This window comes from Dipodomys spectabilis, unplaced genomic scaffold (genome assembly GCF_019054845.1).
Source record: "Dipodomys spectabilis isolate Male_0828 unplaced genomic scaffold, ASM1905484v1 ptg000264l, whole genome shotgun sequence".
Taxonomy (NCBI): Eukaryota; Metazoa; Chordata; class Mammalia; order Rodentia; family Heteromyidae; genus Dipodomys; species Dipodomys spectabilis.
In genome coordinates, this window is record NW_024870941.1 from 9,372,545 (window position 1) to 9,516,723 (window position 144,179).

Genomic DNA, 144,179 nt, shown 5'->3' on the forward strand with positions numbered 1-144,179 from the left:
AGGCCACAGGCAGAGCCACTAGAAGGAGTCACTGCCTTGTGCCACCTCTCACCCTGCCTTGCCACAGCAATTGCCCTCCCCTCCTCCCCCAGCTGCTGCAGCTCCCCCTTCCCCTGGCACCCAGGCCCTCTTTAGCTTATCACCTGCTCAGGGCCGGCATCATAGGCCATCAGATACTCACACCACCACTCCTGACTGCGGCAGGACCCAGCTCCAAACACCCTCACAGGCTCACTGACACCAGCTACACCCAACCCTCAACCTGGACTCACAACCTCAAAGGGTGGCCTGGACCTGCCAAATCCTCCACCATCAACACTTCACTTCCCAGAAGCAGTTAGTCCCATCATACCTGCTGACCTCTCCACGAGGCCAGGCTCATCCACAGCTGGATGTCCAGGCACAGACTCGGTGACAGAACAGCTGTCCAGAGGTCAGCTCCACAGGTAAGAGTCCACTCTGCAGCCCTACCTTTGCAAGGGCAGGGCCAGCCCATCCACGAGCTCCCACATGGAGTCAGGAACACGGGTCCCGCAGGGAGTCTGGGCCTGGCTCGGCAGAGTCCCCTGGGAGACAGTGCTGTATCCCCCCCCATCACATGACACAACAATGTCCTCACAAATGTAATCCTCTTCCTCCTCCCCACACCACCACAGGGCACTAGTCCCCAAGCTTGCTGGAAGCTCCACTGAGGGCTGATCTGAGATCGGATCCCTGCCTGAGCTGAGTGGTCCTGCTTCTGAGGACAGGCCGAATGCCACTTCAAGGACATGGGCCGCCTAGCAGATCCCAAGCTGGCCTGCCTGGCCATCCCCTTCCTGCGGCCAAGCTGAGTGCATCAGTCCCGGTACCAGAGGGCCCCGGGGCCGCGGCTAGGCAGACCAGCTCTGCTTGTGGAAGGGGAGCACCCTTGCACAATTCGCATTCTGCTTACCACACCTTCCAAAGTGCTTATTAGAAATTAATATTTAATTCTCTTCTGTGGGTTTAGCTTAATTATTCAATTTATTATTGCAATTACTGAGAGGCACCCAGAAGCAAAATTGCTTGCTTTGAACAGGAAGGGAGTCAAAGAAGGGGGAGTCTTGCCAAGTGCATCCCAATTTTCAGAACACTCATTTTGCAGCCTTTACTCCAGGGGGTTCCTCCTTGTGTCCCTCTGAAGTCTCTCTTGCTACAGTTTTTTAAAATCCTTTTATCTGTCAGTATAGGCTGTACTTTGAGCACCTCCCTCTTGGGTGAGGGATCCTGGGGTGGGACCAGGATCCCCCCATCTGCTAAGGGGAAAAGGACCCTGAAGGTAAGATACCATCTCTTCCTTCTTATCATTCTAGAACACTGAGGAGAAGCAGAGGAAAACGGGAGAAGGGAAGAAGAGAGAAGGAAGAAGAAGGTAGAGAGAGAAGAGAGGGAGAAAGGGGCAGGGCCTCTGACCTGGCCTGCTGCCCTAGCGCCCTTCTGACCTGGACCTGAGGAGAGACAACCTTGCAGAGCCCAGTACTGGAGCCCATGGAACCCAGTGACCTATCCAGATTGTCCAGCCAGCCAGGAGGGCAGGACTCAGGCCCAGGTCACCAATAACCGCACAGATGCTGAGCCTGGTCCTGGGCATCCTTGGGAGCTGACGCTGGGGAGCTGTGCCTGGCTAAGTCCCAGGGCTCCTCCCCTCAGTCACTCCTCTGCCTATCTCCTGAGGGAAGACCAAAATTCCTTGGGCAGGGTGGGGTGGGAAGGGGCAGAACTGGATGGCTGGGTGCTGCCCCTGCCCTTCCTCCAGGCCGTAGATAGGTGGAATCAGCCTGGCCTCTCCACCCCTCTGAGCTCTGACTGGGCATTGCCCTTTGGTGGGATCACATGATCGCTGGGGGGTGGTGGGAGATCAAATATTGGAGGGAAGCCAGGTGCCTGTGGCTACTCAAGAGGTTGAGATCTGAGGCTCGTGGTTCAAAGCCAGCCTGAGCAGGAAAATCCCTGAGACTCTGATCTCCAATAAACCACCAGAAAACTGGAAGTGGTGCTGTGGCTCAAGTGGTAGAGTACTCGCCTTGAGCTGAAGAGATCAGGGACAGCGCCCAGGCCCAGAGTTCAAGCCCTGCGACCAATATACTTATGAAGAGTCCAGGAGCTCCTACCCCGCCCAGAGATTTTGGCAAACCATGAGGCCAGGGACATAGGACAAACTCTGGGAGACTGACCTCGGCAGCACCAGGGGCCTGCTCCTGGAGCCGGCATGGCTCTGGAGAGTCCTGGCGGCTCAGCTGGGAGCTAGTGAAGGCCCTGTCTAGGCTGAGGCAAACACACTATGTGGCAGCTGTAGGCACCATGGCTCCCAGAGCCTCACCTGACCTGGATATGCAGTGTCTCTGAGTCTCCAGGGCACAGCAAAGGGTGTGACCTGGTGGGTCAGCCCAGCCTTGCCGCTCTGCCTTCTCAGCCTGCCGCAGGCCCCTGGCCTGGACTCACTGTGGCTCGTACTGGGGTCCTGTTCACCCTTCAACCATGCTGATCTTACTAAGAGACCTTAGCTGGCTGCTGCTCCAGCGGACTCCATAGATTCAGTGCCAGCATCCTGGCTGGGACTGCAGCACACGTCCCTCCACCGGTGTTACGCGCACAGTCGTGGCCCCCTTGCCAGCCTCTGCAGCTCTAGGCTTTCATTTTCCCCACCTTTTCCTGGTGGAGATCATCTGGCCATTCAGGTCATGGCAGGTGCTCGGGAGTCTACTTGCTGCAAACACCCCTCCACAGCGTCCCCAGGAAGCTCCCACCTCTCCTACCTGCTGAGAGAAACGAGGTGTAAAATGGGACCCCTTCTGGGAAACAGGGAGCAATCAAGGCATGGCCAGCAGGCTGGAGGCCACGTGGTGAATGAGGGGGGGAAAGGGCCTTCTTTCCACAGAGCAAGAAGCAGTCAGCTTGTAGCCCCTAGCTGCGCCCCATCCCACTCCGTGCTGCCCCCAGGCTCCTGACCATTCCTAACAGGTATCCAGACACAGGGGACCTGGGCCTGGCACTGCCTTCCTGGGCCTAGTGAGCAGTGAGACAGCCCTCAAAGGAGCACTTAGAAGGCATCCAGTCTTCCACAGACACTGCACTGTGCAGCTGCCTCCTCCTGCCCCACAGGGTGAACGGAGGTCCCATTCGGACTACAGACCCAGGCTCTGGACAAGGGGAAATGGGCAGGATGGGACCTCCTAACTTCAGGCATCACACACAGGTACACAAGCGTGTGTGGCACATACATGCACGTGCGTGCGTGTGTGCGTGCACACACACACACACACACACATACCACAGGTAACAACCAAGCACTAGGAGATGAAGCTACAATTCTCAGGCTTCCCAAATGGAAATCAATGGCTTTGGGATCGATATTTCTTGGCTCTCAGAAAACATTAAAAACATGATTTGCTATGCACCTCAATTTAGCCCCTTACTTTTTTCTTTTTTTCTGTGCTCATGAAAAATTGTCCATTGATTGTTGCCCGGATACTGTAATTTTCTGTTTATTATGGCCCAGCCCTGTGACTCCCGCAGGGAGCCAGGGGCCCATGGATAGGAAACGCGTTTCCCTCTCTCCCTCCTTCCCTCACCACACCTACACCAACCTGTGCTGCCGGCCAGGGCTGGCCTGGGGCCAGCCTGGACCATTCTCCACTACAGGGCTTCAATCCCACAAGGTCTCAGGACTGAAAACAGTAGCTACATAGGTCGTGAGGTACGGGGCTGAAATCTTGGGAGCCCGGAGCTAGGGGGATTCCAGGAGCCACAGCCACACTGCAGTTTGCAGCCCATCCAGGGGCAGGCCAGTGCAGACACAACGTCTCATCCTGGGGCTGCGCCTCGCGGCTCCTCTCCACCATGATCCACAGGGCCTCCTTGTGGGATCCAAGGACAGTCTGTCCCTCCCTGTCCTCGGCGTCTGTCCCCCCATCCCCTGAGGGTGCCCCCAGGAACAGGCATGCAAGAACCCCAACGACAACAGAAGGGACTCAAGTAAAGCAGATCATGTGTCCCTACACAGGACAGGGAGGGAGAGGACGCCCAGCTCCCTCCAAACCGACAGCCGCCCCACCAGCCCGACCCCTGCACAGCCTCCTCTCCCTCCCAGTCACAACTCGCCATCCACTTCAAGGGAAGAGGCGGCGCCTGGTGACACGGGGGCCCAGGGGCGCCAGATGCCTGAGCTGGGACAGATGGCAGAGGCAGAGGCGAGCCTTTGATGAGGGCTCTGCAGCCACCGCCGTGGGGGGAGCTGAGTGTGTGCTGGGGCTCTGAGCTCCTGCACGCACCCCCCCAGCTCACCTCAACCCCAGCGGCAGGAGAATCAAAGCCACCAGTGACAGACGGGCGAGGAGATGCACCCCGCCCCAGCACCTGCCTCCTGGAGCCCCCCGAGCTGACACACAGCCTCAACTGACAGGGATGACCTTCACAACTCCACGCTGGCCACGTCCATGACCTTCTGAGCAGGCTTGTGGAGGCCGGGCATTCCTGTGAAATACCACCATGCCGCCTGCCTGGGTAAGAGAGCGCCTGCCCAGTGTGGGGGCATTTGTGGTCCCAGATTGGTTTTAAGGATGGAGGGAGCAAGGAACCTAGCAGAAGCTACTGGATGATGGATGGGCAGAGGGGGCCTGGGAACAGCCGGCACTCAGAGGGGCCAGGAGGCCCAGCGTAAGCCCCCACCCCTGCCTCCACCCTGCTGAGGAAGATACCTCATCTGCCTCGCCCACCGCACACCCTGGAGACCCGTCTGGTGGACACCCCTCTGCCCAGCCCCAAAGGTGGGGAGGAGGACGTGCTGTGGGAGGTGGCAGAGCACTGACCTGAGAGACTCGGCGTCCTCAAAAATTCATATGTGGGGGTCACACCCCCACCTCAAAGCGCAGCAATCCAGTTGAGATCCCGGGGTGCCTCTGATCCCGTGTGACGAGGAGGGGCATCCACAAACCAGAGGCCTCAGGAAGAGCCCACCTGCCGCCACGCTCACCTCAGACTTCCGCCTCCAGAGCCAATAACCCCATGTGGTCTGGGCATCTCTGGGCTGCTTGTTACAGCAGCAGAGCACAGACCTGACTCCTACACGTGGCCTTGTCTGTCTCCATGGCAACCTGGAGAAGGGGTGGAGCCACTAGGCATCCCGGGGCTCTGACACAGCTGACTGGAAAGCCAAGTCACAGCCACTGGCTGCAGGGAAGAGGTGGGCACTGTGGTGGAAGCAGGGCCCAGAGGTGCCAGGACTGGAGGCAGAGGCAGAGGCGGGCTGTCTGCGTGGTGATGGTGCCCAGCTATGTGCTCTACCCAAGAGCCTTGCTGCCCCGCTGCCAACAGAGGCCCCACTCTGCTCCCCGGTGTCAGGCCCAGGAGAGAGCGGGCCCCAAAGGCGGAGTGCTGGGGATGCTGGTCAGTGGCCAGGGAGGGGCTCCACACTGCCTCCAGGACCAGGCAGAGAGCAGACAAGACCTCCACAGGGCACAGGGCCACGCTCCACAGGCTGTGCTGAGACACAGCAGCCGGGGCCTTCCACAGACATGCAAACCCTGGGGCTCAGAACACAGGCTGGCCCAGCTGGGCAGCCCAGCCTGGCCTCAGGGAGGGCATGGCAGGGGGCTCCTGCTCCCTAAGGGTGGGCATAGGGTGGAGAGGCTGGTGTAGCACAGGTCACCAGGGTCTCTCCGAAGAGCTCAGATGAGTCAAACCCAGAAGCCCGTGTTCTTCAAGAGGGGCAGAAGGAATGGGGCATCTGGAGTCACTCCGGAGAGCTGGAGGAGCCTAGTGGGGACATGGGGGCAGACTAGAGCAAGGGGTACCAAGAGCAGCCTCAGCCCTCAGCCCACCTCCTGCCAGACTCTGGGGTGAGTCTGTGATTAATTACTCCTAAATGACAGGGGGAGGGTCAGTGGGTGCTGACAGCTGGGAGCCAATTAGCCTCAATTATGTTCCTGATTAGGGCCAATTTGAGTCAGATGTGGGGTCAGGGGTACAGTACAGCCACGATTTAATTAATTCACTGGCTGGCAGTCTGAGACCGGCACATGATACCGGCCTGGCTCCACTCACCTGGCTCTGCTCTAGGGAACTCCTGCTCACTCTGCAAAACCTCCTGGGGCCCTACCTTCAGAAGCCTGGTGTGCGTTAGGGGTGCCTGTGTCCCCAGCAGGAACCTCCCTGCATGGAACTTTCCCCCCAGCTCACTTCCTTTCCGAGCAAGACTGTGGATATTGAAGATGAGCTTTGGACACCCCTGTTGTCCTCAGAGACAAAGGAACCAGTGACCCTGGCCTCGGGGTCTGTATTGGGGTCTACACGGCTCTTTCAGGGATAGGACGGGAAGGATGGGCCTGAGGCCGCGGCCGGGGACCACCTCACACAGGTGATACCTGCGCCTGGTGACACCGCAGCTATAAGGGTAGGTGCCACTGCACAGGGTGGAGCCAGGGACCTCTCACTGTTAATGCCTGCACCCCTGCCTTCCCGCGGGTGCTCAGAGCTGGGTCTGACAGCTACGGGCCCAGACAGCAAGGGGCAGTTTCATCCCGAGGACAGAAGACAGACACCCACACAGAGGCCTAGGAAGCAAGTGAGGTCAGGAGGTCAGCACAGCACAGCCCCCAGAAGCCTGTGTTTGGACAGTGGGTATGGGGAGCGTGGTGGAGCCAAAGCCTCACCAGCCTACAGGGAAGCGAGCTGAACCCATGGCCTTGGGTCCCGGCCTCCCGGATTCAGGGTTGGCTGGCCCCAGGGCAGCCTCTGTCCTGCCCCCGTCCTCCTGTCCCCTCCTCCCTCTCACCCCATTCCTCAGGAACCACTTTCTGTACAGATGGATCCAGATGAAGAATTATTCAAAGTGGGAGCCATTTGGAGAGATGGGTGTGGAACAGTTGCGGTTCGCACAGTCACGTCAGAAATGCCACATTCCTGACTGACCGTGTGTGGTGTGGTCACCTCCATGGGCATGTTGCGGGCAGCGTGGGCCTCAGATCAGAAGCCTGGCCAGCGGGCCTGTTCTGCCTTGACGGTCCCCTGAGAGGGAAAGTCCCTCGACCCTCCAGCAATCCCCGTGGGGCCTCCCTGCAGGGAGGGCAAGGGTCCAGGCAGCCTGAGCTCTGCCCTCCTCTGAGAACGGCAATAATGATTGGCCCTCACAGGAGGACCGTGTCCAAGGAGGAAGAGAATGATGGCCAGCCCAAGCAGAGGGGAAAACGGTGGGTTCCGAGTGACACGGAGAGAGCGCTGGCCGGCCATGCAGGGCAGAAAGGTCCTCAGCCGGCCCTCCTCCTCCTTACCCAGCCACATTGCTGCGGACCACCTCCCTCACAGGCCTGACCTGCCAGGTCTTTGCACATGCTGTCCAACCTCTCCTAGGCCCCTCGCTCACCCAAAGTCCTACCTGGGGGCCAGATTCCCCTGTTTGCTGCCCTCTACCTGAGGCCCGTGTCCTGGACGTGTCCTAGACCTCACAGGCTGGACTCCGCCACCCTCTCACCACCAAGAAGAGGGTGAGGACCCAGGGTGCAGTGTAAAGCATGAAGAATTTGGCCCAGAATGAATTAGTTATGCTTAATCCACACAGACAAATCTCCTGTCACTGTTTAAGTAAGGGCTGGACACAGCGGTGAAGACCTGTAATCCTGTTAACTCAGGAGGCACAAGTGTGAGGATCACACTGAGGCCCATCCTGGCCTCATCTGAAAGACAAACTAAAAAAGCAAAGGGACTGAGGGATGGCTCACATGGTAGAGCACCGGCTTAGCAAGCAAGAAGCCCTGAGTTCCATCACAAGTACTGCAAATAGATAAACACGAGGAGGGGTGCGGCTGAGCGCGCTGCCTGCCCAGGCCCTGGGTGCAGGGAAGCACGGAACCTCACTCTGAAAACAGATCCCGCACACCTGAGCGTGTGTAACTCATTCACTATCACTAGCGGAGTCCCTGGCGTTGGAAGTCAGAAGGTGCAGACTTTCTTCTGTTTCATTTTTGAAGATAAACGTCCATAATGAAGATAAACGTCCAAACAGGAAAGTCCTAAAAGAGGTGTCTGCTGCTTCTGCCAGCCACAAGACCACAGAGGACGGGCAGACAGGCCAGCTGGGGGGGGGGGGGGGAGCTGGGAGCGATGCAGGAGCAGAGGAGGAACACAGCATACCCAGGCCATGGATGGGACAGGAGCCCAGGTTACCTGCTGGCTCAGCCCAAGGTCCCAATGCCCCTCTGGTTCTCCCTGGATGGCCTCTGAGTACCAGATGCTTCAGGACTGGTGGGCACAAGAAATCCCTCCCAAACGCCACCCTCCCCAGGTCCACACCTGAAGACCTGAGCTGATGCTCCTTTCTGTCTGGACTTCTTCATGCTGGAATGCAAGAGAAGCTGGAGAGAGGGAAGGAAGGGAGGGAGGGAAGGAGAAGGAGGGAGGGAGAGAAGGAGGGAAAGTAGGGGAGGAGGGAAGGAAGGGAGGGAAGGAAGGGAGGGGAGGAGGGAAGGAGGGAGGGAGGGAGGAGAGAGGAGGAGGGAAGGAAGGGAGGAGAGGAGGGAGGGAGGGAGGAGAGAGGAGGAGGGAAGGAAGGGAAGGAAGGGAGGGGAGGAGGGAAGGAGGATAAAGGAAGAGCAAGGAGGAGAAAGGGGGAGTGGGAAGAATGGAAGGGTGAAGAAGGGAAAGAGGGAGAGGAGAGGGAGGAAAGGAAGAGAGGAAAAAAAGGGAGGACTCCTCCAAAGACACCAGGCTCCTGAACCTCGGCCTTGCCTTACGCCCCCAGGCCATAGCTCCTCCCCACACTGCTGGACAAGGCTAGCCCTAACCCCTCCCTCGTTAGCTACTGCTTGATGAGGAGGAAGGAGGCCTCCGGGGACCACAGGGATGGCACCTTGTCCTGTGGTGGCTTCATGCTGTTAATAGCATGGATGACAGCCCTGTCATCAGCCCACCCACTCCCAAAGTGCCCAGACCCTGGCATGGAGGGAAGTGGGGAGGCCCCCAGACCCTGGCATGGGGGAAAGTGGGGAGGCCCCCAGACCCTGGCATGGAGGGAAGTGGGGAGGCCCCCCAGACCCTGGCATGGGGGGAGGCTGGGAGGCCCCCAGACCCTGGCATGGGGGGAAGTGGGGAGACCTCCAGACCCTGGCATGGGGGGAGGCTGGGAGGCCCCCAGACCCTGGTATGGGGGAGGCTGGGAGGCCCCCAGACTCTGGCATGGGGAGGCTGGGAGGCCCCCAGACCCTGGCATGGGGAGGCTGGGAGGCCCCCAGACCCTGGCATGGGGGGAGGCTGGGAGGCCCCCAGACCCTGGCATGGAGGGAAGTGGGGAGGCCCCCAGACCCTGGCATGGAGGGAAGTGGGGAGGCCCCAGACCCTGGCATGGGGGGAAGTGGGGAGGCCCCCAGACCCTGGCATGGGGAGGCTGGGAGGCCCCCAGACCCTGGCATGGAGGGAAGTGGGGAGGCCCCCAGACCCTGGTATGGGGAGAAGTGGGGAGACCTCCAGACCCTGGCATGGGGGGAAGTGGGGAGACCTCCAGACCCTGGCATGGGGGAGGCTGGGAGGCCCCCAGACCCTGGCATGAAGGGAGGCAGGGTGGCCCTCCAGCAGCTCCTCCCTCCCAGAGTGTGCACTGAAGGAGGCCTCCATGCAAGACAGCAGATTCTGTGTCTGACGTGGAGAAGGGTTGGGTGGGCTGTGGCAGGTAGCTGCTGGCTGGCTCCCTTCCCTGCTGCTCTGTGACCGGTCACTAGGGTGCAGCTACCTCTCCCTCCCCAGGAGACTTGTGAGCCTTAGTTTCCAATGTGCCCCTTTATGCATTAGCACTGGCACCGGAACTCAGGCTCTATGACCCCTCCCCACCAGCTGCTGGAGCATGCCCAGTCTAGACCTGGCTTACTGAGACACGTCGTTCCCAGGACTCCCAGTATCTCCCTCGCCTCTCTCCTCGTGGCCTCCTTTCTGCCCCATTAACTGTACTGTGATCAGAAGCTGGGGACACCAAGGGGACGTACCCCTGCCACTGCCCACAGCCAGCAGAGTCCTGCACAGCTGGGAGACACCGTCAGAAACAGATGCTGAGACAGAGGCAGAGGCTGGTGCACACAGCAGGCCTGCGTCCTGCTCATCAGCACACAGCGGGCACACGGCAGGCACACAGCCAACACCTGCCAGTGGCTTCCGGAACCACAGCCCCAGTGGCAGTGCTGCTTTCCCCTGGCCAGGGCTGCCTCCCGACCTCCCTGACCCCCACCTGTGCACCTGCTGCGTATGCCAGCACCCACCCCCGGCCTGCACACTCCTACTTGCCCCCCTCTGCACCCCTGTGCACCACGGCAGAGGGTCAGGACCAGCCCTTGCAGAAGCCCACAAGGAGGACAGAACTGGCCTGTCCCTGGCTTACCTGGGGCAGGAGGGGGGGGCGGGAAGAAAGGTGTGCAGATATAAATGCAGGGGAGAAGGGTGCCCCACTAAGGGACTGGCTGGGGTAAAGGCCTGAGGCCCTCGGGGGCTCAAGAGAAGGGAGCCATTGGCACAGCCAGAGCACTGGGTTCAAGAGCTCACTGATCTGCTGCTGCCTGGCTCAGCTGCCCAGCCCATGCTGCCTTCCTTCAGCTGCCCAGAGCAGCTAGGCACCACGTCTGTCCTGTCCATCCCAGATAAACAGCCTGCAAGCCAGCTCTGATGTTATGACAGGACTCTGCACACTTCCCGCAAGCCAGCTCTGATGTTCTGACGGGACTCTGCACACTTCCCGCAAGCCAGCTCTGATGTTCTGACGGAACTCTGCACACCACAAATGTGGGAATACACATTCCTTGAAGCACAGAAAGTTCTAGGTCATTAAGGAAGTCCTAACATGTCTCAAAGAGCCAATATCATGTCAAAGAAAGTCTCAACACAAGGCAACTATTAGATTTTTTAACTATAAACTAGAAATGCAGCTAGAAATTTCATCATCACATCTTAATCAGTAATACATCAAAGAAAAAATCATAATTTATATAAAATTTTGACCTTTAGCAATAATGACAATGATTGTGTACCAAAAGCTTGAAGGATGCAATAAAGATAGGGTTTGAAGGGTATTTGTAGATTCTGATTGCTTACAGAGAGGCTGAAAAGTTCACGGGCTAAACATCAACTTGAGAAATTAGAGGGGAAAAACTACAAAATAAACCTAAAGAAAGACAGAGGGAAGAGACAGAGAGTAGACATCAAGCTGGGCACAGTGGCTCGTGTCTGTAATCCCAACTACACAGGAGGTGAAGATTGGGAGAAACTTGGTTCTAGGTTTTTGAGGCCGGATCTCAACTAAAAGCTGGGCAGGGTGAGACATTGCCACCCCAGCTACACCGGCATCATAAAAGAGGATCATAGTCCAGGTCAGCCTGGGAAAAAAGCAAAACCCTGTCTCAACAAAATAACCAGAATAAAAAGAGGCAGTAGAGTACCGTCCTAGTAATCACAGAGCTCTGAGTTCAAACTTCAGTGGAGAAAAAAGTAGCTGGGTGCCAGTGACTCACACCTGTGATCCTAGCTACTCAGGAAGCTGAGATCTAAAGATGGAGCCTCAAAGCCAGCCCAGGCAGGAAAGTCCGTGAGACTCTTATCTCCAATAACCACCAGAAAACTAGAAGTGGTGCTGTAGCTCAAGTGGTAGAGCGCTCACCTTGAGCTGAAAAGCTGAGGGACAGCTCCCAGGCCCCAAGGTCAAGCCCCAGGACCAACAAAGAAAAAGTAGAAGCCAACAACAATAACAACAAAATGCAGCATGAAATGGAGCCACGCCAAACATTAGTTTCCTAGAAAGACTAATGAAAAAGACAATCTGATCCAGGAAAAAAATTACAAATAAATAGCGTTAGGGAAGGAGAAGGCACAGAACACCAGCAGATACTGCATGGACCACAAGAGCCACTGTGCTGGAAACCCAGACAAAACGCGTAAATTCCTAGAAAAATATAATTTACTAAAACTGTCTCAAGAAGAAAAATAATTAGAATGTCTTCTACTTGTCATAATAGTAGATTATATAAAACATAATAGAGGGGGGAAAAAGAATCTTCAAAAAATTGCGGAGGTAGAAATCCTTCCAAATGTATATTACATGCCAGCATTTCCCAAAGTCAGACTACGATAATAAAAGAAGAGACAATTACAGGCCAGTATCCCTGATGAAAAACACAGATGCAAGACTCCTCAATAAAACATTAGCAAATCAGTATCAACAGCACGTCAAAAGGATGGATCATTCACCATGATCAAATGGGAATCAGCCCTGGCTGTAGAAGTGATTTAACGTAAGCAAGTCAACAGACTTGGCACGCACATTGGCAGAATGAAGGACAAAAGCATACCAAGAAGAACAGCACAGAAAAGGCACTTGGCAAAATTCAATGTCCTGTATGATTAAAAAATAAAAACTCTTTAACAGATTAGTTCTATCAGGATTGTGCCTCCGCGTAATTAAGGCCGGCAGAACAGCTACCACTCTCTACAGCAGACAATCAAAGGCTTTTTCTGTAGGAGCAGAAATAAGACAAGGAAACCCATTTCCCCTCTTCTATTCAATGTAGATCCGAAGTCCCAGACAAAGTAACTAGGCAAGATAATGGAATAGAAGATATCCACGTGGGGCAGGTAAACATGAGACTGTCTAAGCTCACAGACCCATCTACCACAACACTGTTACAATTAATACCTTAGTGAAGTTACAGGGTACAAAAGCAATAGACAGAAATCAGTAGCATTTGCTGACACTAACAATTAGCTATTAAAGAAAAGTTAGAAAAATAATTCAATTTGCAAGAACATTGAAAATTAAAATAAGGGATTTCAGAATAAGTTTAACTAAAGGTATAAAATATCTGTATGCTGAAAACTATAAAAACAATCATGAATGAAATTAAAGAAGATTAAATAAGTGGAAAGATATCCTATGTTCATGAATTAGAATAAATACTATAAAATGCCCATACTACCCAAAGCAGTATACGTATTTAACATCATCCCTACTAAAACACCAATTTTTACAGAAACACTATTTTTTAATAAAAACACTATTTTTCAGAAATAGAAAAGGTAATTAATCCTAAAGTTCCCATGGAACCATAAAAGATAAAGCAATCTTGATCAAAAAGACCAAAAGCTGGCTCACTTTTCCTGACTTCAGCAAAGCTATTGTAATCAGAACAGCATGGCCTAACATCATGAAGTAAACATATAGGACGAGGAAAGAGAGCAGAGCTCAGAAACAAAGCCCCACATCTACAGCAGACGGGGCTTTGACAAGGTTGCCAAGATTTCCTCTTCCATGCATGGGAAAGCTGGACGTCCGTGTGCAGAACAGTGAAACCATACCCTAGCTCTCACCTTTCAGACATCAACTCAAAGTGAGCACAGGATCTAATTTATGAAGCTATTAGAAGGAAACAGAAAGGGACGACCAATGGGATTCTCTCAAATACGAAGCTGCAGCACAGTAATCTGCCAGAAGACAATCTGCTAACCATCCATCAGTGGAAGACTGGCATAAAGAATTCACAAAGACTCAGAAGAAAACAAGGAACTTGATTTTAAAATGGGCCAAGGATCTCAATAGACATAAATTCTCATCAGAAGTTATACAAAAGATGGGCACTGGTGGCTTACACATGTAATCCTACATACTCAGGAGGCTGAGATCTGAGGATTGTGGTTCAAGGCCAGCCCAGGCGGGAAAGTTCAGGAGACTTTTATCTCCAATTCACTAGCAAAAAGCCAGAAGTGAGGCTATGGCTCAAGCTAGTCTTGAGTGACAAAGCTGAGGGATAGCACCCAGGTCCTGAGTTCAATCCCTAGTGTACAAATGATAAAAAAAATATCATCAGCCATATTGCCCATGTAATTGTAACCCCTCTGTACAGCATTTTCACAATAAAAAAAATATCAGCCAAACAAGGCTGGAGGCGTAGCTCAGACACCTTTCCTAGCATACATGAAGCCCTGGACTCCATCCCAGAGCTAGGGGAAAAAAAACAACAATGCGTATCAAACCCAAAATGAGATACTATCTCACATCAGTTAGAATGGCTATTATGAAAGGGACAAAAAAATTGCTAGCAAGGATTTGGGGAAGAGGAACTCTTCTACTCTGTTAGTGAGAATGTAAATTAGTACAGCCATTATGCAAAACAGCATAGATGTTTCCATAAAAATCTTGAGATAGAACTACCATATGACCAGAAATCCTACTAAAGGAGATGGAGATCGCTATATTGGGGAGACATCTGAATCCATGTTCACTAAAGCACAACTCACCATACCCACGAAATGGAATCAGTGGGCGCACCCTTGATGGGAGAGTGTGGGAAGAAACTGCGGTACAGCCACACCACAGAGTACTATCCAGTCCAGAGGAAGGACATTCCAGCACTGCTGCACGCACAAGCAAGGAGAGAACAGTATGTGCACAGAAAAACCTCGCTGCGTGATCTGGCGCATGCAGTACCCAGCCCCAGCAGAGCAGGGACTGTGGCTGCCAGGAGCTGCAGGAAGGGAGGAAGATGGTGGTGGAAGGTGTGACTTTGAGTTGGACAGGAGAAAATCCTGAGGATGTGCTGAACCCCAAGGGGATGGTATGTTCCTTTAACTATTCCACAATCTATCTGCCAAGCATTGCATTGTATAGGAAAAATGAATTCAATAGGCCCCGGCCAAATAACAAGTAAATATTAAGGGTTGGTTGTGGTGACGCCTGCCTGTATCCTCAGCTGAAAAGAATGATTTGTAGCCAGCCTGGGCAAAAAATTCTGGCCCCAGGCTAAAATGCAAGACTCTATCCAAAAAATAACTACAGTAAAAAGGGCTGGAGGTGTGGCTCAAGTGGTAGAGCACCTGCCTCAGAAGCATGAGACCCTGAGTTCAAACTCCATAAATAATTTTAAAAGGGAGAGAAAAGGTGAATGTTTTGTGAGACATCTGTTACTTTGCTACCACAATCAGATAAGATCCACAAGAACAGGGAAGCATAGATAATCCACAGGCCAGCGGCCCAGAGGTTGAGTTCAAACTACGTCTGCTTGCAAAGGTGTACTGTTACAGTAGCTACCAGCTCTGGCCAAGAATTCACCTGGGAAGTACAAAGATGGTTTAGTGTCAGAAAGGGAATCAGCGCGAGCATTGACTGCAAGCTCAGGCTACTGCAGAGCTGCCCTAGGAGGAACCGCTGGCCCCTGCAGTCAGTTATCCCGGGAGGCCTGGCCCCAGTTCTCCCGCTGGCCTCCTGTCTGTGACGGAGCCTCTTGTCACACCTACATCCTTGATATGACACTATGCACCACCAGGCTTGGACTTTCAGCCTCCAAAACTGAACTAACTATGCCTCTTTTTCCTTCTAAAGTTACCCAGCTTCAGTCATTTTGTTTGTGTAGTAAAAGTAGACAAATACCAAATGCATCCAGGATTTTCTTTAAATCTCTTATAAAATGCCTAACAAAGTGATAAGGATGATGGTCAATAAACCTAAAACACTCACTGTCCCTAGGAGGAATCCCTCCACAACAACAAGCTAAACAAGGACAGAAGCTATTGTCCCTTCCCAGACACAGCTTGGCCCCATGCCCGCACAGCAGGGGGCAGGGAAAGCATCAGAACAGGAATGGAGACACAGCTTCTGTAGGGGGTAATGTGGGATTATCTTCAAAGGAACCACAAAAGGCTTCTTGGGCAAATTATTAAAAATAATGAGAAATTAACATGTGAATGACTATATACTCAATTGGCAAAATCATGCACATTTCTATGCAATTAGAAAATGTGATTTTTATCCAGATGCATGCCTTAAGTCTCAACTACTTGGGAAGTAGAGACAGTGGATTGGGAATTCAAACCCAAGCAGGCAAAGTTACCAAGACCTTATCTCAAAAACAAAACACAAGACAGTGTAGTGGCTCAGTTCTGTCATCCCTGCTCCTTGGGAGGCTGGGATCAGGAGGATTCCAGGTTGAAACCAACCCAAGGAAAAAGCTTGTTAGACCCTCATCTGAACAGGAAAAGTTGGGTGTGGTGGTTGGGTGGGTATATGTCTATCATCTCAGTTATGGCAGGAAGCATAAATAGGAGGATCATGGTTCAGGAAAAGGCACTGGCAAAAACTAAGGCCTTATTTAAAATATAACCAGAGCAAAGAAGGCTAGGGGTATGGCTCATGGGTAGAATGTCTTTCTAACAAGCTCCAAGCCCTGCAATCATGCCCAATACCACAGAAAGAAAGGTAAGCATGGAAATATAGTTGTTTACACAGAGAGAGAGAAGACTCAGGGTCAGTTCAAGGCTGGATGGGTTTCAGTGCAGTACCTCATTGGGTAGGTTACTGGGGCTTCACAGGCTGAAAGACTCACCCAAGAGCAAAGGACCGAGTGCCCAAGGCCTCCTGCAGTGGGAGGGGCAGCAGATGGACAGAGTCCACCCTCCATCCACCCTCCAGGTCCACTCAACTGTGCAAAGGGGCAGGTAGGGGAGGCCCCGCACAGGACGGCACCTGAGCTGAGGGAGAGATGTCCATGGCGGAACCTTTACTCTGCAGAAGGAAACAACGGCTTTTCAGACTCTCAGTGTGCCGAGCTTGCAAGTGAGACACAAAACACACCACGTCCCAAGGTGAAGGACAGGAAGGCTCAGTCCCCAGGCTGTGGTCCCAACTTCCCGAGGGCTGGATCCATATCAGGGCACACCCACACACATGTTTAGAATCTCCTCAGCCATTATGGTGGAAAAAACAAACAACATGATTTTAAAGATGGGCAAAAGGCATGAACAGACTTATCAAGCAAAGGAAACACAAATATAAACATATGAAAAATTCCAGCCCCGTTAGTAATCAGGAAAATGCAAATTAGGACCACAATTAGATACTATTTTACACCCAGCAGATTGGCAAAAATTAAGGCGTCTGACAATATGGAATACTGGAGAGACAGCAAGCAGATCAAAGTGAGCTTTACAAACTGCCAAGAGACAGCAATAAACCACGGCCACCGTGGGAAACCTTCAGTCTCTTCTGACCAAGCCCAGAACCCACACACCTGAGACCCATGTCAGTGCACAAGGTAGCTTTTGAGGTGCCTTGGGCCCCACTCCCTTCCAGACGCCAGAGAGGGGATCTTGGCTATGATGTTATTATCACTCAACCCCAGGAACACCGCACGTCCAAATTAAGATACATTCACGCGACGCAATTTTATGCCTCAGTGAAGATATGAAGCATAGCTATGCAGAAGCACATGGCTGAGTCTCAGAAACAAAGCTGGATTTTAAAAAGCAAGTCTCAGAAAAATGCAAATATTATGGCATGATTTTTATGAGCTTAAAAATAAGCAGACCTAAACAATATATTGTTTAGCAGTAAACACATTTCACCAGCACTGTCTGTATGAAATAATACAAAACTACTTTAAAAGACATAAAGGCAAGGGTATAATGGGCACTAAATGTAGGGACAAGGTCAGGAGAAGACGGGTGGGCGGGGCCGGCTGTGAGCAGCTGGTGGTGGCAGTCAGGACCTGGTTTATAGATGAGCCATAAGACATCCCTGCTGCTGTTCTATCATGAATATGGGCTCCTGCAGCCTTGTGAAAACACCAAATAACGTCTACAAAAAGATCAGGAGATGTCAGTGCAGAGCGCTGCTGGGGTTTTAGATGACCTTCACACTGTGAAAGCAGCCATCAGCATCTGTGCTTCCCTGAGGTTCTATGGTGGAATCCCCGATTCCAGTTACTCAATGTAGTACTGGACACACGGACATACACGCACACACACATGCACACATGCACTCACACACACACACATGCATGCACACATGCACTCACACACATGCACACATGCACGCACGCACATATCCCCACACAATGCACATGCTCACATACACACATGCACGTGCATACACACACATACACACAATACCCACAGACACATGTGTACATACTCAGATACACATGTGCATACACACATGCACACACAAGTACATACCCACATCTGCACACACACACACACACACACACACACACACACACACACACTGCTGATGTCCCAACAGAGCCCCGTGCACTCTTGGCTCCCAGCACCTCTGGTCCCAGAGGCAGCAGGGCTGGGTCCTTGCACATGAATGACAGGCGAGGCCCCTCGGCCACATCACGAGGTCCCACGTCTTGGGCAGGGCCACAGACGATTCCAGCTGCTGTGTCTCCCTGCTCCTGTCCACGGAGCTGGGGCCAGCCTTCACACCTCCGCTGCCCACTGCCTGGCCCGTTCTGGGCACAGTCCTGGCTTCCTCAGTCATTCACACATCCAGGGGAGGAATGCAGCCGGCTTGGTCAGAAGGCTGGCGGGCGGGTGGGCAAAATCCTGGCTCTGGCACACCTGAGTGTCACTGTGGGACGCCCCGCAGCCTCAGTGAGCCCGGGACTCTGGCCTTTCCGTGGAGGCAGGATGCACCAGGCCCACTGAGATCTGGGAAGTGTGGGTGGTGAATGCAGACCGCAGGGCAGCCATTCAAGCAGACTGGCCAGGCCAGAGTGGCCAGCACACACCTCTTTCTGAGCCTTTCCACCAACTGTGCTGTCACCTGCTCAGGTCCCTGACCCCAGGAAGGGGAGGAGGGAGAGGCAGGCTTCTTTGCCCGCTTGTCTTTGTCCATGTGTTGGGTCCAGTGACCAGATCTCATCTCCTACCTGTGTCACCTTCCTTCTGGATAATTCCAGGTCCAAGGTCAGCAAAGCTCTGACAGGGGCGTGGTTCCTCCAGTCCAAGGTTGCAGCCCCCAAGGAGGAAGCCAGGTGGGCCAGTCCAGTTTGAGGGGCTTCCTCCTAGGACGGAAGGTAATTAGCCAGAAGCAGAGCACAGCCACGCAGTACTTCCCAGGCTCCCGTGTTCTCTTTCTCTCCTAAAGACTGCTCTCTCTGCCCCTCTCCCTCCACCAGCACCCCTGCTGATTTCTGCCTGTTGCCCAAGCTGGAAACCCAGATTCATGAAGTCCTAGTTGCCATCTGTGGCCCGCTGCTGTGAGTGCCGTTCTCCATCACAGCCGGTCTCACGGCCCCAGCTACAAGACTCGAAGGGGACAGTGTCTCTGAGCAGGCGTGAGACCTGAGTGAGACAAACTGAGTCCTGCTCACAGCCACCCACAAACTGAGTCCTGCTCACACCTCCACGTCCTGAGTCCTGCTCACACCTCCACGTCCTGAGTCCTGCTCACACCTCCACGTCCTGAGTCCTGCTCACACCTCCACATCCTGAGTCCTGCTCACACCCACCCACATACTGAGTCCTGCTCACACCTCCACGTCCTGAGTCCTGCTTACACCCACCCACATATTGAGTCCTGCTCACACCTCCACGTCCTGAGTCCTGCTCACACCCTTCATGTCCTGAGTCCTGCTCACGCCCCTCCACGTCCTGAGTCCTGCTCACACCTCCACGTCCTGAGTCCTGCTCACGCCCCTCCACGTCCTGAGTCCTGCTCACACTTCCACGTCCTGAGTCCTGCTCACACCCTCCACATCCTAAGTCCTGCTCACGCCCACCCATGTCCTGAGTCCTTCTCACACCTCCATGTCCTGAGTCCTGCTCACACCCACCCACATACTGAGTCCTGCTCACACCTCCACATCCTGAGTCTTGCTCACACCTCCACATCCTGAGTCCTGCTCACACCCTCCACGTCCTGAGTCCTACTCACAGCCACCCACGTCCTGAGTCCTGCTCACACCGTCCATGTCCTGAGTCCTTCTCACACCTCCATGTCCTGAGTCCTGCTCACACCCTCTACGTCCTGAGTCCTGCTCATGCCCCTCCACGTCCTGAGTCCTGCTCACACCTCCACATCCTGAGTCCTGCTCACACCTCCACGTCCTGAGTCCTGCTCCCACCCCTCCACATCCTGAGTCCTACTCACACCTCCACGTCCTGAGTCCTGCTCACACCCACCCACATACTGAGTCCTGCTCACACCTCCACATCCTGAGTCCTGCTCACACCTTCACATCCTGAGTCCTGCTCACACCTCCACGTCCCGAGTCCTGCTCCCACCCCTCCACATCCTGAGTCCTACTCACACCTCCAAGTCCTGAGTCCTGCTCACACCTCCACGTCCTGAGTCCTGCTCACACCCACCCACATACTGAGTCCTGCTCACACCTCCACATCCTGAGTCCTGCTCACACCTCCACATCCTGAGTCCTGCTCACACCTCCACGTCCCGAGTCCTGCTCACACCTCCACATCCTGAGTCCTGCTCACACCCTCCACGTCCTGAGTCCTGCTCACACTTCCACGTCCCGAGTCCTGCTCACACCCTCCACGTCCTGAGTCCTGCTCACACTTCCACGTCCCGAGTCCTGCTCACGCCCCTCCACGTCCTGAGTCCTGCTCACACCTCCACGTCCTGAGTCCTGCTCACACCTCCATGTCCTGAGTCCTACTCACACCTCCACGTCCTGAGTCCTGCTCACACCTCCACGTCCTGAGTCCTGCTCACACCTCCATGTCCTGAGTCCTACTCACACCTCCACGTCCTGAATCCTGCTCACACCTCCATGTCCTGAGTCCTACTCACACCCTCTACGTCCTGAGTCCTGCTCATGCCCCTCCACATCCTGAGTCCTGCTCCCACCTCCACGTCCTGAGTCCTGCTCACACCCCTCCATGCCCTGAGTCCTGTTCACACCCCTCCACGTCCTGAGTCCTGCTCACACCTCCACGTCCTGAGTCCTGCTCACGCCTCCACGTCCTGAGTCCTGCTCACACCCCTCCATGTCCTGAGTCCTGTTCACACACCTCCACGTCCTGAGTCCTGCTCATATCTCCACGTCCTGAGTCCTGTTCACACACCTCCACGTCCTGAGTCCTGTTCACACCTCCACATCCTGAGTCCTGCTCACACCCCTCCACGTCCTGAGTCCTGCTCACGCCCACCCACATCCTGAGTCCTGCTCACACCCATCCACATCCTGAGTCTTGCTCATAACCCCAACCCACCCCCACACGGTGGTCCTGAGGTTTCTATGGGGTGTGGCACTCACCTGTCCACCACAAAGCAGTGACCCAGAGCCCCTGCACCGTGCAGCATGCCTGCCTGGCCTGGCACTCCACCCAGAGATGGCCGTCTGCTCCTCAGTGGGAGCTGGCACAGTGTTCTCCTCTCCCTGCGAGCACACCTCTGGGGGGAGACCTTGTTTGATGTCTGGGCAGATCTTTTGGTTTAGTTCCGTTGTTTCCCCTTTCTCCTGTCAAGTGGTACGCGCACACACAGTGTCACCTTCCAAGCAGGCCTGGAGTAACAGCACTGCCTCCATAGCTGGGAGGAGGTGGTGGGGCTTGTTCCGGCTGTGCCAATGTCTGGTTGTGTGACCAGACCAAGTTCCTGCGTCTCTGCCCCTCTTCTCTGCACCTACAGAGCACAGACACTGCCCAGCCTGAGGCTTGTGGCAGGAACAGAGACGGGGAGGGGGGGGGGTTGGGCACGCTGGTCACCTGACACGCACCTGCAGGTTCCATCCCCGCTCCCAAACTCAGTCCCAAGACGCCTTCCAGACACAAGGAAGGAGAGCTCCGAGGTGGTCCACACATCACTCAGTCATCACACAGCAAGAAAGGAAGAGCTGCCTCGCACCAGGCCAGTCCCTCCTGAGGCAGCACCAGACACCACCGGGTGCCCTGCTCCCTGCTGTCAGCTCCGCTCTCCTCTGACCATTCCCTGTCTGGCTCCCTTGTGCCTTAGACAGGTCTCCTAGCCACCAGCCACTTGGTCTCTTATTTGTACAGGAGTACCTTGCTTCTTGCCTACCTTCCTCCCAGGGCAGTGAGAGGTCAGGTGAGTGCTGGTGTGGACACAACCCTTCTCCCCCAGGTCCTGCCCCCAGAGGACGCAGCCCAGCCTGCTCCTGCCCCGGGGGCAGTCTGCCACTCACCAGGTGCATCCCAACCCAGCGCGGGCACTCAGGGAGGCACTTGGCGGGAACTGGGTGCTGTTTTGAGTGGAGAGGGCCGGAGGGCAGTCCCACGCCCACCCCAGCAAAGGAGTGCGAACTCCCTTCCCGGGGCACAGGACAGCACGGTGACGGGAACAGCAGTGGTGACCGCAGCCACCCCCGCAGCCGGGCACCAGGACCCGCACACAGGCACCTACACTCATCCTCTGCACAGGGCAGCCGGCCTGGGCCTGCTGAGGGGTGCTGGAGCCGCATTTCACCCAACCGCCAGCCTTGAGGCCACTGCGGCATCGCGGTGACTGCCCTGGGTGCTCCAGTGCCAGTGGCCCCCAGAACCCCCGCCCCTGCCTTGCTAGGCAGCAGCGCCCCCAGGCCTCTCCCGAGGGCCAGCAAGTGTCTACACACCCTCAGGTTTTAGAGCAGGGCCGGGGTCCACACCTGCTGCTGGCTGCGCACCACTTCAGAGCACAGGGCAGTAGGTGAGGGAAGGGTGGGGAGACTCAGGCTGCCCCTCTCCAGCTGCTCACCCCCCACCTTCTGACCCACCCAGACCCCCAAGAGCAGAGTTCAGGGCATGGGCGGGTGGGGGAATGCCACGCCTTTCTCTGAAGACAGAAATCCATTCCGCACACTCGTCCCTGGCCTTTCCTTTAGTGCTTATGAGACTCTGGGCTTCCCTCTCACCTCTGCTCTTGGCAGAAAGCACGAGAGCTGTGGGCTTCTGGGCTGGACCTGCAGGCCGAGGTCTGGCGGTGCGCTAAGGCTTTCTAATGAGACTGATCCATATCTGTTTTCAGCAGGCCAGGCTTTGCTCTGGAGCCAAAGTAGGCTGCATCTTCCAGGCACCGCAGGAGGCTGGCTTCCCCAGTGTCCTGCTGGGCTGGGCTTTCTGGAGGGGCAGCCCTCCCTCACCCTACCCTCCCACTGCCCCCATGTGCAGCCCAGATTAGCTGGCCTGTCCATCTTCCTGTCCACCCACGCCTACCTGGCAGTCTCCACACACCAAAGCACTTCCGGCATCTGCCCGCAGCCCCGGCCCTTTCACCCCCACTGTGCCCAGCAGGCTAGGGGAAGGCGCTCATTGGACATCTTGTTTCATCTCTGGATGTCCACCCCCAAGCTGCCCCTTCTCCCGCTTCTCCTCCTCACACCAGCCTTTAGACACGTGCTCTTTTCTCTCTTCCAACTTCCTGATTGTAAGAAGCAAGGTCTACAAGGGAAGGAAACACGGCCGCCAGTGAGACCTGGATGCAAATTCTGGCCTTGCCGCTTGTCAGCTGCACCAGGGGGCAAGTCTCAGCCTCTCTGGAGGACAGTGCTACACCAGTCACTGCACAGAGCAGGTGGGGAGGAGACACTGGGAGCAGAGGCTCCCTCCCCTCTCCCAGACCCCCAGCCCACCTCGCTCACTCCTGCTCCTGGTACTGAAGCCCGGTGCTCCATGCCCTCCAGTAACTCCCCTGCCCCCAGCCAGGCTCTGAGAAGGCTGAGGGCCCTCTGTAAGATTCAGGATAGAGACAGGACTGTGCCCACCTCAGTGGGTTTAAGGGCAGTTGGGGAACACAGACCCAAAATAGAACAGGGAAGGTCCTAGGGACTACGCTGAAACTTCATCCTCACTTAGGAACCTGCGAGTGAGATGTGAACGCCTGGAGGACAGGTGTAGTTTATTCTCCCCATGACTCATGCAGTGCTTGGTATGGAGGACTCTGCCTCATGTTAACCATCACAGTCACCACCACCACCACCACCACCACACCATCATACCACCATCGTAATCATCATTAACAGCACCATCATCACTATCACCACCACCACCACCTTCATTATAGTAACCACCACCAACACAGCTATTACCACAACACCCACCACCTCCACCATGGCCACTGCAACCCTCACTTCACTGGCAACAAGTCCGCTCAGCACTGGCACTGGCAGAAGCTGGTGCTCGGTGCTTCCTGCATTACACTTAGCAGCAGAGGGCAGAGGAGAGGGAGGAGGGTGCAGGGATGTGCTTGGAGTCTCTCACAACTGCCCCTGCAGAGATGGGACAGGACCCAGTTCTGCAGGCCAAGGTCACTGCTAAGCACACAGCGGCAGGATTTCTGAACACAGGGTCATTCCCAGGCTGGGGGACAAGATGCTGTGGCTGCCTGGGTGGTCCTCTCGGTTGCTCTCGCCACAGGTACTGGAGGGAAAGTGGGCTCATTTGCATGCAATTTGCATACAGCTGCTGAAAAAACGAGCCCAATTCCCCACCACTTCAAAACTGCATTGTGTCTGCCTTGAAAGGGACCTGCCCACGCACCCGCTCCCCCAGGCGCCCTCACCCAGACGCCCTACGGGGGAAGGGGTGTCCTCACATCACCGCTCTGCAGAGGCAGGCTGCCCGTGGCTCAATCCCCTCTCCAGGGATGACTTCGGGCAGGAGCTGCAGTCATGGTGGGAGGAGCCCCAGGGTAGCCCGCCCTGCCCCCACAGCCTGACACCGAGGCTGCCTCCCCTCTTCCAGTGTGAGCACCGCCTAGAGTTTTCTCCCCAACTCCAGGTCAACATCCTCTCCAGGATCCTTGAGTCCCTGCCATCTGCCTGTCTGTTGGGCAGCCCCCTATCTATCACGTGTGGGCTGGGAGGGACCTAAGGCTGGCTCCCCAGCATGAGAACTTCTGGGATCCCCCAGAAGACGTGGATATGAAAGGAGCATCTTGGGGGCACGCCGCCCCTCCTCTACCCACCACATCCACCCAACTCTTCTGGTCACTCACCTATCGCCTGCAACCGAGCTAACTCCTGGAGAAGCCTCAGATGCACCACCCATCTCAGCACCCACAGGGGCCCACGCAGTGCATGCACAAGCACAGGCGCATGCACGCAGGCACACGGATGCCCACAGGGGCACACGTGTGGCCGTGGGCCCAGTGCACACCCACACCTGCCCCTGGGAAGGTGGGACATGCTGACTGCATCCGGAGAGATTCCTCCGCTCTGACCAGGCTTCTCTTGGGGACCCACCCTCACTGGCTGCCCGCCCCTCTGAGGGAGGGTGGCCCTCAGCTCTGGGGACACAATGCAATCCTACCATCTCCTGTGGTCAGCCCCTGCTTCTCCTCCCCCAGGGGCCTCCAGACTGATTTGGGCCCCGTTGATTTATCCACCATCCTCCATGGCTGACAGCACTGGCCTGTATGGAAGCTTCTAGCAGGCCTCTGTATGGAAGCTTCTAGCAAGCCTCCGGTGACTCTGCCCCAATACCTGAGCAGGACATCAAGGCTAGTTCCTTCCTCAGTCTAGCCACCAGTGCCCAAGGGCCACCATTTGCAGCTGGCACAGAGGAAGAACCAGGAGGGATCAACAGCCCCAAGGGAAGGACTTACATCTGAGCATCTCTTTCAAGGTCAAGGCAAGCAGCAGACTTCTACTATCAGGGCAAGGGCCTGAACCTGTTCCTCCCCCAGGCCTCAGGCCCAGATACCTGCAAAAGTTCCCAGTTTTCTGTCACTTGTCTCTGAGACTCCAGAGCCCACCCAGCTCGGGGCCGGAAGAGCATAGCAGCATGCCAATCATTCCACACAGCTCCAGGCTTGGTGACCCAGCCCTGAGACAGCTCCACCCCAGCCCCAGGAGCAACCACACCACCAGCACCACCCAGAACCCATGTACCAAGGCCACACACCGCAGGCCAAGGACAGTTGGGGTGAGGTGGCCAGGACAGCTCCGGTGTGGGCCTTGTCACACACACCAAGGGAAGTAGGGCCGAGGCTGCACTCTCTTCTTCCTGTGCTCCAGTGGGAGCCTGGTATTTATTAAACACTGGCTGATTGATTTCAGTCTTTGCCTGGGGTTATTTTTCTGCTCAGCATTCTCCCAGAGGAGGGCCTGTCAGGTGGGCACCACCGGGGCCTCTGCAGAGCAGAAAGCACAGTTCTGGGGCCCCAGCAGAGAGGGCTGAGTGCAGACAGGGCCACCTCCCTGTCCCCACAGTGCTTGGAACCACCATTTACATTTCTCTGCAGCAGTCTGGGGAGAGAATCTACAACACTCTGATCACCAGAATGAGACTCACCTGGGGGCACTGCACACAGCTCAGGCCTCAGCAAAGCCAGCTGCTGTTTATTTCACCTGCTTCTTGGCCTCCAAATGAAAAGGCAGAGCCATCCCCCCATCCTTCCCCCACCCCCTGCACATTCCCAGCTCTCCCTCCCCCACACCCAAGCAGGATCCCCTGGGCTCCCAGTGTCTGGCCCCCACCATCCACCAAGGGCAGAAACAGTGTCTGTCCTCCCTGAGAGGGGCACCTGTCCCCTTCGGTCTCAGGGTTAAAATCTGGAGCCATGAACAAGGCTGGGTCCCACACCTTCCCTGAGGGGGCTGGGGAGTGTCAGGGGAGGAGACCCACTCCTCAGGACCAGGAGTTCAAGGCCCTACATACCTTCCCAACCAGCCGGCCCGGTGCCCGTCCTGCAGCAGCCCACACCTCCCACCACCTCCACTTCAGACCTGGCTTCTGTGCACAGGCTCCTTCTTCGCCCCCTATCTCTGTTCCCTGAGCGCTGTTCACAGCCCTCTCTTCCCCCAGGAAGCCTTCTTGGTTCCACAGAGCCAATGAAGAGCTCCCTCCTCAGGCCTCCGCAGCCCTGAACTCAGGGCCTAGCACCTGTCCAGTATCCAACAAAAGTAGGTGCCATTTCGATGTCATCCAAGCCTCTGATTTTTACAGAGAAAAAAAGGTGGACCAAGTCTCTAGCTTAGTCTAGAGACAGTGGAGGAAGGGAGCAAGGGAGAGGGAAGGAAGGTTTACTACTGGGAAGCGCACGCAGAGGTCGGGCAGTGCTGTCCATAGTCGGGCAAAGATAACTGCAGCACCCATCACACAGGCACCAGTAAGGAACCTGGGATGCAACACGGTGTGTAGGCCCCAGCCACCGTCACCAGCGCGCCATCCCACCAACCTGCTCAGGACTGCAGGGGTTCTCCAGTCTCTGCCCACTTGCTGGTGTTCATCAGGCTCAGGTTATCCTGAGTGTTTATCGAGAGCACTTCTCGGGGCTGGGAAGGTGGCTCAGTGGCAGAGCACTTGCCTTGCATGCCTGAGGCCCTGGGTTCGATTCCTCAGCACCACATAAGCAAAAAGAAAAAAGCCGGAAGTGGCGCTATGGCTCAAGTGGTAGAGCACTAGCCTTGAGCTGAAGAGCTGAGGACAGCGCCCAGGCCCAGAGTTCAGGCCCCACGACCGGACCCCCCCCCCAAAAAAAGAGCACTTCTCCACCATAATCTTCTGTTCTAGAGTATTCTACTGCTTTTAGGCCTCTCTTTCTCATTCATGAAATTTATAATCAGCCAACTCCTACAAAACGCCATTTGGAATTGTGTTGAGCCTATCAATGGATCCGGGAAGCTGTGAGACAGCTTTCTGATATCGCGTCCAGTCTATGAGCATGGTCCGCACACATCCACGCTCAAAAATGGGTTTTACTAAAGTCATAAATTTCTCCATAAGGATTTTTCTCCTATTATATCAGTATGTATTGTATTTTGTTGATATTGTAAATGGAAGATTTTTTAATGAAATGTATTTATTGATTAGATACAGAAATACATTTGATTCTCACATTTTTAAGAACAAGTCACCTTACCAAACTTGTTTATGAATTTCACTAATTTACCCAGGTATTTTTCTACAAGTAAAGACATTTCTGTCTTTTCCTTTCCAGTTCTCGTGGTTTTATTCCTTACTGACTTAACTAGGAACCTCAATTTGTTCCTTGTGTGTGCGTGCTGGTCCAGGGTTTGAACAGGGCCTTGGCACTATCCTTGTGCTTTGTTTTCCTCAAGGCTGGCACTCTAACACTTGAGCCACAGCTCTACATCTGTCTTTTTTGTAGTTCAACTTTCCCACCAGGCTGGCTTCAAACTGCAATCTCAGATCTCAACTTCTGAGTGGCTAGGATTACAAGTATAAGACAATAGGATGCCTTACCTTTGTAAACACTGTTGGACTCCACACAATGCTGTATTCAGGTGACTACACTTTTGTTCATGAATAGATGGGCTGTGCTTTCTTCTCTCATGTCCATCTGATTTTGACCTCCTATCAGATAGAGTAATATTCTCTTTTGCTGTTTCCTAGGCCAAGCTGCATGAGAGGAGATCTCTTCTGTGAAGGCTCCGTAACTTAAAAAATATCTAGATTCATTGGTTTCACCATGGGGCAAAATGTTTCAACTGGCTGAATTCCTCCCTAGGTATAGAATATTCAGGCTATCTACTGTCTTGAATCAATGTTGGATTTTTTTTTTAGGAATCTGTCCATTTTTCTGCCGTTTCCCAACTTGTAGCCTAAGATTATTCATAGAATTTGCTTATTATGTGAGGATTTCTACTCCCCTTCCCCTGTGGATCAATATTACCAGTTTATTTCCTTCTTTCTTCTCTTTTCTTATTTTTTCTGGTGCTGGTCCTGGGTCCTGGAGCTTGAACTTGGGAGCCTGGGTGCTCTACCACTTGAGCCACAGTTCTACTTCTGATTTTTTCTGAGTAGTTTATTGGAGATAGAAGCCTCATAGACATTTCTGTCCTGACTGGCTTTTAATCTCAATCCTCAGATCTCAGCCTCCTGAGTAGCTAGGATTACAGGTGTGAGCCACCAGCATCTGGCTATTGGTTTTCTTTTCAATGGCCTTTGCCAAGGACAAGAATTTGGCTAGACACTAGCCCAAGACAGCTTGTATGAACAGAGCACCGGCCTCTGCTCTTTTCTAAAAAACCTCCCAATTTCTTCCGTCTTATACTGTGGTTCTTTTACTTTAAAAATAAAGATCTGAGTTGGGTGCTGGCAGCTCACACCCATAACAGCAGCTACTTGGAAGGCTGAGATTCCTGAGACTGTGGTTTGAGGCCATCCCAGCAGAAAACTGTCCACCAGACCTCTTCTCAACAAAGACCTGGACATGGTGGCAAGTCCATTAGCCTAGCTGCTGACTAACACAAGTGGGTTGTGTTACTGGGACAGGAAACAAAACCCTATCTCAAAACAGACAACAAAAATTGGGGCTGGAGGCATGACTCAGCAGTAAGAACACCAACATTAGTATAAGGGCATGATTTCAGAGCCCAGTACTGTTCCTCCCCTCCAATTTCTTCTTAATATATTCTCAACTTTGTGATATTAGCATCTGAAACCCTTAATTTCCTTTGAAGTATTCATAAATTAGGCTGGACATTCCTAACTCAAAAATCTGAAATATAAAATGCTCTAAAACCTATTAACCTGCAGAGTGTGCTCAGCCAGTACAGCCCTAGGTCCAGTCGTCTGAAGTTAACTCGATACCAGGCTCTCCCTTGCCGTATGTCTGTTACTTACTCTGCCTTACTCCCAGCTTGTCCTGGTGCTTGTGTCTCAGTGTATCTTTTGTAAAACTGCGGAGATGCTTTTCCCCTCTGATCAGACAATCCCTAACTGCATGTATTTTGTTTGCTACACAGGTCCAAAAGTTTGTCTACTAGAAAACTTGTTTTACATTTATCCTTTATTTTTCTTCTATACCAGTTCCCCACACACACATTTTTTAAAATGAGGATTTTTATTTGCACTCTGATTCCACTTGTGTATGTGTGGGTGTTGGTCCTGGGGTTTGAACTCAGGGCTTGGGTGCTACCTCTGAGCTATTTCGTCCAAGGCTAGTACTCTGCCACTTGAGCCACAACTCCATTTCCAGATTTTTGGTGGTTAACTGGAGTAAGAATATCACTGATTTTTCCTGCCTGAATTGGCTTTGAACCTTGCTCCTCAGAACTCAGCCTCCTGAGTAGCTAGAATTATAGGCATAAGCCACTGGCAGCTGGTTTTGGTTCCATTTGTACTGGTTTGGATGTTATAAGTTCTAGCACTACTCTCTGAGAGAGTACCTTTACCTTGCTTTAGTGTTTCCTTTATCTCTGTGTGAGTCTATGAAATTTTATCACATGTACATTTTTGCAGCCACCCAAATCAAAATACAGATCTGTTCCATCACCACAAAGGAAAAGCTCATGCAGCCCCTGTACGACCCCAGCCCACCCCTGCCTAACGCCCAGCAAGCAGCTCTTTATCTCCTCTCCAGATCTGCAATCTCAGCACGTCTTACGAATCCATGTTACAGGCACAATATTGTATAGAATGTGTGTACCAGCACTGAGGCTTGAACGCAAGGCATGAGTGCTATCCTTTAGCTTTATTCACTCAATGTTAGAAGTAAGCTACAACTCTACTTTGAAATTTGCTGGTTAATTGGAGATAAGAGTCTTACCAACTTTACTGGCCAGGCTGGCTTCAAATAACAATCCTCAGATCTTAGCTTTCCGAGTAGCCAGGATTATAGGCATGAGCCAGCCACTGGTGTCTGACTGTAATGTCCTGTGAGACTAGTCTTTTCGTTGAGTGCATGCCTTGAAGAGCCATCCGAGTTGTATTTCTCAGTCAGCTTCTTTTTATTCCTGAGTAGATGTCCAGTGTGTGGAGTTTGCTCATTCTCTGCAGGGCATGTGGCTGTTTCTGATCTGGATTATTACCATTGTTGAACACTGGTGTACAAGTCTGCATGAATGTGAGTTTTTGGTCCTCCAAGATAAGTGCACAGGAGTACAACTGTTGGTTTATATCATGTTGTCTTTTTTGTAAATCACTTTAACAAACTGTCTCAGAACACCTGTAACACAATGTCCCCTGCTAGGAGCAAACAGGCTCCACTCCCTTCTCTACAGGCCTTTCATTGGGCATGGATGCTTTGTATGGCATTAACTTCCATCTCCTATTGGCTTTTATTTTTATTTTTTGGTCAGTCATGGGGCTTGAACTCTGGGCCTGGGCGCTGTCCCACAGCTCTTCATCTCTAAGGCTAGCACTCTACCACTTGAGCCACCGCAGCAGTTCTGCTTTTTCTGCTTATGTGGTGCTGAGGAATCAAAACCAGGGCCTTATGCATGCAAGGCAAACACTCTACCACTGACCCACCTTCTCAGCCCTCCTACTGCCTCTTGATGGACATCTTTCCATGTGCTGATGTGCTAGTTAAGTCTCTGATCAAATCTTTGCTCACTTTCTAACTGATTTTTTTATTTCCTAACTGTTGAATGTTCTGGATGTAATTCTTTTGTCAGATATGGATTTCCAAGTGTTTTGTTCTAATCAGTGGTTTCTCTTTTCTTCTTGTTAACAGGCTCTCTTGCAGAAGAGAAGTTTTTGATTTTGAAGGAACCCTTGAGTTTTGTCTTTTTTCACTTTTTGTGCTGGTACTTGGGCCTTAAGCTCTTGCTTGACTCGCTCTCACTCAAAGCTGGCACTCTGCCGCTTGAGCTATACATCCACTTCTGGCTTTTTGTTGGTTAACTGGAGGCTAATGAGCTTCATGGATGTATTTTATATACATTCCTATTATTAATGTATGTTATAGTATTATACTGTATATACTAATTATATACAGTAACATTAATAGACTAAACTCAGTATTTAATTTCTCTGAAAATACAAGATCAGAGCACTTCAACAATTCTTCCTAATTAATAATCCATCACCATCCAGTTGCTCTGTCCTTTCAAGAAGTTTAATCCTACAAATTAGACGTTCTAGCCATTACAGATGTTCTGCAAGTTTAATGGTTCACTGTTCCCACACCACAGCTCTTCATTCTGCAGCTTAGCATTGAAGGTCCTCATTTTCCTCTTATGGAAGGTCTACATTTGTCTTTTTTCTTGAAGACAGTTTTGTTGGGTGCAGAATGAAGTGATCCAAACTTTCTGCCGGTGCTTTCTGTAGGATTTCTGCTTCCTGTTTTGCACTGCTGCTGGTGGGAAGGGAGCCATCATGGACACTAACCCCCACCCTTCACCCTGTTCCCTTACCGTGGCATCTCAGCAGAAGCAAGGGTCCTAACTTTCTCCCCTCTAATTCTCTCATTTCTTCTCTGTTCCTGCAGATGTCTCTTAGACATCTTCCCACTGGCCGTCTCTCACTTCATCATAGCCGGTGATGTTTAATCATCTAGTAAGGATCGAATATGGATTCGTGGCCCCCAGAGGCCCAGGTGTCAAAGACTTGGTCCCCAGGGTGAGGCTCCTGGTGGGAATGAGGTAGGAGGTGGGGATGAGTGGAGTTCCTCATCCCGTTGCTTTCTGGCTAGTGAAATGAGAGGCTCAACCTCATTGGGCCACTGGAATCTCCAGAGCCAAAAAAACTTTCTCTATAAGTTGCTTTAGATATTTCATATTTCTTCACTACAGTGCCAGAAATCTAACATATTCATTTCTAAAAAATTCCGCATTTCCTCAGCTATACCTAGTTATAGAAATAATATTAATATTTATTAATATCACTTTTGTGATTTCATCCTTTTATTTTAAAAAACAGTTCCAGTGGGGGGAATCCATGGCTACTTTTGCTACTGCTGCTTTCCCCTCAGTGTTGGGCCAGTCACGTCGATGACTTTGGTGGGGCTCACACAGGGCCCACTGCAGTGACCTGCAGCCCCCGCACTCCCTCTCAGGCATTAGCCTCTCCTCTGCTTCCCAGTGAGGAGGGGCTAGGGGCCAGGCCTTGGCACCTGCTGACTCCCTGTGGCTAACAAAGCACTTGAAAGCATGTTTCCCTCATGTCAAACTGTCTGATAGGGCATATTTGCCCAATCTCCTTTCTGTGCACCCCGGAGGGCGGAGGCCCTGGTCTGGCTCATCTGGACAAGGGCCATCAAAAACACCTCCCCTCACCCAGCAGGGCAATGTGATGTGAGGGACTTGGAAAGCCGGATGTCACCCATCCCCCTAGTACCCTCACCGCTCTGCCTTCACTTTGTCAAATGGGACGCAAGGTGAGGGGTGGAGTGAACCACCACAGAAGGCCCCATGGTCTGAGTATCTCACCCTACCCCACGGGTGGCCTTTCTCCCTGCTCCCCGTGGGAGGGCCCAGGCCCTGCCCCTGCCCTCTGCCCTCCTCAGGACACAGCCTCTGGGGAGTCCTGTCAAACCAGGGCTCTAGGCAGCCCCTTGCTGGGCAGGCCTTCTTACCTACGGACAGTTACTCCAGGATGCCAGTCCATAGTGACCTTGCCACCCTCTTAGAACTTCATTTCCCCGCATCCTCCACTCAGATGATGAGGATGGGGGCTCCCTGGGGACAGAGGGCACAGAGCACAGCTGTGAGGTGGGCGGTGTCATCTCTCAGCCAGCTGCAATGACACTGGTTCACCAAGGACACCCCTTCACAAGCTCCAATTCCAGGACTGCCTAGCCCAGGCACATGCTCCTTCCTTGGTCCAGCCTCCCCACTCCCACCAGCCCCAGGTCTTAGGGCAGCCCTTGTACTCCTTGGTCTCATTCCCCACCAACACACACACACACACACACACACACACACACACACACACACACACACACACACACACACACACACACACACACACACACACACACACACACACACACACACACACACACACACACACACACACACACACACACACACACACACACCTGCGCACCCTCCACACTGCCCACTGCTGTCCAGCCATGCCCTTGTACTCCCTGGTCTCATTCCCCACCAACACACACACACACACACACACACACATTCCCCACCAACACACGCACCCTCCACACTGCCCACTGCTGTCCAGCCATGCTCTTGCCTGGTCATTCCCCACCAACACACACACACACACACCCTGCGCACCCTCCACACTGCTGTCCAGCCATGCTCCACACACACACACACACACACACACACACACACACACACCCTGCGCACCCTCCACACACACACACACACACACGCACCCTCCATACTGCTGTCCAGCCATGCTCCACACACACACACACACACACACACACACACACACACCCTGCGCACCCTCCATACACACACACACACATGCACCCTCCACACTGCTGTCCAGCCATGCTCCACACACACACACACACACACACACACCCTGCGCACCCTCCACACACACACACGCACCCTCCACACTGCTGTCCAGCCATGCTCCACACACACATACACACACACACACACACACACACGCACCCTCCACACTGCTGTCCAGCCATGCTCCACACACACACACACACACACACACACACACACGCACCCTCCACACTGCTGTCCAGCCATGCTCCACACACACACACACACTGCGCACCCTCCACACACACACACACACACACACGCACCCTCCACACTGCTGTCCAGCCATGCTACACACACACACACACACACGCCCTGCGCACCCTCCACACTGCCCACTGCAGCTGCAGGAACTGGCATGCTACCCACTCAGGCCAGTACTTCAGACCCAGGGCTAGCCAAGGCCTCCAGCAGCCAGGCCTGGGCTCCCAAAGGAGGCACTCTTGTGTGGCTCCAGACTGTGCTGCCCAACAGGGGCAGGAGATGCGAGGGGCAGCCAGACCTGGCAGAGTCAAAGCAGGCGGCAGAAGGAAGAATCTGAAGCCAGGGAAGCCGATGACTCCCTGCTGGAGGTGAAGGCAGAGGCGGCCCACCGGAACAGGGAACATCCAGCTCATTTACTGTCATCGTCCTGAGCAGCACGGCTGCTTTCCTGTCACTTTGTACTCATGTAAGAAAATGTCATTTGCAAGAAAAATCAATAGGTACAAAACAACATCCCACCCCCATACAGTGCTGAGTAATATATATACATAAATATATATGCATCTATTTACAACAGATATGAAATAGGAAAGAGATGGCTCCAGGCCCATAGACAGTTCCTTTGGGTCATAGTGAAGCATGTAGCCCAGGTCCTCTGGGTCTGTACACCCACACAGAGGACAGGGCTTTCAAGATAGCTATTCCATACTCTTCTTGGCAGCTGGCCAAGCGGTCGCTTCCAGGATCCAAGCCAGGGGGGCCCCAGTGTCTCCCCCTCCCCCAGCCAGCCTGCCTGTAGGGCGCTGGCCCCAGCGCCCAGCGGGCTGTGGCAGCTGCAGTGGGCTCCCTGTGACTGCCCCTCAGCCCCTTCATGTCCCTGGGTAAGCCAGGGCCCCACGGGCTGGTGCTCCAAGGCACCCACCCGCAGGGTGCCATAGCCACACACAGGCCAGAGAGGGAGGAGCTCCCCACCACTAGGGGTGCCATCCTCTCAGCCTCCCGGCTCCTGGAGGCCCAGACTCCCCTTTTCTCCCCCAAGAGGGGTTGGAGCTCCTATTGCCATCCTCCGCTCCACCCCGTCAGTGCTCCAAGGTCAGCCTACACCTCTTCTTCTACCTTCAGGATCATTCCTGAGAAGACTTCCAGGCCTGGGGGAGATGCCACAGAGCCTCTGGTGGGTCTGCGGGCCACACAGACAGCAGAGGTGCTGTCTGGGGCTGAGCATGAAGCTTCCTGAGCTGAGACCCCTGTCACCACCCGCCCCAGGGTTTGGTTGAGAGCCTCGAGGCCACCGGCCAGCCTCCGGCTCTGCCCAGCCAGCTGCTCGGCAGCTGGCTCTGTTGGGCCATCAGCGTGCTCTGCTGTGACCAGGAAGCCAACAGGGTACCCCACTGCCCATGCACGTCCAGCAGCCATTGCTCGAAAGCCGATGCCTCCGGTGGTGTCACAGGGGTCCTCCCAGAGTGCGAGGGCCCGAAGGTCCCCAAGAGCGTGGCCACAGGGGCTGCCGTGGCTGGAGAGGAGGCAGGCGGGGAGGGTGAGGAGGCAGGCACATGGGTGACTCCGTGGAAGTCCAGGCTATCAGGTTCGGGTGGGCGGGGCCCATCCAGGGTTCACAGAGGCAGGTGGGGGCCTCATCCTCCTGGTCAGCTGGCAGGAAGACAGGAAGCTGTCAGACTGAGCAGGCCAGGGACAGGGACTGGGGGGTCTCAGCACTGAAGCTGGTCAGGGCACGGTCTGCAGTGAGTGTGTGCGCACCTGGCAGGTGAGGCAGCTACATTCCATAATGCAAAGCGGTGCTCTCCAGCAATGCCAGAACAGCACAGCACAGCCTCACCTACCCATCTTCTAGGGGCCTGTGCGGCCCTCCTCTTGTCCACTCATCTTCCTGTGTCCACCCATCCACTTCTGTGTTCCCCCTCTTTGTGTCTGCCTTCTCCCCACCTGTTCACCAATGGTCCAGATCACTTTGATGTACCCATCTTCCTTCTGTCCAGCCATCTACCCACTGTCCATTTATTTAGCGGCAGGTGAAACGGGAGAGACTGGCATACCCAGCAGACCTCCAGAGACACAGGAGAGTCCCAGGGGTATCCTGGGTGGCACAGCCAGTGAGGCCCACATGCTCAAGTCTCAGGAAGCACAGCCATGCAGGGAGACCGATCCCCAGACTCTGCTAGTCCACCTCCACTGTGCAACTGCTTCACGGGCCCAGAAGTTAGGAACCAAAGGGAGGGGACAGGCAAGTACAGACAGAGAGTACCTGGCACCAGCCACATGGGCACCCCAGATCATGTTGCAGGCCCCTCTCCAACCACCTGCAGGGCCTGAGGGACAAAGGGACATGCGGTAGCTGGCGAGCATGCACATACTATCTTGCTTGGTGCTGGCAGTCCATTCAGGGAGCAGCCTTGGTGCTGTCGAAGATCCTAGCCCACAGAAGATGGCCACATAGTAGACCAGCTATTCTGGCCCTAATGATATCACCAAAGTTGGTCCCAATGCATCTGGTGGGTTTTGTATTTATATCAATGGGGTCCCTGAAGACTCTCCTAAGCCTCAGCCCAGGGTCCACACAGCGGTCTCCTGGGACTCTAATACTTCCGGAGTCCCACTTGGGGAGCAGGCACTGGCAGTGCCAGCACAGTCCGGCTAGGGATGGGCTGGGGGGGGGAGCCCACTTACTTTGCAGGGTTTCTATAGCCTGGCCCTTGCCTTGGGGTGCTGGTGCTGAAAAGGTCTCGGCCACTGTGTGTGAGGACGAGGCCAGGGGCTGGGCTCTCGACAGCTTCCTGCACACAGCCCCTCGCAGGTCTGGCACTTGTGCTTGAGGTCACTCAGGTCCCGGTGACAGTAGCCCAGCGGTTCACGGCCTGTGGGATCCTGTTCCACACGCGGTGCTTCCGCACTGGCATGTCCCGCAGCGCCCCACACAGCAGTGGACAGTGACGGGCCACTCTCTGCACCAGCACCTCTGTCTCCTTGCGCGTCTTGGTGCGGGAGTGGGAACCTGGCAGCAGGTCTGCCTCAGCCATCGCAGAGCTGGAGCTTGGCCTGCTTGGGGCCTTCTTGCTGTTGGACCCTGGAAAGGCACCAGAAGCAGAGCAGTGGGCAAAGCTGTGGGAACACGCCAAGACCCTCACAACAGCCCGTGCTGCCTGGAGCCACACCATTCTCCAAGCTCTGCCTGCCTGGTCTCCAGCGGCTTGCCTGAGTATCCCTGTGGCAGGTCAGCCCTAATCAGTCCCTCTTCCCACTGGGAGGCAGTCCGTCACGGGGACATCTGGGGTGGACAAGCCATTGTGCATGCTGCACATTCCATTTGCCAGCCAGTCTCAAGTAGCAAAGGCATCAGCCGCTACCTTGAGAATCAACAGCAAGTGAGGGACAGGATGAGGACGAGGTGAGTTTTAGGGAGGGAGGGCTGTCACATGGAACAGGCCTTGGTGGAAGCCTGTTTCTGGAGGGGAAGTGGGGACGGGCTAGCCTTGGGCTATTTGGAAGCACCCCCTCAGGAGCCTGGCTCAAGCCCCACCACCCAGGGGAGCAGCGAAATGGGGGAGAATGCTCAGGATACTCAGCTCCCAGCTAGAGGCAGAGGCTGGTCCCACACATAGGCACAGATAAGGCACAGGTATGGGTGGGCAGCTGAGACCAGGATCCCAGTCGGAAAGTGGCAGGGTCTTCCTGCTGGCCAGCTCAGGCTTGTACCCTGGGCAATGGCAGCAAGGAACAAGCCAGGATGAGTGAGGCTGGCACCTTTGGGACAAGGGGATGTGCCTGTGCGCCTAGGCTCCTCCAAGGCCCACTGCCACAGGAGGGGGGCAGAGGCACGGCAGGAGAGAGGACACCACTAGTATCATTGCAGTGCCTGGCTAAGTAAGAAGATACGATACGTGATGTCCAAGCCAGGCTTGCCCTCAAAGGAAATAGTCAGAGCGTTCGGAGACCCTCACTTTGTTGGCCCAGTACCCTACACCTAACTTGCTAGGTGGGTTATCAAGACTGGGTTAAAACCATCCTATCTCCTCACTGTACCAATACAGGTGGTCAGCTCCTGGGCAACCCTTCGTGGTGAAGTAGGGGAGGTCGCAGGAGATACACAGAGAGGTAGAGACAGGCAGGATCCACCTCTTCTCCCCAAAGCCAGCCGTGGGTACCAAGGTAAGCCAAGCAGGCTGGCCAAGGAAGGGGCAGGTCTGAGCAGTGACACCTGGTTGCTCTGGCCTATGTTCCCTCTTCCAGGAAAGGCCTGTCTCTGCAGTGAGCGAGGATGGTGTCACTTGGCCCTTCAGTCTCTCCTGCTTCCTACTATCCCAGGCAAGGCAACCCAGCGCCCTAGCGGAACAAAGTAGGTTTCCTTGAGCTACAAACCTGCGGTCCCTGTTCTACTCACACCAGGGCCACAAGGGCTTTTCATGTCACAGGACCCACCCTGGGGAAGGGACTGATCCTGCCTCCCAGGTCCCCAGGACTTTCAAGGCTGTTCAGGGAGGGGAAGGAGTGTTCAGGACACCCTTCCCTGGACAGGCTTCCCATCCCCACCTACCTGCCTACATGGGCACACGCATTCCCTAGGGCCAGAGAGACCCAGAACCACCATGACAGCACCAGACTCCCAGGGGCCCAGGCTCTATCAGCTTACATCCCCAGGGCGATAGCTGCAGTCACGCCCCTTCCATAACTAGGGCAGCAGGCCCTCACTGTGGGGTGGGGTCTCTGGGCATAACAAGGCCCAGAGTGGACCATGTGGTGACTGTGCAGGACGGGAAGGTGGAGAGTGGGCACTAGGCCCCACCCTGCCCATGTCCAGGTGGCTCCACCAGGCACCTCCCGAAGGCCGGTGGCCAGAGTCAAGCAGGTACTCACCAATGGAATCTCCTTGCTCTGGCACCATGGAGCCAAGTCCCCAATGACTTGGTTCACGTCCAGAAAGCCACTCTGCAGAAACAGGACAAGCCATGTTAGGAGCAGGGGCATGTGCAAAGGGAAGCCCAGAGCCTGACATCCCTTAAGAGTCTACCTGGTCTGCCCCTTCCTGTCATAGGAGCAAGCTGGGCCCAGAACAGGAAGGCAGGCAAGGAAGAAGATCTCATCAAAGGCAGAGCAAGATCTTAGTGCTCAGCACCTCCCCCAGGCCAAGCCCAAGACACTCAGCATGCAGGGACCACATGCCCTTCCATGAGTGCAGGGGCGGCGGGAAGGGCAGCCTCATCTAGGACACAACGTCCTCGACACTGGTGGGCTCAGCAGGGAAGCCAGAGCTCATCCAGAGAGGAACAGTCTGCCCGCACCATCTGCATGCTGCCACGATGGCACGTCCTGCTGCTCTCTCACCTCTTCCAACCCCACCTGTCCAACTTTATTCTAACTCCTTTTTCCAGCAAAGTGGCCAAGATGGTCGTGAAAACCATGTGCTAGGGCTGTGCCAAGGGCCAGGCTCATACTGTCACCTTCACACCTGAGGAGAGGTTGAGGCACCCATGGGACAGAAGAGGACAAAGGAGGGATCAGGCCTTAGAGGTCCTGTGACCTCCCTGGCCTCTGGACACCTGGATTCTCCTGAGCACCACCGGCAGAGGTGCGCTCCTCTTCCTGCCTGCCATGAGATGCTGGGTGAGGCGGTGTCCTGAAGCCAGGTCTGCTCACTTACCATCCACAGGCACCAACCCTGCCAAGTCTCACATGGCGCCTGGTACATTACTGAGTTCAAGCCCAGGCTGGGGTAGCTCTTCATGTCTGCTGAGTCGGGCCTCTGCCCCGGCATGCCCGCCCTCTTGGAGCTCATCATGGAGCTGAGATTGATTTCCGCAAGGGTCATTTCACCCCACTGCAAAATATTACAGGGAAATTCATTTTCTTTTTAGGAGTGTTCTGGGAAATGAAGCAATTAGCATGATCTTAAACCGACATGTTCTATCAATTGCAATTCAATTACTGGGCTTAAATATGGTGAGTCGTGATGGCTCAGGGAGTAGCTGTGGCCAGGAAGGAGGTGTGTGGGGCTGGGGGCCTTAGCTCAGCTCCAGAGAGAACGACTGGCACCAGCCTGGGCAGTTTCTAGGCTCCTGTTCCCTCCACCTGTGCTAAGAGTGAGGTCCCTGGCTCATGATCCACCCAAAGATGGACATATCAAGGTCACAAGCCAAAAGCTTCTGGCTCAATTCAGTCTCAGACCCATTGGCCCCAACTCCACAGACTTCCAGGTTACTGATCCAAACCTATCAGAGGAGATATTTCTATCCTCTGGCTTTTTTTTTTCTTCTGGTATTGGGGTTTGAACTCAGAGCCTTTTGGGCAGGCACTCAACCACTTGAACCATTCTAGCAGCCCTGTTTTCTTCATTATTTCTCAGTCTGGTACATTCTTATCAAGGACAGCTTTGGACCCTGACCTTCCTACCTCTGCCTCCTGAGTACAGGCTAATAGAAGCATGCCATCACATCCAGCTTCTGGCTGAGATGTATCTCACTAAACTTTTTTTCTTGGCTGGCCTCTAACTGATCCTATCTCCACCTCTCAGGATGATTCTTGGAACTTAACTGCAGCTTTGGTGTGGAGACTTCCCTCCTTCTCGTTGGGATGCCATTCTCATACCACTGACTGTAGCACTGCTCAGGTGAGCCAGCTGTGGTTACTAGCGCAACTCCAGCCTCTGACCTTCAGCTCTCTGTGTGGGCTTCCCCCACACAGACCCAGGATCCCCTGGCAAGATCATGGATCGATGCACATAAGCCATCTTGGACAAAGGGGAGTCGCAGTTGGAAAGAAAGAACACCCTGACCTTTTTAGGGGAGTGGAGAGGGGAAGCGGCCTTACTGCAGAGAACTTCCCTCCCACAGACCCTGAGCAGGGTCAGTCTGGCCCCTCTCCTAGCTCATTGGGGAAGTGGGCAGGGTATGGACAGCCTGAGCTGTAGATGTCTCACGTCCAACTGACGCCCTTGCCTCTCCTATGGTTGTGCGGCCTCCAAGAGAGCTCCCAGCACTGCTGAACCCCAGGCACCCCAGCCATACCAGCCATGTCTCAGGAGTGTCACTGATGGGAGATCAGAGAGAGCTCCTCCTGGGCTCCCATGACCTTGGGCGGCATGGGACAGGCTGGCCCTACCAACCACCCGGATGCATTCTACTGGAGCCAAGAATGGACCCTTTTTTCACCATCACTCATGCTCCAGGGTTTCCTAGGGTTGTCCCATTCACCCTGGCCCCTAGAGCAGAGGGAGGATGAGGAGTGGCATGGGACCCTAAGTAGCATCAGCAGAACATCTGGGCAGGTGCCACAGGCCTGGGTCCTGGCCCTGGGCCTGTCACTGACAGTGGGAGGCAGACCCTGCCACAGCGTGGGGATGTGGGGCTGGTCCACATAGTCACTGGGCACCTGGGTAGACCTCAGTTGCTGGTGGGTGCTAAGTCCCAGATACACCAGATCCCATCTGGAGCCAGGGTGTCAGGTAGAGCAAGGCCAGCTTGCAGGCCCCAGGGCTCCCCTGTCTCGGTCCTGAGCTTCCCTGGAGGAGCCCTCTGGACCAAGCACCCTGGCCACCACCCTTGAGGCACAGGTGCTGCAGCTATGTGCCCTGGCGTGGGCAGAGAGGGAGCGAGGGAGACAGAAACATCTGAACTTAGTAAATGTTTAAATCATGCAATTATTTTCTGATTGCTTCTAAAACTAGAACTCATTAAATGCTCTCACAGAATCTTCTTTCCATAGAACTTTCTCCTATAAGACACAATAAAAGCTCAGTGTGAGTGTGTGAGTGTGTGTGTGTGTGTGTGTGTGTGTGTGTGTGTGCATGCATGTGGTATTCCCTCTTCACTTTAAGGAGGAAGAGAAAATATCACCACTACATTTTTCTCTATCACACAATCTCTTCTTATAATTAAGCTCTTGGCAACCATTACCTACAAAGGAACTGTTCCAGTTAGTGAACAGCTGACTTGTATATTCATTCATTCATTTGTTTGATTCTCCCTTTACCTGTGGTTAGCATGGGCCACACCAACCTCACCCTGAGTGGGGCTGGACACACCCACTGCCAAGTGGTTAGCGCAGCAGGGCCTCCAGCCAAGACCTTCCCAGACTTCCCCTTCGGAGAATCTCTACATCCAGTCCTGGGCCTGCCATGTAGCCATGGCGACAGAACAGCTAGTGTGCAGAAAGCCTGCACCTGGGTCAGGTGATAGACCTGCTGGGGAGCTCCCACAGGTAAGATAGGCTTGGCATGGGAGCCAGGTGCACACAACAGGCTGGCAGAGCAGCAACACAGTTCCAGCTCAGATAGCTGGATGGTACCCTGTGGGCCTGCCACACACAATGGCTGGGGCCCAGGGCCACGCCGACCTCCTCCACTGCCCAGGGGCAGGTGAGGGCTCCACCCACCACCAGAGTGCTGTACCTCTGTCAAGGCTACGTGGCTGGATGCCTAGGCTGAGCTGTTTGTGCTCTGGGTCTAGGGTAACCTTGGCTACATAAGCCTCACCTGACGTAGGGGTTGACTGAGAAGCAGCTGTGAGCATATCACTGTTGGGGCAGCCCAATTCTAACCTCAGGCTGCCTGTGCTCCTCCCCACCCGGCACACATGTGCTGTGTGACATGGCTCTCGTCGCATCTTTGATAAAACCAGAACACGGGAGCACGCACTGGGCATGCCTCCACAAGGGGCTGGGAAAATGCGTATGAATAGCAGCAGCAGAGCCATTATTAAAATGGCCACTCCATGAGCCCACCTCTCCCTCCGCCCCCTACCCACCTTGTTGCTCACCCACTCAACAGATACCCACAGCTAGAAGAGACACATCACTACCTCCACAGGCTTCCATTCTAGGGGAGGGAGACGGATGGTTACCGAGCTGTGGGCGTGTAATAAGCCTCCAGTGGAGGAGGATCAAGGCTCCAGGTGAAGGGACAACTGCAGAAGGAGTTGTCATGGCCTCATGAGGAGGCCAGCAGCAGTAGAGGAAGGAGCACAGCCGGCTGCATCTCCCAGAGAGCCATCCCAGTCCACCACATGCTCTTCCTGCAGAGCTATGGGACACACCTGGGACACACCTCCCTGCGCAGAGCCACGGACCCTCTCCTGGGCGTAGCCTGGCTTTGCCTCTGAGTAGACTGCAGTCTCCTCAGATACCTGAGCAGCAATCTAAGAAGTCTGAGCATATACAGCAGCCATGCTGTGGGGAAGCCCATGCTACAGGACGTGAACCGGTGGAGACAATCCAATAGACAGACCCTACTGGGTTCTTGTAGACCAGGCATCAGATGCAGAATAAGTAAGTGTCAGGGAGCTTCCAACCTCTAGTTGTCCAAGTCACCCTCAACTCAAGTCTTCCCACCTCAGGCCCCAGAAACTACAAAGTAGACACAAGCCAGCCCATGGAGTTGCCTTACAACTCCTAATCAGCACTCCTGACAAATGGCCCACCCAAGCATAAAGTGTTCAGGTCAGAGCAGGAGAGGGCTCCAAGGGATACACCTGCACTCAAGTTAGAAAAAGACCCATCGGAGCCAACAATGTCAAGACCAAGCCCATCATGGAGGCTGGCCTGAGGGTCCTCAGGCTGAGTACAATCGTGACAGATCAGCTTGGAGCCCCAACCTACAGCTTCTCACTCAGCACTTAATTGGACCTGATCCCGGCAAGCCAAGATCTACCCCACTGTTCCTGGACCACTGACCCCCTACAAGCCAAGATGCCCTCCAAGAGCCTTTTCTTTTTTTTGTCAGTCATGGGGCCTGAACTCTGGGCCTGGGCGCTGTCCCTCAGCTCTTCAGCTCAAGGTGAGTGCTCTACCACTTGAGCCATAGCGCCTCTTCTGGCTTTTTCTGCTTATGTGGTGCTGAGGAATTGAACCCAGGGCCTCATGCATGCAAGGCAGACACTCTACCACTGAGCAACCTTCCCGGCCCCCCCCCTCCAATAGCCTTTTTTTTGGGAGGGGGTCCGGTTGTGGGCCTGAACTCTGGGCCTGGGCACTGTCCCTCAGCTCTTCAGCTCAAGGCTAGCACTCTACCACTTGAGCCACAGTGCCACTTCCAGCTTTTTTCTTTTTGCTTATGTGGTGCTGAGGAATTGAACCCAGGGCCTCATGAATGCAAGGCAAGTGCTCTACCACTGAGCCACTTCCCAGCCCCCCTCCAATAGCCTTTTGAGGATCCATTACATTGGCTGACTGACACATGAGCTGTCTAGGCTGGTAGGCCTTGAAGAAAGCATCATAGATCAGCCTGCTTCACAGATGGAATGACTGAGGCAAGAAGCAATTTTTAGGCAGCCTGCTACTTTACACAGAACTAGTATCTAAAGCCAGTCACTGCATCTCAAGCCTAGCCATTTGTCCCACAAAGATTCTGGGGAGGTGGAGACATTTGACTCACTGAGTGACCACCCACTCTAAACCCTCCCACATCTACTGAGAGCTTTGGAATTTACATTCAGGAGCCACCAAGATTAGATCACTTTGTGGTCTGCCTCCAGGAGATACTCAGCTTACAGAAAGGAAAAATGGCTGAGAGCCATGGGGCACACTTGGTCTGTGTCAGTTACAACCCATCGGGGGCCCCTTTCCCTATCTGTCCACCCCACATCCCACATGTCCATCGATGCGTCCTCTCTGTTCTGGCAGGAAATATGAGCAATCTGGACCAACAAGGAACCAGCCACATGGACACTCGCGGTCACTTCCACTCTCATGGCTGGGCTTGCTGGGCCCTCCCTCCATCTTCCATCTCCAGAGCTGCTGTCACCAAGACCTGCTGCACACTGGGGGAGGGACCTGAAAGGCTAATAACAATTTGTGCCCTGTTTTTCCCATTTTCAAAGACCAAAGGGAGTGAATGATACAGGGAGAGGAGCATTCGTGGCAAATGCCTTCGCAGGCTCCCACTCCATTGCTTCTTCCAGAGCTGGCAGCACACTGGCATGAGGGAGGATCCCTGTCTTCTGCACAGCCCCCACAGCGGAGGAGGAAGCCAAGGCTGTAAAGGCAGGACTGCTCATGTCTACCCAAGGTCCCAGCCAAGCCCAGTACAGATGGGCTAAGAGAGAACTGTGTTGAGACAAGCCCAGGCCTGGATTGAGGATCCTGTGGGCTGTACACAGGCTGAGACTCTCAAGTGAATTCGGTATGGCCCTGCATTGGCCTCAGGCTGGTTCCATCCTGCACTGGACAACTGTAACAGCCTTTGCCTGGGCCCCCTTAGCCCTGGGAAAGCCATTGGCTCTGTTCACATTCACCATGCAGAACCAGAGAGCACTGCCCAGGGCCCCAGGCTGCCATGGAGGAATCCTACTGAAGAAAGGGGTAGCAGTGGAGACCACCTAGGCCTCTGCTCTGTGGAACTTCATCCTGGGACCACTGCAGTCACCTCATGTGCACACAAGGTATCTGCCTGACACTATCCATCCTGAGTATTTCAGGAGACTGCAAGTGACCCCGGGTGGTCCATTCCATCCTGGGAACACTCACAGGCTTAGGATGAGGGACTCCCTTCCCCAAAGCACAGCAGGGAACCCTATGACCACCCTACCCTCCCTGCTGAGCCATCGTGAGTCCAGAGGTGAACAGTCACAGTGCTGGATTCACCCTGGCCTGCATGCTGCCTCCCCCGGCCACTGGCTCCCCATAATCAAGTGTCACAAGAGCGGTCTCTGTGGCAGCACATGCTCCTATTCCCATTGCCTTCCTGCAGCCCTGCTGTGAGCCTCTCCCAGCCTCCAGGGACAGGTCAAGCCTGTGCTCCCCAGGACTGTCCTTGTAGGCTGGATTTGAGAGCTCCAGGGGGGTAGACTTGTGGCCTCTCCTGGGTCTCCCAGGGTCCTAGCCACACACTTGCTCCCCTGGGGAGACCCTACTGTGCCAACAGAGGACCTAACACCTGTGTGTGCTGAGCTGTTCTCTGAAACAACCAGCCAGCCAGACACAGCTTCCAGCAGTCTCCCACCAGGATGCTGGGACCCACGTGGCATCCCTTTCAGCAGCTTGAGGACAGGACAGCTCCTGGAGGCAGGCAGTACTGGGAAGCAGTCCTGAGAAATAAGCACCCCTCCACCAGACAGAGGTGGGAAGACAGCAGTCAGGCTGGGGTGAGGGATAGGGGCTTGACTTCAGTGCTCAGTGGTACGCACCTCCTTCCAGGACTGCTGGCTGACCATTTGGGAAGTATGGGATGTCTTCGCTTTCTGTAAGAGTCCACGCTAAGGGCCATTTGCACTAGAAGCCCAGCTTCTGGGTGACTGAGGGCAGGCAGGCCCAGAGGGAAGGAAAGGCACACCCTTGGTCATATACACTCAGGTCCTACAGCCAGCAGCGCCATGTCCTGCCAACAAACTGTGTTCTGCGCACTGCACGGCAAGGCACTCACTCTCATATGTGCACCCCTCACCCACATTCTGTAGCTGCACAGCTCTCAGCTAGCAGTATGACAGACCTGCGAGTCTTGAGAAGCCACAAGCAAGGTACGTGCAGTCCCCACACCCACGACTGCCTCCAACAGCTCATTCCGACACCTGCTGTCAACAGTACTGAATTGCAGGTTCAGCCATGTGCAGTTTGCTCAACGACCAGAAAACCATTCGCTGGCTCCAAGACTCCAGGCTCTCCCCAAAGACACCTGACAGCCAGACAGGGCAGTTCAGTCAGCCCAGGCCAGGGCTGAATGCACTACAGCAGGCTGACTCTCTGGGTCCCACAGTCCCCAGCCAGCACCCCCCACACACTGCGTCCAACCACACAGCCTCATCTCCACCTGAAGGATGGCTTCCAGGTTCTCCTCTGTGATGTCCGTAGGCGGCTCTTACTCCTGGCCCTGCCACCTGCTATGACCTCCACTGGAGGTCTTCTCATTGTTGGCCAGCTCCACAAAAGGAGCCTGGAAGCTCTGCTGAGGATGCAAACAGGACATTACTACCCACATCCTTGGATCATCCTGGACCCCAGGCCTGGTCTGTCTTCTTCCCTAGCCCCAGCAGGCCACCTCTGCCCACAGCTCAGGGTGAGCAGGTGAGGCTTGGGGCACACCTGACCTGGGCACCAGGTGGTAATGCCTGGGAGCTAGTGTGCCCAAGCTCTCATCCACAGTGCTGCAGGGAAGAGACTGAATCACAGGGCTGCTATTTGCACTGATAGAGATGTGGATGCTGGATCCCTGCCCTAAGGCCCATATCTCCATCCCAGGCCTGGCTAAAGGAAGAACCCAGCAGGCTTCAATGGTCATGCCCTCAAGCCAGGACTGCCATGTCCTGGGCTAACTTGGAGCCCAGGGACACAGCCCCAAGCTCAGGTACACACATCCCACATTCCCAGCCTCTGAGGAGGCACAGCTTTTGTGAGCCCTCAGGAACATGTCAGAGGCACAGAAGTCCACCTTCATATTTGGAGGCTGTGGACCCACCACAGGCCCGGATAAGGAGCTGGGCACAGACCCAGCTGCAGCTACTGACAAAGGCTCAGAAGTCTGGAATCATGTAGCAGGGAAGGTACCACTGGGGAGGGGCTTCAGGGAGTTTTCAACTTGCTTTTATTCTTTCCCTGAGTTCTTAAACTCACATTTTTTAATTCAATAAAAGTGTGCACTTTCTCTCCCCTGAACCCCATTTGCTCTCTAGTGGGACAACCTGGCATAGTTTTGTAACTCTTCAAGGCAGTAAGCAGGAAGAACAGCTAGACATCAATCTGGTCCTGTGCACTGGACAAACGTGTAAGGATTCTCTGCCAGCCTCCTAAGTTCATCCCAAGTGTAGAGGCCATGTCTGGGTCTCTGACCTTCCCTTCACTTGGACCCCAACAACCCTAGCTAGGAATTAGCCCTGCCCTGCCAAAGACAGCTCCCTGACATGGGTGCTGGACAGTCAGAGGGGTATAGCTACTAGCCAGCTCATGCACCCCAGGCCCTCAGCTATTACTGGCCCCCAATGTAGGTGGCTGGAAATGGAAGCTGAAAGACAAAACTAGAATTCCACCCAGAACTGGCCTCTGACACACCCCCTCTCCTTTTCCCTCCCCCTCCCCCAGCCTGCTGATGGCTGGGACCTATCCCAGACACCTGCAAGGGGACTGGAGAAACTGTAGCCTGATTGTATTCTGCCTTTTCCTCATTACAGGAGGATTCTGTGTATGCCTAAACAAAGGCCACCTTGCACCCCAGGGCAGCTCATGTTGGCTGTGTGCAAAGTGCTGGCCAATCCTACGCCAGAGGAAGTGTCTACAGGCAACCATGTCTTTTGTGCTGCAATCAAGTCCCACCTGGCCTTCCCATGCCCCTGCACCGAGAACGGTGCATTAACAGTCAGGGCCAAGGAGGCACAGTTAGGAAGACAAAGTCCGCTTCAGCACTCATAGGAGGCCCTTCTGTCAGCAGAGCAGTGAAGGGCAAGACTCTGGAATGCAAGTGGAAAGACGGAGCTTTAGCGGCCTGCCTCCCTCGCCCTCCTTTCTGGCACACTTAGGGGGAACTCAGGGTGCTCTGTGGCTGCAGTGGGAGGCTAGGTGGGAACCCAAGTGCTCCTGGACCCAAGCTGGACCCTGCTTCTCCTGTCCTGGGGAGAAACCACATCAAGGGGCACATGGGGCTATGCAGCTGCAGCCTCCCGCGAATGAGTCCCCACGGCCTGCCTGAGGATCTGATGATGGAATCGCAGAAAGACTGTCACATCAGCCACTCCACACATTCCCCAGGACCCACAGGTGAGGTGGCCACTCTCACCTAGACAGGAACGGTGGAGCTGCCCTCACCACTTCCTTTCCCACGCACCCAGTGAACATGGGGAAGTCACAGAGGCCTTCGCATAAATAAATACGTGGATAGATGAATATAAAAGATCTAAGAAATCTGTTGACAAGCTCTTCTTGTCCAAGTCAGTAATTATCGCCTCCATTCCCTTTCCTGTGGGTGGAGGAAGTGTGCAGGGCCCTGCAGGTGGGGGAGGAGGGCGCTGGCCCTGGGCCAGGCCCCACTCCACAGTGCCTCCTGCATTGCACTCTTCCTGAGCTTTCTGGGCACCTAGAAAGACCTGCCCAGCTGGGGAGGTCAGGGGGAGGCGGGGGCGGGGGGGAAAGTGGGGGAAGGAGGGCAGTGGCATGAGAGGGAGGGTGGCACGGGAAGGGAAGGTCCTGCCTCAGCACAGGCTCCTGTTCTGACCTTGATGACATGTGACCTCTTCCTTCACATGGGAAGAGGTTCTCTCTGACACTCGAGTTCTGTGACTGGCAATCACCACACGCACCATGCTGCCTGACCTTTCTTGTCTGCCAAGCTCCACAGGAACCTGATCTTACACGTACCAGCCTCTCATCTAAGATGTGACCTCCTAGCCATGCGATCAAGCTGAGCCACTTCGGCCACACTGAACTGCCACCATCATGTAAGAGAGACACCGCAATGAGAGGCTGAGATACAGTAGAGAAGGGGGGAGCCCAGTGAGGACAGGAGACCCTGACTGCCAGCCCAGCACTGGCGGTGCTCCGCCCTCTGCAGCAGGCCTACCACAGTCCAACTGAAGCCTGCCAACCTCTCAGTCCTGGCCTGGGACACACCTGGGCCAGCTTCTGAAACAGTCCAGGTGAATGCAATCAGACCACCTGGAAGCCTCTTCTCTACTGTTAGGAGGTCAGGAGAGCTGGAAGAATGGGGGTGCATTCCTACCACCACTATGCTAGGTGAAGATGGGTTACAGGATGCCCTGTGTGACGTCACCATGAGCTAAGCAGAAGGTGCTGGCCACTCATGCTCATTACAAGGGACCAGAGCCATCAGCACCACTGATGAGAAGCTGGGAGGAGAGGACGGAGAGGCTACAAGTGGATGAAGCCAGTCTTCAGGGCAAGGAAACATGAGCTGGGGTCAGCCTCATTTCCACAGCCCCTCCCTCCCTGCAGCACTCAACGACAGAAAGTTTCACAGTGGAGGATCTCCCAGCCCTCTTGTGAGGCTGACAAAGCCCTCCTTTATTCTGCCCACAAAGGCCCAGTTTGGGTCTTGAGCTCTGAAGCCTGGATTGAGGATTTGCTGGCCAGGTGCTGGGGCAGAGCTTGGGCCTGTGATGGCTTTCCAGCAAGAGCCCGACAAAGGCGGCTTTCTCCTCCAGGGCAGAGCCTGGGTCCTGTGTAGTAGGAAGCAGTGTGTCCTACAGTGTGACCACTGGGAAGGAGCTGCACACGTCTGGTTTCCCGTGAGAAGACACAAGGCTGGGGTGGGCATTTGTTTGCATGTAGGGATGATGCTCACCCTCTGCCCAGGGGAAGCAAGGAGACACACAGCTAGGGAGCATCTAGGGCTCTGGGAAATGGGGCACTTTCTCATGCACTCTGATCCCGGAGGAGAGAGTAAAGCCAAGGTGCCAGCCACTCCCTTGCTTGGGAACATCAGTTGGCCATCAATTCCTCCAAGTGACACCCGACTGTTTATTAGTGACGGAAGTTTCTGTCAAAGCTGTTGCAATCCTTCCCCAAGAACCACAGTAAGTAAGAGGGAACAGGAGGCCCAGGAACAAGGCACAACTCTTTTCTGTCTCCCAGACATGAAGCCATGACAAGGGGCTTCCAGCCAGCCTGTGGTGATGAGCACATGTAACCGCCATGGCCTGGGGATAATGAAGCTCTGGCAGGAATCAGTGCCAAGTTAACCAACAGTGGCACAAAACCAGACCATGACCGGCTGCTGTGCTTTGTTCCCAACCCAGCCACTGCTCTGCCTGAGACAGTGAGCAGCATCGGCTGCTGCTCACTAGCTAAGGTGGCCAGGGTTTGAGGCTGACCTCATAGGCAGTGCCTCACCATGGCCAAGTTTTCCAACTCTACCCAGCCTGTGCCGCTCACACCCACTCCCAACTCTCAGCTCGGGGAGAGCAGGGGTTGACAGATGCCCTTCCCTCTATTCTACTGCAAGACTAATCTGGTAGCAAGCCTTTTGCTGAGCAAGTCCAAGTATCAATCACAGCTTCTGAAATTCCTGGAAATAAACTAACCTTTCATAATTTCAGGGGCACCTCTGATGGTCTCCTTCCTGTGACAATACCCCACACCTATGGGTCAGCAAGTAGCTGCTGAGTGTCAGCCTGTGCTGTGCAATAGACATTTCTAGTATATCACCTTAACAATAAAAGTATGTACATATATGTGGGGTTTATATATTAATGCATTACAATGTATCTTGTAAATGTAAGCAATTCCTATTTGTCAACTGAAAGTGAAAACTTTTTTTTTAAGATTAAAAACAAAACAAGAAGGTACTTCCAGACCAGCCATAGCAAGCCATACAGAGGTCTTCCTCAGCCCTGGTCCTGACCCAGTCCCTGGCTTCCAAGGCTCCCCACCTGGCCTGACCTTGACCTCTACAGAATGGAATCTCAGGTGTAGTCAGATTGGTTCCTCCTTTCTTGACTCAGGCACGCTACCCTGGCAGACCCCAACAGCCACAGTTCATTTTTTGGTGGCTGCCATCTCTTGCAGTATCAATTCAGCATGAGGTTTTTCTCCACTCTGTGATAGGCTGGCTGTGTACCCAGGTTTGGGTACCACATGTGCTATGAGTACTCTCACATGTGACCTATGGTGGACACACACATGCTTTTCTTTGGGTAGAAATGCAAGAGCAAAGTAAGAAAATGCTAGGCCTGGGCCTCTTGCATTCCAAATCAGGGGTACCTGTGTACACACTGACCAGCAGTGCCTGAGAACCTGGACATCTTCAGACACTTCTAGTCAGGCTCATGTAGTTAATTTTGGGTATGAGACTGTGTGGTGATGTCTCATCATGGGCACACTTTCCCTTTTTCTAACAGCTAGGGTGATTGAGAACAAGTTCACATACTCAATAGTCACTTGGGAATCCTTTTGGGGAATAGAAATCTTTATGTGTTGTAGATCTAAGTCTTTTTCAGATACATGTTGCCTAGCCATTCTCTCGCTCTGTGGGTTGCCTTTTTGCTCTTAAACTTATGCTGCCCATCTATCTTACTCTCTGAAGTCGGTACTTCCTTGTCTGTGCAAGAAAAGCAGATGCCCAGGTCCTTCCTTTGGTGGGCTCCCGGAGAACCTTCCACATGAGGGCTGTGATCCTCAGGAAATGGTTCTGTGCACAGGTGGGTTCCATTTCATTAAGGATCTCTTTCTTCAGTTCAACTATGCAAGTGGCCTAACATCAAGGCCTGGATAAAGTAAGTGGTCTCCACTGCATCCAGACTCCATACCACACCCTGTGACCCCTCCACACCAATTTCACACCTTGCAGTGTCTGAAGATATGATGTCTCCACTTCTGGTCTTCAGAATCACCGCTGCTATTCTGGGTCTTCTGTATTTCCACACACATGTTAACATTAGCTAGGCATGCAGTGACACCGCAAAGCCTCCACCCTGCCCGACAGGATCTGTGCACCAGCAGTTGAGAACTGAGCACTCTTTAAACTTGGTGTCCCCTCCATTCTTTAGTTCTTCCCTGTTTCTCAGAAAGGATTTGTCATTCTCCATGCAGAGGCCTTAAGCAGCCACTCACCAAGTTCTTACTTATGATGCTACTAAAATAGTGTCACTTTAAGAAAATGGAAAACAAACAGTCTCTGGTTGTGTTGCCCAGGACAGTCTCAACTTCTGAGCTCAAGTGATCACCTCTGTCTGCTTCCCAAGTAGCTAGGACTGCACACACGTCACCACACCTGGCTAGAATGGCAGTACTTCCAAGCAGACACTGTCTTCCTTCCTGTGGGCACCTAGAAGTTCTAACATCCTCACAGACCCACTCGGTGCTAGGGCACAGCTGCCCTGTCCAACACCCATTGCTCCCTGTTGGGTCTTTGCCCTGGGTCTCTTCCCACCTACTGCATTACAAAACCCTGCATAATGGTAATGGAGGAGACAGAACTCCACTTCCACGTTGTCTTTGATCTCAGAAGACTTGCTTTTTCCTCAGCACATGTGCTGTCTGCTGCAGGCTTCTGAAGTCACCTCTGATCAGGTCGGAGCATCCTGTGGAGTTCCACTTTGCTGGATGAGCTATCCTGAGTGGTACTAAATTTTACCATGCTTGTCTCTGAATCTGCTGGGATGACCTGATAGGCTGTTTACTCATTCTGTTAATGACTGGATCATACCAGCCTTGCATTCCTGCAGCAAACCCACTTTGCAACAATGTTATCTTCAGGCATTACTAGCTTTAATTGGTTGGACCTTTGCTCATCTTCATTAAAACTTACATGGGGCTTTGCTGCTTGTCACATTCTCATTAGAAGCTGAAATTCCTGCAATGGGCAAGGAGCTTGGGGGCTACCAGTTCTCCTATCCATTCCAGTATTGTTTCTGTGAGTTATTTACTCCTTCGATATTTGGAGGAATTCACTCAAAGTTATCTAGGCCTGACAGTTACATTACAGCCATACTTTCTTTAGGAACTGTTGAACATTCCAGATTCTCTGCATATCCTGGACAGTTAGTTTCTGTGCACAGGTGGGTTATAAATATAAAAATATAAGTATGTACACAAAAGCAAATTTATGTTACATATTTTTTGTTTATAAATATAAAGGCTAAACTGTCAAGTGTGTGGGCATAAAGCTGTTTGTAATACTTTTACAGAACTTGTTTTGAACTTGTACGATATCCCCTGTAAGGACCCACTTTCTTTCCGGATGCCAGGGGCTGGGGTGTTCTGCTCTGGACTCATCCTGTGACAGTGCAGAATTTCATTAATCCTCTACAGAACCAGGTCTTCTGACTTTGCTCTGTCTGTCCACTGTGGGTGCCATCTCCTCTGCTGGTTTTTCTTCTAGTAGCAAGCCCATGTCTGCACATATGGAAAGGGCCCTTACTACCACCCCCAGCGCTGTCTTCCAAGGTGGTTCTTTCACTTGTGAAATCTTTCTGTTTCTCAAAATCTGTTTTCTTCATTTTACCTTCTGGGAGGGAAGGACAGGCATGGGGCCTCCTCCTATAGGCCTGAGAGGTCACCTTTTGTTTCCAGATTCACAGAGCCCCTCAGTTTCCATGTAAAATTCTTATAAATGAGCTGGCTTTGTTTTCCAGCTGGTGAGATGCATGCTACAGAGTGGACACCCTTTGAGGGAGCTGCCTGGCTCTGGCTACCTGGAGAGCCCAGAGTTCTCACACTCTTCTTCCCAGCCAAGAAGGACACAGCACTGTGCTATAAAAGAACGTGCCTGACCTCCAAATCACTCTCTAGCATTCTCTCATCTTACAAGTACTCTGCTACCACCAGAGGCAAATAGATGGGACTGTGTGACCTTGAACTTTCAGCCTCTGAAACAACGAGCTCAGTAAACATTTTTCTTTATAAAGACTCAAGACTCTAGCATTTTGTTATAGCTACCGAATGCAGACTAAGATTGCCTGGATATCAATGAGTCCTTCTCAGCACCCAAAACTCTCAGGGTCATTATTTTGGACCTTTACCCATATTAAGCACTGGGCCAAATCCTAAAGGGCTAACACCAGTTTTTAAAGTTGTTCCTCACCCTTAGACCCCTGCCTGCACCATTCCTGCTCTTCCTCACAGCATAGATGGCAGTAGACTCCACTGTTCTAACACCTTGACCACATTCGGCACCCACCTGCTGGCTGCCCCTCCGAGCCATGGGAAGCAGAGCTCTGGACTTTTCTGCAATTTTATGTTGGGAAAATAAGAACAAAAATGGTGGGGAAGAGAAAAGAGGTGGTCAGAAAAACAGCAGGCCCCAGTGACCCAGCACATACTGCTGCCCATTCCCTGAGATAGCAGGCTGTCCTGGGCCTGAGAAAACTCACCCTAAGCCAGCCTCTGCAGGAACTTCATGGACACATGTGTGCTTGCTGGGCCTCAGTTTCCCCAGCTGTCAAAATGGGGTGAGACTTGTTCTTCCTCTCAAGAGGTAAAACCCTACAACACTCACTCATCATCCTGAGGACATGCTACCAGATACTGGCCATCTAAGCAATGTCTCCAAGGAGGGCCTTTTACCTACTCTGGGAATGGCTAGACCAGGACAACACAGGGTGAGGTAGCAAGAGTGGATGCTGAGGGATCAAGTCCCTCCCTCAGAGGCTACCCAGGTACCTCACTTTTGTACCATTCCATAGTGCTGGATGGCTTCTAAGAACTGAGTTTTCAGTCAGTCCAGCTTCAGGTGCTCCTGCTACAAAGAGAGGGCAGCTTACAGGGACTGGGCCTGGTCTCCTAAAGTTCCTTATACTGTAGGGACCTGCCCTGAGCCTTGTCTCCTAGAGCTCCTTGTCCTGTAGGGACTAGCCCTTGGTCTCAACTCTCAGAACTCCATGTCCTATAGGGACCAGCTCTGGGCCTCATCTCTCACAACTTCTTGTCCTGTAAGGACCAGCCCTGGGGCCTCACCTCTTAGAGTCTGCAACCTCTAAGGACCACCTTGTGAATTCCATGCCCAGAGCTCATCATATCCCTCCACACCAGAAGAGCCACACCCCTATCTTCTCCAGGCATTTTCATGCTCTCCATCCTGAGCACTGGGCTCACTGCCATCCATGGCCTCCCACCATTCCTAGAGACAGGCTCTCTGTCATGTGCTACTGTCCTTGTGCCTATTGGCTACCTCCTTTACAGTGGTCCTGAGGAGCTGCTTCAGCACTGGCCATTGGTCCATGCATGAGCCCAGGACAGAGTGAGGACCCCAGCCCATCACACTGTGTGCAAGGGTGGAGACCTGAATGGCTGTTGAACCGTGGAAGCTGGGCCACTGGGCCATTGCCTCACCACCACCTGTATTGATGACCAACTCAGACCAGGCTCACTAGGGAAGAGAAAGGGGTCTGACCATGGTGCCTGGGTTCAGCCTCCAGAGTGCCGAGGAGAGGGAGCTCTACACTGGCCACGTGATGAAGTGGTGAGTACTGAGCAGAAGCTCAGCCAGGGAAGACTGCACAGTATACTGCATATACCATGCCATTCACATAGGGACATATAAAATCTGAGGATTTCAGTATCCAGACATAGTTCCCTGTGGACACTAAGGGACAACTGTTGAGTGTCCCCCTGCTCTGGGGCTCAGGCTCCACGCTATGGTCCTGACAGCAAACATCGAGACAAGGGATGATGCAGAAAGACCAGAGCTCACATCCAGCCATCTTAGCTGCACACTGGGATAGGACCGTCTTCCCTGCAGAGGGAGGGAGAAGCCAGTCTGTACCGTCAGTGAGGAGGACAGTGGCAGCCTCAGCATGGGACTTCCCGGGACCTGGAGTGTGAGAGCATCACAGCATTGGCCTGTTGCTTATCTGACCACAAATGTGGGATGCCCCATGAACCTGAGGATTCAGTAGGTGCTGGTTAAGTGTGGACTCAGGCCAAATGTCCTTGGCCTCACCAGGAAGCAGTTGGCTCAGACTCACAATGTAGTGCCTTTTGGGACCTAGCACATACATTACGTAAGAGGCACCCAGGTAGGATTTTTACAAAGGAATAGATGAACCAGCAGAGGAAGGCATTCAAAGGCACAGGATACAGAACAGTGCTACACTGGAAAGGCCAGGCATGGAAGGCAACGTGACAAGCCACAGGAAATGTTGGTCGTCACACTTCTGGTTTCCCCTCTGAGGATGATGTCCTGCCAGACTCAGAACCAGAGGAGCACTGGTCTCTCCTGGGAAGATTGTGGGTTTGACTGTAAGATCACACACAGAACGAAGGCTATATGCTCTGACTCTGTTCATCCTATCATTGGGTAACAGGCCACTGCCAGTTGTCTTTTTTTTTGTCGATTGTGGGGCTTGAACTCTGGGCCCAGGCACTGTCCCTCAGCTCTTCAGCTCAAGGCTAGTGCTCTACCACTTGAGCCACAACGCCATTTCTGGGTTTCTGGCGGCTAATTGGAGATAAGAGTTTCATGGACTTTCCTGCCCAGACTGGCTTTGAACCTCAGATTGCAGCCTCCTGAGTAACTAGGATTACAGGTGTGAGCCACTGGCACCCGGCATTGTCTTTTTAGTATAACAAAACTTTGGGGACTAAGCTATTTGTTTTTAGGAAAAGCTTTACAAAGGTTTAATTCAGACACCACAAAATGTACCCATTTTATGTGTCAGTTCAGTACTGTGTAGCTGCACAATCATCCCCAGAGCCCAGTCACCCCAAGACCCACCAGTCCACATCTGTCTGCACAGAGCTGTACACCTCCCTAATGCTGCATACCTCCCTAATGCAGCACATCTCCATAACGCTGTACACCTAACAGTGCACACCTCCCTAACACTACACACCTCCTTAACGCTGCACAGCTAATGCTGTGCACCTCCCTAACACTGCACACATAATGCTATACACCTCCCTAACACTGAACACATAATGCTATACACCTCCCTAATACTGTGCACCTCCCTAACGCTGCACACCTAATGCTGTGCACCTCCCTAATACTGCGCATGTAATGCTGTATACCTTCCTAACGCTGTGCACCTCCCTAACACTGCACACCTCCTTAATGCTGTACACTGTGTGCAGCACACCTGGCTTCTTCCGTTTGCCTGCCATGTGAGCCATACCCACTCTGGCTCCAGAGCCCCTCCCTTTCACTGCGCCAATGGAGTCTCCTGGCAGAGATGAGAACCACACATGGCTCTGACACCACAGGGTAGCAGACTCTGCTGTCAAAGGCCAGCTGTGTGCTATCTTAGGCTCTGCAGGCAGTCTGCCACAACAACCAAGTCCACTGTGGCAGGAAAGCAGCCATGGACAGAGCACAGGATTAGTGAGGCTGGGCTTCTGCTCTACAGTGTAGGGCTAGTAGCAGTGCTTCCTTTGTGATGAGCTCCCTGCAATCTCCAGGGCATGAATAACAACGAGTGTGCTGGCCCAGTGTGGGGGGTACAGCTGGGCAGCATGGCTGGGATAGTGATATGGGAGTGCACATGGATGGCAAGAAGCAGGACAATGACATGCAACATGGAAGGTGCACCTGACAGTAAACCAAGAATATGGGAAAAAGTAGATGGGCAGAGGCAGGAGGAAGGGCAGAAGGGGAACACATGGGTAGCAGAGGGCCAAGAGCAGTGCAGCTGATGTTAAGTCATCATCTTCATTCAGAGGACCAGAGCACCCTTATCTCCATTATAAGGTAGTCTCCAGAAGAGCTGCCCAAGCACTGGGGTCCTGGAAATGTAGCCACATCTGCACAAATTCATCTCCCACACCCCACCCTGCCACAGGTCCCCAAGGAAACATACCGGGCTAGGGACCTGTAGGAGCTCCGATAGCTGCTTCTTGGCACTGGCACTGGCCATAATGGTTTTGTTAGTCTTCTGCTGCACTGAGTGCCTGGTCAAAAAAAGAGTCAAAGACAGAGAAAGGACAGGTAGAGAGTAAGGTAAGGGGACAGAAAAGTAGGAACAAGCAGAACCAGGCTAGAATAGACTCGGGCAGACAGCATGCAGAAACATGAAGATGAAGGAAGCAGGAGAGTTGAGAAGGAGTCATACACGCAGGAGCACAGGGAAGTGAAGAGCAATACAGGGAGGTGAGGTTAGCAAAGACCCCAACCAAAAAAGTCAGGGGAGGTGAGAAGGAAAGGAGGGAGGCCAGGACAGGGGCAAGGAGGGAGAGACAAAGGAAACAAGAGTAGAATGGGGCAGAAAGGCAGAGCGGGCACAGGGCAAGAAGACAGGGAGAGAAATGACAAGATGAGCTATAAGTGTTGGGAGAAGGCTAATGGCAGGACCAGCCCCGGAGAGCTACCAATCCACTGCCAGGATAACCCCTGCCTCCCCACAGATGTACACAGCTTAGCTCCCCTGGCCACACTGGGGCAGGACCTGCATTGCTAAGGGACCCAACCATAAACCCACCTTGTAGAGGCCCTCAAGGCTGAGCAGAGTGGGGGGCCTCTGCTGGTCATCAGGTCAGCCCATTCCCACTCCAACCCTGCAATGCAAGCAATGGGCCAGGTCCCTCCAATGCCACACACAGCTGCAATTCAAAGACAGCTCCCAAAGATGACTGAAAAGACCAGCCATTTGCTACTTGGGGCAGATGCCCTTAGCCCACTCTGCAGGATGATAACTGGGGCAACCCTTCCTTCAGCCCAGTTCACAGCACACATAACCCAAGGGAAGGAAGGGCACTGGCCTGAAAGCAAGGAGCCCTCCTGACTGAAACGTGACTCAAATGCCTTCCTCGCGCAGGGAGTCAGCACTCTAGTCCCCACAGGTCTCTACAGCAACCGCCAAGGTGAGCACCATACACAGGCTATAAACAAGTATGCAAAACACAGCAGACTCCTGAACTGTAGCAACAACTGAGGAAGGAAATTTAAACACTTATGCCCTTTGCAAAGTATAAAATCCAGAAAATCACTAAGACAAATTGGACAGAATGAGTAAAAATGTAACCAGATGTGTACACTGAACACTATCAGGCTGAAAGAAATAAAAAACAAAAGGTAGGATGACTGTATTTATGGGTCAGACATTCATTATTAAGATGTCTTGCTTTGAGAGTATTGTTCTTTGGGCTTGGGTTTGTTTATTGTGGTACAGGAAATACTCAGAACCTCCCATGAGCCATGCCCCCACCCTTTCACTTTGAATCTATTCTTCAGATTAAGTCTTTGCACTCAGAAGAAGCCTCAGAACCATTTTTCTTCCATTCTGCCCAAGTGCAGAATCCACGAGGATGCACCACCACATGCGGCCTACAAGATATCAATTTTTTTTTGCCAATCCTGTGCCTTGAACTTTGGGCCTGGGGACTGTCCCTAGGCATCTCTTGCTCCTACAACTTGGGCTATTTAGTACCACTTCCAGCTTTTTCTGTGATTAATTGGAGGTAAGAGTCTCACAGACTTTCCCAGCTGGGTAAGCTTCTAATTGTGATCTCAGATCTCAGCCTCTTAATTAGGTAGGATTACAGGCCACCCACACCCAACTGAGATGTGGATTCTTAAAACAGTCTATAGATTCCACACCACTGTAGTCAGAATTCTAACAGGTTTTTTAAAATTAGAAATCATCAAGCTGATTCTTGAGACTTATATTGAAACACAAAGGGTCTGGTATCCAAAATAATTTTTAAAAGAACAGGCTGAATGAATGCTCCCACTCCCAGCTTCAAGATACACAGCAAGGCCTCAGCAAGGGACAGCTCAGCACAGACCCATGGAGACCAGCAGGATGGGATAAGCCAGCCTGCAACATAGCAGTGCTTGAGTAACTTCTCAAAAACCTACCAATATCCTCAACAAAGGCTGCTGGAACATCTGGATACACAGGTTTTATAAAGAGGGGGGAGGGGAGGTAGGGAAGGGAGAGAGAGATGTACCTCAACCCTTTCCTCGTAGCATGTTCAAGAAATAAATCCCAAGTGTAATAGTCCTCAATATGAGGGCTAAAACAAAGAAAAGTAAAAGTACAACAAGCATGTTCGTGTATACCACCATGAAGTCCCCGGGGTGGGCTACCTTACAAGGAAAGGGACTTAGCTAGCTCATGACATGGGCAGCAAGCACAGTCTTCCTGGCACAGGATCTCATGGCAGGAATACAAATGTATCTTGGTCTATGTGCTCTATCTCTTCACAATTCTAATCTAAGCACCTCCCAAAGGCCTCCTAAGCACCACCTAATCTTAATCCCATTAATGTGAGACTGAGGGGGGATATATTAAATTCCCCCATGAGTTCCCGGGAGAGTAATAAATAAAAATGAATAAAAACAAACAACTAATATTAAAAACTTCAGCTCTTTAAAAGTTGTCAGAAATGAAACAGCAGCCACCACACAAGAGAAATGCTCTCCCTCAGGTATGTCATAGAGAAAGGACTTGCCTGAAAACATAGAAAGACTTTATAATACCATATTCCAACAAATAGGAGGTATGGATCTGATCAGCCTTGACAAAGGAAGAGACCTACATGGCCAGTGTGCACATCGAAGATGCCTGCAGCATTAATCATTACAGCAACGTGCACTGAAAGTAAGATCCCAGGGCACTCACTGCTCACCTGCCAAGATAGCACACATAGGTGACAACGTCCAGTACTGAAAAGGACCACAAGCTAGCAACACAGTCCCATCCTTGGCAGGAATGTAAATGGCACAGTCACTTTGCAAAGCCAATTGGCAGCTTCACCTGGAGTTAAGCTCACATTCATTATTCAACTCCATAATTCTACATCCAGAGATTTACCAGGGAAGGGAAACACACCTAGTTTTCCCCACAGCTCCCACCAACCCTCTGTCTTTTGAGAGGTACTGGGTGGACAGAATGCCATATGCATACAATAGAGTACTACTCACTAATACAATGGAATAACTCACATCACTCATCAATATGGATGAATTCACAAATATACCAAATAGAAAACAAGATCATACCTAAGAGGCTTTGTCCTCTGTTAATGTATTCGTATGACATTGAGAACAGCCCCTACGTAGTGGATGAGGGGGTCTTGGTGTGGGAAGGGGCCCAGAGCTAGCTTCTGAAGCAAGGGGAAGGTATACACTGTGTGCTTGCTGGGTGTGGCTACAGGGTACACACAGGTGTCAAACTTACTGAAGGTGTACATACCTCAGCACTCATAGGTCTGCTTTGGTGAGGCTGATTAAAAACTGTACACACACACACACACACCCGCATAGGGAAAATCAAGCCTGTAGAGCCCCACTGCCACTATCCTGAGACGGGTCAAGACAGGCAGGGCCCATAACACACACATGCACACACACGCACGCACGTACGCACACACACACACAGCATAGGGAAGACCAAGCCTGCAGAGCCCCACTGCCACTATCCTGAGACGGGTCAAGACAGGCAGGGCCCATAACACACACACGCACACGCACACACGCACACACACACACACACACAGCATAGGGAAGACCAAGCCTGCAGAGTCCCACTGCCACTATCCTCAGACGGGTCAAGACAGGCAGGGCCCATATCCTGAGGAAGGGGCGACACAAGCCCTTGAAGAACTTTGCCTGGGTCACAGCCCTACATGGGGAGATCTGAACTAGTGGCTTACAGACACCTTCCTCAAAGCCAAGGCTATCTGGTCCTGGAGCTAGAGCCACAGCCAGAGCCCCTGCTGCCACCTCTCAGCTCATACTGTACTCTGAATACTACAAACTGCTGAGATAGTCTTTTCAGATGGAGAAACTGAGCACTAGAGAGGGAGGAGCTGCCCACTAGAGGCAACAAGGCCACCAGCACTGGTGCCCAAAGCGCACACGTGCAGCAGCTACTGTGCCTCCATTATGGAAGGGAGCAGCTGGGCTTGACCAACCTGCCCAGGAGTCTGCTGGTCAGTGGAGAAAGCTGTGACCAAGAGGCCAACATATAATTTTCCTACCTGAGGGGCATGACCATGAAGCAAGCAAACAGCAGATGACCAGAGGATCCTACAGTCCCTGCCATGGCCAACCTTGAACTCATCTCTATGAGGCGATGACAACATGGCTAGGAGAATTTGGGCAAGCACCTACTTGCCCAACATCCCCAGGGCCCAGTAGAAAACCTCATACCAGAGGTATGGGCACCAAGGCTGGGCACCTTGGAGGAAAAACATGATGCAAGATTCTCCTGGTTTCACAAGCAGCTGGGCAGAATGACAGGACCCAGGTTTCCTCTCTGGTCACAAACAGCTAATCCTAGACACAATCAGAGGTGATGGAGTCGTGGCAAGCAGAGGCACTACACTGGGAGTTCCACAGCAGCCCCAGACTATAGGTTGGGGAGCATTTGGATTGTGGGACGAGAAGCTATGGGGACTGGACTCTGTCCCCTCCTCCATACCCACTCTCTCAAGCTAAATTCATAACCTAATGTGGTGGATTTGGAGCTGGGCCTTTGGCAGGTGACTAGGCTGGGTGACCATGAGATCGGGTAGCCTCAGGTCAGCTTGACATCCTTACAAGACACATAGAGAGCCACTTACCTGGACTACCCCAGCTTCTGTTCTCACACACACACTCGCCCTCTCAGATGAAGAAAGAGGGAGAAGGCACCGTCCACAGCTAGGAAGCAGCCTTCAGCAGACCAGGACTCCAACCTCTAGACCTGTGTGGCAAACCCATTGTTTAAGACCTAGTGTGGTGTGGGGATGATCTTTAATGGCAGCTTGAGCCCACCAAGAAGGAGCAAAGCATGGTGGCCTTGCTGAGTGGAGGAGGCAGAGGCCAGAGCTCAAAGGCCGGAGTTACCACGACCTGACAGGCAGAGGCCCAGAGAAGTAAAGAGATGAACCTCAAACCTGCACAGGTGCTGAGGCCTGCAGAGCATGCAGCTGTGTGCACATGTGCAATGAAGCTGCATGGGGCCAATGAAGGCCAAAAGGTCATACAACTGACCAACAGCTGTGGCCACAGAGAAGGGAGAGGTATGTGAACATCTTCCAGCCAGAGATCAGCTGTGCTCAAAAACCAGCGTGTGATGTGGAGACCCAGAGGGATTAAGCCATAGCCACAGGCCATGCTGGCAGTTAAGCTGGCAAAGAGCCTGCCCTCAGAAGCTGAAAGAACCGGGCTGACCCACAGACACCTCCGGAACAAAACCTAGACACAACTCCTTGAAGGAAGACAGCCAAACCCAGTCAATCAACACTATTCCACAATGTCCATCAGCCAAAGTTAATAGTGTAGTCAATAAGATGAAAACTGGTCAACAGAGACTGGTCCATAACTGACCATAAAGATGATGGATTTGCAAAGATTTCACAATAACTATCCTAAATACAGCTAATATGCTTAAGTATTAATGTGAGCCATGAAAAATGGATGAGGTATAAAACAACCAAATGTAACTTAGAGAGATGAAAAATAAAACAAATTTATATAACTTTCCCTGGAGTGAAAGAGGGTGTGAGGTTGATTGGAATACATTATAGACATGTCCAGTGGATAAAAATGTAAAAATGTCACAATTAACACTCCCACTTGTACAACAAATATATGCTAATAAAAATAATAACTTTCCCTACAAGGGCTTATCAGGAGACTAGACAATGCAAGAGAAAAGATCAGTGAACCTGAAAATATGACAAAAAGTACTCCAACAGACAGAGAGAAGAGGAGAGGAAATGATATCCAGCTAATTGCAGTGTAATTAGCAAAGGGGAAAGTGTATATTTGAAGTAATAATAGCCAAAGTTTCCCCAAATTTGGCACAAAGTATAAACTCATAGGACCAAGAGATTCGGCAAAAAACAAAGTAGGATAAACACAAAGGAAATCATATGAGTACATTAAAACTGCTGAAAATCAGTGACTAAAGAGAAACTAAATCAGGGGCTGGGAAGGTGGCTCAGTGGTAGAGCGCTTGCCTTGCATGCCTGAGGCCCTGGGTTCGATTCCTCAGCACCACATAAGCAAAAAGAAAAAAGCCGGAAGTGGTGCTGTGGCTCAAGTGGTAGAGTGCTAGCCTTGAGCTAAAGAGCTGAGGGACAGCGCCCAGGCCCAGAGTTCAGGCCCCACGACTGGACCCAAAAAATAAAAATTAAAAAAAAAAAGAGAAACTAAATCAATCAAGTTAGAAAATGGGAAACAAAAAGTGATGCCCCAACACTATAGGACAGTAGCAAATGGTCTAGGATATTCCCAGCCCCGGCAGGGAGAGAGGAAAGAGAAGAGAGCAAAGAAAGAGAAGGAAGAAAGAGGAAGGAAATCTGAGGAGAAACGAATGGCTTCGAACCACAAGCTCACAAATCTCAAAGAGATCTCAAGAATTTCCCACAAATAAAGAGCATACATATACTACGTATACCATGTTAAAATGGTTCAAAATCAAAGATTTTAAAAAATGTTGATAACAAGGGAAGATGATCCAGACTAGTCACAGCTAATATCCCTAGCTTTCTCTGATCAGAGATTTGGATCCTAGCACACACTTACCTCAACAGAATGACAACAAGGAAAATATAAACAGATAGAGAATCACAAGAATGATGAAGCATTTATACTCATGCACACAAGGACAGAAAACTGCAAAGTGCTCTCCCCCCACCCACAGCATGGTTAAGCTGCGACCTTGGTCATACTGTGATTCTGACCAGCACAGACAGCAACACACCTGAAGGTCCAGAGTTACAGAAGAGGAGCAGGAGACCACCACATCCAGATGCTGAAAACTTTCACTACAATGCTGCTGATCTGCTCAGAACCAACTCCAGGAACCATGAGTACCCTGTCAGGGACCCCTCCCAAAAGACCAGCCCTGGTGGTAACCCAGAGTGCTTGGCCAGGACCCCCTAACCCTCACCTGAGAAGGGGCGCCATACTGGAAGAGGGTAAAGAAGCTGGAGCCCTTTCTCCCACCCCTTCTGCAACTACCCGCAAAAGATCACCAGGACACAACCCCGTTCCTGAGCCAGAGAACCACAAGGTCTAGCAGACACTAGGCCCAAATCTGGGTCCAGATACTAGAACACTAACTGATCAAAAGTAAGATGGGAGATCCTCCCAACACCACACTGTAGGAACCAGCACTGCCCTCATCCCAAACCAGATCTGGACACTTAGAATGCTGCTTCCCACCTGGTCAGAACACCGGTCAAGATGATCTCCCCACTCCAACCTGTGGGAACAGGTCTCCACGAGGTCTAAACTCTCAGGGTCTGGACCATAGAACACTGCACCCCACCCTGTGGAAGCAACAGACTGGCCAGAACTCAGGCCAAGGGGCCTTCTCAAGGAATCCACCTTCTCCAGGATGGATTTGGGCTAGGACTCCTAGACCATCATGCCCTATATTGTGGGAACCTGCCACCAGACCTAAACCCAGGCAGGCGGGATGCCAGACCACCCTGCCTCACCATGTGGAAACACATCTCTAACATCTGACCAGGACCTAACTGTTCGCGCCACCCTGGGCAGAAAGCTGCTAAACATAGTCTGACAGAGATCCATCCAGTAAACTATGCCCCATCAACATTGAAGTTAATACATAATCTGAACAAGCCCTACAGTCCCTAAACCCAAAGGCATAAATCATACTGAAAGATCACAAAATCATGAGCAATCAAGATAACATGCCAATATCAAAAGCCAACAACAATCCAAGGAAGGACTAGCGAGAATGAAGAAGAGATGGAGAGCAAAAGAACTATTAAAGCCATTGGCTGATGAAATGAAGGGCAGATCCAAAAACAAATAGAAGAATATAACAAGGAAATGACTAAGAATATACAGGAAGTCCAAGAAGGCATGGAGAGGAACATAGAAACACTACACACATCATTAAAAGATAAAATTAACACCCTGAGAACTGACATCAACAAACAGCTTGGAACCATGAAAGGCTCTATCTCCCTATTGCAAAGCATAGTTGAAAGCATAGGCACTAGAATAAATGAAGTAGAAAATAGGGTATCAGAAATTGAGGATAAAAACAGAGGAACTAGAACAGAAAGTCAAAGGCATAGAGAAAGCACTCAGAACATACCAAATGCAAGCTCAAGAACTAGCAGATTCATGGCTGGGAAGGTGGCTCAGTGGTAGAGTGCTTGCCTTGCATGCATGAGGCCCTGGGTTCGGTTCCTCAGCACCACATAAGCAAAAAGCTGAAAGTGGTGCTGTGGCTCAAGTGGTAGAGTGCTAGCCTTGAGTAGAAGAGCTGAGGGACAGCGCCCAGGCCCAGAGTTCAGGCCCTACGATTGGATCAAGAAAAAAAAAAAATGGCAGATTCAGCCAAAAGATCAAATCTATACATAGTCAGGATAGACTAGGGAGAATTCAAAACCAAAGGCATTAAAAACCTATTTAACAATGGTTAGTATTTACGCATCAAACAATGATATTTGGTTGATCTGTCCCTAGCTAAGAATGGAGTGTTAAAGACTCACACTATTATTGTATTGAGGTCTATCATGTTCTGTAAGTCCAAGAGTACTTATTGGCAGGCATCCAAAGATGTACCTGGGTTTCAGGAAGGGGTGAGAAGGGTGCACTTGTGTCATAGAGAGGTAAGCCATGGGGCTGAGCACTCAATCTCAGGTTCCAAGCTTAGGCCAGGTGCATGTGTGCATGTGTAAATACACCAGATGTGTGGGTGCGTACATGGCAACCAACACAGGTGCAGAGACACAGTGCCCACACACTCACAGGCTGTCCCGGAGCTCCTGTGTGTCATTCGGTGTTCCCAGAGACTGTAAGCTCTCTTCCAAGGAGGTCACTGCCAGAGAAGAGAGGAAACAGGCAGCAGCAGGATCATCTGCCACTGTCAGACCCTCATGTTTGGTCATGGTGGCAGAGGCAGGACATGGAGGCCGAGAACTATGGCCAGCACAATGCAAACCACCTACATGACCTGGACATGATGTTTCCCACCCCTCCCAACAAATGTCGGCCCAGGCAAGACCTTCTACTCTGCAATCCTAGGACAGGCCCAGGCCCAAATAGACCACAAAGAGCCACCTCTAATGGGCCTCACCCATCCCTAGGTCATGTCCCCTTCCCCAGCTTCAAGGACCTGCTCTGCCAGCAGCAGGACATGCTCCTCCTCTGCAGGACCTTGTCCAGGCACACGTGCCAGAGAAGCCTGAAGGCCCAGCTGTGAACAGGCTGCTGCAGGGGAGCAGGGTGATCACAGAACAGCATTCAGGATTAGCTCACTCTGCCCAAGAATGTGCCTCCCACACTAGAAGATAGCACGGCCTACGAACGTAGGACTGGACTATAAGACAGCATGAGCAGAGCAAGACCAGCACTAGCATGGTTCTCAGTATCATCTCAGTGGACAAGTCCTGCAAGGGGTAAAGAAGAGCAGGCCCAGGTCAAAGCTCATCATCCGAGTTGATTCGAAAGATGCTGGCCTGACATAGCTCCTAGACAGGATGGGGATCACCTGGAGCAGCTAAAGGAAGGCAGAACAAGGGTGGACACATGCTGGTAGATGCTGCCAGGCAGACCAGGATCATCAACCACTCAGGCTATTCCCAGCAGCAGGGCTCCAGGAGCATTTTACCCCATACCTCACCCCTTGCCTTCCAGCTCAGGCTCCTTGGATTCAGGCACTGTGTCAGGGACAGAGGAGGAGGGTAGCTCTTCACATCATGCCCTGCCATCCCACTCCTGGGGACAGAAGCACTGAGGACTTGCACTCACACAGAACCTACAGGGCACTCAACGGGGCTCTGTTCCTGAGGGAGAAGATGTATACCACCACACACCTGGCAACCAGTGAGCAGTGTGAAATACAGAGCTGGGCCCCCGGTAGAACACCAGTCAGCAGGAAGAGGAAGAAGTGCCTTCATATGCCGTAATGCAGAGGAGCCCAAATGCACGCCACTCCGTGACAAACCAGGACTTGTCATTTACAAGACACTCAGACTTAAGTCCACAAAGACAGCAAGACAGGGCCTCCTGTCTTTGGGTGGGACCCAGTCATTGCACAGAGCTAGAAGGTAGTGCTGGCTGTACAATCAGCAAAACACACTGATGACTAGCATGCTTCAGTCAAGATAGCTAAGCTGGTAGCTTTCACATTAGTCAAGTTGTATCACAGTTTACTAATGCCACAGAGAACGCTGTGGTGACTCTCCAACCTTGACGAGGACACACTGATCAGGACACTCACATTGCTGGGGAGGAGCAGATGTGACGAGGCCATGGCACACCATCCCACACCCCAGCCAGCATCTGAGTGCATGCACAGAGAAGCAAAATGGTCCACAAGAAACTTGTGCAAGATCACTTAGAATCAACAGCTTTGTTCCTAAGATCAAAACCTGCAATGCCTGCAGTAGTAGGGATGCAGGAACATGGACAGACACACGTGCTGGCAGCCGGGGCACACGAGAGGGTGAAGAGGCATGCACACCCCCCACACAGCAGAGCTCCTCTGGCAACTTGGCCAACCTCAGACTTATGCCACCAGACACTACAGCTCACAACCCCAGGGCTTCCAACTGTCACTAGCGATCTGTGATGCCTCTGAGCTGGGTTGGATAGGGCAGGCTGGACTCAGAGCCAGTGCCATGCTTGTGCCTGGACAGGGCTGGGTGACACAGATGCAAACATTTGTCAAAATGCCCAGAGCAAGATCTGGGCAGCTCACTGTAAATGTGACCTCAGAAGGGAAAGGAAAGTCAGGGAGCAGTGTGTGAAGGAAACATGCAGGGGATTCAACAGATGGTGAGGCCCAGCCGGAGGCAGCCAGGTGTGGGATGCGAAAAGGCAGTGAAAGGGCAGGACAGAATCCAGGCGTGCGTGCATGGCTAGTCACCAGGCAATGCATTCAGCTTTTTCTGTTTATAATTTTCCATAATAAAACATGCAAATAAAAGAACATGGTATGAAATCCTGAGGGGCCTTGGCAGGAGATACACTAGGGTGCTGGCTGGTCCCTCTGAATGCTCATGCTCTCTGAACTGGCCTGGGGTAGCCAATAGTAGAGCAAAGTGCCACTGCTTCAATTTGGAATCTGGTTCTTGCCAAGCAACGGGCCTCAAACCAGCTCCACTTGGTGTCACAGGGCTGTCTGGACAAGGCTAGAGCTGATCCCAACCTTGTCTGGGAGCAGACAAACCTTTCCCACTGATACTGGGGCTTCTGAGCTCATGAATTCACAGGTACCCTGTGTCACTATCCTAGGAGCAGACTACACATTTCCTGGGACACTTGTGATATGGCCATGGGGCTTTACCCTTACCCTCACTCTGCCCCAAACCAATGCCAATGAGCCCATCTTCCAAGGCTGATCTGTCTTCTAGTGGTCAAGACTGAAGCTTCACACCTACAGCCAATCTCCAAGGAGACAAGAGGAGCAGGACCTTCTGTGGAAGGACAAAGGGCCTTTCACGTGTTAGTTCCAATGGGCCAGTCCTCACAATCAAGGCCTGGGCCAGACTGGGTCTCTCTGCTCCCTGCACTGATGGCATACCCCTATCCCCAAGGCCACCTGCCCACTTCCCCCTCACAAATGCTGCTCCTATCTCCCCTCCAGAAACCCACTGGTAGGGCTGGGAAGATGGCTCAGTGGTAGAGCGCTTGCCTTGCATGCTTGAGGCCCTGGGTTCAATTCCTCAGCACCACATAAGCAAAAACAAAAAAGCCGGAAGTGGCGCTGTGGCTCAAGTGGTAGAGCGCTAGTCTTGAGCTGAAAAGCTGAGGGACAGCGCTCAGGCCCAGAGTTCAGGCCCCACGACTGGACCCCCCCCCCAAAAAAAAAACAAAAAACAAACAGAAACCCACTGGTGACTGCCCGCCCACCCCCACCCCTACTCCTTGTCCTGGGCTAGGAGGCTGTGGAGCAAGACACTATTACTTCAACAATACCCTTGAAGAACAAGGAACCACAGCTGGAGGGAACCAGGGTCCCAGAATGGCTCTATGGAGCAGAGCTGGCCATGAGGCCTAGGTTTGGCTACAGCCCAGGAAATGAGTATTCTGTCTTTCTGTGGGTCTCTACAAACAGTGTAAGCATGCTGGCACCTGCTAGCACCAGAAACACAGTGCCCTGATCACCACCAGCTCACTTAGCACCAGTAGTCACCCACTGACATGGCAAGGTGAACAGCAACACAGGTACCTCACAGGTCCTATCTGAGCCTCAGAGGTCAGGACTGAGGGCCGAAGTGGGAAGGCATCTAGCTTGAGGTCAGGGGGAAGTTGAGGTTGTTCACTATGTCAGGGGATGAAGAAAGAAGAGAGCCATGGAGGGAGGGAGTCACCTCAGGTCAGCAGCTGCGGCTGCCATAAGGAGCCATAGGGTCCAGAATTACCCTCCTAAATCAACTAAAACTGGATGAAGTGCTGGAAGCTACTTTGAATGGTCATCATTCAGTGAGGTATTATAATTCTAAGAAAATGAGAGGCAAATGAGCTACACCCTAAAATGACTCCTTTGCTCGACAAGAACAGAAGAGGACTAAGCCCAGCTGCATCCTGAGGTTAGGAGGCTGACCACGCCTGGAGTGTGGCACAGCACCACCTACAAGTGATGGCAGCTACCAAGGATGAGAAGTGAGGCAGACCTGTGCTTACCCAGGCCATGTATCAAGAAGAAAATGTGCTCTCAGAGCCAGACACTCCTAAGTTTACCCTGTGAGAAAGGAAGAGATATCCCTGAACTCCTGGAGCAGTCTGGGTCACTGCTGACCCTAAAGGATCATACTTCAGAGACAGGGCTAACCTAGTGCCAGGCTAAAAGGTTATCGGAGGGAGATTCTGAAGAATTTTAATACAATCCTTGAAAAGATCAGAGTGACCTGCAAGTAACTTAATTACTCCCTGCCCAAGGTCAATCATCTCCATAGGAAAATAACTAAATCCAGCACAAATGGACACAAAAGCCACAGTTCAAAACTTGTAGATAAATGAAGTAGGCTAAGGTGAGCCCTGACCATGGGAACATGAGCAGCAGGAGCAGGTCCCAAGGTGACAGAAGTGGTAGAGTCAGCAGAGGTCACCAAGCAGCTATGTGACACACTGACACAGCAGTTACAATGTGCTCAAGGCTGGAGAGGAAAACTCATGGGGTAAGCAGGGAATGGGGGTGCAGTAGGGAGACAAAGGAAACGCTGAGTCTGATGTTTGTCATCTCAGCTACTCAAGAGGCTGAGGCAGGAGGATCTCAAGTTTCAGAGTAAAAAAATAAGAGGGGAATGTGGCTCTATAGCAGAGAGATTGCCTAGCATGTGCAAGGATAACTTCAATCCTCAGGACCATAAAATTTTTTTTAAAAAAAGGAAGAATGTCACACTCATTGCACCACTTGAGATGATAGCAGTGCACATACAATGAAGAGCCAATGAACTTGAACACAAACAGAAGAAACAGGAAACAGAGACCAGTGAATGAACGCCCAAGGGCCTAGGCCATAGCTAATAGGGAAGCACCCATGCAAACCATCAGTCAAAAAGAATCTGGAGAAACAATGATCAAAATCACTCCAATTTTAAGAAACTACAAACTAAGAATTTCACTGAGAAGAATTCTAAAAACAAACAAAACCCAAGGCGCAATGTAGTCCAATTGCAGAAAACCATGAAAAAGAAGAAATCTTCACCACAGAGAGGAAGATCTGTACAAGCCAGTGCTGTGGGGGCTCAAGGTCCCATCAGGAACCAGAGGCTGGAGGACAAAGTAGCCGCACCTGTTAGCACTGAAGGATAAAAAGCTTCCAATTGGACCCCTATTCCTAGTGAAAATACATTTCAAAAATAGAGTAAAGATTTATTTTCTACAAATAAAAGCTGAATCTGTTCCAACCAGATGTGTGCTGCAAGATGTGCTGGAATAAGTTATTCAGGTTAGAAGTACCAGTAAATGGAGACCTAAAAAAAGAGCTGAAGAAAGCTGTAATGGTGTTAAAAAAAAAAAAAAAAGGTAAAAATAAAAGCATATCTTTTAAGCTAAGGATATAGCCCAAGCAGAATAACAGAATGCCTGTCTGGCAAGTACCAGGCCCTGGGTTCAAACCACAATACCACCAAAACAAAAAACAATAAAAAAAACCACCTTCCTTCTATGTATTTGTGTTTAAAAGACAATTGATGATTAAAGAAAAAAATCCAAACAATGAGTGGTTAATAACAATGTGTGTGCTGCCTACAGGAGAGGTGGTGAACTGGGAAGACAATGACAGAGGCAGGACGGGCAGACAGGACACTCGTGCCAGAAGATTTCCTTTTATTTGAAGGCAGGCTGTGAGTGAAAGATGTATACTATAACCTCTAACTTGACCACTACAAACTAAACATAATTGCTAGGAAGCCAAAAATGAAGGCGAAATGGAATATTCAACACACTCAGTTACTCCAAAAAAGGAAGATAAAAAGAAAAAGCAAATATCAAGAAGGAAGATTTCAGCAGACAGATAAACATGAGCTGGTCAATCTAGGAGCCGCTAGCTCCTAGTTTAGCAATCTAAACAATCTAAAGGTATAAGCTGTAAGAACTGTACATTCATTTCTTCAGCTGTAATAGCCACATCTCCAGTACAATTTAGCCACATCTGGAAAGTGGCTGATGTACTGGAGTACGTGTGACATGGAACTTCCCACTGTTACCAAAGTTCCTATGAGAGAGCAGTTTCAACCATTCCAATCAGAAAGCAGAGACTGTCCAATCAGGTCTATTTTAAAAAGCTACCACTGGCTAGGCACAGTGGCTCACACCTGTAATCCCAACTACTTGGGAGGTTAAGACACAGAGATCACTATTTGAGGTCAGCTGGGGCAAAAAGTTAGCGAGACATGATCTCAAAGAACAAGCAGGAATGGTGGTTCACTCTCATAATTCCAGCTACAAGTAAAGCAGAGGTAGGTGAGGTCTACAGTCAACCAAAAAATACAATTAAAAAATATGAGAACCTAATTACAAAACAACTAAAGCTAAAAGGGCTAGGCTGCAAAAAAGGCTAGACAAGCTTAGGACATTTTATAATGGTAAATAGCTAACAGAGCAAAACAAAACAATTCTAAACGTGTATTTTCTAATAAAACACGAAGGTGAAATCACAAATCTATGATGAGAGTCAGAGACACAGACACTCTGCTCCAACATGTGAGAGAACACAGGACAGAATCTGTGTGGAACCACAAATAACCAACACTTTTTCACTGGCGGCATGGAGCTTTGGTCGAGGGCTGAGCTTGCTTCCCCATCCATACACCAAGAAGCTCTGCACTGCAGGCCATAAAACAAGTCTCCACATAGTCATGACAGCTGACATTATACAGAATTTGTTCCCTGAACACAACAGAATTAAACTGAAGATCAATAACACAAAAATATCTGTGAATATATAGCATTACTTGAAGCTAAACAGCACACTTCTAAATAACCATAAGTGGAATAAGACATCACAAGGGAAATTAGAAAGTATGTTTAACTGAAATGAAATGAAAACACAATATTTAAATCTGTGTAAGTAAACCAATGCATAGAGGGAAATTTATAGCAATAAACACTTCCACTAGAAAAGAAGAATGGTCCCAAATCAATGATGTAGCAAAAGCAAATTAAACCCAAAATAGCAGAAGGAAGAAAGTAGAAAGCAATAAAGATGAGCAAAAATCAAACTGATTTTAAATAGAGAAAAAAAATCAATGAAATCCAAATCTAGTTCTTTGAACAATCAATAAAATCAATGTTACATTAATTACATGAATTCTAATTGTGTCTAGGAAATAAATACTAAAACCACAAAATTAAACCTGGCTAGTGAGGAACAAAGGAGCAATCCAGAGTAGCAGCACCAGAATGAAAGAAGAGTCAGCACTGCAGACCCTACAGACACAAAGGACATCAGAAACACCAGGAGAAACTTCAAGCCCTCCATTTGAGAACTCAAAGGAAATGAATGAGTTTCCTGAGAACCCAAGAACTATACAACTCACTTGAGAGGAAACATATTGCCAACAGCATTGTGACCTGAAAAATAATGAACTTGTAATCTCCCACAATGAAAGTTCTAAGCTCAGGAGGCATGACATGGCATCTTTACAGGAAGGGTAATACTAGTTCTGCATAAATTCTTTCAGAAAACAAGGGGAAATACTGCCCAACTCATTTCCAGCACAGTAGGTTGTCAGTTAAATGACACTGGCCTTTGCATGTCTCAAATTCTCTCAGTGTACCAGTCCTTTCAGTCCCACATGCTGGCCCTGGGGCCTAAGCATCTACCCACACTTTTTCAAGGAACAGCCAGTATTGCCACCATGGAGCAGATATGAACAGGCATTTGGAGGACAGCTTAACTTATCTGCACCTGCCAGGGCCCTGGGACCACTTATACCTGGGTCATTCCTGCTCCCCAGTATGTGACTAGGCTCCACACTTACAGCTTCCTGGACCAGGTACCATGCCTATGCTAACTTCCATTGGCCTCCTCAACCATCAGATACCAAAAGAGCTGCTCTTTCTGGGGAAATGGGCCTGTCTAAACCCAGGGTGCTCCATTCAAGGCCCAGAGTAGGCCTGGGCTAACCCAATCTTGTAGATCTGCCCTCACTGGCACGGCAGGGCAGAACCCCCTGGATGGAGCTTTCTGCTGAGAATAAAAGCCACTTTCAGGATCAGGTGCAGTGGTCCACACCCATAGTCCCAGCTCCCTAGTTGGTGGAGGTAGGAAGACCATCTGATGCCAGGAGTTAAGATTAGAATACCAAGACTCCCATCTCTTAGAAAAAAAAAGTAAAATCAATTTGAAAACAGTATGCTTTATGCTGGTCATAAAAACATAAAAACAGCCGGGCACCGGTGCACACTCCTGTAATCCTAGCTACTCACGAGGCTGAGATCTGAGAATCATGGTTCAAAGCCAGCCCGGGCAGGAAAGTCTGTGAGACTCTTATCTCCAATAAAAAAAAAAAAAAAAAAACACTAAAAACCGGAAGTGGCGCTGTAGATCAAGTGGTAGAGCACTCACCTTGAGCTGAAGAACCCAGGGACAGCGCCCAAGCCCAGAGTTCAAGCCCCACAACCAACAAAAATAAATAAATAAAAACAGTATGCTCTATACTGGTCATAAAACCAACTCAGCAAGTCTCAATGAGCAGGACAGGCAGGGGAAGGAAGGACAAGAAGACAACAGCACTGGGGTTGTTGCAAGTGTGAGCAAGAGGCCTAAAGTGCCCATACCTCAGCTGTGTGCCTACACTGGGCTGACATTGCAAACGTGCTTCAAAACCACACAAATCGTGTGGTCCAAGAGCCTGTGCAACTGTAAGAAGGGAGCCATATCCCCAGCTCAGCTCAGCTCTGGGGCAATGCGGGAGGGGTGTGAGCTCACTTCAAAAGGGTCTGTAAAAATGTTTGCACGTGTGAACAGATGGGCAGCCAAGTGAATGAGTGGAGCATAGACTGACGGAGCAAGAACATTCAGATGGTGATGGATGAGGAGGGTGAGGAACCGAGGAGAGAAGCCGCTGGGGGCGGGGAGGGGGTAGGGTAGCCCAGGCTGCCTGGCGGAGGCAGCCATCTTCCTGGCACAACAGTAACAGCCTAGTGGGAAAGGAACTCACCTCTGGGCAGCTGGAGGCCATGGCCCTCAGGGGGCAGGGCCTGGCAGGAGAAGGTCTTGGCCACTGCCTGCTCCACAGGTGTGAGGGTCAGGGCCTGAGCTGGGGGCAGTCTTGAGGAGGTCACCCAGCTTGCGCCGCACAACTGCACGCAGGTCCCGCCATTTATGCTTCAGGTCCACCACATCTCGGTGGCAGTAGCCCAGAGCATTTACTGACTGCAGGATGCGACTCCACACACAGTACCTGCAAGTAGGCTCAGCCTTCAGCAGCCCTGTGCCAAACAGCAGCTGGTGGTGCTTACTGACCTTGGATAATAGCACCTCTGTCTCCTGTGGGCAGAAGTTGGGCTTCCTCTTCTTAGCCCAGGTGATGCTGGATCCTGACTTCCGGCCAGTGCCAGTGGCAGGCAGTGAGGTGAGCTCCTGACTACCTTCAGGAGAAACTCCAGGCCCTGGAAAAGAACCAAAAGGCAAGTGTTTAGGCCTAGACTCCAGGAAGCCCCACAGTTGCCAACTCCCAGCCATCACACTTCCTTCATGTGTTTGCAGAGACCCAGACCCAAGACCCCAGTTCAACCTTGCTCACACCCACCAGGGCCCTGTATTCTGAGGCACAGTGCCCCACCACCAGAGGCCCATCTGCCTTTCACAGCCCCCTGAGGACAGCTCCTACCACAGCCCCTGGCTGGGGACAGCCCTGCCAGTCAACAGGCCATAGCACCACGTACACCTGCCTGCCAACTGCACAGCCTCTCAAACCTGGGGGGAGCTGGCCTTGGCTTCCTCACCTGTGCATATACAGAGAGCAGGCAGTGCTTCCATGACCTTCCAGCTCACAAGTACTTTGGTATGAGCCCCCAAACATCACTAGGATCACCCTTCTCTCATGAGCTTTGTCCCAACTAGACTTGGCTTCTGTAGGTAGGAGCCAGGTCTGCTGCCGGGATATGGCTCTGTAGGGCTGAAGATAAGGGTTTCTCAGTCAGGGATAGAGCCCCAACACTAGATGACACCCTAGGGACAGCAGAGGAATGAATAGGCCCACTGGGGAGCAGCAGCCCTGTTCTCCTACTCCAGCTTCCTTGGAATCCAGAGAGGCCTCTCTGGCAGTAGAGATGCTACCAGGGCATTGCAGCTATGCCTCCCAATCACACAACACGGACCTGAATTCCCTCTCAGCCTGCTGCCCAGAGATAATTCTGACTCTGGGGTAGGCAGCGGGACCACATCCGCCAGTACAGACCTCCAGGCATGAACTCTCCTCATTTGGTCCTGGTAGGCAGGGCCTCACCGCCATGAACCTCCAGGGTTCTGATGGCAAGGATCATCACAGGTTTCCCATTCAGCCCTGCTGCTGTGGCTGCAAACTCTGCCCTGGCCTCCTTCCTCACAGCTAATGCTACACCATGCCCTGACCCCTTTGGCGGAGCAGTCACTCCCTCCTCCATACTCAGAATCTCTGAGGGTCCTTCCCAGGTAACTAAGACCCAGCATCCAAGTGGAGGTACCTCGCTTCCTGGCCCTTGGGCTTCTGGTGGTGCCAACCGGCCCCAGATCACCTTTCCCCCTCCTTCCCCACTCAGACCTCCTGTGGAACGCTCTCTGGTGGTGGGCAAGAGAAATGGCAGATTCCATATTCGGTCCAACATCTACAGCAAGGGACAGTTACAATTACTCCCAATCTGTATGCGCAGCTAGGGGCACACTACTGAGAGTGTCAGGTCCCACATAAGGGTACCCTGGGCCCATCTTCTCCAGGAAAGTGCTCCCTGCCTGCTATACTTCCCAAATGCCTCCTTTTGTTGAACACCACAATCAAGTCCAGAACTCTAGATATTCTGAATCTTTTCTAGAGTACAGTTCTTCTGAAAGGTAACCACAAACCAAGACAAGTGCCTAGACCAGGGCCCTCAAGTATGTCCTCAGACAAGGCCCTCAACAGTGGCTCCAATCTACAAGGAAGAGCACAAAAGGGAAGGCTCAGCCTCCCCATCACACAACATTGCTACAGCACTCCATCAGGATCAGTCCGTGTAATCAATAAAACATGTTTCCATGGCATGGAGGAGAGAGATGAGGGCTGAGAAGTGCCTGTGTGCAGAAGCCTGCATCTCCTGCCATCACCACCCAGTAACACAGCACACCCAAGTACAAGCTGGGACCCACAGGGACTATGTCTTAATTTGCTCTGATCATTTTCTGTTGCTCAAAAGACATGGCTGGACACCTTCACTGAAATTTGTAGAACCTAGAATGCATCTTATAAAACAGTTGCCACCTCTAGCATCAAGATGTGTCTTTCAGTCCAGCGGAGCCAATGGTGGGCAAGGTATGCCAGGCCACTGAATGGACTCCCCATCTGCCTGCCTACATCCCGCTCTGTGGGGACATGCTATATACTTCCTGAGGAGCAATGCCCAAATATCTATCCCCTAGACAATGGTGCTGCTGGATTAGAAGCCCTTTCTGATCTCATCAGTGAGTTTCTGAAACTTCCAAGACAGTGTAGCCACACTGGCCATCTCCATGCTGAGCTCTAGGAGAAGCAGTTCTTGGGGAAAGCTCTTGTGCAGACCCCAAGCCCTTGTCTCCCACGAAAGAGAGAGTGGGAGGACACTGTGGTTATTAGTCTCTCTAATGAGACTAATGTAGAGCTGGTGAAGATCTCCCATTCTGCAGCCGTCTCTTCAGCCTGATGACTACATCCTTTGTGCAGAAGCTTTTCATTTTGATGGGATCCCATTTGTCAATTCTCCCTCCTCCAGTGGTTGAGGTTCTATTTAGGAATACTGTCTATGCTAGTAAGTTCTAGTGTTTTCCTTGTTCTTTCTTGCAGTAGCTTCAAGTTTTACATTAAGATCCTTAGTCTACCTTGAATTATATTAATACACGATGAGAGATAGGGATCTAGTTTCAGTCTTCTGCATGTGGATATCCAGTTTGCTTAGCACCATTTGTTAAAGAAGCCAACTTTGTTCCAAAGACAGATAAATAGATTGATTTTGGGGGCTTCTTTGTCAAAAATCAGATGGCTGTAGGTACAAGCATTCATTTCTGTGTCTCTGAATGTGTCCTTTGATCTTTGTGTCTGTTTCTCTGCTGGTACTAAGCTGTCGTTGTTACCATGGCTCTATAATTTGAAGCCTAGTATTTGGATACCACCAGCATTGCTCTTTTTTTGCTCAAGATTGGTTATTTAAAGCCTTTTTGTGCTTCATATGAATTTTAGGATTGATTTTTTTTCTATTTCTGTGAAGAACACCTTTGGGATTTTGATGGGTACTGTACTGAATTTGTAGATTACTTTGGATGGTCATTTTCATGATATTAATTCTGGGTAGTATGTTTTAATAGTGATAAGGAGCATTCCCTTCTGTTTTGAGTTTGTCCAGTGATAACAATTTGCCAGTTGGCTTTTTTACAGCCATTATCTACAGGACATTCAAATAAAGAGAGGGCCCTAAGGTGCTGCATTATTATCTGTGGGCTGGCAGGAATTTGGTACCTGGCAGGGACTGAGAAAACCCAACTGCTCTTATTCCTGAGGGCATCCAGTCCTCCCTGTTGTCCCACTGGAAGGTCTTTCCCAACCCCTATAGCCTCAGGTCCATGCCCACAGTAATCTGTACTCCAAAGATCAGCCTGAGACAGAGGGAACATAAAGAAGGTTGATAGGATCCCGGGCAGGATCCTTGAAAAAGCCCTGCTTGAAACTCCCTAACCACTCTGGACACCAACCTACTCCTGGCAGAAATGCAATTACTTACTCTAGAAAACATTTTAAAAAGACAATACATGTTTGGAAATGATGAAATCCACCTTTAAAGAAAATAATTCCTTAGCCAAAGAAATCATAAGGGAAATTAGGCAACATTTAGTACTGAACAAAAATTTAAAAATAGTACATGCTTTAAAATCTATACTTAACTAAAGCAGTGATTCTTTGAAAATGTATTATTTTAAATGCTTTAACTAGAAAATAAAAAACAAATATTGAATATGAATGAGCTAAGTCTCTGATCTAAGAGTCAGAAACAATAGAAAGGCATCATGTGCAGAGGAAAATACTAAAAATACAAGCAGAAACAAACCAAAGTTTAAAATAAACATATACCAGGAAGATTAAGAGAGACAGAGCTAGAGACTTGTAAAATTGCCACATCCATGTCATACAGATTATCATGACAAAAATAGGAAGGTGTAAGTACCCAGGAGGAAAAGGAAAGGGGACAAGATTCTGCTGCCACCACATTAATAAAACAACCCTGCTGACCACTCACCCTCCAGGAGCCCTAGCTACCTCAGCAGACTGGTAGCTTCCCATTCAACAATTCACTCAGCCTCCATGTCCCAGCTAGGGTGTGAGTCCATGTGCTCCCACCTGCCAGGAGGATTCTGCAGTTGCTTACAGCATGCGGGGTCTGAACAGGATGCCTCAGCATCTACACACAATGATGCCTAACAAAGCAAGGCATGAAGGCACTATGTGTGTGACTTTACTTCAATAAATTGCAATGTCTGAAATAGACATATTTCCAGAAAATGCCATTTTATAAAACTGACCCAAGGAGAAAAAACTTGAATAGCTTTTTACACATAAGGAAATTAAAGTCAGAAATCTCTCTGTAAACAAAACCAGTGAAAGTCAGAAATCTCTCTGTAAACAAAACCAGTTTCGTAGCAAAACTCACAAAGAGAAGAGGACTACAGAAGCCCATCCCAATTTATTTAAAATTTTCAGCAAAGCAGTGAGAAAATGATAGAAGGAGAGGAAACCATACTTATGATTTGGGACTGTGCTCTCTCCAGGCCTGGCCACAAGCAGTAGAACCCTCCAATGCAACATTGGACAGCTACTAGTCCACGAGAAGGAGTCCATATCGCAGAGTCTCTGGGACCTCTGCAAGTGAGAAGAGCTAATGTCACCACAGAAGGAGAGCAGTAGAGTACAGAAGAGACACAGCTGGCCACACACAGAGAACAGCAACAGATGACATAGGACAGAGGGATATATTGGGGGTCACTATATTACCCTGTGTTTCTTCAAGCATAGGTTTTTAAAGTTTCTATATTTATAAAGTTAAAAAATAAAATATATTAAGATTAAATCTCTATAGAGTTCACTTTTCAAAAAAAAAACAACTGTGTGCACAGCAACAAGAATTGGAAACACTGTAATGTGGAGAATGGAACCACGCATACTAACAGCAAAGTAGGTTTTTACTCTGTCAAAACAAACTTAAGAAAAGGTGAATAGATCTTTATGGAGAAAAGTGTAAGACTTTATTGGAAGACATGAAAGAAGAGCCAGGAAGTACAAAGATATAACGTGTTCATGGTCTGGAAGACAGAAAGATAAAGACACTAATTCTCCCCACAGTAATCCAGAGGACACAAAAGAATTCCAATCAAAACTTCAATGGTTTGACAAGGCAGTTCTAAACTTTACATGCAATCACAAGGAGCCAAAAATACTTAAGAGACTGCTGTAGTAAAACAAGGCGGCGGAGGGCAGACAACTATCCCTGAAAACACTGAGACTTGCAATAAGGTTATGAATTTAGGTACAGACTGTTACATCAGGACCCATGGAACTTTGCTCCCATGAGTGTGCTCCTCCCCCCACCCTTGCTCACACAGAGCCACACTTGCAGGTCTGCAGGACAGAACAGACAGTCCTGACAATGGCTATCCGTTCAGAAAGATGACAGTAGAGTTCCCACCACCATCACACCATCTACAGAAATCAATCTCAGGTGATTACAGACTTATGAAAAACTACTCAGAGAGAAAAGCAAAGGATACTATCATTGTCCTCTTGTGATAAGACTAATTAGCCTAAGCAAGAAAGAATCAGCCTTACTGGAACTCCTAGATAGACACAGAGCACCTGGAATGGCCTTCTGCTCGCTAGCAGGCCCTGAGATGACAAGGACCCAGCCAGGCTTCCCGTCCCAGAGCACAGAGGAGACTCTTGCAGCACAAACTAAACCCAAGGGAAAACAGCAATCTAAACATCAACCAACAGGGAGGACCCAAATGCCCAAGTGACTTATGAAAAGATAATCCCACTGTCACCAGAGCAATACAGATGTAAGCTAGAGACTGTATCATACCCCCAAGCAGTTCTTGACTTTGTCAGGACAGCAGTCTGACATCATTTGATACAACATTTGATGGAGAAGAGAGAGGAGGCCTGGGGTGGGGGGTGGGGGGTGTCATCAACAAACAGTAGAAAGAGTATGATAAAAATGGAAGAGTAAAAGAGGAGAGGTGTAGAGGTGGAAGACAAGTTTGGAGGTGGGAGGAGAGGCGTTAAAGGAAAGGAAAAAGAGGAAGGGGACAAGTGGAGGAGGAGAAAGAAGAAGGAAGAAGAAAAGGAGGAGGAGTGTGGAATAGTAAAGAGAGAAGGAAAAGGGAAGAGGGAGAGGAGACAGGAGGATGAAAAGGGGGAAAAGGCAAGCAGAGGGCCATGGTGTGCCCACTGAGCTATGGGCCACGCCCATCCTCTCAGAAACAAATGCATAGCACATTGGCAGGTCACAGAACAATACAATAGCCTAATCAGTGACATAAAGTCAAAAACCATGCCAAACTCAACAAGGTACCATTTTAGGATATAAACTCATTAAAGTAAAACTAAGACAAGCAGAATTGATTGATACACTATTCAAGGCCAGTAAGGAAGGAAACAATCTGGGAAAAGGTGAGTAACAAGGCATCAGTGTCCCCCATCTTTAAACCATGACATAGGAATGTGTCATGTACAGCCTATGTACAGCACAGGCACAGCTTTGTAGCCACTCAACATTGCAGAGAACATACTACAGCCTAATGTCAACAAAGCAGCTTGTCCTGTGTCTGCTTCAGCCTCATAGGCTGCCTAGTCATGGAGCAGGAGCCATGTGACAAGATGCTGGCCCTGTTACCTATCTACCAGCTATATCCATGGTTGTCCCCTCTCAGGCCCTGCTTATCTTCTCCTGCACTAGCCTCCTTCCCACCAGCCAGTTCAGACTGCCTTCTCCTGTGGTTCCAGTGCATGTTGTGAGCCAATCTCAGACATCTCAGAAACAGGGCCCATAAGGCACAGGCTCACCTGCTTCCTCCCAATGACATACCATGATTCACCTAGAATGCCTGGATTCAGCAGATGCCAGCAGGAGATGAGGCAGTCAAGATGGGAGGAGCCCAAGCAGCTGGCATTCTTGTAGGAAGGAAGGTCTGGGGTAGACAGTGTCTAGACTAAGCTCTGGGCTTGGGCCTGGGGAGGCCCTACTGGATAGCAGCACTGTGAGGAGGAGGCAAGTGATGACATTTTCACAATCACATAGCCCCATGTCCACCTTGATGATCATGTGCCAGCACATGATGAGGTAAACAGATGCCAGCCATGCTTTGCTAGACAGGAGCAGGGCAGAGGTAGATTGTAAGCCTAGGTGCAGCTCTTGCCCAACCCCACCCTCTGAACAGGGAGCTTAGGGAACTGGGTACTTGCCAAGAGCATAGGGGACCTGCAAGGTGTGGGCCCAGCCCCAGAAGTACTCAAGCCTGGAGCCCTGAGCTCACTGAAACCAGGCTCAACAAACAGGCAGCCCACTGGCCAGCAACAGCTGCTAGACTTGAGACCAAGGCCAGCCCAGGGAAGGGAGAAATGGAGAGCCCATGGAGGTTAAATTCAATTCCTTTCCCACTCTTGGAGCTCACAGAGCCTACCCTGAACAAAGGCCAGGCCAGAGGAAACTGCAGCCAAAATGTGGCCTTGTATGTGCCTGCAGGAGCAGGTGTCCTTCCAGACACCTTGGGCCCACAGCCCAAGGTGATTGCTCAGGGAAGCGAGGAGGTAAAAGTCATGAGGCCCAAAGAAGATCCAGCCTTTCGTGAAAAGGGCACAGAGGTCAATGAAGTATGGCACAGAAACATCTAGAAGAGGATCCCAGCTCTGCACTGCTACATGCCCTGGGGAGCTGAAGGATGCAGCTCCTCCTCTGTATACTATGCAAAGCACAACCTGTTGCACAGCATTGTCAGGAAGACCAGTCAAGACCATCCATCATTCAGCCATGCCCCAAATGCCCCAGCACCACCCCTTCTTTCCTAGTGCCTGAATCATTCCCAACTCAGGCTCAGCAGCCAGCCACTGTGGTGCTAGTCACAGGCAACACTCCTCTGAGAAGCATGAAACTCAGAGGCTGCCCAATGCCATCCACCAACCCCTGCCAGGAGCCAGCTGAAACAAACCAGATATACCATTACCTAGGGGCTGACAGCCTTCTCTTGAAGGAGTCCCAAAAGGATCATGGCTCCCCAAGCCACCTCCACTGGCAACAGATCCGTAAGACATCTTCTTATTAGGGTGGGCAGTCTCCTCACGGAGCTGGAAGAAACATGAAAACTGGGATGGAGAGAAGAGGAAGATAAAGCTCAGATTCAGGACGCGCAGGGCCTGGGCCCACCCCCGCCCCAAGTGCGTGGCTCTACTGTACCATTCCTAAGGCCACCCCAGGTTTCTCAGTAGCCTCAAGACAGTGACCACCCTCAAGATCTTTCTAGGTAATCCCTTCTTCTACCTGACCCTGTTTAGAGACAGGGACAAGTGCCTATGAGGTGCCCTACTCTTCCCTACAGGAACCCAAGGAGAGGGCACCTGGATGTCTCTTAAAGACCACGAAGTCCCATAGAGACAGCCCTTGCACTCCAGGCTCTCCATAGGTATCCACTATACAGCATGTTATACCAGGAGCTTTCACTGCCTGTCAAATCCCAGCCTGGATTTGTCTTCTAGAACCATGCCTGATGGCAGCAGGGCTGGGGCCAGGCTGCTTGAGGGAGTCCACGAGGTGTCACCTTTCTATATTTTTTTTTCTGGTCTGTAATAGGCTTGAACTCTGGGCCTGGGCACTGTCCCTGAGCTCTCTAGCTCAAGGCTAGCACTCAACCACTCTGAGCCACAGCACCATTTCCAGTTTTTGAGTGGTTAATTGGAGATAAGAGTCTCACGGACTTTCCTACCCCAGCTGGCTTTGAACCAAATCCTCAGATCTCGGCCTTCTAAGTAGTTACATTTACAGGTGTGAGCCACTGGCGCCTTTTCTTTTTTAATAGGTATGAGACCTAACTCAGTACCTGACACTTTCACTTATTGGTTATCACTGTACCAATTGAGCCACACCTCCAACCCCCACCCCCATTGTTACATAGGCAGCTTGCATGAGCTACTGGATATACTTATGTCTCACCTTACAGATGAGGACAAAAGAAAAGGAACTACCTACCTCTTAGGTCAATAATAAGGAATAAAATGACATATGTTAGGCATCAGAACGAGGCTGACAGTAAACACTCACCAAGCCACAGTGCAGAGGGCAGCATTCTGCCCTCCCCAAATTTCTCTCACCAAGCCACGGGGGAAGGGGGAGACATAGCATCCTGCCCTCCCAAGCCTGTTCTTCCTGGGAAGCAATTTATGGACCTGGAGGGCAAGGAGGTCTCCAGCCCAGACATTTCCAAGGCCACACCCAAAAGCTCAGTCCCCTGGCACTGCTGTCCTATGCATCCCATGGGCCATCTACAACTCACTCAGTCCCCAATGTCATGGCTCACAGGGCCTGCCATCCAGGCTAGCCTCAATTCTGAAGACCCTACAGCAATGACTCTGTGCCTTGGCACAGAGTCCCAGCAGGAAGATAGAATGGGCTGCAGAGGGAACTGCAGAGAGGAAGCAGCCCAAATGGCAAGGGACCCTGCATGTCTGCCCATGTCTGTGATAGTGGCCCACAGAGCAGAGTAGCAGTGGGGGCTCCAAACTTTGGTTTCAGGCCCCCAAGACACTGCTGAGTATCAGAAGCCCGGGAGAGCGTTAGTAGATGTGGATTATATCTACAGTATTTATTCCAGTAGAAATTATGAGCAGAGATTGGTTTTCAACTGTTTGTTTATTCAAAGTAACAATGATAAACCTATTACTGTTAACAAAGAGAGCATTTGTATAGGAAATGACTACGTTTTCCAAAACAAAACCCCTCAGTGAGAACTGGAGCTTTCCTGTGCTTGGTTAAAAACCCCTGGCAGGAAACAGCATTTACACACCACTGTGTGCAAGCACTCACAAGAATTTACCTCCAGTCACAGCTTCATGCCCTGTGGATGGGCAGGGAGAGTTCCCTTGACTTGGCAGGGGTAAAAACAGGAAGAGAGGTAGGATGACTTGCCTATAGTCACACAGCTTGACCGACAGACTCCAAAGCCCAGCTCCATTGTGTAACCCCAGAGGAATGAGTCCACATAACAAGACTCTTCAGCCCACAGATGCCCAAAGTCATGTTCCATCAAGTTCATAATTATTTAAGGAAGTTGGCTTAGACTGACTGAACCCAAAGAAAAGGCAAGGGGAGCCAGGGCTAAAGGTGGACCTGGGCAAAGTAGGCATAGTGAGCACTTGCCAATTAGGAGAGACTTCTTTAGGAGGACAAAATGTTTCACTAGCATAAAGGAGCCTGAGACAGCATGGAAAAGGGATTCAGGTGAAGTCCCTGAGGAGTACACAACGCAAAGCACAGGAAGGTCATCATGAAGTCCAGAGAAAGCAAGTTGCAAGCGGATGGGAACGATACCTGTGTGCACAATGCATGCACACACGAATGAGCCTATGTTATGTGTTTCAAATGCATGCATACATTATGTTCTGCATGTGTAGACATGCCTGTGTGTTGTATATGTGTGCCTATGAGAGAACACACACTCGTGTGGGGAAACTTTGAATCTCATCTTACAAGTCAGTAAATGATACTTAAAAATAAGTAGCAAGGCTAAGAAGATGGCTCAGTGGTAGAGTGCTTGCCTCGCATGCATGAGGCCCTGGGTTCGATTCCTCAGTACCACATAAGCAGAAAAAAAGCCAGAAGTAGCACTGTGGCTCAAGTGGTAGGGTGCTAGTCTTGAGCTGAAGAGCTGAGGGACAGCGCCCAGGCCCAGAGTTCAGCCCCCATGACCAACAACAACAACAAAAAAAAGTAGCAATACAACATTACTTAGGAAAAGATAGTATCAAAAGAATTATATGAATTAGAAGTAGCTGGCTCTGGGGAAGACAGAAGAGAGGCTTTAGGGATTACTGTTTTTCTTAATCTTGTAGAACTCATTTACTCTCTAAAAGATACATGTGTGTATTGAAGCTTAATTTGTAAGATTTCAATGAAACATTGCCTAGACAGATCTGTGTGGAAAGAAATGGGGGGGAAGGGTGCCCTCAGCAGAGAAGAGCCAGATGGAAGTCACCTCCAATCTTTGGGAGGTGACTAGAGTCACACAGACCAATTTCAGGCTTGTGCTGGGGACCCACCATGCATCAGTCACTGTGGCAAAACACCCAAGGCAGACTTTCCCTGCCTTAGGCACAGATGTCCAGGAAAGTCAGTGTGGATTATTGTGAGCAGGAGCTCTGACAGTGAGCTTACATAGAACTTGGCAGCGGCTGGAACCACAGACAAGAGGGTCTAGCAGATCTCCAGGGTGCAGCTTAAGGGGAAATCTAACAACAGGTACCTCTCACCAGACCAGGCATTTGGGCACTACTAGAACTAATAGGGATGCACTGATAGTGGCCAGCAAGCAAAAGGCATAAATGCTTATGTTTGGGCAATCGATCCCCTCAGCTATTACTCTAGGAAATGACTATTGCAGGACACATCTGAGGGCTGCTGCACAAGCTGGCCGGCAAGGTACTCCTCACTGGCCATGGAAGCGCAAGAAGGGCTAACAAAACCAAAGGAGAGTAGCTGGCAGGGGAATAGAAGTTAACTCTCAGACTAGCTTGGAAACCAGGTGGGTGGTATTGAGACCGCCCCAAGGAAGAGAAGGAAAAGCAGCCATGTTCACAGGAAGACACCCTGAGGAGTTCCACAGGAGAAGCCAAGGGTGGTCTGCAGTGTGGGAGTCCTCTCTGTAGGAACAGAGATCACCCTGGGAGAGAAGCTACTATAGAGAAAAAAAAAACAGCCCAGCAGTGTGAGCACAAGAGAACCAGACCAACATAGAGAAGGCAGTAAGAGACCAGGAAGTCCATGGGAGAGAGAGAAGTTACCATCAGTCCCTGCAAGGACAGAGAGGTCACTGGGTTTTCTGATGGGAGACAAGAAACTATGGGGGAGGGGAGGGTGTCCATGAAAGATGGGTAGCCTCTTACAGGGAAGTTGGTTAGACCTGAGATGAACACCAAGTGGATGGCTGGAAAGGAACTGAGCAAGTTCCAGGATCTGGGAGAAGCAACAGCACCCCAGAGGCCCTTTGGACTGCTAGGAAGGTAGGCAGGAGTCAATGCATAGTCACCACTACAACAGGCAGGAGGGAGGACCCCAGATCCAACCACCAAATAAGATTTGCATGGTAATGGAACAGGGAGGCCTTCCATGTTTGCTCAGCAGACTGAGATGGAGGCTAGCTGCTGGCAAGAACACGGGGGTCAGGTGGAGGCTGGTATGAAAGTAGAAAATGGCAGCATATGTCCTCTGCCTGTGGCCAGCCACAAGTGGCCCTAGGTAGAACCCAGAATCCAGAGGGAGTGTGTCTGCTCCAACAACCCAAAACCCCAGGTGTCCCAAGTTCCTTGATCCATCTACTGCCTGCCATCCTCCTCAGGGCCCACAAGGTGACCCAGGACTGCATACTGAACTGGCTCAGAGCCTGGCACCCCTCACTGCTTAAGTCAGCAGTACCAATAGTACCCTCACTCGCCTGCTCCAGCCTCAGCTCTTGCTGTGCCCCCTACTCTGCTTTCTGGAGATCCTGCTGCTGGCATTCAAGCGCCTTCCACCTCCATGCCTGCGCTCAGGCTATGCCTTGTTTCCACCTGTCTCTGCCAGTTCCACTCTCAAATTCTTAACCAACCTCCCACCAGGCTGACCAGTGCTCCTGCCCTGTACCTCCTGCCCCACCTGGGTACAGAACTCCAGGCTCAGCCCTCACCAGGCCAGAGCATCTCTGGGCTCCACAAAGTGCACATCCTGCTGCTAGGGGAGACTCTGCCCATCATGCTCTCTGCAAGAAGCTGGTCACCTTGACCTTCTAAAGTTGCCTTTCTCAGAGTCAACCCAAGTCCAGTGCCTTATCCACTTGCCCTGTCATGCCACCAACCTACAGGCCAAAAGACCAGGGCTGCCGGGCACTGGTGGCTCACGCCTGTAATCCTAGCTACTCAGGAGGCTGAGATCTGAGGATCATAGTTCAAAGCCAGCCCAGGCAGGAGAGACCGTGAGACTCCTATCTCCAATAAACCACCAGAAAACTGGAAGTGGCGCTGTAGCTCAAGTGGTAGAGCGCTCGCCTTGAGCTGAAGAGCTGAGGGACAGCGCCCAGGCCCAGAGTTCAAGCCCCATGACCGACCAAAAAAAAAAAAAAAGACCAGGGCTTACCTCCTATCCCAAATAATGGACACCTCTATCCACCCTGAGTCATCCTTCTCTCTTTGCTGAGGGGGAGGACAGAGAACAGGATGACCAGCCCTCACCAAGGACAGAGCAGTGGTTGTCCTGAGGGCTGGGTACAGCTCATGTCACCAAGCACCCCCTATGAGGCCATTTATGGAGGAACCAGACAGCCTGATAATGCCATGCCTCACCCTGGGTCTCACAGGTAGAAAGCAGAAAGCCAACCCAGAGGCCTCCTGTCTCATCTGCCCTGTTCAACAGCCCTAGCCAGGTGCACCTTACAGTGTGAACAACTTGAATCCTTACACTCCTGACAGCATGAATCACAGCCCCATTTAAAGAAGAGGAAAAAAATAAGACTCAATTTGCCCAAGGTCAGCTGACCGTGGAACATGTCAGAGGTGATCAGTCTTACTGCAGCATGCAACTTCTGTCCCAGCAAGAGCATGCTGCCCACCAGAGCCACTACAGCAATCTGGAAGATGGTTCAGTGCCCCCACACAACCAAGTGAAAATGGAACTGAACTACATGCTGGGAGTCGCTGTGGCACAGGCATAAGGAGGGCAATGACTGGGCACAATGGAGTAGTATGGGGAAGGGCGCCTCGTCTGGGGGCTGGTACTGGGCCAGCCCTCTGCCCCATCCCTCATCCTAAAGTGCTATGATCTGTTCACCAGCTCAAGTGGCAAGGAGTTCTGGACCCTGCCATGGAGGCTCCCAGGGAGGGCAGGACAGGGATAACACACACAGTCACAGGCTTGAGTTCTCAGGGGCCCAACAGGAGCCAGTCAGAGGAAGCAGGGGCTAAGCAACAAGAAGGGCCAGGAGGGGATGGGTAGGGCACAGAGAGGGCATAGTAGGCAATGGTGAGCCAGATGAGAGGTAGAAAGAGCTAGACAAAGGCTGCAGAAGCCATTCGCAGTCCAGTCTGGCGGAAGCTGGCATCAAGACTAGGCAGGAGGGGTGGGCGGAAGCTGCCAAGCTGTTATGCCCAAGAATGGCCCAAGCCCCAGGACTGCCTTGATGAGGCTAAAGACAAGCCACAGAGACAATGCTCACTTGCTCCCATGGGAGCCTCCTACCATGCAGCTTCCGTGACAGCCGCCAAGTCCAGCCACCAGCCCTCAGACCTTATGCCCTTCAGGCTGGCGCCGGCTCTTCCTGGGGACCCTAACCCTCCTACCAGCCTGAAGGGAGCCATCTGTCCTTGTACTGCCCAGATCCTGTTTACAGGGTGCCAGAGGAAGTGGGGGTGCCAAGAAACGCCTACCTCAGGCCTGCTGTCGCCCCGGCAGCACAGGACAAAGGGACCCAGGGGCAGGAGGACAACAGCCAGCAAACCACGCCTGGACTGCCTGCCAGCACTCCCAGCCACAGCACGAAACCAACACCTGAACCCCCAGCTCTTCAGTCAGGCTGCAGAGATAGCCTTCCAGTCAAGACCCTGACCCCTGGCTGTGGCTTTCTTTATCCATCTGGAGCACTGCCAGGCTAAGGCAAGGCCCCACTCAGGCAGGGATCCCCCGCTGATACCACCCTCTGAGCACAGACAAGGACATGTACTCCCTAGAATGAAAGTTCCCTAAACAGTCCCCACCAAGCTGAGGAGGCTCACTGTATGGGGAGGAGGTGCTTTGTGGGGGCTGGGCACAAAAGACAATATCACATCTCCAGGGTAAGTTTTCTCACCTATCAAATGGGCAGTAGTCCTCCCCTTTTCAACCTAAGGGAGGAACCAAATCAATTCATCTGCAGGCTCCTATTCCCTAGCCTCAGCTAGGGTGGAGATACAGCTGGGCCAGACAGGCCTGATCTGCCTTTAGAAGAACCTCAGTGTCGGAGGACAGATAGAGAAACAGCATGAAACTTGCTGCACAGGCTAGGAAATATGAGTGCCAGGGAGGACACACAACCCTGAAACCTCAATCTAGGGCATCCAGATGACCCTGGGGCTGCGCCACTAGCCAGCACAGAGCAGTGCTGCCTCCCTGGGGCAAAGGACAAACAGACCCCATACCAGCTGTGCATCAGGCCCTGGAAGGTGTGCCTACTGGGCTTCCCCAAGCAGTGAGGCCTAGACTGATGGCCAAGTCAATATCCACCCCCACAGCAGACAGCCTGGAACCTCCGCCTTGCCTCACACTACAGGAGAGATACACTGAACTAGGGCCATGGAAACTCTGGCTCCCAAATTTGGCCTGCCCTGTGGGGAAACCTGTTTTCTAGGCAAAACAAAACAACTAAGTTAACGTGGTTCATAGGAGCCAGAGAGCCATCAGCTGAAGGGCATGGCTAGGCAGGGTCCCACCCACCTCACACAGTACAACAATGTCCTATGACTCACAGTCCCGGCAGCTGAAACAGACACCCTCAAAGTGAGGAGCAGAGAGGGGTTTTCCCTTCTGAGCAGCAAAAGAACCATTTGGGCTGAGGACCCTGGTTGTTCACAGGGCTATAGAAGGAAACCCAGGGGTCTCCTACTTCCTTACTTGGCCTCCACACAATTTGAATGGTAATTAGGACACTGTCCTTGGAGTCAACATAGATGTACATTTAAGATATCCTCTAAAACCAAGAGGTACCTCCCCATAAACAACTCTTGAAGGAAAAGGAAAAAATGCAAGCTGAAATGAGAGTTCTTTTGAAGATAATAACAATGAGAATATGGTATGTAGACATCAGTAAGTTACATATAAAGCAGGAATCAGAAGAAATTTCTAAAATTTCTAAAACTAAATATTTTTATTTTTTAAAAAAGTGAAAATATTCCTCCCCCACGGTATAACCCCTTTTTCACTGTATTTGATGTTGGTATAATTTGTGGAGGGGAAGGGAAAAAACAAATTGTTTAAATAGGGATACAGGTGGACCCATTGCAACAATGAGATGTACAAGACATGTGGAAAAACAAACTTTACAACTTTGGGGGGGGCAGTGAAGGGAGGGTCCCTGGGGTGGGGGGGGCAGAGAGATAGGAAGGGATGGGAAGGGGAAATAAAGGAGGAGGCAACAATGCTTGATAAGAAATGTACTCATTATCTTGCCCATGTAATTGTAACCCCTCTGTATGGTATTTTCACAATAATAAAAAAAAAAAAGTGAAAACAGGGGCTGGGGAGGTGACTCAAAGGTAGAGTGCTTGCCTTGTATGCATGAGGCCCTAGGTTCCATTCCTCAGCACCATATAAGCAGAAAAAGCCGGAAGTGGCGCTGTGGCTCAAGAAGTAGAGTGCTAGCCTTGCGCTGAAGAGCTGAAGGACAGTGCCCAGACCCAGAGTTCAGGTCCCACAACCGACAAAAAAAAAGTGAAAATAAATGAAATCCTTATCTCAAAAGGTTAGAAAAAGAACAACAAAATAATTCAAAAACAGCTCCAAGGAAGGAAATAATATAAATAAAAGCAAAAATCAATGAGGTAGAAAATAGAAAAACATTAGACCTAATTAATAAATCAAAATGCTATTTTCCAGAAAAAAAAATTAACAGAAACACAACCAATGAGCAACTTAATGAAGAGAAATGGAAGAAGCACAGACATGTAGAACAAGAAGCTACAAGGGAGGAAAAACACTGATGTAGAACATAAGGAACCAGAAACCTTGACTCATTCATGGGTCCCTAAGGCAAGGAGGAAACCTAGAGAAGGGTGTCTCTGACAGGTGACAGTCTGGTAACGTGACCTACTGAAAACAGCTGCAACCAGACAAGCTTCTGCAGAAGGGACAGGAAAAGTTAGGAAGATATACCCCAGTTGAGGAGCTCAGAAACTAGATGGTTTTACTGAGAAATGAGGCCAAGCATTTTCAATGCTCAAACGCCTTAGGTCTCTGCAAATGAAAGGAAAGTTCCTGATTCCTTTCTATCACATATGTGTTTACACTGATGCAAAAACCTAATATGTTTAGTCCAAAGACAAAAAAAAAGTGCAAACCAATGCTATAAACATCGATGTAAAATACTAAATAAAATGCTAAGAAATAGGGTTCCAAGCCCCATCTGTTCATTTTCATCAAGAATGCAAGGCTGGCTCCACACTAGGAAATCCATTAATGTAATGGGCTTTACTGATGGACCTAGGGAAAAACGCTCATGAGGCCATCCATGGACCTTATAAACAGCACCCAACATTCATTCTTTGTGAAGCAGTCTTACAGTGCTAAATGTCTTTCATCCTAAAATGAGCGGCTCATTGAATAAAGAAACACCAGAAGCTGTTCCCAAAGAGCAAAAAGAGGAGTCATCATCTCTAGCAGGATTCAGCAAAATCTTCTCCTCGCTCATGCTGATAGAGATCAGCAAGAAATGGGAGGGTAAAGCAAGGAGACACAGCATCTCTGCAGATCAGACCACAGTATCTGCAGAACACTAAACACAATGTAAGAAACAACAACACAAAACTCCAGATGCAGAAACTAGCAGCTCTTCCACAGAAATAGCCATCCACAGAAATAGCCAGAGCACAGTATGGTAGAGGAAACTCTACTTACTGTATCTAGGAATACAGGTTCATTTCTCAGCCAGGTAAAGAATTAAGAAGCAGAAAGTAGTAAAGCAGCAAGTTTATTGAAAGCAAAAGTAGAATAGACTCTCCCTAGAGAGGGGCTATGGAACTGAAAGTCCATGTCAGTCTTCTTAAAGGACAACTATTACAGTATAGGGTCTCCTCCCCTAGGTGACCTTCCTTTTGTAGGCTTTGCACTGATTGCATGGTGGCTTATATACATGCCTCCCAGCTCTTTTTGTTGGTTCTCCATTTCAGGGCACAAGCACTATAATAAATCCAATTGGTCATGCCTAATCATTCACAAGGTATTACCTCACTACTGACATCTGATTTTAAGCAGAAACTTACGACATTATGGGAAGAAAAGCACCATTTGAGCAGGAGCCCAAGGCATTATGGGAATAAGACGTACTATGATGGGCTACATATTGTCTGTCACATGTACTGTCCACCATTTCCTATCCCTATTTTCCTATCAGTTCCCCTCTCTTTCTCTCATTATGAGAGTAACAAAGACTTCAACTGACCTAACAGAAAGTATCACATGAAAATGGAAAAATATTGAAATGGGAGCTTAAAATACTTGATCAGGTAAAAAGGCACCCTTGATGATGGATATAACAACTTTATCTCACTTCTCTCACTTCATTTTACATCACTTCTCTCCCTGACCATAGAGTTGTCTATCTCATAGAGATAGACAACTTGATGAAGACACTCATGCAGGAAAACGCATACATAAAAACACAGTGGGAAGCATCCCACTGTAGAACTAGCAGATTTGCAGAGATCCTAGAGAATGAAGAGTGGACGTGCTACAATATGGATGGACCTTGAAAGCAAGCAGAGTAAAAGAAGCCAGGCACAAACAGCTATAGGTTGCATGCTTTCATTTACATGAAATGTCCAAAATGCAAATCTAAGAATCGGCCAGAAGTGAGATAGTTGCTAGGGCTGGAGCAAGGAGTAAAGCAGAACTGTTAACAGTGAACCAGAATGTTCTGGACTTTGATAGTGGTGATGGGTGTAAAACCACCTACTGTATACTTGGAAGGGGTGAACTTCAGGTATCGGGTAACATCACAATAGAATTGGTATTAAAAATTCTAGAAAGCCTCCACACTTAAAACGCTGTGCATGAAAACACAAATAGACTGAGGGAATAGGATGAGAATAAAAATAGGTCCCTGCAACTATGGAAATGTAGCTGGTGTGTGATAAATGAGACAGCACAGATCAAAGAACAGCTTCTCATAAGTGGTACTGAGACACGGGTCAACCATGTGGAAAAAATAAAAACCAGTCCACGCTCACATAATAAAAATATATACTTCAAGTGGTTCATGGCTCTCAGTGTAAAAGAAAACAATGGAAGTATAAGCAAAAATAGAATCTCTATGCGTGGGGAAGTTTCCAAGGAAAGATGTGTTATCAGGAAACTACCAGAGAGAAGACAAGGCAAAAAGACTGGAGAAGTAAACTGCAAGTGTGCCTGGTCAACACCACCACTAGGGAAGAAGCAAGGGAAAGCTGGGAGAAAATACTTGCAACGTACAGCACCAATAAAAAAAAAAAAAAGTGTCCCTGATAAATCAAGGGCTCACAAAACTGCAACAAAATAGGAAGATTATTTTTTGGGGGCCTGGGCGCTGTCCCTCAGCTCTTCAGCACAAGGCTAACACTCTACCACTTGAGCCACAGCACCACTTCCGGCTTTTTCTGCTTATGTGATGCTGAGGAATTGAACCCAGGGCCTCATGCATACAAGGCAAGCATTCTACCACTAAGCCACATTCCCAGCCCAGAAGAATTTTTTTTTAATGGGCACACTTGAAGTAAAAAAATCAATTAAATCAATACAAAGTATGAGACATACAAGAACACAAGGGAAAGTAACAAAACAGTCGGAAGACCCAGATTTCCTTGTGAGAACTAAGACTCTGGGGAAACTTAGAATGACTGACTAGTCACAGAACTCAGTGGAAAAAGATGAATCATCAGACTATGTGTGAGGAGTAGCGGGCTTTCACAGCAAAATGGACACTATCAGAGTTGGGCAAAAGGGTTGGAAGTAAGAAGTTAGCAGGAAAGAAAAGCACCTTGGAGGAGCTCATCAGGAAATCTACATAGTCAGAGAATTCAAAGAGCACAGGGGAGCTGCTGGCTCCCCAAACTGAAGCACCGGAGAGAAGTGATCAGGAAAGGACAGGCCAGCTCCAAGAGCTCGCAGGCATCAGTTGCCTCATCAAAGCCCACCCAGAACACTAGAGGTAAGGAGAAAGAGGCAAGCAAGAGACAAGACGGCAGAGAGCCTTCTGCATGCAATGGAATCCAAAAGGTGGACCAGATCCTCATGCATGAGATTAGAACCCTTAGAAAAGATGCCCCAGAGTGACTTCTCACTCACTCTCCCACACGAGATGTAGAAGGAAGGTGCAGTCTATGAACAAGGGCATGAGCCTCTGCAAACATCACTGTTGTGCCCTAGTCTTGGGGTTCCAGCCCTCAGAACTGAGAAATCCATTCCCAAGGCTTATAAGCTCCAGTATGTGGTATTCTGTTACAGTGGTCTAGAAAAACTAAGACAGTACCACCACACAAATCCAAAAGGACATGACAAATACCAAACAAGAAAAGGAGAAAACCCACATAGAATATTATACTGAGTTGCTGAAAAAGATTTTTAAAACCTTGAAGGCAAGGCACTGGTAGTTCAGGCCTGTAATCCTAGCCACTCAGGAGGCTGAAATATAAAGGATCATGGTTTGAAGCCAGCCCAGGCACAAAATATTGATGAATAAATAAATAAATAACCTTGAAAGCAAGAGAAAAGGCACAAATCACACACTAAGAGTACAAAGGAAAAGTACAGCAGACTCCTTCAGAGAGCATGCCAGTACCAATAATAGTAATAATAATAATAATAATAATAATAATAATAATAAAATGAGGAGGAGAAAGAAGGAGGGAAGAGGGAAAAGGAAGAGGGAAAAAGAGGAACATAAAAAGTTCCAGGGTCTCTCACTGAACTGGCAGCCTAGATCCTTCGGTCCAAAGCCCTCCACACAGAAGCTTCCCAGGAAACCCATCAAACACTCCAGGAAGAAATAACACCAGCTCCACACAAACACTTCCAAGGAGAATCTATAGGACCAGAAATCAGACTGGGGACCATCATGGGTGAGGAGGGCTTGTAATGACAGATGACAGCAACAGGAGAAAACTTGTAGAGTGATGAAGATGTTCCACATCTTAGCCACAAGTTAGCAAATTCTGTCCACTATATTCCAGTAAGGCTGGCATCACAAAGGCCACCCAAAGCTCATCTTAGATAACACGCTAGCACTGCAGTTTCCTAGCTGACAAGTATTCACTAAGAGGAACACAAGGCACCAACATGGACGAGAGAAGCCAGTATAGCAGTTATGGTAGCTACCAATGAGTGAAATTCACACTACCTTCTCAAGTTCTATGACCTCTACTCAAACCCTTAGAAGGAAACAAGATGCTGAGTCTGAGCCAGGGTAGGGACAGCTCTGCCATAGTTTGGCTGGAGCAAGCCATGGCTCACTCATCCACTCATATGGGCCACTTCCGCACCACATAAGAACAGCACAGGGAGAAAGCCACAGCGTTGCAAACACAGCCTAAGTGACAGTGGAAGCTGAGGCGCAGGGGAGAGCCCCTACAGAGGACACATCCAGGGAGGAAGACACACCTAATGCTAGGAGGAGGCAGAAGTAGTCTAGCCAAGATGCACTATGGCCTTAAGTGCAGAGATTCAGTGTCAGGCACCAGAGCAGAGGAGCCCCTTTCCCACTGTTTATTGAAAGTCCCGGGGTAGGGGGAAGCATTGGATAAGGAGAGAGAGAGGGAGAGAGAGGGAGAGAGAGGGAGAGAGAGGGAGAGAGAGAGAGAGAGAGAGAGAGAGAGAGAGAGAGAGAGAGAGAGAGAGAGAGACACACGAGACATCTGGCTTCAGGAAAGTAAGAAGGGAAAGTAGGGTACTGAGCCTTCAAAGATGGACACAGGCAAGGCTGAGGGTAAGAGGGAAGGCAAAGAAGGGTCATCTGACACACAGCCCTCCTATCTTGGCCTGAGGTAGGCTTTAAAGGTATGAATCCTCTTGCAAGTCAACTACTGCCCTAGCATGGTCCCACCCTGTGTCTACTCAGTGTCCTCTGCCATATAGTGGCCTTGGCAGCATTTCCTGTCTCACAGGGCAGCTAGAAATAAAAACGGAGCTCCTTGCAAAGGTCTGGGTGCTCCCAATGTTCCCTGGAGCTCTCATCTCAGACAGACCCGTTGTACCTTGCCCCTGATCTCAACCTCCTGCTTTCCTGGGCCAGGCTCCTGGGCTCTATCCTCTCCTTTCCTCTCTTATGTAAGCCTTGATTTCCTTCTAGATTCTCTCCCTCCACTGCTTCCACACCCCCTTCCACAATTCTCTCTGGGAAGAGAGGGACAGGAAAGCTCCCAGCACTGGACATAGCTCCCCTAGGAAGCAGATAATCTAGTCTTTGAAGGTACTGTAGGGCACAGACGTGGGCTAGGGCATGGGAGCTGGCTCAAGCCCAAGCACCTTCAGAAGAAGGATAACTTGATCTTCAATACTCTGTGAGGCTATGGTTTGGCACAGCTGGGCCTCATGCAGGCTGGACGCCTGAGAAATATCCAGTACAGAACAGGAAATAGGGTAATCATGATAACCAGCCCACCCCCTCATATTCAACAGCTCCTATCTTCCCCAAAAGGCCAGGGTGGAGCACCAGGAGTGGCTCACTACCCACTACTCACAACAACCCTCCTGGTTCCCTCATCCCCTCACCAGGCCATGATCTGGACAGAAGCCCTCCCAATTAATGCCCCAGCAACTGGCCCCTATAAGAACACCACAAACTGTCCCAACGGCAACAAAGAACTAGCCTCTGTTCTAAGATGACCATACAACCAGACCCCTCACACCAACTACCAGATCTGGTGTCAGGAAATCCAGCCCAGAACTGTCCAGCCACCTACAAGCCAGGGCTGAAAGGTGGAGTTCTGGCCTAAGAAGGGAACTGGCCTGGCCACACAATGTCAGAGCAGAATAATGACAGACTCTGCCTCTGGGATCCAAGATGGCTGCTGGATCCCTTAAGGAAGTAACCAGGACAGAGAGGAAAGGAGCAGGGGAGGAAAGGAAGGACTTGACACAGCCACAGAAAACATCCCTAGGTCTCCAGTAAGTATGTCGTTCTGTGGGACAAGAGAGAAGGTTCCCAAGAGCTGTTAAGTTATAAAATTCAGGGGGGAAAAAATCAAAGACTAAAGTTTCTTCTCTAGCAACTTGGCTTCCAAACATATCCTTTTAGAGTGAAAAATCTGTGCCTTATAGGCTCCTGAGAGCTCTCTCAAATCCAGACAGTTTATAGGGACAAAGATAGAAGCCAAGAACTGGCCAGATCCCCCACAGTATAACCCCTGCTTTCACTGTATTTGATGTCAGTATAATTTGTGGAGGGGAAGGGGAAAAACAAATTGTTTAAATAGGGATACAGGTGGACCCATTGCAACAATGATATGTACAAGTCATTACGTTGAAAACAAACTTTACAACTTTGGTGCGGGAGAAGGGGGGAAGCAGGGAAGATTGGGTGGGAAGGGATGGGAAGGGGAAACAAAGGAGGAGGCTACAATGCTTGATAAGAAATGTACTCATTATCTTGCCCATGTAGTTGTAACCCCTCTGTACAGTATTTTCACAATTTAAAAAAATACATTTTAAAAAATTTTTAAGAAAACAAAAAAAAGAAAAAGAAAAAGGACATCTGAATAAACTATCCACTTTATTTAAAATACAAAAAAAAAAAAAAAAAAAGAACTGGCCAGAATGGTGCTGAGATAGAGGGCGCTCAGCTCTAGGCCTTGGGCATTAGGGCCTCAGTGAGATACCCTGGAAGGCCTCCATGCTTTGCTCCCCAAAACGCACACACACACACACACGCACACGCACACACACACACACACACACACACACACACACACACACACACAAAACTAGATTTACAGATATGGTAACATTTGCAGATATGATGACATTAAAAGAGGAGTCTATAAATCAAAATATAATCAAAGCAAAATTAAAAAGCAAAAGATAAAGTGAAAACATACTTAAAACAATATGACAAAGTACTATCCTTAATATTCTTAATTTTAGCATTGCTAAAACTCAAACATGGTACACAATGAAAGGAGGACGCGAATACAGAAAAGCCAGTTCTGTGCCCACCAATCTGAGTGCCCACCAATCTGATTATTGCTGTGGGTAGCTGAGACACAGTGAGGGGGTAGACACACAGGGGGACATGGTGGAGGGTATGCAGGAGACACGGAGGGGGGAGGATACAGGGAGCAAACAGTACAGATACGAAACAGCACAAGTTCCTGAGAATTATTGTGCAAAAAGACCACACACACACACACACACACACACACACAGACCTCTGCTCCAAAGAATCCAATCAAGTCATCAGAAGCTCCAATTGCAAAACAAGAAATGAGAGACTAGCTAAAGAATTAATAATAAAGTAAGTCCTGCCATACATCTACACAAAATGTAGTGTATTTATAGCAACTGCACAGATGCCAATGCTAAAGGCCACATTAAAGCCACAGAATGTGTATCACAGTTCCTCCATGAGCAGCACAAGGAGCTGGTATCCAGCCTTGGGATGCACAAGGGAGCTACCATGCCAGAGAACTGCTTGGTAGATTCTGAAAATGATGCACCTACCCTAGCCCAGCCAGCCACCATCAGACAGTAACGAGGAGAGTGGGAAATAGGTAAGTGCTCTCTTACCACAACTACCATCTGAATCAACCATAGAAGGGACAGACTGTGCTGAAACCAAGCTGTCACCGCCACATGCAGACTCACGGGCACACTACGTCAGCAGAAGGACTAGGCCATGTACAATCTATGCATTCTATAGACAGAAATTCAGGACCAAACTATGTATGTAAATGGCATGTACTAACTTCAAGTTAGAGGAAATTCCAGGACAAGAATTCCAAATTCTCATGTGATATCATTCTAGGGGCGCAGTGTTCCCCGGGGTGGCATTTGTGGGGGGCATCACAAGGTGAATACAGTCATCAACTCATCCCATTGAACACGAGATCTTTGCGTCTCATTTTTGCACTCATCATATCACCATCCAAACTGAATAGTCCAGAAAGCTAGCTCCAGTGCCAATCTAGTTCTGACAGACACCACTACAGGATGAACCTTCACACACTGAGCTCAGTGGAAGCCGGTCTGCACCAGACCTGATGTTGTCAGATTCCATTCACAGGAAATGTTCAGAACCAGCAGATTCACAGGCCAGAGAGCAGACTGGCTGCCACGCAGGCCAGAGGAAGGAGCTGGAGGGAATGCCAATGGGAACAGGGTTTCTCTGGATGATGCAAATGCTCTGGAGTTAGAAGACAGTGATGGTTTCACATCTTAGCGTAATAAAATGCAGTGAACCGTACACTACATACACAATGTGAGGGCTGCCTGGGATTTAGATGAAATCTCAAAGCTGTGACACCCAGCCAGCAAGGCTGTGTCTGAGGAGCAGATTGAGAGATGCTCAGCTCCCTGCCCCCATCAGCCAGGCTGTGGAGGGTAGGCTGGGAGAGGACTCAGTGCCCCCTGCCTCCATTACCCCAGGCTATGGGGGGAGGGGGACAGACTGGGAGAGGACTCAGCCCTCTGCCCCTATCACCCCAAGATGTAGGGGATAGGTTAGGAGACAACTCAGTCCCTGCCTCTCTCACCTCAGGCTGCAGGAGGATGCTCCTGTGGCATACTCAGAACTCAGAACTCTGCACCCAGGAGGCATGAAGACACTACCACTGGATGATTCAAACCTTGGTCAGTCACAATCTACAACCAGGAAAAAACAAATGCTGACCACTCCCTGGATGTGGCTCTGACATTAGCCTCTTGAGACTGACTAGTGGTATCTTTTCCAGGAGGGATGGCCCCCAAGGCATAGAGACATCCTCTCACCCCCCACTCCCCACCCCTGTCGTGGTGCCATGGCCAGGAGAGCCTCAAGTCTCATCTGCATTAGCACAGTGCTGCAGCAGAATAAAGCACCCTTCTGAGCCAGCATCACACCTGGGGGGTGTAAATCACCAGGTAGGCAGTCAGCCCCCCATGCCCCACCCTTCTTCAGTGCCAAGGGCAGCATCCTACATGCCTAAAGCCACTGAGCAGGGTGACAAGTAGCACATGGGTTATTTAGCTAACGTATACACAGCAGAGTTCAGAGAGGCTCCTCTCTAAGAAAAGGGAAAACGGCTTCACAACTTCCAAAATAAACACAGCCAACACAGCTCCTACCAGGAGCACTGGGGAAGGTGGCAAGGAGGCCCACTTGTCCTTGTGGCTCAGACCCTTCTAATCCTTTGAAAGCCTTCTATCTTCCCTTCAGGGAGGTGCCAGCAGGCATCCTGGGCCAGGAGGCCACCTCAGAAAAGGAAGGCCTCAGCCAGGCAGAGAGTCAACACCTCCTAACGACACAGTCTCTCCCAAGTCCAACACCCTAGCTCCAGGAGCTGCTAATGCCTGCAAGTCAGCTTCCAAGGCTCCAGCCCCACCACAACTACCAGGAGAGGGAGCCCCTGCAGGTGCTTCAACCCAAACAGCTCCCTGAGGTCTCTGAGAGGGAAGCAGACATCTGAAAAGCCTCCTTGGAGGCCAACAAGGAAGAAACTGAGGGCCCTGAGCACCTGCTCCTGCCCACTCTGCACTGAAGCTTCCAGACCATAAGTACAACAGTGGCAAAAAAGACCATCCTAACACAATGAGGGGGTGTGCACCCTTTCAACCTTTGCTGTGCAATTACCTAGCTCCAAGTGTTGCCCCAAGCACTTCATGTCAAGCTCAAAAAGGTCACAGGTAAGAAACGGGGGAAGAGAAATGCAATGATGAGCCCCCAAAGCCACAGTATGACACCAATGACAACAGCCTAGACTCTCAGGAGGCACACAAGCCACAGCCTCCTGGGACATGGCTGGGTCTCTGAGGGGCCATGGGCCTGGGATAGTCTCAAGGTATCATGGAGCCCCTGCTGGCCAGCACTGCACCAGGAGCCACAAAACAAAACAAAAAAAAAAAGAGGACTGTGTGGTAAAGCTGCAATTCTGTGCAATACCGACAATAGAGGGGACTAGAAAGTAAGTTTGGAGAAGAGTCTGAGTGGTTACCACTAAACACTAAGAATTTATAATTTACCACAAGGAATGGGTGAGACGAAGTCTTTTTTTAGTAAAGAGTGAAAATGCCTCAAAACTCTCTAGTGCTTCCCTCCCCACCCTCACCCCCACCCCAACATGTGCATTGCGTATGCAAGTATACACACATGCATGCATATACACACACACATGTGCATACACGTCTACCACCAGCTCAGCTCCACCTCTTTCCAGCACTGCAGACCCCCAAGCAGAGCTTCAAGTGCTATCCTGGCCCAGGTGCTCAGCTCCATATCATTTGCAAAATTCTTACCAAAAGCCACACTTCTGGGAAGCGTCAATGCCCAGCCTGTCCCCCAAATACTGGGCACTAAGGGAAATATCCACTCTGCAGGCACCTCCCCACCCATAGGCAGGGACAACCCAAGGCTACACCACAGACACCTCCAACTCACCAGCACCCGCCTGGCCAATGCATGTCCCCAGGAGGAAGGACTGAGTGCCTAGAGGACACTGAGTGGCTCAAGCCCCTCCACAGTACTGAGGCCACCAGAGGCCAGACCATCATCACCTTCAAGGACCCAGTGTGGCTTCTTCTAAAAACCAGTCCGACCTGGCCTTGGAGGGCCAGGGAGCCAGGGTATTGGGAGGGCTCAGGGCTGGTGGCAGAGGCCCTGAGGTCCTAGAGTCTATTCATCTCTCACTGATGGACCACTGGCCTGTCTCAGAGGAAGGAGGAAGGAAACTGAGGGTGGGAAAAAGAAGGAGAGCACTCACAGGACTTAGCATATAAAATGTAAGGAAGCAGACAACAGAGTTCTCTGTGTCTAGTGGAACAGCCAGCACCAGGCCTGCATCCTCCTCACCCTGTTGCCCTGGATCAAGGCCCCAATGGTGAGCAGACAAGGCCTGCCTGCCCAGCCTCAGGAGCAGCTGGCACTCCAGTGCCCACTGCTTATCCTGCACGTGGGAGATGCTGAGTCACAGAACACAGCTCACGTCCACACCCCCTCTCACATGCGGTCCCCTCAGGGAGGGGACCGCAACCCACTCCTCTGACTGGTACCCAACACTCCACAAACCAAGGCCACCTGCTGGGAGGCACAAAACAATACCCACACACCCCTGCCCAGCCCCCAGTCCTCTGTGGCTTTTGTGTGTGTGGATGTATGTGTACATGTGTGTGCATGTATGCTTAGGCAAGTGACAGAGTGCCAGAGAAAAAGGACCTGGCTGGGGGAGCTGCAATTACATGAATCAGTGTTGTTATAGCAACTTCAACTCCACGTCAAACAGAATGAAGCTGGGCACCCCCAGGCACCTTGCAAAATGACGCAGGAATCAGCAGCACAGAAGCATGATCACTTTCAGCACAAAAGGGCAGTCAGAATGCCAACAGTCTACGCCTCTCCCTCCACCTGCCAAGGCTGCCTCCACCCCATCCCCTTCCCCTCCCTGAGGAGGACCACAGAGGCTAGGCATCTGGCCCCAGCTCTGCCCACACCCCAGCTGCCTGGACAATGAGCAAGCCTTCCTCCCCAGGGTGGCCGCAGCAAAGGTCAAGAGGACAGTGCCAGTTACAGGAGCACAAGCTAGGGAGCCCCACCTGCACAGCTGCATGTACAGTAGCCCAAAGTCACAGTGGACTCTCAGGCTGAAATGCCCAGGCAGGCATCTCAGGATGGAAAGGGATAAGGCGTAGGGACAGAGTGGGGGGTAGAAGATAGCAGGGTCATGGAAAAGAGGGAAATGTGGCCCCATTCCACTTAGGATGGAAGCTACCTCACCAGACAGCCTGGCTTTCCAGAAGAGAAGGGGAACAGCAGGCCTTGACTCTAAGCCTGTGGTCAACAAGTCCTAAAACTCTAGGACCCTTGAAAAAGGAGTTTCTACTGTCATCATTTCCCAACCAGAAAGCTGAAACTTACAGAAGTCAGCACTTTCCTAGGGCCACACAGCTAGTCAAACAATGAGATGGACTCTAAACCCAGGGCCCCCTATACCACAATAGCTGTACCAGCCCTGCCACCAGGGCCCTAGCCCTGGCTCAGAGTAGCTGTGGCCATGAGGATGGGAGAATGGTAAGTCAGAACAAGTGCCTGGGTGTTCACAGCCTGGCACCAGGTGGTCAGCAGGGATGGACACAAGCTCAATTGGAGGGACGGTAGCCCAGTGGGAGGGCTGTCCGGCACCAGCCACACCCCAGGCAGGTCTCCAGATACAGAAAACTCCCAAAGAGGCAGACATTTTCACAAGACTTTGAGGAGACTCTAGCCAGGTGCCACGCTGTTGAGCCAAGCTAGGAATAGCTGGGCCAGACCCAACCCAGGCCTACAGCTCATAGCAACATCAGCCCAAAGCCAGAACCTTCCCAGAAGACTCAGCCAGCTCCTAGAGGGAGACCATGGTAGACGCTAGGACAAGCAGTGACCCATCTGGCAGCTTGGAGGAGGCTCAAAGCAAAGCCAATACAGTAGAGACAGGAGAAAGGGAGCCGGCCAGCACCTAGGGCCCAGGGTGATGCTTCACTAACAGCCTCGGGGAGCTCAATTAAGTGGGAGAGGGGTACAGGGAATGTCAGGATTCCTCAAGAGTTTCAAAACCTTCCAAATAATTCAAGAAGATGCAATATCTTCCTCACCTGGGGGAGGCAGCAGTACAAAGGCAGAATAGACTGTCTGTCCGTTGGGCAAACACTAGGGCAGCATGGGCCTGAGCCTGGGCCTCAGCATCAACAAAATCCCAAGAAACACACACACCACTGGGTCAAGACATACATCTACCTGCCACCTGCGAGGCCAGTACTTCTCCCTAAGCGTCCCTTCCATGAAATGGGAACCACAAGCCTTTTCTGTATCCCCTCCAGATGAGGTGACACTAGGAGACTGCTATATCACTGGGTGGCTACTGCACTCACTAGTGCCTCCTTTATCTTCCCTTCCCCTCCTCTCCCTTCCCCTCTGCTCTCCTCTTCCAAGGACTTCCTGTGTAAAGGCACCAGGACAGGCATCTAAACCACACATTCTGTTCTAATGTCCAGGTTTTAGGAGGTCATTAAAGGGAGGACTCTGACTCCAAGTGTAAGCTGTCTATACACATCAGCACATCATTTCCTCTTTCCTCCTAGAAATTACACTCAAACAGGTTTGGAGAGAATTTCCCTTAAACTAGCAAAGAAGAAAAAAGTTTAATGACCTATTTCACCTTTAGAGGCAACAGGAAACACAACCTGCAGGTCCTAAACTCAATCGAGGGCTACTACCAGAGCTGAGCTGTCCAGTGGTGTCCTCATCCTACCACTGTGGAAGGGTGGGTAAAAAAAATAAATCTTGAGAAAGAAAAGAGCTGTAGATCTTAGATTTCCTGATTTCAAAACTTATTACAAAGCTACAGCCATCCAAAAAGTGTGGTAGTAATAAAAGGGCAGACATACAGAACCACAAACTAGAACACAGAGCAGAGACACCAACCCTCATGTAGATGGCCAAGTCCCTTCAACAAGGTGCTAATAACAACAACAGAGAAAGGACCTTCTTCTCAACAATGTGTCATCAACATCAAAACCAGACAGACCCGAGCAAAAGGAGGACATTTACTTGACCCTACCTTCAACCAGACACACAAACACAAAATGTACCAAAGAACTAAACATAAAAGCTAAAATTACAAGAAAACAAAAGAGGAACTTCATGATACTGGATTCGGCAATGATTTCTTTGCTATTATACCAAAACCACAGAGAAAAAAAGAATAGATACATTGCACATTAGCAAAATTAAAAACTTTTATACATCCAGTATACTATCAAAAGAAAAAAAAGGTTGAGAAAGTATTTGTAAATTACAAAACCTGTTGAAAGCTTAGAATCAGATTATATATTTTTTAAACTCAACGGAAAAAAACCACCTCTCTTAAATTATCACAAGTGACAGGGCGAAAGAAAAGAAAGGAAAAGGAAAGGAAGAAAGGAAAGAGAGAGACAAAGAGAGAGAGAAGAAAGAAGAAATGAAATCACTAACGCAGAGGAGAAACAAAGCAGATTTCTCAAGATTTTTCAAATTTCTCCAAAGCAACAATCAAAGTCAAAAGACAGTGAAAGGACGTCTGCCGCACTGAGTCAGGATTCCATCACCTCCAGCTGTCCTATATCTGGCTGCCTTATAGGACCCTCAGTGCTTAGGGACCCCCGCTCCCTCCCATCAGCCTTTGTGAAATACGTTCCCCAGGGCTGTCAAGGCTAACCATCTCCTGCAGACATGACTAGCACACCAGGGCCCTGACCAGGCAGTCACTACAACTAGGAGAGACAGGAGGGAACAAGGAGTAAGAGTGAAGGGAGAGCTGGAGTAGAAGGGTCTATTTAAAGCTGACATTTTCAGCAACAAGTAGGCTTACCAGTATGAAGGCAAATACTGACAAAGGTACCATTGTTGACTAAAACTGGGTAAAGAACAGAAGCATGCTAATTGGATAATTGCTCATAGAAGGTGTGCTAGTTTCCTACTGCCCTTATATCAAATTACAAGAACTTGGCAGTCTGAAGCAAGCAGACATGCTGAGCCAAGAGCCTGGGCAGAGAACGCAGTCAGGATTTCTCCTGGAGACTCTGGGGTGAGTAGCAAGACCCTTTCCAATCCTGAATCTCATTTCTGGAACTTCCTGCTGGGTCCCACATTTTTCACTCGAGAGTTTTGAACTCAGAGCTCAGAGAATGGTATTGGGCCCATCCAATGATCCATCTGCCTTTAGTCTACAGTCTTCATCTGAGAGGTCCTCCGCCTCACATGACATCCTCCCGGATGCCTGGGACTAGTGCAGTCATCAGAGAGAGTGAAGAATACTGTGCCCCTGCTCCCCAAAGAACACTCCTAACAGGCTCAGTAGACATAGCATGCTACAGGCAAAAACTGATCATATATGAGATACTTTATCTCATGTGGACAAAGGCATGCACTCTCCTAAATATCAGAAGAATTACATCAACAGAAAAGGAAAAAGAATACAAATAAACAAGCCATAAAGACTAAAAAATGTACAATATACAAAGAGCAGAACAGAATATCAATTATGTCAGAACTATCAATAAATATAAATTAGCTTAACTACAGAAAGGGAAAATCACAGACTAAATCACTAGACAGACTTAAGAGACATACTTCAAGTTAAAATACAAGAGCAGACAGGTGAGCCAGGATGGACAAGGGATCACAGAGGTGACCTTCCAGCAAGGCAAAGGGTGCCCTTCAGGACAAAAGACCAACCACTACAAGAGCTATGGACCACTGAACAGAGCAGGTCACCTTCACAGGGCCCAAGGAGAAAAACAGTGGTGGAGACTGTCCCTCCTCTAGCCCACAACAGAGCCAGAGGACAGAAGCTAAGTGAGGGCACAGCAAGAATTACAGGTAAGATACCACAAAACTGTTACACATGGTCTCTATTGAAGCTAGAGAGGAAACTCAGCCTTCTTCAGCACAGTGAACGGCGGGGAAAACAGGCTGCACACTGGGCCTCAAGAAAGCCTCCAGAAATGGAGGATGGCTATCATTCGAGAATGCCAAGGTAAGACTCCACTGAAAACAATGGCAGAGCAAATCAAATTCCTCCTCTGCCTGGAAACTAAGGCTGCTCCTCCACAACCCTTGGACAGAAAGGGAAACACAATCTAAAACTGCAGAACCTCTGGGCGGCAGCAAGTGAAAAGAAAACGTGTTCTCCTGGGTCTTAAATACTAAGTGCTTTTGTGAACAGAATGTAAAAATGAGCATGGCATCCAGATCAAAAGGGTACCTTTTTCTAAGGTGCCTTTAGAAAAAGGGTGATAAAATACACTGAGGAAAAGAAGGGGTAATTGTTAGCAAGCAGTTATCAGTTAAAAAGCAGACAAATAGGACAATTAAGCTAATTTAAAAGAAAGAGGGAGAGAGAAAGAGAAAAAAGAAAAGAGCAAGCTAGGCACCAGTGGCTCATACCTGTAACCTTAGCTACTCAGGAGACTAAGATCTGAGGATCATGGTTCAAAGCCAACGCAGGAAAGAAAAGTCTGTGACGCTTGTATTTCCAATTAAAAACACACACACAAACACAAACAAACAAACACACAATCTCTCTCTCCCTCTCTCCCTCCCTCTCTCCCTACCTCTCCCTTTCTCTCCCTCTCCCCCTCCCCCACTCTGTCTGTCTCTGTCTCTCGCTCTCTCTCTTTCAGTCTCTCTGTCTCTATGTCTCTCTGTGTCTCTGTCTCCCTGTCTCTCTCTCTGTCTCCCTGTCTCTCTCTCTGTCTCTCTCTCTCTGTCTGTCTGTCTCTGTCTCTCTCTCTGTCTCTCTGTCTCTGTCTCTCTGTCTCTCTGTCTCTGTCTCTCTGTCTCTCTCGCTCACTCGCTCGCTCTCGCTATGGCTTAAGTAGTAGAGCACCAGCTTATATAAAATCAAGCCCTGAGCTCAAGGCTCAGGACTGGTACAAAAAGAGAGAGGAAGGCAGGAAGGAATGAAATGAGGGAGGGAGGGAGAGAGAGGGAGGGACAGAGAGAGGGGGGAGGGAGGGAGGGAGGGAGGAAGAGGGGGGAGGGAGAGAGGAAGGGAGAATAAGGCAGGGAGTGGGGGGGAAGGGAAGGGAAGGGAAGGGAAGGGAAGGGAAGGGAAGGGAAGGGAAGGGAAGGGAAGGGAAGGGAAGGGAAGGGAAGGGAAGGGAAGGGAAGGGAAGGGAAGGGAAGGGAAGGGAAGGGAAGGGAAGGGAAGGGAAGGGAAGGGAAAGGGAAGGGAAGGGGAAGGGGAAGGGGAAGGGAAAGGAAGGGAAGGGAAAGGAAGGGAAAGGAAGGGAAGGGAAAGGAAGGGAAGGGAAGGGAAAGGAAGGAGCAAAGGCAGGCAGGCTAAATTTCGATGAAAAAACTAAAGCAATAATACAGAATATAGCCAAGAAAAGGAGGTGAGTGAACAAAGCTGACAGAATCTTTTTTTTTTTTTTTTTTTTTTTGGTCCGGTCGTGGGGCCTGAACTCTGGGCCTGGACACTGTCCCTCAGCTCTTCAGCTCAAGGCTAGCGCGCTACCACTTGAGCCACAGCGCCACTTCCGGCTTTTTTCTTTTTGCTTATGTGGTGCTGAGGAATCGAACCCAGGGTCTCAGGCATGCAAGGCAAGCGCTCTACCACTGAGCCACCTTCCCAGCCCAGCTGACAGAATCTTAAGGGGTTACTTTACTCAAAATCTGAGTAACCCACAGACCACTATTGAAAATCTACTTATGGATGAATTTGGCAAACTGGATCAAACTGGTAATTTTCTAGGAAAACATACATTTAAAAACAGATCCCAGAAAATAAAAATTTAAACAGAAAATTTTTCAGAGTAAATACTAATAAAAAATATTTTTAAATAAAGTCAGCCAGGAACCAGTGGCTAACACCTGTACTCCTAACTACTCAGGAGGCTGAAATCAAAAGATTGCAGTCTGAAGCCAGCCCAGATACAAAAGCTCATGAGACTCTTATTTCCAACTAACAACCCTAAAGCTGGAAAAGGAGCTGTGGCTCAAGAGAAAAAAAAAAAAAAAAACAGAGACAGCACCCAGGCCCTGAGTTCAACTCTCAGGACCAGAACAATAACAAAATATGTATCATAAAAGAACTTGCCCCTCAAGACAAAACCATCACAAAGGCCCCAAAAGTTTCACAGGTAGTTCAATGTTGTTGAACTACTCCAGAGAGTGGAAAAAGAAATAAAATCTGTGATGTATAACATTGGTATCAAAATCAAAAACAGTACAGATAAAGCAAAACTTCAGATCAACTTACTTATGGAGAACAGCCCACGGAGAACAAGGCCAGCATTAACACAGAATCCAGGAAAGCTCAAGAGAAGACACAGTAGGCCCACAACAGAGGACAGGGTCTCGGAATTCTAGGGGCTTCATAGCAGTGAGTCCATCAGAACAACCCACATGATTAACACCCCAAGAAAAAAATCATACCATCATCTAGATGAGTAAAACAGGAACTGTCAAAATAAATTTGAGGGGCTGGGAAGGTGGCTCAGTGGTATAGAGCTTGCCTAGCATGCATGAGGCCCTGGGTTTGATTCCCCAGCACCACATAAGCAAAAAGAAAAAAGCCGGAAGTGGCTCTGTGGCTCAAGTGGTAGAGCGCTAGCCTTGAGCTGAAGAGCTGAGGGACAGCGCCCAGGCCCAGAGTTCAGGCCCCACGACTGGACCAAAAAAAAAAAAAAAAACATTTGACTCCTTTCAAAAAAGAAATAGCCATGAAACAATAAAGTTAAAATCTGCCTTCGAATTCCTACATCAAGGTAAAGCTCCTAGATATCACCAGAGACTTCCCTATCATGCTGGCTGTAACCTCTATGATGTGTGACCACACTAAAGGCTGGCATCCACAGAGAAAGAAGAGAAGAGGAGGCTGGGGTGTAGTTGGGAAGAAGGGTGCCCATCACTATATGTGGCAGGTGCAGCTGGATACCTAGAGAACCCGAGAGTCAACTAAAACAATTTGAGACTGCAGGAAAATAGCAAAAGACAAAATCAGCTTGTAGAAGTCAACAAAACTCACATATATGTATAACAAGTATACAAAAAAATATAATAAAAGAATGTCTTACAGTTAATAATGAAGGGACAAATTCCTGTGACTAAAGAAAACGTGTCTCAAAACAAACAAAATTACAGTAATCAAAACAACATAGAACTGGCATTAAAAAAAAAAAAAAGACATATTAGCCAGTGGAATAGAGAGCCCAGAAATGAGCCCATACATTTCTGGTCATGTGATTTTAGACAAGGCTGCCATGCAATCATGATGAGCAAGGACAATCTTTCAATAAACACTGCCAGAAAAGTTGCACATACAAAAACAACTAACACTGATCTGCATCTCCTAGAAAAATCAACTCTAAATGAAAGTGAAAGATCACACCAGCAACTGTGAATCTAGAAAAAAAAAATAGTATCTGGGCAATACTTTTTGGGTATTACCTCCAAAGTACAGACAGCAACACTGAAAACAGACAGGATGGCACCAAACTAAAACACTTCAACACTGATGGAAACAATCAGTAGAGGAAAAAGTAGCTGTAAACATGTATCTTAAAGGGGTTAAAATTCAAGAATATAAAGGAATTGGCGGGGAGAGTGTAGTTGTGGAGGTTGGAGGGAAGGAATGGTAGGGGAAAAACAAAGGAGGCAACAATGCTTGATAAGAAATGTACTCATTACCTTGCTCATGTAACTGTAACCTCTCTGTACAGTATTTTCACAATAAAAAACTTATTAAAAAATAAAAATAAAGGAATTCCAATTAGTCAATAGCAAAAAAAATTATTATAAGAAGAGAAGACATACAAATGGCCAACCAATATATGAAAGATGCTCAAAATTATTCATTAGAAAAATTGAGATGAAAACTATGGTTCAGATACATCTCACCAAATGGTGGGTATTTTCTCTCAAATGTGGAAGCTATATTTAAAATACAAACATGCATGACAACACATATAGGACTGTATGCATATACATGCAAACAGAGTAAAGGACAGTATACTTGGGGGAGGAGTCCAAAGGTGTAATTGCTCTCAACAGTAAACTATCAAAATGAATACCAAGAAGTAGAAACTTCAGTCATTACACTCATTGTACATTATGTAAAAATTGAGATAGATGAGGGTGAGGATGGGAGGAGGAAAATGAGAGAAAATGATGGAAGGGGTGTCACTGATCAAGATGCACTATACTCACCACCTGAGTTGTGGAACTGTAACCTCTTTGTCCAACTATTTAATAATATGTTTTAAAAAAGGAAACATGTTAAGTGAAAGAAGCCAGTCCAAAAAAAAATCTCACACTAGTTAGATTGGCCATTATCACAAAGATGAAAGCAGTGTTGGCAAGGATGTGGAAAAAAGGGGCCCTTGTTCACTGTGGTATACAGGAAATTAGTACATTTTGAAAAAAAATAATATGGAGCATCCTCCCAAAAAATTTAAAGGACTACATGATCCAACTCTTCAGTTCCTGAGTCTATATGCAAAGGAGATGGAATCAGAATGCCAGATATCTGTCCTCTCGTGCTCGCTGCAGCACTAGTCACAATAGCCAAGAAGTGTTTGTTTTTTTAAAAAGGGTCACCTGAAAAGTAGATAATGAAAACGTGGTACAGAATACTACTCCACCTTTAAAAAGTAAATCCTATCATTCATAACAACATAAATGATCTTGGAAGATATTATGTAAAGTAAAAGGCTAGGCAGGAAAGGCATGATCTAAAGCATAAGGGATTTTTAAAAAGCTGAAGTCACAGAAGCAGAGAGCAGAGAGGCCACTGCCATGGGAGGAGGGAGTTTCAAGAGGACAGGCAGGACAGATTCAGTCAAAGGATCTATCAACATGATGGCTCGTTTCTATGATTCCATGGATCATGGTTAGAGGATAGCCTGAGCACAAAGGTAGAGAGATCTCATCTCAATAAGCTATAGCTTGCATCTGTGGTTCCAGCTCACAACAAGCCATAAGTAAAAGGGTCACATTCTAAGGCCAGTCCTAGCAAGGTCCATGTGTGTCAGCAGCCTCCACACACTGTAGATAATGGAAAAGCCAGTCTCCAGAGGCCACACAATGTCACTACTCTATTTCTGTGGCACCTGAGATGACACTGGCCCCTAAGAGTCAGAATGGGGCAGAAGGAAGGTGTGGCTGAAGGATCCTGGCTGGGCTAGTCCCTCTTCTACTTATACTACTGACCTGCTACCTGAACCAGATTCCAAGACAGGAACCCCAAATGTGAGCTTCTTTCCTAAAAGCCTGACCATATTCTCTGCTTGGGTGGGCACCGCCTGCCCCAACTGAGACAGCCCAGTCAGCTGCCACAGAACCACAAATCACCCTGGTGGCCCTGGTGCCACCAGCAGACATAACAAGCCTCAGTGGTTCGGGGGGACAACTCAAATCCCCCAACCTGAAAGCATTTCCATCAGGGCCATAACTCTGGGAACGTAGCGTGGGACCAGGCTGAAACCAAGTGGATTCTGCTCCCAGTTGTGCCCTGCACCAGCCTAAGGTCCTGGGAGAACACATCACCTCTGGGTCAGAGGAAAAACCACTCTACTGCCAGCCACATCACTGGGCTAAGCCACAGAATGTTTTCTGAGGTTGCGGTGGCCTGCTCCTGCCCCACCCACCAGCAGAGCCTATGTCCCCTGCCAAATGCCCTTGTGCTCACAGCATCCAGGATGTGCTATCACCCTGGGGACCACAAGGTGCAGAAAGGAGCAGGCCCGTGAAGGCAAGACTGCATACAGCAAGACTGGGGCAGGCTCCTCAGTAAGCTAGACTCCCCTCTGGGATGGGGTGCTGCTTTGGGCTGCCCTACAAAGCCAGGTCCTGCTCCTGTGAAGTGCCACTGTCACTATCCCACACGATCTGCTATCTGGAGAGGCTGAAGAGACAATGCTCTTCTCAAAGGTTGGTAATGGCTAAGCAGGTGTTAAATAGAGACCCTACTGCAGTGTTTTCTTGGGCTGGGCTATAGTCAGCAAAGACTCTACCCAACACTGAAGGAGGACACAAAAACAAATTATTGCAACTAGAAGGGAAAACCAGAGACTTGTTACTGATGTCCTGGGCCTTTGCTCTGCCTTGCTGTCCCCAAAGGAGAGGTAAATGGCAAATGTAGCTGAGGTACCACTTCCTCAGGAACAGCCCAGGTTTCCTCATGGCTGCACCAAGTGAGCTTGCAAGGCAGGGAAGGTGCCATCCACACAGAGGGGCACCCCAGCACCATCACTGAGGACAAGTTTCAGCAAGTACCCAAGACTGGAAGACCAGGAAGAACTGCACTGCCTGCTGGGAGCCTGGCTTTGTGTTACAAGGACTCCCATCCAGGCTAACACCTTAGCCAGAAGAGCTGAAACATGATGCATGACCCACAGCATGGGCTGGGGGCTGCAGGCCAGCTGAAGCAGCTCTGCAACTGAAGATTTCTTGGACACCCTACTGGGAAGAAACGGTGGCAGGATCCCGCCCCTACCTCCAGCTCATTTCTTGTCTGTGTCCCACTCCCGCGCCATGCTCATTAGCCTTGGCTGTGTGGCAGCAGCACAGGGGAAAAAAGACCAACTCCAAGAAATGACCCTGGCTCCTCATTAGCACTGCCACTAAAAGCCTGTGCTGAGAGGGCAGACAAGCCAGGAAGAGCACTGTTGTGTTGTGTGTTTTTTAAATGTTGAGCAATTGATTGAGCTTCTAGTTTAAAAAAATAAAATGTCCCTTTTCAAAAACTTGGCTAGAAAAGATGGTGGATCTGCATATAGAGCCTTAAAAGTTGCCAGGGCACAAAGAGGTAGGGGCTGCACCCATTCTCCTCCTGGCTACCTCTGTCCAGGATAGGTGCTTGTGGTTCTCAGTGCCCACACTTCACACATCTTGAGAGCTCTAAACCCTTGGGATGCCTGCCCCTCACATGCCCATCATTAGTGTCCACTCTTTCATCAGGACAGGCTTACCTGCATCTCTCAAATTATGCCTAGGGTCAGGCTCAGATGCTACAAGGATAGACAGACCTGGATGCCCTACGCATGGCATCTGCCCCAAAAACCCTGGGAGCGACTGACTCAGTAACTAGACACCTTTCATCGACCTAGGGGCCACCACAGCCACAGGCTGGTGAGTCCATTCCACACCCACCTCCCACCAAGCCCTACTGGCAACGAGAATCCTGAGTTCCACCACAGCTTCTCCCCTCCATCAGAAAAACCAACCTGAACACCTGAGCTCCTCAAACCCCAAACCTCTGCCAAGCTCACCTTGAGAATGCCATATGGACAGGGAAAAGACAACTAGGATTAAGTATTCATTAGTATAATTACTGCTATTACTAATACCCTCTAATTCACAGGCACCATCCTCTTTGTAAAGTTTCTATCCATCTGGTCTTCCCAGGAAGCAAAGGGGCAAAAATGCTAAGCAGCAGGGTGGCAGAGTGCTTAGCAGTATGGACTCCAAAGCAGAATGCCAGGGTTCTGGCCATGGCCAGTTCCTTTCCAGCATATGACTTGGGATAAATTACTCATCCTCAGAAAGTTGGCTGATCTGCAGTACATAAAGAACCTATCAGAGACACAGGAGTCAGTAGATGGTGTCAACTATTAACAATGATGATCCAAAGGCAGCAGAGATGGTCAGTTCTACTGCAATCTATTGAAAAACAGGCCACACCTTGGCCATCTGGGCAAAACAGGCTCTCAAGAGTTTGAAGTATGGCAGGGCAGCTGAGAGAGGCTATGCGGGCAGGCCTCCATCTCTGCAGCTCTACCTATCTTGGGACTCCACTCCCTGACCTACCACAGCCCTTTCATGCGCCTTGGGAATTTCTCCTGCATCCAAGGCCCTGAGCCTCTGTGTCTGAGATGGACAGGATATCATCCACACAGGTTACAATCAGACAAAATGCACAGCTCAGGTATGATTGAGGGATAGTGTGGCTAGGAGTTCATAGCAAACATGCTTCCAATATTGCGCTCACACCAGGATGCAGCACAAATCGGGGCTGGGGCTGTCTTTCTCTCAGGGGAAATCATAGGCAGAAAACAAGACAATCTTCCATCGATTCAGTGAAAGAAAATAATAAAGATTTATTAGACCAGAGCATCTGGTCACAGTCTCAGAGGGCCAGAGTGACCACTTGGGCCTGTTTGCTTATTTCCAGTCAGGGAAGGCCACTCTCCTTTAGAGCCCAGAACCTATGGCTGCCAGAATAATAACCAGCTACTGCCACCAGTCCAGGCAAGACCCAGCTGTCCCCTGTACAGAGGGTGTACAGTGTCACATGCTCACCATTAGGGACCCAAAACACAGCAGAGTCTAGAGCATACACAGGCCTACCCCCTTCAGGTTCTAGTCAAAAGCCTCAGGTGAAGTCCTTGCCCCCATGAAACTGTCTCTAATCTTTAGCATCATTCATTTGGTCTTTCTTGCACAGCACCAACAACTAGGGCCAAAACCCAGGCCTCCCTCACCTGCACAGGCACTCACAGGCCAGCACAGCCTACTAGGCCTACTAGGCCTAGCAAACACCTCTTGGCTCACTCTACCCGCAGAAGCCAGTCCTCTGCCATCTCTGACTCCCCTACGTGCAGTTTTCAAGCCTCTGTGGAGGTCACAGCCGCACCCAGAAGCCCATCCCCAGAATCACGCAGGCCCACACACCCTCTGCCACACACGCTGTGGGGCTAGCACACCTCTCTGCACTCTCTCACGGACCACTCTCTAGATCCTGCTCTGTGAGGTGCACAGCAGCATTCCAGGAAGGCCAGGAGAGAGCCCTACGCCAACTCAGGTCTCAGATGAGGTCACCCTGCCCACACAGCACCTTCAGAAAACTCTTAAAAGCACCTGGTTTATACTTGTTGGTAGGTACCCATCTTCTGTGTCAGAGGAGTTAGGCCCAAAGATTACTCTTCCTAAATGGCTCCAGTGCAGCACTAACTGGAAGTGTGATAGAGTAAGAACAGCCAAGTTCAAGGTCAGCTGTCACAAGTCCCCATTTCTTGAATAAACATTTACCAGGAAAGCATGGATTCCCAAGCCCTGGGCCACAGCTGAATATGAGTAGAGCAGCACATGGGGAGGCTGAGAATGACTGCTGCACTGGATTTCAAGTTTCTCACTTAACAGAAAGGAATAATAACCCTCTCTTGCATGTCTCCAGGCAGCCAGTGGGAAAGAATATGAATACTGCAAGAACAGAATGCAAACCTAGACCTCAGAAATCACAGAACACAACCAAAGGTTCCCCCAACCCACTCCCAGAAAGGACAGCTTTTATCCTGCATCCTTCCATCACGTTCATTCTTTTTCTCCTTTAGTCTTTCAGTGCCCTCAACCCACAGTCAGAGTCCCAGCAAATATTTTGGAGCCAGGCAAGTTCCGGGCATGGCAGCAATCAGATGAATCAGAGAGGAGGTCTAACATCACACTGCTAACAAGCCTGCTGGTGCTAATGCACAAAATCCTATTTTGAAGACATAATGAATTCTAGACAGCTGGACCAAGCCACACAGGCCAAAACAACATCTGTAGCTAAAGATACACCCCCATGCATTGAAAATGGGAGCCTAGGCCTTAAGCAACTATGTATTTATCTCAAACTATTTAATCATCTAAGGAGGACACCGAGCAACTTCCTAAGCTGTACCTCTAATGGACATCTTAGAATGTCAATGCTGAGGGACTCAAGCCAGTCTGTCTTTCTGTCCTCAGTCTCCTCATCAATGACACAGGATCATAACAGGTCCTTGGCCCAGTTTCTGGGAGAATATCACTGAGCAAAGAACCTGGCCTCCAGCACAGCTAAGTGGGTGTGTCTAATATTAGTTACCCCTCAGAACATGTCCATCCTCTCTGCCAACAGGGCCTTGTCCTACACCCTGAAAAGGTACTCCTTCTGGGCCCCCATTACACGTCTCTGTTGTAAACACTGAGTACACCTGTGGTCATAGAAGGTGTATCTTTCCTCACTACTTAGAAGGTAAATCCCCAACTCCCTAGTTGGAGCATGCCAAATTTGGAAGTCCACATTTCCACTTTTAATGCAGCTTACTCAGTCATCAACACCTGCTGGGTGCTCACCCTCCTTGACACACTAGGGTGGGTGTTCAAGGGACAAGGACAGCCAGAGCAGAGGTGTCTCCAATGTGAGCAGGAAAAATGGAAGTTCAATAGCATTCTAAGCAAAAAGAGTGCATGCATACACATGCATACACACATACACACACAGAGAGATAGGAAAAGCCCTAGGCTGTGCCAGACACAAAAAACTCAGCCGTGCTAGGACACATGAAGCAAGACACCGAAGATAATACAGGCGAGGCGCTCTAGGCAAATGCCACATTCTGCCCTTGAGTGCCTAAGTTTAGGCACCTGCAGAGGACCAAACACAGGAAGCACAGGGAAAGTTAGGGTAAGCCACAAACAGCCAGCAGTACACAGAGCCACGCCAGCAGAGGGGAAGATGGAGATACCCAACTATAGCTCAACCTCCTGTAGGATGCTTTCAAGGATTTGCTGACCTCCCATAGCAAGTGCCCTATGTCCAGGCATTTTCTGCACAAGATCACTACACTGTGAACCACCGACAGCATAGAAGGATAATACACTATAATAGGGCAATACAGGTTAACCCATCAGAGGAACTCCACTAACTTCAACTCTTCTACCACTAGTCCACACCTGAGATAGATAAGGAGCAATCCCAAGCCCTACCTAATGATACCACAGTAAACAGAGAAGTGACCAGGAAAAACAAAAGGTGCTGGGAATAAAAGGAAAATGAATGAGACAAGAAATGTCAGCTGGGTTCAGACCAGTGACCTCCATACCAGGACCTAAGGGAAAGACCAGGTGAGCAGGGGAAGAGAGGGTGCCAAGTGCAGCTGGATTGGTGTCTGGTAGGTTAAGCAGAGGAGCAGCACTCTGGCCCATAAAACATTCTGTGAAGACTGCCAGGGTCACCACCCACCCTTTCCAACATAATAACCACCAATCCAAGTGGCTTCTTCCATTAAGGCCAATTTCCATAGCTATAGGTGGCTGGTGGCTGCTATCCTGGACATCACAGAGCTTCCTGGGCCAAGAAAGGAGAGAGGCCTGAGACTGCCAGCAACAGGTGGCTCCTAGGGAGGGGGGGGAGGAACAGGGCACCAATCAGGGCCACGAAAGCCCCTGGAGGATGTCCCTGGTCTCCAGTGCCCATCAGGTACCTTGCAGAGCCTGAAAGAGTTGAGGGGCACCTGTAATTGGGGTCTCTAACTGCAGGCAACACTGAACACCCACAGCGACCAGCACCTCTTGCAATGAACAAATGGCCCAGGCCTCCAGGGTGGCATCCAAGTGCACAAGCTGGCGCCCACCCATCAACCCAGGGTGGCCCCCACGCAATGCGGGGTACACCTTATACCTGGCCTTTGCCCTGGCTGCTCCTGACCCTTCATGCTTATTATGCCTTGGACTCTGAACCCAGCACCCTTACCACGAACCCTGGCCCACCAAGCCCCTCACACTGGCGTCCCGACCCTCACCCCAGTGCCCCGGACCCCTCACCCCAATATCCCCCCTCACCCCAGCGCCCGACCCCTCACCCCGGCGCCCCGACCCCTCACCCCGGTGTTCCCCACCCTCACCCCGGCGTCCCCCCTCACCCCAGCGCCCGACCCCTCACCCCGGCATCCCCCCTCACCCCGGCGTCGCCCCTCACCCTGGCGTTCCCGACCCTCACCCCAGCGCCCGACCCCTCACCCCGGCATCCCCCCTCACCCCGGCGTCGCCCCTCACCCTGGCGTCCCCCCTCACCCCGGCGTCGCCCCTCACCCTGGCGTTCCCGACCCTCACCCCAGCGCCCGACCCCTCACCCCGGCATCCCCCCTCACCCCGGCGTCCCCCCTCACCCCGGCATCCCCCCTCACCCCGGCGTCGCCCCTCACCCCGGCGTCCCTCCTCACCCCAGCGCCCCGACCCCTCACCCCCGCGTTCCCGACCCCTCACCCCGGCGCCCCGGACCCTCACCCCGGAGCCCCGACCCCTCACCCCGGAGCCCCGGACCCTCACCCCCGCGTTCCCGACCCCTCACCCCGGCGCCCCGGACCCTCACCCCCGCGTTCCCGACCCTCACGCCAGCCCGCCACACTCCCGTACGCGCCCACCCGCGGGCGCAGGCCGCCTCCCTCCGGGCCTCCGGAGCGCCAGAGCCCGCCCGGGCCGCGGGCCCGCGCACCTGTCCGACCCCCGCGCCTCGCCGCCCCGCCCCCGGCCGCCTCACCTGCCCGAGCAGCCGCTCGCTCCCGGGCTCGCGCGGGAGAACGCACCGGGCGGGCTGGGTTGAGCACCCAAACATCACGTGCCGGCCCCGCCAGCCAATGGAGCGCGCCCGCTACCGGCCCGCGGACTACGAACCCCAGCGTGCCCTGCGCGTCTGGAAGCGACGCGACGGGAGCCCGCACGGCCAAAAGACCCTGGGCGCCGACCCCTGGTCCTGGGATGCGAGTGGACGCGTGAGTGGAGGTGGTCTTGGAGCCCCGGGCGCTGCTGGCCGCTCCGGGTCCCGATGTCAGACAAGCCTCGACGAGAGGACCTCCACGGGGCGTCGGGCTGCCACCCCGAGGACCTGGCCCGGAGCGGCCCGCGGGCGGAGCGGTTACGCCCCCTTGGAGGCGGGCGGGCTACAGCCACCGCTCAACAGCGCCGGCCAGGGGCACCCCTCAGCCCGTTTCCCCTGGCCAGGTTGGGAGGAGACGGTGATATGATTCGACCCTCACTGACCAATGGTCCTTCCTTCTGGGTCCTTCTGCCACCCGAAGGCCACCCAAGCCCAAGGAGGCCGGGCACGGCCAGCCCCACACCACCTGGTCTGCACCTGGAGGGACAGAATCGGGAATGTCACCTGCCGCCCATCAGGGCTTCCAGGGAGGGGCTGTTCCGCAGCTCTGCATCCATCCCAGCCTCGGCTCCCCTCTGTGGTGCTGTGGTCAGCCTCGAGTTCCCAGAGCAACTTGTGATTCCTGGCACCGAAATCCCAAGGGTGTGCGAGTGTGTGAGCATAAAACAGGTACATGTGAGTGCAAGAGCTGCATATGGGCATGAGTGCGTGTGCATGCCTGAGCGTATGCTGGGTGTGAACCCAAACAGGAAGATCTGCTCCTGTGTGACACTGTGTGGCACTTGTGCTCCATGCCCAGCAGTGCAAAGAAAGGTGAGGAAATCAGAGTTCACACTCCTGAGGAAATGAGATGGGGATCTGCTTCCTCCCCGTACTATGGGGATACATATGGGGTTCCTGGGGACTGCAGAGAAGGGTCTGCATGAGCAGGGACCACCACGAAGGGACTGGGACAAGTCTTCCTCACACACTCCTAAGTGGGAGGAGGGGTTAAGGAACCCACTCTTTGCTAACACAAACTGAAAGGGTAAAGAAGACACTGGGGAGTTGGGGAGGGCTGCCCTCAACCTCTAGGTATGAGGTTGATCTCCCCTTCCCTAAGCAAGATCATCATATACTCTGGGCTCTGCCCTCCCACAGAGAAGGATCCCTCCCCTCCACCCCCAAGGGAAGAAGTCAGGTCCTTCCCTGACTAACCAAGGAGGCCGCAGGTTGGGTGACTGAAATTGGTCCCCACAGGTGGACTCTATGCCCTAAGAGATAGGTTGACTTGTCCTCTCCTGGCCACCCCTCAAGTTGTCTTCCATTTCAGGAAGGGTAAGGGTTTTAATGAGAGGGTCCTGAGGCCGTCAGAGTCCCAGTAACACTGTCCAAGAGGCTTCTCTGGCCCTGAGAGGCATGGACTGCTCTGTAGGGCTGGCTGTGAAACCATGGGAGGTTCTTCCCTACCCCTCCAATCCACCCTACCCTGGTCCAATCAGAAAAAGGTGTCCACAGTACCTTCCTGGCAGCTGGGACCAAGCATGTGGCTGAGTGCGTTCTCACCAGGAAGTGACACAGGAGTGCGTCTCCAGGCCATTCAGAATGGATGGCTATGGCTGGCTAGCACATCGCACAGCCTCCCCTCTTTCCTCCTTTGGGGAGCAGACTCAGCTGTGCTCTACTGGACACCCCAGCCACCTCACATGGATGCAAAGCCTGGCTTCCCCCGCCCATCTGTGTGGTTGGGTGCTGTGAGACAGGGACAAGGGCATCACCTCATGGGACGTGCCGAGCCCACTGGGTAAGATGTCAGGGTCCATGGAGATGGGTCCTACGGTTAGAGTTGGTGTTTCCCACTCTGGGTCACGGGCACAGCCTCTGGGAGCATGTCATGTGGGTGAGCACATGGGCACAGTATGAACATGTTACATGATCCTCATGTATCTTTCATCCTAAAAAAAAAAAGTATAGAGAGAAGAACGTCAGCTTTCAGACCAAGCCCAGCCCCAGTTTTCTTTTCTTTTTTTTTTTTGCCAGTCCTGGGTTCTGACCTGAGCTCTTTTGCTCAAGGCTAGTGCTCTACCACTTGAACCACAGCTCTACTTCCTGCTTTTTAGTGGTTAATTGGAGATAAGAGTCTCACAAATTTTCCTGCCCAGACTGTCTTTAAACCATGCCCAGCCCCATTTTTCTGTGTGCTGATGAGCAGGTGACACACCTCTGGCCCTGTTCACCAAAGTAGGGACACAGGAGCTCACCCAACACTTTTGAGGCCTGACCAAGGATAGGGTTGGTAAAGGCCAGGCAAAACCAGGAGCAGGGGTATGGGAGGGGTAGCTAGCCACTGTCCCCTGTGAGGGCCCTGGCAGCAGACTCCTCACTCACGAACTTGCAATTTAACCCTTGAACCAGACCGAAAATTGGCTTCAGCATGAGACCTAGCAGTCTTCTTAGGCACATTAGTGCCCAGCAGGTGTGGCGGGTGAGGAGAAGTCAAACAAGCAAGACCACCTGAAGAGTGTAAGTGTCATCTGTTGATTGCTTCCCCCAGTAAAAGATGGGTTTGTTCCCACAGGGCCTGGGCTGGTCCTTTATCCTTGGCAGAGATAGTAGCAAGTGGAGGGAAGCAAACCTCTCCTTTAAAGCCTATCCTCCCCATACTTCTTCATCCAATACATTTGCATTCAGTGCCAGGTAATATGCAAGGCCCTCAGGCTATCATCCAATTTAATTTGGTGGCAAATGACACAAACCCCCAAACAGGTAGCTTAAACAGTATCAGTCTTTATGTGATGATACTTCTTTTCAAGTCCAAAGAACACAGCCTTGCAACCACCAAGACCCCAACCTGCCTTTGTCTTTCTTTTTTACAGGACTCTGCATGTTAGATGGCTTCTGACACTCAGTTGTCAAGTCTGCCTTCTAGCCAGCCGAACTGGGCTGGGCAGTGCATACTCCATGGATACTCCATGGATATTGAATGTACCACATCTGCTTCTACTGCCCTTGGCCATAACTGGTCACTTGGGCACCTCTAGCTGCAAGGTGCCTAGGAGCCCAGCATCTGGGCTCTGCCTCCATCAGGCTTCAGCTCTGTTCTCTCGCATCCCAGCAGTCAGCATGGATGAGCTGCAGTCACACGCATGCACACTGGGACCCACCTGAGACCTCACCCATGAGCAGGGATCTACCTGAGACCACACAGGATAGAGCAGGATCTCCAGGGAAAGGTCGAATCCTATTTCCTCAGGGGAAGGGTGGAATGGAGGGAATAGCCAGCCCAGGTTGGTGCTCCTCCAAGGAGACTTGTGGTCTTCAGGGCTGAGCAGCCCCCGGGGTCTCTGCAAACCTGCATGTTATTAGTTAGGTACCAAGTAATTAATTAAAGATACAAGCTATATCACCTCTTCTCTACCTTCCCCACTGTCCTGTCCCATCTGGCATCCTTCAGCTCAAAGCCAGGACCAAGGGGAGTCCTGGGAACTTGTGAGGTCATAGCACATGCACTTGCACACATATCCATGCCATCATGGCTGGGTAATAACCACCAATGCCAGAGCTCAAAACATGGGACGTGGCCCTTAGAGCATCTTAGAGAAGCAAGAAGGGATGGTCCCAAAGAAATCGCCTGCTGGGCCATTAGGAGGTTGTATATGGGGACCCACAATAGTCTTCCCCAGTACAGGAGACATTGTAAGGTGAAAATTCAGAAAAGCCACATTTTGAAGGATCTAATCTTGGAGTCTATTAGAGCTCTGACTGTCTGCAGGCAGCCCATTGTTACAAAGGCCTGTAGCCCACCAATACCCTTAACACAGCTAGGAAACTTGCCAGAGAGGAAAGAACAAAAACAATACCAAAAAACTAATTCAGCTCTGATGGAGAACCATGATGACCGGTGACAAGCCAGAAGACATAACACAGAACGTGAACATGGAGACACATGGCATGGTGTAGTGGCATCTGTGCCGTTCTGCATCTAAATAGGGTCAGGGCAGGGGGCACATCACAGGAAATTCCTAGTCACAGCCACTGGACTGACAGGTCCAGCAAACCATCAGTCAAGTGCCCGCCCCAGCCTCCAGGGATTCAGGCATGCCCATCACCTAGGAGGTGGGACATCATCTTCCCCTAGCATGAAGACAAGATGCTAGACCCTACCATCCACCATGTGGCCAAAATGGTACAGGCCAGACCTGACCTCCCTGCTTCAACATTTCCTAGAGACGGGCATTTGGGCTGAGTGCTAAAGGATAAGTAGAAGCTTGCCAAGAAGGGCTGTGTGAATCTATCATGGCTGCCATATCTGCCTCTGTCAGTTTCTGCCCCAACTCCTATTGTAAACATGGCATGGAGATTCCCAGGCCTCTTCCCTCTCCTTCCACCTCCTCCCTTCCCACCACATATGCACACACACATGTAGTCACACACGCGCACACTCACAGTCTAGAGGGATTTGACCACCCCCACCTCCACCCCTGGAGCCCATAACACCCCCACCACAGCTTCACACAGGCAGACATGGTAATGAGATGCTAATGAGCAAAGGTAAAAATCTGAAAGAACAGCATTTTGCAAAATCACAACAGTTTGTACTTCCAGAGGCACCTCCTCGGCGGGCGAGCTGCCGAAGCGCACGACACACGCTGTGTGTGGGCAGAAAGCCACCGGAGGCCCCATCTCCTGGGGCTGTTGATGGAAATGGGGGTCATGGAGGTGCCCGGGGGAGAGACGCAGCGGCTCCCAGACCTGCTAGGCAGCGCCCTGGCTGGCTCACACGAGGCTCAGCATGGCTTACACCGGAGGCTACTTGGTGGGGAGGGGGGCTGCAAACTGCCCACCTGAGGTCCTCCCCAAGCCACTTGTCATGCAGAATCAGCCTCATACCCTGTCATGGAGGCCACATCTTCCTGTTTATCTCACCCTAGCTTTTGCTCCTAGCTTGGCCCTGTCTGGAGTGGCTACCCTGTGCCAAGCCCTTGTAGGGCCACGTGAAGAAGCATTGGGACGCTTCAAGGCAGCAATCCCAGGGGGATGGTCAGGGATGAGACCAGAGAGGCCCAGCCCAGCTGCCCAAGCAGCTTTAGATCTTCTGAAGAAGCAGCCCTAGTCCGAGCCCCATCCACAACTCTGTCTGGGCCTGGGCCTCTGTCCTGCTTCTCAGTGGGGGTTCTATCACCTATAGAGACCATCAACAGAGTCCTAGATCACCCCAGGAGAAGCAGCCACCGGACCACTGCCTCCCTGCCCGCCTCTTAGCCATTCCAGCTGCGCCTCCCTGCCTGCCCAGCTCCAGACCTCAAGTCTACCTCCTAGCCTGGTAGGGCCTGATGGCTATTGCCTCCCTGTTGCTATGGAGGGCAGCTGACTTCACACAGCATTGAGCCACAGGCAGGGCAAGGGCAGAACTGGCTGGTGGAGGCACACGTACACCAGGGAGCCAGCAGAGCCCAGCCTCCTTCTTTCCTCCCTGCCCTAGCCTCCCATCTCCCTTCACTATGCCTCCCCTCCCAGGACACGCAGACCCACCTTCTCACACGAGCACCAGGGATGCGCTCAGGCTCTCTGCAGCCCCTCCTTCAGTCAAGGAGAAACTGCTCTCTGCTGGATCAGCCCAGGGTGTCGAACCGTACGCAGTGACAGGGTGGCCTGGGAGCTGTGGGCAACAAGTGGCCTTCAGATCAGGACAGCCTTGGAAGTGTCTTCAGACGTGGAGTTCTGTGTCTGCCAATCCCTCCCACACGTGTGGACAACTGGAAGAGGGGCCTGGTGGGCAGGGGCTCAGCCGCAGAACAGCATTGCCAGGGCGGATGAGTGGCTCCAGCTCTTTTTAGCTGCTGTGTGCCAGCCAGTCCCTCCCTGGTTCCAGCCGGTCCCAGGTACAGTATGGCTTCCACAGGTGCCAGGAGCTTTGTCCTCAGGGGCAGACAAAGGTCTCAGCAAAGCAGCAGCACCCAGCTCTTCCTCTTACCAGCTGTGTTCCTGGAGCCAGTTACTAGTATCTCTGGTTCCAGTGCCTTGCAGGAGAAATGGGCACCTAAGACCCACAGCATGGAGATGCATCCACAGGGCCTGGCACAGGTGGCCATATGGATCAGTTTGGGGGTTTTACAATCCCCACAGACCCCTGGCAATCCCATCAACCATTCAAGGTTTACCACCAGGTGCATCCTCCATCTTTGCCTCCACAGGTGTGGGAAGGGTCTAACTCCCTCCCTCCCTGCACAAGGGCTGCCTGCTACGGTGGGCGGGAGCCCCCGATGATCGTGGCGTCTCCCCCAGGTACTGCCCCACAGAGCTCCTCACCACCTTTATCTCATGCACCCACGTGCCCATCTAGTCATTCACTCACAAGCATTGTGCAGAGTCTCAAGCCCCGCCTCTCCAGGAGTGCACGTTAGAGGAGGGGCCCAGACCACACTCCTTGATGCCTGCCCCATTTCCCAGGCAGGAAACTGAGATGGGGCCTACAACCTAGGAAAAATACACCCACAGGGTGTGTGGACTGCCCACCAGGGAGGAAAATGGGGTCCACCTGGGGTCCCAGCTGAGGCTCTGCCCCCACCGTGAGCCTCATGCATCTGTCCTTCTGCACTTGGCCTCTTCACCAGCCTCTCCTCTGCGCCACCTCCATGCCAGTGGGCCAGGGCCGGGGGCGGGAGGCGCTGGGAATATTGACAGTATTTGGTGATCATCACTGTATTTATAGGGCTTGATGGAGATAAAAATAAAGTGAGGAGGAGCCGGCTGAGTCACTGTGTGTGGTCTCTGCCTCTCCCGCGTGGATGCAGAGGCTTGGGCTGGATGGGTGAGGGGCAGGGAACAAGGCCCAGGATGGAACCGCATCTAGGAGAGTGTAGGGATCTGGGGCAGAGTCTCCAGGACTGCAAGCCCGCAGCTCTCCAGTCTCAGGCTCTCTGGGGCCCAGGCCTGGGTTAGGAAGAGCCCAGTGTGTAACCAGGGTCAGGGTTTATTTTTTTATTTATTTTTTTTTTGGTCGGTCATGGGGCTTGAACTCTGGGCCTGAGCGCTGTCCCTCAGCTCTTCAGCTCAAGACGAGCGCTCTACCACTTGAGCTACAGCGCCACTTCCGGTTTTCTGGTAGTTTATTGGAGATAGGAGTCTCACAGTCTCTCCTGCCCGGGCTGGCTTTGAACCGCGATCCTCAGATCTCAGCCTCCTGAGTAGCTAGGATTACAGGCGTGAGCCACCAGTGCCCGGCTACCAGGGTCAGGGTTTAGTGTGTAGTGAGCTAAGTCTCAGCCGGGTCCAGAGACAAGGACAGCAGGGCTCTGAGAGTCCCAGAACTATGCAGAATGGTCTCCAGGAACCCTGTCTGGCTTTGAATCATCTTCTCCAGGCATTCCCGAGGTATGGAATGGAGCCACTCAGCATCATGGGGGAGGCGGGAGGAGGGGATTTGCCTGTGTTGGATATGAGGCCACTACCTGTGTGAGAGCCACACCTGTGTCCTCCCGGGAGCCCCAGTCTCCTGGTGATTCCCATCCACCCTCAGCCTTGAGCTCAAGTGCTGTGAGCAGATCCTTGGAGGTCACAGGTGCTGTGCAGTTAGCTGCCTCCCTGCGCTCAGGGGCACCTGCTTCTGGCCCAAGCCTGCCCACCTCTTGGCCTCCAAGCTCAGGGTGACTGTGTGAAAACCACAGATCCCCATCCCCAGCCGCCAACTGAGGGTCGGGCCTTGTCTTCCCCCAGACATCCTCGCCAAGGAACAATCAGTGCCCTGAACCTTTGCCCTGGAGGTGCCCTGTATCTCTGCACAGCTGTTCCAGCTTCTGAGACCCCTTGCAGTTGGCAGGTGTTATTAGTTGTGTCCCTCTGCCCGGAGCTGTTCAGCAAGCTTTCACAAACAGCCACCAGGCAACGTCTACCTTGGAACTGGCCTCCTGGCTGAGCCCCTCTTTACCATGTGGGAAGCCCCTTCCGGAGGGCAGGGTGTGGGGAAGGAGGCTCCCTGACACGTCCCCCTGGTGGTGGGCTTCCAGCCTTCTGTGCCTTCTCTGCTGGGTCCGCAGCTTCCTTGGGCACAGATGTTGTCACTAGGGCCCCCCCCCCCCCCGCTCACCCACTGCCAGGTAGGAACTTGTTAAGTGCTGGGAAGCGTCATAGAACAGGAACACCTCCATACAGACTCCTGGATTCCCCCAGACCTGAAGCCAGTGGCTCCAGGAATGGCCAGGCCCCTAGCTCCTGTCACTTGAATGGGCTTGAGTTGGGTCCTGCTCCTCTCTGAGTGGGTCTCCCCCCGGCCCAGACAGGGACAAGCATCGTGATGCCGGGCAGCTTGGAGGACCAGACGCGTCCCAGCATGTGGTGAGCTCCAGCACTGCTCAGCCATGAGCCGCAGTGACTGCCACCCCACCACCTCCAGCTCAATGAGCAGCTCTGGGGGCTCTGTCACTGGGGGAAAGGTGGGATGTCATCCCTATGCCTGTCGAGACCCTGGAGGAGGTGTGGCCCATGCCAGAGCTGGCTCAGTGGCCCCCGAGTAGAGCAGGAGCAAATCACACAGGCCAGGCTGAGGGTGCAGGGGTTCAGGGAGCGGAGCCAAGCTTTGGCTCCATTTGGAGTATACAGTTCCACACCAGTGCAGCAGCTCCCCCAGGGGGCTTCTCGTGGGCTTTGTGCTCTGTAGTGGGCCCCTGACCCAGCCCCACGCACCAGGACAGTCTGTTGAGCAACTGAATAAGAGAAACTGCCTAGCCCCCGAGAGAAGCAGAGCTGCCCAAGCGTGGGCCTGCCCTACCCCGACCCTGGGCTTAGAAAGCAGTTCCTCCGCCTGTAAGGCCCCTGCCACACAGGACACAGCCCTGCCGGCAGAAACCTCGGACTCTGCTGTTCCACCCCAGGTCTGGTTCCCCCTAAATCTTCCTCATCCTCAGCCCACCCCACGGGGCAGCTCCTCTACAGCCTTGGCACCCAGGTGCCCCTGCCAAGCCCCAGACTTAGAGGGGCCTTGGGACTAGGGTAGGAGGTGTTCTGGGACACACACACTGTGAAATTAGACTTTGTCCCTCCTCTCTAAGATGAGGGCTGGAGGCCCGTGTACAGTGCAGACTTGTTGGTTGTCTTGATTCTAGGGTTTCTGGGCCAGGCCTCTGCTAGCCTTGGTGCTCTGCTTGGGGGGGTGGAGAGGACATGGCAGGAGGGCTGGTGTGGATGGCACACACTGCTCGGCTGTGCAGACGTGAGACCACAGTTCCAAGCAGTGTGGCCACACCTGGGAGGTGAGAATGGGGCTGTGAGGCAGAAAAGAAGGGGCCACGTTGAAATGGGCCAAGCAGACCAGGGAGCCAGAGGACAGGGGGAATGGGGGGCAGGAGCAGGGGCAGGGTCAAGAGCTGGAGTAGCAGAGGCTGGGACTCAAAGCAGATCGGGCTGCACACAGTGGGATGGGGAATGGGCAGAGCCTGGTGCTCAGGCAGGGATAGCTCTTCCTGTGGGGACACCACAGGAAGCCGTGTTGCCCGTAGGCCAGGTCCCAGGATGGGCTCGGTGTTGCCAGAACCCCAGTGGGCCCGGCCCTGGGTGCCTCCCCCTAGGAAGGCTCCGTCTCAAACTGCCTTCGCTGGTCTCATCACCAGGGCTTCTGAAGTCCAGAAACTTCAAGAGGAGGTGGAACCCAGAGAGAAGGCAGGAAGCAGTCCACTCATGTGGACTGGGGCAGAAAGTTGGAAGATGATGTATACCCCCAAGCTAGCCGCAAGGCCCCTCTTCTCATCTGGGGTCCCCCAAGCCAACAGTGGGTCCCCGTTTCCCTCTGGACCTCCCCCAAGCCAGCAGTGAGGCCCCCTTCCCTCTGGAGTTCTCTGCTGTGCTTGGACAGTCTGTGGCTTGAACATGACATCAGCATGGCAAGGAGGTGGGGGACCCCCTTTCCAGTCCTGCCCCAGGGACTAGGACATGGGCTCCCCAAATTGAAGGATGGATCTTTCTCACTCACCCAGTCCTCACCGGTCCAATTTTGAAGGCCAGTGTGGGAATCACCCAGGGCCAGTGTGCACCCATGGGCTGGGGAGAGGACAGCTCTCTGACCAGGGGGATTGTGGGAGGGGGCGGGCCAAAGCATTCTCTACTCCACTTGGGGTTAGTTTGCTTCCTGTGGTCCCCATGAGGTCACAGTGTGGGAAGTGCTGGGCAGAGTGTCTGAGTGACAGGCACCCTGAGAACCAGAAGATCAAAAAGGAGATTCACGGGAAGCAGAGAAGGGAGCCTGGGAGGTGACCCTGAAGTTGTTTGTGATTTCCCAGGCTCAACCCCAGGTTCAGCATTATGGAGCTAACCATGCACCACACTCTGAAAACTGCTACAGGAGGACACTGCTTAGCTCCCAGAATGGTCACAGACAGGACAGACTGCATGGTGCTTAGTAGCTTTGAACACAGGCCCGGCATAGAACAGTCCCCACAAAAGCCTGGTCAGACCAGCAGCTGAGACCTGGCTGGGCTGATTGGCTGCTAAAACAAGCGTCTCTATCTCTTTAGCATTCGGATCAAGCCCCAATCCTGCTCAAATTTTCCCGACACAACCCCAAATGATCTGGCCCCTGGACAGCAGGAAGAGGACAACCTGTACTTTGCACAGAGCAAAACAGAAAAGAGAAACCAACTTGAAATGACACAAAAGTTTGAAAGTGGCTGCTATAAAAATGTTCCCACAATAAAAGACAAGCCATACTGAAATAGATGGAAATAGCAAAAGGCAAGAAAGAGCAGGGAGAGGAGAGGAGGAGACCCCCAAAGAAAAGAACATTACCAAAACAATGAAGAGTTGGGGGTATGAGCTGACTAGGATAGAGATGAAGGACACGAGGAGAATTAAAAGAAGAAACACAGCTGTTTGACCCTGTGGGGTAGGATCTAAAAGTCTCACATTCAAAGAGTCAGGGTCCCCAGTGCACAAGTAAAAAGTATGATACTGATTTTTTTCTTTAAAGATGGAAGAAATGTGGTTGAAAACTTCTTAAATTTGATCTACTACATAAATGTATGGAGTCAACAATGCCAGGCTGTCTAAATCCAAAGAAATGTATTCTCAGACACACTAAAAGCATACTGCTAGCAACCAAAGTCAGGAAAAAAAATTCTTGAAAGCAGTTAGGGAAAAACAGTGGCTTACTTTTTACAAGGAAGAAACTGGAGAGAGTAAGTGGAGAAGGTAAAAACAGTGGAAGTACTTTATAAGTATGAAAGAAGCTAAAACAATGGAACATGTTGAAATGGTTCCACAGTCACCAGGAGAGGGTGGAGGGGGAGAGGTGAGGGGTGAAGTTGATGTACGTTGCATGTATGCATGGAAATGTCATAAAGAACCCCCTTGCATAATTAAGATGTGCTAATATAAATCTTTTTTAAATACACTGAAGAGGGGCTGTGAATATGGCTTAGTGGTAGAGTGTTTGCCTAGTACGCATGAAGCTCTGGGTTTGATTCCTCAGTACCACATAAACAGAAAAAGCCAGAAGTGGTGCTATGGCTCAAGTGGTAGAGTGCTTGCCTGTCACAGACAGGCTTAGGGACAGTGCCCAGGCCAAGAGTTCAAGCCCCAGGACTAGCTAGATGCTAATGGCCCAGACCTATAATCCTAGATCTCAAGAAGCTGAGATCTGATTGTTGCAGTTCAAAGCCAGCCCAGGCAGGAAAGTCCTTGAGACTCTTATCTCCAATAAACTACTAAAACAAAACAAAATGAAAAAATAACTAGAAGTGGAGCTGTGACTCATGTGGTAAAGTGCTAGCCTTGAGCAAAAAAGGTCAGAGACAATGTGTAGGCCCTGAGTTCAAGCCCCTGAGTTCAGAACCATCACACACACGTGCATGCATGCATGCACGCATGCATACACACACATACACACATACATTTAAGAGGTGGGGAGAAATTACTCAAAAGACTCAATATATGAGATGGTCAGGCAGAAGGGAGACAAGGCAGAACTGAGAGAAAAGAGTTACAGGCTGGAATCCTATACCCAGAGGCCATAGCCTGTAGGAATGGGGGACTTAGCTAAACTAAACTTAGACACTTCTACTGTTTTGGCAACTTCCTGGCAATCTATCATGATTTTGAAATAAAGAATTAAGGGGGCAGGAGTGCTGGCTCACATCTGTAATCCCAGCTTTTCCAGAACCTAAGATTGTGAGAATTGTAGTTCCAGACCAGCCCAGGCAAAATGTTATTGAGACTCTCATCTAAATCAATAAGCTGGACATGCTGGCCTGTGTCTGTAATCCTTGCTGTGTGGCGTCATAAATAGAAGGGCCATTTCCGAGGTGATCCTCAGGTACCCTCAAAAAATGACCCTCTTAGAAATATTAGAAAAACAAAAATGGCTGGGAGCCTAACTCAGGTGGCAGAGCACCTCTCTAGCCTGAGTTCAGACATCAGTACCGCTTCCTGCACTACACCAAAAACATAATAATAATAAATGATGGCAAAAGATTTAGACACTTCTCCAAAAACTGTATCCAAGTGGTAAATAAACCGATGGAAAGATACTCAGCATTATTAGTCATTAAAGGTGTGCAGGCTTAAGCCCCAATAAGCAGGTCATTCAGATCCGAAAGGTAAGACCAAAAGCACAGCAGATACCCAGGGGTCAGGCACTAGGAGCAACAGTTTTATTTACTGCTGTGGGGATGCAAAATGGTCCAGCTACTCTGGAAGACTGCTTGGTGATTTCTTATAAATCGAGACCTGAGAACCCAGCAATGCCACATGAGGCACTTACCCAAGTGAGACGGAACCTTCCATCCCAGGCCTCCTGCACCCAGGTTCTCCAGGCATCTTCTTCTGTGATGGCCGTGAGCTAGCAACAGCTGGCTGTCTCCACCGAAGCTGATGAGGACAAGGTGCACCATATGTTACAATGGTGCTTGGTGCCAGCCTCAGGCAAAGGCCCCTACACAGTCTCAGAGAGACGGGACCCTACACTGGAGTTGTGGGGAAGCTGGGGAAGGTGGCTGCAGGCATAGCACGGGGTGTCGGGGATGACTGGCTGGGGGACGGAGGTCTTCTGTGTCCTGACTGTGAGCTGTCACATATAAAAGTCCGGGAAAACCAGGGAACCCTGTGCTACAATTTGAATGAAGGTTCTGTGTGTGGAAGAGTTGGCCCCGCTGCTGGTGGTACTAAGAGGCGCCTGGATCACCAGGACGCTAACTTTATGAATGGACTGATCCATCCCTGAATTCATATTGAGTTGGGTGTCTGGAGGGCAAGGGGCGGTGGAGGAAGTGAGTCCTGGTTATGTACCAGGAGGGTTCATCTTGGCCCCTCTCCCTTTCAGTCTGACTGTGCTTCCTGTCCACCATGAGGGGAGTCAGTTTGCTCTACCACCTGCTCCTTACTACGATGGCTCCCCTACACCAGTCTTGAAGAACAGAGCCAAGGGACCATGAAGCCTCCAAATCTGAAAGCAGAATGAACCCATCCTCCCTTCAGCTCTTTTCTTAGGGTCTCTTCACAGCAATGAGAGTGACTAGCAGCCCATCAGGGAATTAAATGGTTAAGGTTGTCTCTGCTGAAGCCCTCAGTTCCAGGCCTGGAACCTGGGAGCCATGGGTGGGGAGAGGGGGCATTCTTGATGCAGCCGGTGACTCTGAGCAACACTTGCTCCCCACCACGGTCCTTCCTGGTCCCCACATCTCTTGTGGAGCTCCATGACTGCAGTGCAAAGCTCCACAGTGGAGAGGTAGAGGCTGGTGTCCACTCAGCAGCCTCTTTGTGCTTGCTGTCTCCAGGAGGCCCTAGAAATGAGATGTTTCCAGTTACAGGTGGAGTCGGGGGCCAAGCAAAGGCAGGGTGCACAGCAGGGGCTGGGATTTGAAGCCACTGAGCAGGGCTTCCCCTCTGCCTTTCTATTGGTCTTCCACCCACTGTTTCCTCTCTGGCTGCATCCACAGAACGAGGGAACTGGGGACAGGGGACAGGGGACAGCCAGTGAGGCAGCCTCCTTGGATCCTCAGAAGGCCCCCAGTGCCTGGGGCAACCTTTCACTCACTTACAGCTCCTGTCTGTCAGTGGCTCTGGGGCAGAAGTACATTGGGTTGAGCTGAATTCCACCTTGCACTGTGGTGGCCGTGCTAATGAGCTCAATGACCTTTGGCCAGTGACCTACATGACCAATGAGCTCAAGTGACCCTGTGTCCAGAGAGCTGGGGCGGGCCAGGAGCGGGAGGGCGGCAGGCAGGCTACGTGCCACGCTCGGTGCCATGCTCACTCGGGCGCCGCCTGGAGCTGGAGCGGCACCTCCCCTGCAGTCTCATGCACCTCAGGCCACCGCCCCCTTGGTACACAGTCCACTTTGGACTTCTATTGAAGGGCAGTCACTCTCAGGAGAGGGTCATGGTCTGTGACCAACTGGGGGGGTCTTCTCTGGCCCGCCCCTTCCCACCTCCCCTTTCCAGACCATCCTCAGTGTCCTTGTCTCTGTCACCATTCACTCTGTGCCCCCATAACCCTCACCACCCCTGCCCCGGGTCCAAGCTGGTTCTCTCCCCCACTGGACTGTGGACTGACCAGAGGTCACTCAGAGTTCTCCTCTCCCTGCCTGGATAGAAAGCGAGACCCATCAGTGGAGCCCCTCCCCCCAAGGCCAGCTGTGCAGAGATGACTGGGGCCCCTGGGAGGTGGCATCTGCAGCATAAATAGCCACACTGTCAGCCCTCACTGCCCACCTTGTTCTCAGGAATCCTGGGTGCAGAAGAAGACTTCACTTCCCAGCATTCCTTGCAGCTGGGTAGTTCACTTCGGACCAATAAGTATTGTGGGAAACGATGGGAAGTTCTCTAGGAAGCACCCTTTATGAGCAGCACAGGCATTTCCTGATAGCCAGGAGGTAGATGTGAAAGCTGGAGCTCCAGCAGATATGCTGGATCATGTGGTACATGACACAGGATGGGGGCTGTCCACGTGGAGTGCGGGCCCGGGACAGTGAAGCTACCTTGCCCCATGAAGACAAAGTTAATGCAGGAGGCAAAGCAGGAGAACCAGAGAGCCAGAGCCAGAGCCTTGATACACTCCCACCTGAAATGCACCAGAGTTTCCAGTTTTCCCTTGACAGGTATGGGGTGAAGCCGGCCAGAGCTGGGTTTTCTGTCAGAAGCCCAGGCAGGGTGAGAAGCAGCGAGCGCCAGGTGAGCAGTGCGCAGTTCAGGGGTCCCGCGAGGTGGGGGGGAGAGCCAGGGCACGCAGGGAGACCTCCCATGGGAGGCAAGCCCCAGATTTGGGGAGAGGAAGACCTCCGTGCCACGGGCAAGGGTCCAGCCATGCAGGGCATGGGCTTGTCGCCAGGCTGAGCAGGAGCTGGTGTGCCCACACAGGCTGGCGTGGGCCTGGACTCCGGGCAGCCTGGATTCCTGGCCAGGCGCACCACTGGTCTCCATCCGACCCAATTAAAACTCCTCAGGTAGCACCTTTCTCCTCCCTGGGACGGTGATGGGCACAGTGTGACCCTTCCAATCCTCCACTGGCCTCCTGCTCTGCCCCCAGGCCGCTGGGGCCCTGGGGCCAGCAAACTCTTCTAGGAGCTCCCTCCTCTGGTCACATGCCAGGCACATGCCAGGCACACACACACACACACACACACACACACACACGCACACGCACAGATCTGTGCACTTTATGTACCTACATGCAGATGTGCTTGCATGCACACATTGTCATGGACATGCAGCAGTGTTACATCATGTACAAGGTACGTGTTTGTGTGCTCTGTGACTCACACACACACCTGTATATACTACGTATACAGGTGCACACACAGATCCAGCGGGGTACTTGAACACCAACAAGAGGCATGTGTAGAGATGCATGCCATATGGTTCACGTTCATGTATGATCCCCATGTACACAGAACACACACACACACACACACACACACGCAAGTGTGCACCCAGACACATGCGGTCCCATCCTTCTCTCCATACAGATTTGGCAGAGATGGAAGCCCTGGATGGGGAGCTAGGGGATTCGTCGGGGCCCAGCCCTGGAGCTGGGCAGACCCCACAGCAGAGGGCAGCTGTGGCTCACGGCAGAGCTCAGGGTCCGGCTCTGTGCTCCCGTGTGCCTGGCCATGCAGGGCCCCACCAGGCCCAGGGCTGCCTGAGGGATGGCAGCCGTCCTTGTGTGCGGCTGCCTTGTGTGAGGGCAAGCCTCTGCCCTCTCTCTCCCCACCTGGTATGGATCCATCTCTTACCTAAGACTCCCAGGGCTCTGGGATTTGCGTGCCCTGGCTAGGCCACACCTCAGGCCTGCTAGGGACCCAGCAGCCCCTCGCGCCCCCCTGAGGCCTTGGTGAGCTCTGCAGAAACCCTGGCCTTCCTCAGCCAGGGTCCCAGTGACCACAGTGTCGTGTTAACTGACCTTACTGTGCACCGGGGCAGTGTCTTCGGGTCTGGAGGCCACAGGCCAGCATGGCTCTGAGGCCGGGATGGAAATGGGGCGGGCCTAGGCAGCCCTGGGTTCTGTTCTCCTTTTTATTTGGGGGAAGCAGTTCCCCCACCTTCTCAGGGCTTGGGGAGCTGTTCTTCACGCCCTCTAAATCTGGGGCCCGCAGGTCGCGGGCGGCGGTGGCCAGCGGCACTAAGGAGGTCAGCCTGGTGGGAAATGTCACACAGCTGCTGCCCTGCCGGTGACCCACATCCCGGCCGGCCCACTGAGCGCTGCAGGCAGGTCACATGGCGCGGTGGGGGAGCGTGGGGTGCCGAGTGTGCGTGCACACGGACGCCCTGGCACACCGTCCTGAGAGATCTCAGAAGTGGGCTCAGCAGACCCCACCCTCCACAGCAGACGCCTGTGACTCCGGTCCACTCCCTGGCTTTGCTAAGCCTCACCTCTTTCTTCACAGCCACACCGTCCTCTCCCGCCAGCACGACCTCTTTCGCCATCCTGACTGGCCGTGCTGGGCCAGCCCTGCCTGGTATCAGCCTTAATGTCTACTGCCGTTGACCCTCCGGACAGGCAAGCACGTCACCTCTCCGGACCTCTCACTCGTCACTGTATGGTCCCCAAATGCCACCACCATCCTCAGTCAACCCTGCGGGGGCAGGCCCACCTGCCTGGAGCCAGCCTCACAGCTGTGGGCCTGCTGTGCGCCCGCACGGGGTCCTCCCCTGGGCCAGGCTTGTGGGGCGCACTGCACCGGGACTGGGGTTGGTCTGCAGATCACACCCAGGCCCCCGGCCCCCTTAGCTGGGTCTCTGTTGCTGCTCTGCTAATTCTCTAAATAAACACTGATGGATGCTGCGAGGGCGGGCTGGGTTGGGTTTTGTAGCTTGTTTATTTATTTATTTCTCCTTTTTTTCTCTTCCCTCTAAATTGGCACGGCGAGGGTAATTCACAATTCGCCCTCCTCGCTCCCATTTCAGCGTGCTCTCCTCTGCTGCCTAAATTATCTAATTTGTAATATTTCATCTCCCTCCCTTTCATCTCCCTCTGAACACCCCAACCGGCTAAAATAAATATGTGGGTTTTTTTAATTTAAGGAGTCTAATTCAATATGGCAGGCGGAGCTCCCCACTCAGCCAGCCCTCCGTCTGCCCCAGGGGGAGAGGCCCCGGGCTCACCTGTGCCCCAGCAGCAAGCCCTGAGGGAGAGGCCCGGGACAGCCCGCGGAGGCTCCCGTACCTTCCTTCCCGTCCCCGGCACAGGCCTCACCTGCATCAGGTGGGTGGAGCGAGGCTGTGTGGGAAGCGGCGGCCCCTTCCTCCTATCTGATTCTGGCACATTTACAACAGACCCACTGGCCCCCCTGAGCTCTATCAGCAGAGTGGACCCAGGCCCTAACATTGCCACAGAGACCACCTTGCCCCGCTGTCTCCACCCTGGAGACCCCGGCCCTCCTGCCCACAAACAGGGCCCTGTCTCAGTCCACCATGCCATCATCCTCAGATCTGCCCCAGGGCCCAGACTGTGCCTGACCTGGTACCTGGCCCAGCTTAGGAAGGCCCCCACGTGGTGTCTCCTGGGCAGACCTGGCTTTGGAGTACTGAGAGGGGTTACACAGACGTGACGGCAGACACCCACCTCACCTAATGGGTCAGCCCTCCTTATCTATGCTGGTGGAGTGACAGGGGAATGCTCTCGCAAGGAGCCCATCCTGAGGTGAGGTGTCTCATGGGCAGGGTGTGGGCCCCAGGGTTGCTTTATCTGACCCTTGTCCTTCTCCCTTTGAGCTCCCACAGCCAGCAGGAATGTCTGCAAGCAGGTAAATATCCATGGAAGCGCAGGGCTGACCATCTTCCCCCTCCCCCACCCCTTACAGCACTGGCCAGAATGTGAACATAGCACCACCAGCATCCACGCTTCTCCTGGGACATCTGTGTGGGCAAGCAGGCTGGCAACACCAGCAAGGTCAGTGCACAAGGCCCTTCTGCTCCTGGTCGGGGGTCGCAGAGTCTGAGGGAGGATGGTGCAGTGTCTGTTCTAGGGAGAGAGAACGTGAAGCAGCTCCATGGCCGCACCTGGTTCTCCGTGTTTTACAGACGAAGTTTCATTGACTCTGTGGAACAAGCGGGGAAATTGAAATGGTAGGAATGGTGTTCAGAGACAGGAGAATGGCCGTGCAGGCCCACAGCGGAGTACTCTATGCCTCGAGGCTGAGGAAGCACAGAGATACACGGCATCCGAAGTCATCGTGCAGAAAGCTCAGGATACAAAAGGAAGGCATGGAAGGAGGGAGGCCTGGGACACCGTGAGGAGCGTCGGGAGCCGTCGGGAGCCTGGGGGCTGCTTCTCTCCAGGCAGGCGTTTGGAGAGAGGTGAACACAGGGAGAGGCTGGGAAAGAGGCCGGAGCTGAAGGACGTGAGGAAGGTGTGGACAGGGCTGGGCTCTGTGGGAGCCGGGGGAGGGGAGGCAGGCTGCCCTGGCTTTCCAGCAGAGTCGAAATGCTACATGATTTTCAAAAGAGTGCGGCACCTATCGACCCAGCACCCTGAAAGTGAGAGAAGCACCCATCCACAGAGCTTGAGACGTGGGTGATACGTTGCTCTGAAGTGGAGCAGCGGTCCTAGGACTCGCGTAGGGGGCCTCAGCTGCCAAGTGGCAGGGTGGGGACCTCAGCAGATGGCACAGGTGGCAGTGCCCACAGCTCTCACACCTCTACACCAAAGTCCCCCTGAAGGGGGGCTCCCTCTTCTTTCCCCCAGGAGAGCTCGGCTGGCTGATGGACGGACAGCCTCTGCAGCTGTGGACCCCTCCTGCTCTCCCACCCTCCCACCAGGGATAGGCAGAGCCCCCTGAGGTGCAGGAGAAGCAAGAGGCTCCTGGAATCCAAGGCCAAGCCTTCCCAGGCCTACTCCATGTTTCCTGACACATGATCATAGGGCCATCCTGGAACCCTGTGTGCCAGTTTGTAGAGGCATTTAACAAGCACATTTCCATATGCTCATGCGTGTGTATATGCACCTGCATGCGTGTACACCCATACACACAGCGGGCCAAGCCCCTTGGAAGTTGCAGTCCAGGGTGAATCAAGTCTGATGGAGGTTTTGAGAACCCAGCAGAACCCAGCCTGGCTTTCTGGGCCCCGCTCTAAGACCCTGGGTCACAGCTGGGGAGTGGGTGGGGAATGCAGAGAAATGGAGGACTTCACGCGCCATCCTCTGCCCACCGACAACCCCCATATCGGCACTCATTCATGTACCTAGTCCTCAAACAGCGGCCAGGTCACCCAAAGCCTGGGCCAGGGGACAAGAGCAGAAGCAAGGATGCCCAGCCCTGCCAGCCAGGGGCTGGCGTGGGGACGCAGAGGACACTGAGAAGGGCGATAGTCTCTTCCTCCGAGGCCCCAGACTGCAAGAGAAGATGGAGAACAAACCATGTGGAGAGGGGCACAGGCTGCCCATCGTGTCTGGAGACACCCATTGTTGTAAGGTGAATCTCCCAGAAGCCACACTTTAAAATATAGAATATTGGAGTCTTTATTATACAGTTAACAGGCTGCAGGCCACCAGTTGTTACAAAGGCCTGCAGCATACAAATACACATAACCCAGCTAGGAAACATGCTAAAGAGGAAAGAAATAACAAGAACAATACCAACAAGTCAATCCAGCTCCAATGGAGAGCTGAATTGGGACTCCATGATGACTGGAGACGAGCCAGGACACAGGACACAGGACACGATCACAGAGACACACGTGGCATGGAGTCCCCTGGCTAGGCTGGTCTGGGACTAAATAGGTCGGTGCCGGGGGCAGATCCTCAGGAAATTCCCAGCCCCAGGCACTGGACTGACAGATCCAGTAACCTATCAGCCAAGCGCCTGCCCCTGCCTCCAGGGGTCCAGGTACATCCATTACCTGGGAGGCAGGTCTTGAGCAGGGGTGTTTCATTCTCCCAGCATGAAGACAAGATGCCAGACCCTACCATCCACCATGTGGCCAATATGGCTCCCGCCAGACCTGACCTCCTTACTTCACCATGAGAGGGCCAAAGAAATGACTGTTCGGTGCTCACTGAGTCACGCAAACCAGGTTCATCCATTCCTTTTGACATTGTCTAAATTGCCATCATCGACAGTGTTTAAAACAAACCACCGTCACCTCCATCACCACTATCATCCTATCCTGTCACCACCACCACCATCACCACCATCACCATCATCGCCAGCATTGTCTTCCCTTCAGGTTGGAACCCTGGTAAGGGTAGGTGGCAGAATGACACAGCCCATTGAGCTGTTTGGTCAGAGGATAGGGAAGGATTTGTCAGGCTACTTGCTTTCTATGTGACTTTGTTATTTCTAAGCCCCGTTTCCCTACCTTAAAGAGAATTAAGCTTCAGCAACCTCTCTTCAGTGCTGTTTTGAGAGTGGGATGATTTGAAGTAGACAGACAGACAGACAGACAGACAGATAATCAGTCAGGGGCTTGAACTCTGGGCCTGGGTGCTGTCCCTCAGCTCTTCAGCTCAAGGTGAGTGCTCTACCACTTGAGCCACAGCTCCACTTCTGGTTTTCTGGTGGTTTAGATAAGAGTCTCACGGCTTTTCCTGCCCAGGCTGGCCTGAACCGAGATGCTGAGATCTCAGCCTCCTGAGTAGCTAGGATTACAGGCGTGAGCCATTGGCGCCCAGCTGAAATATTTTAAAGTATTGTGTACATTTTGAAGGCTGAGTACATGCTCTGCATTAGGATCACCACATGAGGTCCATTCCCAGCCGTGCCCCTGCTTACCACCTCCCACCAACCACGCGTTTGCCAGGTCTTGGAGAGGCTGCAGTTCCAGGAAGCAACCCCAGCAGCTGGAAGACTGATTATGCCTTTGACTGGAATACAAACTCTATGCATATAAACATGAAAATTCTTTAGGCGATTCCAGCGGTGGTCCTCAGGGACCGGCTGCCCTGCCTTTGGCAGAACTTGTCTGTGAGGGACAGGGCTGTGGGAGTCAGAGTGAAGGAGGAGACTTTGAAACACCAGCATTTGATTGGAACAACTCTACCACATTCTTTCGGTAAAGCATCAAGCTGACTTTACAGAGGCCCAAGCTGCCCTCCAGGGTCTCAAACCTGGGATCTCCCTCCTTGCCTTCTTCCCTCTCTCCCCAGAACCCTTACAGGCTCTGGAATGTCTACCAGTGGGAACATTGGCTTGGGAGGGGACAGAGAGATGATGCTATACCATGTGATCCTTCCCCCTTCCAGTCCCTCTCTACCCCAGCGTGGCTACATAAAGTCATGTGCAGACATGGAGGCGGAGATTGCCTTCACCCAGCATAAGGGAGCCTTTCTCTAGAGGGCAACATGGTTCAGGCATTCCAAGGGGAGAGAGTGTCCCAGATCAAGGAGGGATACAGAGCAGGAGGAGGAGAAGGGGTGGGGGAGGAGGAGGGGGAAGAGAAGAAGGAGGAAGAAGAGGGGGAGGAGGGGGAAACTGAAGTTCCTGTGCCAGTCAGCTGTTGGCTCTGAGCACTGGCTCTGCTCTTCAGCTCTGGGTCTGTGATCTCGTGGTAATCCAGTGTTAGTACAGGCTGGGTTCTGGGCTAGGGGAAGCAGGCAGGTGGGGCGGAGCAGATAGAAGAGTTCAAGTCCACCTTGGCTGCTCCATGTCCCGTGAGCTGTGAGAGTGTACGTGTGCACACAGGCTGGCATATGGGTGTGCATGCATGTGTGTGTGCGTGTGCACACACATGCACGCGCGCGCACACACACACACACACACACACACACACACACATACACACACTTCTCCTGTCACCACTGCAGCCCCGTTCTGGGCCTCCTGTGCTGGGCTGTGGCTGGGACATAGGGCACCACGTAATGCCATCTGCACGCCCTGCGGTGAGTGCTGTGGTTACTCCGGCTGGGCTCCTACCTGGCAGGACCATCCCTGTCCCCAGGGAGGAGGTCCTGCCCTACCTGGGCAGTCGAGTGAAGCATGCTTGGGAACTGAGGAAGGCCTCTCTCCCTGAGCTAGGACAGCCCATGGTGACCTAAGTGCAGAGTGTGCTGGAAATGAGGGCAGACGGGCGTGCAGAGGGCATTGCCTCCTCTCTGGATGCCTGGGCACAGCCTCCCGGGCCATCACTTCTGCATTCCTCCTGCTTGGCCCCAACGTCAGAAACCTCCCCACCCCACGCCCCCTGCACCCGCCTCAGAGCAGTCTGCCCCAATCCTTTAGGGGGTTCTTCAGACCCAGGGAAAAGCCCCAACTCCCTGTGCCCTCCACTGCCTTCCTAGAGGCCGACCTACCTCCTTTCTCTCCCTCCCTTGACCATGCCCTGGTGCCACTGACAACTCAGCGGAAGAAAACTGCCACCATGTCCATGGGGCCTGTGGTCAGGACAGGGTCCCAGGTAGGTGACGGTAACTCAGGGTAGCCTGCAGTGAGGAGCAGTCCTCAGTCATGTAGCTAGTGGGAGACCCTCAGCCGGTGCCCGGAGCCGTGCCTGGAGCTGGTGCTCAGAGACTATGCCCAGAGCCGTGCCCGGAGCTGATGCTCGGAGACAATGCCCATGGACTTCTCACATGGCCAGGGAGGCACATTGTGTTGTGTTTGTTCACACAGACCTTTCCAGAGCTCCCCCTGCACCGCCCCCCCCCCCATTATTTACATCTCGTGAGTGTCCTTCATTTGTTACAATGGATGAGTTGGTAATA

At 51.5% G+C, this 144,179-nt stretch overlaps 1 protein-coding gene across 1 annotated transcript; it reads right to left on the reverse strand.

Annotated features, from left to right (window-relative positions):
* Window positions 1-36,922: 36,922 nt before the first annotated feature.
* Window positions 36,923-84,338, reverse strand: Tsnare1 (t-SNARE domain containing 1). The gene is given in 15 exon segments (XM_042699936.1): window positions 36,923-37,167; window positions 37,797-37,893; window positions 38,884-38,987; window positions 38,990-39,026; window positions 46,801-46,965; window positions 54,646-54,702; window positions 55,132-55,206; window positions 58,262-58,352; window positions 67,129-67,203; window positions 67,816-67,879; window positions 75,996-76,093; window positions 76,095-76,446; window positions 77,503-77,554; window positions 77,556-77,668; window positions 84,251-84,338. Coding segments are annotated over 15 exon segments (1,713 nt in total).
* Window positions 84,339-144,179: the final 59,841 nt, after the last annotated feature.